The sequence below is a fragment of the Felis catus genome, chromosome A2 (genome assembly GCF_018350175.1).
Source record: "Felis catus isolate Fca126 chromosome A2, F.catus_Fca126_mat1.0, whole genome shotgun sequence".
Taxonomy (NCBI): Eukaryota; Metazoa; Chordata; class Mammalia; order Carnivora; family Felidae; genus Felis; species Felis catus.
The window spans coordinates 117,993,572-118,122,058 of record NC_058369.1 but is presented as its reverse complement, the minus strand read 5'-3'; the positions used below and the strand labels follow the sequence as shown (position 1 = coordinate 118,122,058).

Below are 128,487 nucleotides of genomic sequence, written 5' to 3'. Positions count from 1 at the left end.
AAATTTCTATAACCTTTTTTTTAAGTTTCTTAAAAAATTAATCTCTGCACCCATCGTGGGGCTTGAACTCATGATCAAGAGTCACACGCTCTTCCAACTAAGCCAGCCAGGTGCCCCTAAATTCCTATAATCTTTACATGGATGACTTGACATTGTTCCAAAGTTCTTAAAAATGTACAAACCACCTGAGAAGAAAAATACATTTTTCTTTTTTTTTTTTCTGGTGTTTTTTTTTTTTAATATATGAAATTTATTGTCAAATTGGTTTCCATAAAACACCCAGTGCTCATCCCAAAAGGTGCCCTCCTCAATACCCATCACCCACCCTCCCCTCCCTCCCACCCTCCATCAACCCTCAGTTTGTTCTCAGTTTTTAACAGTCTCTTATGCTTTGGCTCTCTCCCACTCTAACCTCTTTTTTTTTTTTTTTTTAGAAAAATACATTTTTCAACACAAAAGAAAAATATTCTTAAGATTCAAAAAAATGAAGCAGCCAGTATAGATAGATGAAAATGAACTGAGTAGACACTAGCCTTCTCCTCCCTCTCCCTAGCCCCAGGCAGAGAAAGGAGAGTGACAAGATTTCACTTCTAGATGGAAGGGGCTTGAAAAATACAGTAAGCTTAATTATGTAGAAGAATTTAAAAAATTGTAGTTCTTGCACAACTGTGTTGGTGTCTAATATGATTGATTCTAAGATTTAAAGAAGAATGCATGAAAAAGATTTAAGAATATATATCAAAATATTCACATAGTGAATTTTAAAAAATTTATCCATTTCTTTTATTTCTTTTCCAGAATCAATAAGAATTACCTTTGGACTTAGAAAAAAAAATAGTTCTGTTAGGAATGCTTGTGAGCATGACTTTTCTTGCTTTGCTTTTTTTAAAAATTTATTTACTTTTTGAGAGAGAGAGAGAGCGTGAATGAGTGGGGGAGGGACAGAGAGGGAGACACAGAATTTGAAGCAGACTCCATGCTCTGAGCTGTCAGCACAGAGCCCCACACAGGGCTTGAACCCACAAACCATGAGATCATGACCTGAGCTGAAGTCCAGCGCTTAACCAACTGAGCCACCCAGGTACCCCTGCTTTGCTTTTAATAACATACTGTAAATGCCATTCCACTTTGCTCTCACTATGAAGGTGTTTATACTCATAGCTATTGACTTTGCCAAGCTGATCTTTTTTACTTTGTATTAAATCTAGTTTTCTGGGGATCTTTCTGTCATTTATGCTTGCGTTTTTCCATGTTCCCATGATGAAGGCAGAAGTCAGTTCTAGAACCCATTGTCATGGATATAGATGACACTAAATTGGTTTAGAGGCATGCGATGGCAAGATAATGTAATTATGTAGGCTCTGAGACAAAGTAGTCCTCTTTAAAAAATTAAGTCAGTGAAAAAAATTAACAATGATTTCCATAGAATGTGTTATGCTTTCATTGTTCTTTATTCAGTCACCTGGCTATGAGTAGAAATGTCTGGTGGGGTAAAGGTCAAACCTGGAGGTGACTCAGAGCCCTAGACTAAATTCCAATCTGATTTCTGTTACTCATTCACTGTGTCCAAGGCCCTCTGACCCCGTTTCCAAAAGGATTTAAAACAATGACCTGGTAAGGCCTCCCAGTGTTCAGAATAATGCCCTAAATCCAGCTTTTAAAATCTTTTTGCATGCAGGTTCTTATGTATTTCTCAGAGGATTATGTATTCTGAAAACAATAAGGTATTTAATTTACAGATGATGAAACTGAGCAGATAGATTAAGAGTTGACCAAGGTCATTCAGGTGGGTTGGGAGACAATAGAGATCTGTAAACCCAGAATTTGCACCCCTGGAACACTAATCACTACAGGAAAAATACACAAGCAACAATCATTTGTGAAGTGCCTCCCATGAGCAGGCACCGCGACAGGTGCTCATTTTATGGGGTTTTTAATTTCTCCACAACCTTGAAGTCTTGAGAGCAAATTATTATTCCCATGAAACAGATGATAAACGTGAGGCACAAAAAGTATTTGTGACTTCCTTATAGGCCATAGTTGGTAAAGGGAAGATTTCAGGTGTGAACCCAGGACCTCAGGTTCTATGTCAAATGTTTTTGAATGGATTTTGAAAAACCTTTGAACATTAATATTATTGTTAAAATGGTTTCATCTGAAGGTCAGAATCTGGTTACCTCTGGGGTGGGAGTGAGGATTGACTGGAAATGGGCATGAATGAACTCTTTAAAGTTTTAAAAACTTTTTATTTTATTTTTGAGAGAGAGGGAGAGAGACAGAGCATGAGTGGGGGAGAGGCAGAGAGAGAGGGGGACACAGAATCCAAGCTGTCAGCACAGGCCCGAAATGGGGCTCAAACTCACTGACTATGAGATCATGACGGGAGCCGAAGTTGGACACTCAGCCGACTGAGGCACCCAGGCACCCCAGTGAATGAACTCCTTAAGAAGGAAACATTCCCTGGCACAAAAACAGACACATAGACCAATGGGATAGAATAGAAACCCCAGAACTAGACCCACAAACATATGGCCAACTCATCTTTGACAAAGCAGGAAAGAATATCCAATGGAAAAAAGACAGTCTCTTTAACAAATGGTGCTGGGAGAACTGGACAGCAACATGCAGAAGATTGAAACTAGACCACTGTCTCACACCATTCACAAAAATAAACTCAAAATGGATAAAGGACCTGAATGTGAGACAGGAAACCATCAAAACCCTAGAGGAGAAAGCAGGAAAAGACCTCTCTGACCTCAGCAGTAGCAATTTCTTACTTGACACATCCCCAAAGACAAGGGAATTAAAAGCAAAAATGAACTACTGGAACCTTATGAAGATAAAAAGCTTCTGCACAGCAAAGGAAACAACCAACAAAACTAAAAGGCAACCAACGGAATGGGAAAAGATATTTGCAAATGACATATCGGACAAAGGGCTAGTATCCAAAATCTATAAAGAGCTCACCAAACTCCACACCCAAAAAACAAATAACCCAGTGAAGAAATGGGCAGAAAACATGAATAGACACTTCTCTAAAGAAGACATCCGGATGGCCAACAGGCACATGAAAAGATGCTCAATGTCGCTCCTCATCAGGGAAATATAAATCAAAACCACACTCATATATAACCTCACGCCAGTCAGCGTGGCCAAAATGAACAAATGAGGAGACTATAGATGCTGGCGAGGATGTGGAGAAACGGGAACCCTCTTGCACTATTGGCGGGAATGTAAATTGGTGCAGCCACTCTGGAAAACAGTGTGGAGGTTCCTCAGAAAATTAAAAATAGACCTACCCTATGACCCAGCAATAGCACTGCTAGGAATTTACCCAAGGGATACAGGAGTACTGATGCATAGGGGCACTTGTACCCCAATGTTTATAGCAGCACTCTCAACAGTAGCCAAATTATGGAAAGAGCCTAAATGTCCATCAACTGATGAATGGATAAAGAAATTGTGGTTTATATACACAATGGAGTACTACGTGGCAATGAGAAAGAATGAAATATGGCCCTTTGTAGCAACGTGGATGGAACTGGAGAGTGTGATGCTAAGTGAAATAAGCCATACAGAGAAAGACAGATACCATATGGTTTCACTCTTATGTGGATCCTGAGAAACTTAACAGAAACCCATGAGGGGAGGGGAAGGGAAAAAAAAAAAAAAAAGAGGTTAGAGTGGAAGAGAGCCAAAGCATAAGAGACTCTTAAAAACTGAGAACAAACTGAAGGTTGATGGGGGGTGGGAGGGAGGGGAGGGTGGGTGATGGGTATTGAGGAGGGCACCTTTTGGGATGAGCACTGGGTGTTGTATGGAAACCAATTTGACAATAAACTTCATATATTGAAAAAAAATAAAAATAAAAATAAAATAAAAAACAAAAGAAATGAACAAAAAAAAAAAAAAAAAGGAAATGTTCCCTATCTTGATCTGGATGATGGTCCTATAGTTACATACATATGCAAAAAGTCATTAAACTGTACACTTCAGATTTATGCATTTTATCATATGTAAAGAACAGCTCAATAAATATCATAAAAAATATCACTTATTGTCCCACCCCAGTGCAACTATGTGATATGTTCTTTTCCACTTATTCCGAAAACACTTTTCCATAATGATTCATAATGTGCATGTTTATCATTTTAAAATGATGATGTTGATCGCTTCCCAACCTTTTGGCTAAGATCAAGTGTAAAATGATGATGTTGACACTTTTAGAAATACTTTCCTATTCCTTTCACTTTGGATTTTTTTTTTTCCCACTTTGATTCTTAAAGCCCTTCTGCAAGGTAGGAAAGACTGGCATTGTTTTCCTCATTTGGTAAATGGGAATAAGACTCAAATGACCTAGTTTTATGTAACCTATGATTTATTTTCAAACTCTTTCCAAAAAATATTGGAGGTGGTAGTTAAGGGATTTGTCCAAAGCCATGAAGAAGTAGGGATAGAACTAAGATGAGCTTTGAATTTGGTTCTCATTCCTCTGGCCCCAGGTTCCTGTCACTACCTTCCATCTGTGCATGTGACAGGTGTGTGTGTCTTGGGGGCTCCACTCAGCTGTCTACATGCCACTCGGACATCAAACTAGCCTCTGATTCTTTAAGGAGAGAAGATAAGAAAAGAATGTGCAGGTCAGTTGCGTGTCTAAGGTTCTGATCACCTTTTTAAAATTACATAAGCTAGGAGCATTTGGGTGGCTCAGTAGGTTGAATGTCCGAACTCTTGATTTTGGTTCATGGTCATGATCCTATTGGGCTCCACGCTGAGTGTGGAGGCTGCTTGAGATTCTGTCTCTCTCTCTCCCTCTGCCCCTTTCCCCCGCTGGTGTGCCCTCTCTAAAAATAAAGAAATAAACAAAATTACATAAGCTATACATTTTAATTGTGGAAGAATCAGGAATACAGATTAGCCCAAAATTCAAATAATCACCAAAATATCAATGCTTAGATATAATCACTGTTAATATTTTGGCATGCATCCTTTCAAACTTTTCTCTGTGTTGTTATATATGCAAAACTGTATTTTCTTTTTTTTTTTAATTTTTTTTCAACGTTTTTTTATTTATTTTTGGGACAGAGAGAGATAGAGCATGAACGGGGGAGGGGCAGAGAGAGAGGGAGACACAGAATCGGAAACAGGCTCCAGGCTCTGAGCAGTCAGCCCAGAGCCCGACGCGGGGCTCGAACCCACGGACGGCGAGATCGTGACCTGGCTGAAGTCGGACGCTTAACCGACTGCGCCACCCAGGCGCCCCAAAACTGTATTTTCTTTAACTTAGCAGCATATCAGCAACATTTATTCATATTTATAAACGTAAATCTGCATCACCCTTTCAATGACTACGTAGATACCATGATATTAACTGGCACTCTATTTTTAACAGCATAGGTTGTGTCCAATTTTTCTCTATTACAAAGAAGGCTTGTTTTGAGTAATCTTAAATGTAAATTTTTTCCTGTTTGGTTATTTTCTTGGAATACATTTCTAGAAATAGAATTGCTGAGTCAAATTTCTAGTTAAATTTTTTTTTAACATTTTAAAGTTACACTAAGCATCTAATATCAACAATAAAAACAATTCATGAAATAGTCATTTTTTCATTCCACCACCCTAGCAAACTTTTCTGATTTTTTTCTTTTTAAATCTTGCCCATAAGCACATATGATTTATATAGTTACAGAATGCTTACTGTTTTGTCTTTTTTATTAAAGCTTTTTAAAAAGTAATTTCTATGCTCAATGTGGGGCTCTAACTTACCACCCCTAGATTAAGAGTCACATATTCTACTGACTCAGCCAGCCAGGCTTTCCTATGATAAAAATCTTTATTAGAACTTATTAGCCCCTAGGGGCACCCGGGTGGCTTAGTTGGCTCAGGTCATGATCTCACGGAGTTCGAGCCCCACATTGGGCTCTGTGCTGATAGCTCGGAGCCTGGAGCCTGCTTCAGATTCTGTGTCTTTCTCTCTTTCTGCCCACCCCCCACTTGTGTTCTGTCTCTCTGTCTCTCAAAAATGAATACAAGTAAAAAAATTTTTAAAAAAAGAACTTATTAGCCCCTACTTTTTATAATTTTTCATTTTCCATGACTGTATACTAGTTTATCAACTTTAAACACTATTTAACAATTCCTTGTTGTTGGGCATTCGGATTGTTTTCAATTCTTTAATTTTAAAGGTACAATAAATATCTGGTGCATTTAGCTTTTTCTTAAAAAAATTTTTTTTTAACATTTATTCATTTTTGGGAGACAGAGACAGAGTGTGAGCAGGGGAGGGGCAGGGAGAGAGGGAGAGACAGCATCTGAAGCAGGCTCCAGGCTCCAAGCTGTCAGCACGGAGCCCGATGCGGGGCTCAAACCATGAACTGAGAGATAATAACCTGAGCTGAAGTTGGGTGCTTAATTGTCTGAGCCACCCAGGTGTCCCTAGCTTTTTCTTTTTGAGAATGATTTCCTTGTGTGTAATTTCTTCAGTGATAGTACTGAGTTCAATAACATTATTTTTAGATCATAATACATTTTACTAAATTAACCCAAAGAAATGATCTCACTTTCCAAAATACCAATATCACCGACCCCATCCCTACCTGGCAGTCTTTTCACTGACATGGCTGGTTGTAAGGATTCTGCTCTGCACCACACTAGGGGGCACCATACTATGGTATCCTACCCCTATTCTTATTACAGATCCAATCCCAAAGTCAAAAATAGTCATGAGGGGCGCCTGGGTGGCTCAGTCGGTTAAGCGTCCGACTTCGGCTCGGGTCACGATCTCGCGGTATGTGAGTTTGAGCCCCGCGTCGGGCTCTGTGCTGACTGCTCAGAGCCTGGAGCCTGTTTCCGATTCTGTGTCTCCCTCTCTCTCTGACCCTCCCCCGTTCATGCTGTGTCTCTCTCTCTGTCTCAAAAATAAATAAACGTTAAAAAAAATTAAAAAAAAAATAGTCATGAACTTGGGCAGGGGGTGGGGGGGGCAGTTGCACACCTAGGTGGCTCAGTTGGTTGAGTGTCCAACTTTTGCTCAGGTCGTGATCTCACAGTTTGTTATGTTCGAGCCCTTCATTGGGCTCTCTGCTGTCAGTGTGGAGCCCCTCAGATCCTCTGTCCCCTCCCTCTCTGTCCCTCCCATGCTCACTTTCAAAAATAAATAAAAACATTTAAAAAGAAAAATAGCCATGAACTCACATGTTTTCTCTATGCCCCCTGCTTTGCAAAGAAATACAAATCATTTGAAATTTTTAAAAATGCAGTCATGAGTAAGAGTGTAGTAAGTGTTATGTATTTGCTGATACTTTATTTTTACAGTAGTTCCTCCCCACTTATCTGTGGAGGATACATTCTAAGATTCCCAGTGGATGCCTGAAACCACGGATAGTACTGACCCCTAAATATGTTTTTTCCTAGGTATACACATCTATGATAAAGTTTAATTTATAAATTAGGCACAAGAAGAGATTAAGAACAATAGTAAAATAGAACAAGTATAATATGCTATAATAAAAGTTATGTAAATGTGGTCTTTCTTTTAGAATATTAGACTTTACTCTTCTTGTGATGATGTGAGATGATAAAATGCCTACGTGATGAGATGAAGTGAGATGAATAACAGGCATCGTGATGTAGAGTCAGGCTACTATATACGTCAGAAGGAGGATCATCTACTTTCTGACCACAGTTGACCCGAGGTAACTGAAACCTCAGGGAGCAAACCACAGATGAAGGGGACTGTGGTATTGTAGGTTTGGTTTGTCACAGACACCATTCTGTCAGTTGTCTGTGTTTTGCCATTGTGATGGTTTACTGGGCAGAGAAACATGCCTTAATTTTTATTTTGTTTCTTGTTACTATAGAAGTGATACGTGCAATACAGAAGGCACGACCAAGCAATATAGTTATTAGCTTGTTGCTTGTTTGCTACATGACAGGCCCCAGTGTAAATCTGTTCATTCATTTCTCTCATTGAATCTTTACATTAATCTTATGAAGTAGGCACTAACATTATTAACATTAGCCCCATTTCATAAATAAGGAAGCTCTAGCATAGAGTGATGTGTAATTAGCTTGCCAAAGTTATATGGTTATTAAGCGACACGTTAGAATGCTTAGCTCCCAAACCTACTAATGATGCTATCCTATGAGGAGCCGCCTCTTACTCTATCTGCCCCAACGAAACTTCTATTATCTCCCAACCTAGTGACCATCACAAATTTTATGCACGCCCTTTCTCTTTTGTTGCATTTTACCTAGTATTACATTACATCTATTATACAAAAAGTGTGTACTACTATGTAAGTGTATTTCTATATTAATGATTCGTAACATTTCCCAATTTCAATGTGCTTCACCAGAATTCTTTCAGATGGCTGCATTAAGAGTCCACAGTGTATTTGTGCCTTAATTTACCATTTCCCTGGTGTTTGACATTTTGCTAGGCACGTGCCATTTTTATCCATCATTTAATAGTTTCATGGGAGTAGGCGTTCAATAGACAATTACTGAGTGAGTCACCAACCTCTTAAAGACAGATGAGAGGAGGTGCACAAGTGTTTTCTCTCTCATCTTTCTCAACAGACGTCCTCAACCTAGCATCGTGTCATGGATATAACAAAAACCTTTTGAAGACGATATGGATGTTAATACTTCTTTAATAAAGGGATAGACACTGTAGGAGCTCTGTATGAGTTACCACTCCTCCTTAAAGGATTAGTCACTTGCTTGATTTTCTCTCCTGGGTTCCCCCCCCCCGCCCCCCATGTTGGCGATCTATCAGATTAGCAAAACTAGTTTCATCCAGTATTCTAAGAGGTGTCTCTGTGAAAGACAAGGAAGACATTTGTTATTAGTTATCTATCACTGCATAATACATTACTCCAAAATTTAGCAGCTTAAAACAAACATTCATGATTTCATACAATTACTAAGAGTCAAAGATCCAGGAAGGGCTTACCACAGTGGTACTGAGAATCCCTCGTGAGGTTGCAGTCAAACTGCTGGCTGGAGCTGCAATCATCTTTGGGCTCCACTGTGGCCAGGGAACCCGCTTCCAAGCCCACTCCTGAGGTTGTTGGCAGCCCTCAGTTCCTCACTGGCTTCATTCCTCACCAGGTGGGTCTTTCTTAGGACAGCTCACCATGTGGCAGTGGCAGCTTGCTTCCCTTCCCCAGGGCAAGTGATCTGAAGTTGGGGTGAGGTGGTGGAGAGCACTCAGACAGAGGTTGCCACCTTTTACAACCTAATCTTGGAGGTGACATACCATCTTTTCTGCTGTATGCTTTTGATCACCCAGACCAAGGCTAGTACAAGGCGGAGAACTGCCCAAGGGCGTGAATGCCAGGAGGTGGAGTCATCAGAGGCCATCTTGGACACTGGCTAGGATAGCATCTAACCAATGCTTCCTGCCTCATGCCTTCTGAACATCAATAGAAACAGGGGAACACAATTTCCTTTTTAAACAATAAGCTTCCTACTCGGTCACTCTGGGAATTGTAAACTTATCCATGGTTTGCCAAGCCCTACGTGGTTACGGAGGCACACATTGAAAAGAGTGGAAGTTTCGTTGCTGTTTTGGTGATATTTAATTTGCATTTTGCCACATTTTCTGTTGGGCTTATTTGACATTGGGACATTGTATGCAACGTACGGTTGGTCTATTAGTTACTTCATTATAGGTCTCTATTTCCCTATTGCAGTAACATTATATACTAGCTCTCTACTTGTAAGATTACTGGTGTATGTTTTTGTTTGGGTTATTTTATTTTATTTTACTTATTTTTTAATTTAATTTTTTTTTAATTTACATCCAAATTAGTTAGCTTATAGTGCAACAGTGATCTTAGGAGTAGATTCCTTAGTGCCCCTTACCCATTTAGCCTATCCCCCCTCCCACACCCCCTCCAGTAACCCTCTGTTTGTTCTCCATATATGAGTCTTTTATGGTTTGTCCCCCTCCCTGTTTTTACATTATTTTTGCTTCCCTTATGTTCATCTGTTTTGTCTCTTAAAGTCTTCATATGAGTGAAGTCATATGATATTTGTCTTTCTTTGACTAATTTCGCTTAGCATAATACCCTCCAGTTCCATCCACGTAGTTGCAAATGGCAAGATTTCATTCTTTTTGATTGCTGAGTAATACTCCAGTGTGTGTGTGTGTGTGTGTGTGTGTGTGTGTGTGTGTGTGTGTGTGTGTGTGTATGCTACCTCTTCTTTATCCATTCATCCGTCAATGCACATTTGAGCTCTTTCCATACTTTGGCTATTGTCGATAGTGCTGCTATAAACATTGGGGTGCATGTGTCCCTTCGAAACAGCACACCTGTATCCCTTGGATAAATACCTAGTAGTGCAATTGCTGGGCCATAGGGTAGTTCTATGAGGAACCTCCATACTGTTTTCCAGAGTGGCTGCACCCGCTTGAATTCCCAGGTTTTTGTTTTTGTTTTTTACATTACGTCATTTTTCTTTTTCTTGAAGGTAATGTTAATAGACACTGACATTATTAATAAATATGCCATCTTTTCATAGAGTCTTTGTTTTACTGTGGGCTCAAATTCACATGCTCCAACTTGTTTTAGAAAAGAAATACACATACCATTGTGGGCATTTGCATAACTATAAAAATGTAGCTGTAGAATTTACTCTTAAATTTGTGTCTAAATAAATGCATCTATAATGTAACCTACAATGTAACTTAAAAATCTGTGGATGAAAAATATTTACAACTAATATTCTATAAACAGGAATGAAAATCATGGATCACTTTTGTTTTCACCTTATATTCTGTGGTCCTAAGATTTTGTTTCTCATAAAGGATACAGATGCCCTTAAATAAAGGATATTAGCTCTGATGGTAATAATGCAATCTTGGGTAATTGCTCTTTACAGTTAAAAAGGAACTGAAAATACACACTGACATTTGTTCAATAGTTTCTTTTGTTTACTAGAATTTAGTACAATTCAAGGATTACTGCATACCGTCCAAGGAAACACACCCACTGTTGCAGGACTCAAGGGACTCCTTTCTGGGCCTTTACGCAAATGGAGAAATGACTACTACGTTTTTTCCCCCAATCAGCTGTCCTCATTCTGGAGTTGTTTTTCCTCCCCTCCCCTCCTTTAGAGAGAGAGCATGCACACAAGCAGGGGAGGGGCAGAGGGAGAGAGAGGGAGGGAATCTCGAGCAGGCTTCATGGTCAGCTGGTCAGTGTGGAGCCTGATGCAAGGCTTAATCTCATGGTTCATAAGATGAGGCTCATGACCTGAGCCAAAGTCAAAAGTTGGATGCTTAACTGAGCCACGCAGGTGCCCTGGAGTTCTGGCTTATAGAGCCAAGAGTGTGCTGCTCTCTGCAGGGGAATGTCTAGTCTGATATTCTGAAATCTGAAACTCCTCTGAAATCTGAAACATCCGCACTCATCACTGCCATTTGACCTTTCTTCTACTCTCTCGTTTCCTACTTTTCCCATTTACAACTTCAGCTATCCTCTGCCTCACCACGTCTTCCAGGTGGGGGACACCTGCCGGCCTATTGCTTCAGTCTTTGTCCTCCACATCCAGTCATCAGCCCAGCTGAGTCCAACTCAGATCCTCATTCCCTCTGCCTACAGCCTCCATTAAATGCAACCACCTGCAATGCAGTGTTCTCACTATGGAATATTCCTCCCAACTCCAAACTCAGTCTGGCCCCTCATGATAGCAAGGATGACACAGGTTTATGCCTGTCTTCTGTCCACCGTAGTGCTCATGTCCTCGCTTATGATACAGATACACAGCTTGGTGCTGTTCCCTGTCCTCTCCCATAGACTAAACCACAGTCTCTTTGAAGTAGAAAGCGTTAAGGGAATAATAGCGGCAGGGACTGTGACAGGCACTTTGTATAGACCAGTGATGCTCAGCCAGGGGTCATTTGCCCCCAAGAGGAGAACTGGCAATTTCTGGAGATACTTTTGGTTGCCAGAACCGGAGGGATGCTACTGGTATCTACAATGCATGGAACAGGCCCTACCACGAAGAACTGTGAGGTCCGAATGTCAATAGTGCCAAGGTTGAGAAACCCTTATGGATCCCGTCTAATTTAGTCCTTACAAAAGCCCCAGAAGGATATTATCCTCCTTTTCCATATAAGGAGACTTTTCCTTGTCCTCAGCTCTCCTTTCGGGGAACTGAGGCTGAGAAGAGTTATTTGCCCTAGTTGCGCCCAGTGGTGGAATGAGAGTTTGCGCTCTCTTGACTTAGAAAAGCTATGGCCTTTTTCTACTCCCTCCTGCAGGGAGCAGGTCTCCACTGCCTGCCAATCAGGAACCGATGGGGCAGGACTGAGAGGGCTTAGGCCAGCGTTGTTCAAACTAATACGTCCCATCTATTAGTGGGTTGTGCATGAAATTAGTGGTGGCCCGGGACCAGCAAAATAGTAATAATTACCGTAATAATAAAAGACAAAACAGATCAGAAGACATATATATTATTTTGTGACACTTCAGTTTGAGACGTGTGCAGGTGGGCGTGTACAGTACTGTATCCTAATGTAAAATTTATTTCTTACTATGAAATGTTTGACCAACCTGCTTTATGGAGTTGCTGAGTTGTGGGTATAATCCATTAAGAAACCCTTAGCCGTGATCCCTGAGGACACATGATTTTGTGTATTCTGAGGCCAACTCAATCCAAGCCACGGAGGACAGGAAGGAAAAGATAAAACTGGGTTATGTGCTGGAGACACTGCCTGCAGTTATCATTCATTAATCAAATATTTACTAAGCATCTGCTCTACCTGGGCCTATTCCAGACAGTCAAGGTTTCGTGGGAGAACAAAACAGTTAAGCTCAAATGGAGCTCACATTCTGGTGGGGTAAGGCCACAGCAGTCAGGTAAGTAGACAGAGTGGAAAGTCCCTGCCTGTTGGAGACTGTGGCCACTGACAGGGCTACTGTCTTCATGGGCACTTCCTCCCCCAACATTCCAGAGAGCCATCCCATTCACAGGCTACATGGGGTTTCTATTTCATATCTCCCTTCAGAATCAAGGCAGACAGGAAAAAATAAAGAAAGAGGGCTGGGGATGAGACAGAGATAGATAATGTAATCCCCAAACCTTACTATTTACTAGAACTTTAAAAATACTGTTGAGATGCTTCAGAACTGCCGTCAGGAGATAAGTCAAAGACCTTTTAGCCCTCCAGCTAAAAATATAATAAATTCAAACAGTACGTCCTTTCTCCTGTTTTTGGATGAGTGGCTTTGTTTATAGCTTTTTGGGCATCCATCTCATGTTCATAGATGACTCTTCCTGAACAACGGATTCTGTATGTAGGAACAAATGAGCTACGAATTATTGATATGGGGTCAATAAATAGAGCAGTGCTTCCTTTTTTGCTATGATACAGTAACACTATGATAGACATGTATTGTTATATTAGAGATATTATTTGGGATTTTACAAGATGTCATATACATACGTGAACAAGATGTCATACACATACATCAGGCTAGGGCTGAAAGTGTGTTTTGTGAAGTAAGTCAAATTTCTGCCTAATGGCTGGCAAAGACTTTGCAAAGCATGAACCTATAAACTTAGGTGGAAACGGTCTTTAGGCTCTGGGAGCACACAGATGTGTATGGTGCTTGAATGGGGTAACTGACTGAGATTTTATTCAGATTTTTGGCAAATGGTTAATCAGAACCAGGTGGGTGTATGACAGGACTAGAGGCTCAAACGGTGAACAAGACACAGTTCTTGCCCCCCTGGGGCTTGTCATAGGAAGACAGGAAAACGAACTAGCAAATAAAGTATTCTGAGAGGTAGGGGGTGTGATGGGGTAGAGGTAGGAAGCTCATGGCAGGAAGCTTAACTCATAAATGTATATTTGGGGAGGGGATGTAAATTAGTAGAGGACAACTGAAGGCAGAAAGAAGGAAGTAAGAAATGGGGGGAGAGGTTAAGTAAAAGAGGTCACAGAATGGCAGGGCATGTGCAGCCATTCTGTCAGACTTCAGTGGGGCTGTAGTTCTTTTAGCATCTCTAGCATCTTCTATGCTACAAGTCAGAATACTGTGACAATCACAGTAACTTTTTTTCTTCTAAATTTAGTTGACCACTTCAGTACAAGGGTCCTTTCAGTGAGCATGAAATGGGGAGCTTTCAAGAAAATTTCTATCAAAGTTTAAGGACTTTTATGGCATCCAGTCTGCTAACTGGAGCCTTTATTTGTTGTTGCAGAGGAACAAGCTGGTAATGACTATTCTTAAAATCCCCCAGCTTGTTTTAGTGATTTATGTCAGGATTTTTCTTTGGGTTACCTTAGATATTGCTTTGCATTTTGGTTTTGGGATTTGTTTTTTGGCAGGGAAGGAGAAAACCACAAAAATCAACCCATAAACAAAATAGTGAAAAATGAGTTATTTTTAAATTTTCTGTGGGAAACCTGGCAAGTTTGCTGAAGTCTAGGAATTGTTTGGAAGGTGCAGTTCATCTTGGTTTTATGTCTCTTGACTGGCACTCAGGTTTCCAGCCTGTGGGAAATCACTGGAGCCCCAGGATGGTCAGAACAATCTAAAGGGGGGCCCCAAAAGATGTAACCAGGAAGTCGGAGTACTGAATACCAGAGTCAGTAGCCAAGGATGTGGTTGTGAATGGGAAACAAAATGGAGTCCTCTTGCTAGCAGCATATATAACAGCATCTGGGTTCTCTGTGGTCTAGGCTGCCGGACAGCAGACCCTTCATCTCCCCAAGAGTTGGCTAGGAAACCTGACTGTAAGAATTTCCCTCATCCCCAGGTCAGCTTTGTGGAGCCGAGGGTATTCCAAGATTCAGGTGTTTACTCAGTTCAGGTCACTGTTGCCAAACACTTTCATAATCATTTTAACTCTGCAAGATGGATAATATGACCGTTTTATCATTTTGACATCATACAAGTGTGAGGATGGGACGACCTGGAGGCAAGAGTAGTAGAAGTGAACATTTCAAAGAGGTGACAGAAAATTATGGCATGATCAAATTGGAGAATTTCTGAAGAAGAAAAATAAAAGGCATGATTTTCTTTTTAAATGATTTTTTTTTTTCTCAGCTAAGAGCCTTTTGATGCCTCAGCTTTTTCTTTTTAAAAAATTTTTTTGATTAAAGGGCACCTGGGTGGTTCATTGGGCCAAACATCTGACTTCGGCTCTGGTCATGATCTCATGGGTTTGTGGGCTCGAGCCCCACATCAGGCTCTGTGCTGACAGCTTGGAGCCTGGAGCCTGCTTCGGATTCTGTGTCTCCCTCTCTCTCGGCCCCTCCCCTGCTCACACTCTTGTCTCTCTCAAAAAATAAAAAAAAAGTTTTATTGAGATATAATTTACATACCATACAATTCAATCCATTCAAAGTGTACAATTCAATGGCTTTGAATATATTCATAGGTTTGTGTAACCAGAGGCATGCCTCTTAAATGTGGCATATTCTTTCTTTGGGCTGCCTGAACAAAGGATCACACAGTCAACCCTTATTGCATAATAATTTCACCATTTTTAATTTGAGCCTGTTTGTTACAAGGAATGGTGGTAATTTCCATCATGGATTTACAGTTCATCCCTGAAAATGAACATGTGTTCCCAATCTCTAGGTTCTTCTCACTTCTCCTTCCTTCCACTCCTTTCAGGTCAAAATAGCAAAACAGGATAATTCTACTACTCTACTTTTCTTGGAATGAATATGTATATGTGTATATATATATATATATATGTATATATATAAATGATTATAATACATATTTTATTATATATATATGTCAAATGGGGAACACATATTTGCTACTAAAGACAAATACGTGTTTAATAAGACAAATGAGAATGGAAGGAGAAATTATCAACAGTTTAGCAGCAAGGATAGGCACAGGGGGCTATTGCAAATTATATGCAGTAAGTTGGGGGTGCCTGGGTGGCTCAGTTGGTTAAGCATCCAACTCTTGATTTCAGCTCAGGTCATGATCTCAGGGTCATCAGACCAAGCCCTGCATTAGGCTCTGTGCTGGTCATGGAGCCTGCTTAAGATTCTCTCTACTTCTGCCCTTCTCCCCTGGTTGCACGCTCTCACTCTCTCTCAAAAAAAAAAAAAAAAAAAAAAAAAAAAATTGATCCCCCATGACCCTAGTATCATGACCTGAGCCAAAATCGAGTCAGACACTCAACCGACTAATCCATCCAGGCACCCCCAAGCCCAAATTTAAATCCAGGGCTCTTTCCTTCCTCCATTGCTCTTGTCCTCAAATTGATACCAGACCCTCTTCTAAGGTGCCAGGGATACACTAGTGAAAAAGACAAATACTTGTTCCAATGACCCTTACATTTTAGAAGAGGGAGAAAACAAAGGTTAAGAGTCCTTTTCTGCCCTCATCTGCATCACAAGCACCTGCAGAGAGACAAGTATCCTATTTATTTATGATAAAATAAGAGTGCAGTGTAATTTAAGAATCCTCTCCAATTAGATGTAATGTCTGGTGCTAGAAACTTGCTAAGCCTGACTTTCAGCGGAGAACAAGTGGGATCTCAGGGTAAAACTGAGTTTTCCTTTGTGTCACCACTCTAAAACTGCAAGAAAGCTAAGCATCCCCACAGCAAAATGTCCAAATGTTTATCCCTTTTCAGCACATCAGATACGTTTCTATTTCTGTATTCAGAACAATTTCCTAGTGCAGACGAATCAGATATCTGTGAACAGGAAACAAAGCGACCCAAGGAGTGAGAAAGTATATTGTGACACTATGCTAGAAATGAATTCACTTTAAAGGGAGTCCATCTTGGAATCTATCCAAAGGCGTTCAGTTCCTGAACTACCAACGGGCCTTGTGAAGTGATGGCATGGATCCTGAATGTAATATGTATCTTCTTTGGCTTATTAATCTCACTCTTGAATTCACCAATGCCCATTCGCATTTAGATTTTCCCCCTGGATATCGGCCCCTCATTTCTCTTCCCACTGCTCTACCGTTCTCCATCAAAATGGCTTAGAGCTTTGAGACACCAAAATTGGCTTTGGAACTCTAAAAATATCAGGTTAATATAACAGAAAAACCAATTCAGGATATCAATTAGGGCGTTGTCGGGATCCAATAAATGCATCAGGGGGAATAGGTAGGAGACGGTGGATACCATTGAGCTTGATCCTTATAGTAGACATTGAAATATGACAAGGAAAAAGGTTACTATGAAACGTCACTAAGTACTAGTTTCTGTGTCATTTTTCTTTTAGGAACCTAATATGCAGAACTTCTAAGGATAGGCTTCATTTTTAAAAAGTGAACGTTCTCCTATGCATTCATGGTGGTACAAGAGCAGCTTTAAATATCAATGTCCTTGTTCTGCTCTCTCAAGTCATTATTTTCTCCAACACTCATTTAAGGAAAAGGGCAGATTTCAATCTTCATTTGAAAAAAATTAAAGTTGGTAGAAAGGTCTACGATGTTTCAGGACACTGATATAATTCACATTAGAAGTGTTCTTAAAAGCAAGGACAAAGGGTATTTTAAGGCAGCACTTTAAGGGGCACCTGGGTGGTTCAGTCAGTTAAGTGCTGACTTTGGTTCAGGTCATGATCTCCTGGTTTGTGGGGTGAGCTCCATGTCAGGCTCTGTGCTGACAGCTCAGAGCCTGGAGCCTGCCTTGGATCCTGTGTCTCCTTCTCTCTCTGCCCCTCCCCACTTGTACTCTGTCTCTCTCTCAAAAATAAAATAAACATTAAAAAAAATTTTTTTTTAAAGTGCTTTCAGATTGGCTGAAATTCTTTGCATTAGTTACACATTTTGTTTAAATAGTATCCACTTTTTCTGGAAAGTTCCCTTCTGGTGATTGATCCATATTTCTCCACACATCTGGTTACAGTTGACAGTTCCAGGGAGGGCAGCTGACCCAAGCCAGCTCAGGCAGATCCTGTAAAGGACTCTGATTCAGCAGAGAGAAAAAAACCTCAATGTCGCTGTAGAGGCAGGCTTGGGGATTAGGGTGCTGCCAGCCCCTCCGGTTTTTTTGTTTTTAATTTTATTTTTAAAGCTAATTTATTTTGAGAAAGAGCAGGGGAGGAGCAGGGAGACAGAAAGAATCCCAAGCAGGCTCCTCACTGTCAGTTTGGAGACTGATGTGGGGCTCGAACTTACAAACCATGAGATCATGATCTGAGCTGAAACCAAGAGTGGGACGCTTAACTGACTGAGCCACCCAGGTGCCCCAGCCTTCTGTTTTTGGTTCCAGAGGGGAGAGCCAACAACCAGAGATGGTGAGTCTTGGGATTGTGCCAGTCCAGGGTCCCAGTCATCCTGAGGCTTACATCACATTACATTATGGCTGGCAATGATTTAACTGGTTCTTATGAAGTACCAGACATTCAGCTCTAGGTATTTTTCATGTTTCTCTTTTAACCTGAAAATCCCTTGAGATAAATATCATCACGTCCTCTCAGCTTTATGGAACATTCTGAGGCATAAGGAGCTTAAGTAACTACAAAGCTGAGCTGGGATTCCAACCCATGGGGTCAAACTCTAGAGCCGGTGCTCTGAACTACATTTTTACTCCATCTCTAAGCTAATAAGCAATTTCCCTCATCAAAGCAAGTTTCAGTTGGGTATCTTGCACTTTCAGCCAAATTATGTACTATGTATTGTAGGTATACTAAGTAATACACTAATGAAAGCAATCAAAGGAATACCTCAATCTGAGTATGTCCAAAGCCATGTTATCTTTCTCAAACTTGTTTCTCTTCCCTTTCTCTCTAAATGACATTTTCATCCATACAAGATGAAATTAAATCTTGGGAATCATTCTGGATCCCTTCTCAGCTTCCACAACACCTCATTTTATATCCCAAGCCTCTTTATTCTACAAAAATTGGGCAGTTGTAAAGGACACAACCTGATCCTCAAGCCAGTCCCCTTTTATTTTTTTAATTTTTACTTTCACTTTTTAAAGTAGGCTACACACCCAGTGTAGAGCTTGAACTCACAACCCTGAGATCAGGACCTGAGTTAAGATCAAGTCGGACGCTAAACTGATTAAGTCACCCAGGCATGCCCCCTTTCTCTTCATTCCCACATTTGATGCCCTAATTCATACAAATGGTCTTAACCTTCTTTAACCTTTTAGTGCCCTAGGATCTTCACCAGTAAGAAGGGGTCAATCATACCTATCCCCTGAGGCATTCGAGGATTAAATAAGATAAAGTGTGAGAACCACTTAGCACAGTATTCGACAACTGTTAAGGTATTTCTTTTAAGAACTAAAAAAGTTTTAATATGTGCTCATGGAGAATTCATTGTTTGCTTTTATAGCAAAAACACGAACTATAATAAATTCATCAAATGAATAGGATTTCATATTTTTGCACTTCAAGTGACCTGTATGATTTCCTGCATTTTCCAACGTAATAAAAATTCTTAGAACACACACACAAAACCCCACTCCCCCAAACCCAACAACATTCAATCTCCACTCCTTAACTATGCTCTATTAGCAGCTATGTTAGGGATTGCCATATATCTGATGAGTACAGCACATTCATCAGATATACACATTCAGAATCAACTTCCTTGATTGTATTAAGTCAACTACTAGAGCTTTAAGTTGTTCCCCTTGTTTAGTGAACATTCAAAAAATAAAATATAAATCCACGCATTCACCCGAACACAGAAGGGCCTATGTATCATACAGGTTATATACAATACACATATTATTCATATTCTACTTCATATTAGATTCTTTGGCTTGATACCCAATTTTCATATTGGATTAATAAAGCATAAAAAAGCATACTGTAAGGATCAGATATTTGACACAGCCATTCAGCCTTATCCATTAACACACACACACACACACACACACACACACACACACACAGAAATTTTAAGTAAAATTAAGCACTTGTCTTTATTAGCTTTCTAATTAGCCAACATATGAACCCAACTTGGAGCCTATGGGTGGGGTGTTTAAAACAAACAAAACAAACATGAGTTGATCTTTGTGTAAGAGATAGAAAAGGAAAACATAATGATCAGGCTCAAACTTATGATTTCCTTACATTTTTCTCTCCAACATGTATCTTCATTGCCTAGTTAAGATTCAAACTTGAAACAGAAGATAGTATTTTTAAATGTCTTTAAGTTACCCTAAAGGACTACTTCCCCTTACTGATTTTCATACCTTTCCATTACTATCCATGTTGTTTACTACATTAACACCTGAGCAGTATCAGGTCCTGTTAGAATTACCAGGAACCAGATTTCTGGTTTATAAATGAGGGATATATAATTTGTCTTCAAACACAAAAGGAAAGCACCGGGTAGGGGAACGGTAGTGAGGAGTCACAGTATTTTTTAAATTTCAGAGGTTTTAGAAGTAGCCTACTGGTAATAAACTCCAGGTCAAAGTTTTCCCTTCTGTTCTGAATGATATGAAACTTGGGAATCTTGCCACACCAATACTTGTTCAGGCATTTGAATAGATTCCAGGCCTTTTATGAGAAAGAAAAACTTCAGTTTTAACTGTTAACTAACATTTTTGTAGTGGCATAAGGTCTTCTTTGATCCATAGGATTAGGCAAACTTTGTTACCCACACATCTCACTTCTTCAAAGGTATTGACGTCCATCTTGGGGAGCAGAAAAACCTAAAACCTGCATCACAATATCCAACAAAATCTCGATTAAAAACCTTACTATAAAAATGACAATGTAAATGAGGAAAATTTAAAAGAATATCCACATAATGTCAACTTCAGGATGGGAGTAGTTTTAAACAAGACAGGAAATCCAGAAGACATAAAAACTGGTTGAGTGGACCACATTTAAAAAAAAAATGGTACAATCAAAATATACTGTAAATCATGTCAAAATACAGACAATGGTGAAAAATATTTGCAATCCAAAAAACTTGTGTTAATATTCTTACTATTCCTACCAATCAAAAATTTTTGTAAAATTGGCAATTGATTTCAGATGAGGAAATGGAATTATCATTAAGCATGAAAAGAATACTCAAAAAAATCATAGATATGCCAAATTAAAACATGAAGCCATTGGACTGGCTAAAAAACACTATTATTAATTTGCAGTACAAGTGAGGATATAAGATAAAGGTGACTGATGGGAAGAGTAAATCACTGTAAGCTTGACTTCACTAATAAATGGGAATCCGTCTTTATCTACTTAAGTGCCACCATCATTTTGTCTAAGAATGTTCACTACATTAATAGCAAAAACTACAAATAACCTACCTGGGGCAGTTGGTTAAGTTGGGGAACCTTCATACAACAGCCTACTATGCTTCTATTAAAAATACGTAAAAGCCATTTTGATTAATAAGTACAAGGCACTATTGTGACTCACATGCATATATTTCTTCTTTACAGAAGCCCATGATTTATCTCTGTATTACAGAAGTAGTAACTGAGACACAGAGAGAAGTAACTCATTGAGACTATGTCATACTGCTGGTTTTATAGATGGAGGGGGCCAGAAACCAAGAAGTGTAGATGGCTTCTAGAAACAGAAAAAGATAAGGAAAACAGATTTTGACATCAGAGCCTTGAGAAGGAAACAGCCCTGCTGACACCTTTCAGCTCAGTGAGACAAATTTCAGACTTCTGACCTCCCAAACTGGTAAGTTTGTGTTGCTTTAAGCCATTAAGATTGATGCAATTTTTTTACAACACCGATAAGAAACTAATACAACATAATAAGGGATAATAAAAGTACTATGTGGACAACATTATTTCCAAAAATGCCTTTACTAAAGTTTAATGTAGGGGCCATCACTTTCTGGTATAAACAGTTAAGTTCTGTATCATCTATGAACCTATTGCTGAGAACAGTGCTAGATCCATAAAGAGATACGTAATAAACATGAATAAATAACAGCTTAGTATAGATATGACTTTTTTATTGAGGTATAATTTGACATTGAGCTAGCAGTTCCGGGTATATGACAGGATTAAATATTTGTATATATTGCAAAACGATTACCTTTTCTCTATGGATTTTGGAAATTAGTAGAAAATGTGTCCATCACAACAGGATCAGTCCTATCAGAATAACTTTTTCAGATAGCAGTTTCAACAAACTACATTCTGAGTTATCAAAATTTCACATTAATGATGCAGATTCCTCTTCAGCATCACAAGAAACTAATATTCATTTTTGTGGAAATACATATTCTAGTATGTCTGTAACTCCTAAGCTCAAAAGATCTAAGACATGTACTCTAATGCTTTAATGTTACATTATAAATACACATAAAAGTGATTCAAAGGTATGTGAATGCTCTACTAGAAAAGACAATAAAAAAAAAGTCTAACCACATAAAGGAATATAAAACTATTTATTGACCACTGTTTACCAGTATTTACAATAAAGTAAATAATATACAGTTGGATAACATTCTGACTACAAAGTTATTGTTTTTCCTGGTTTCTGCTGAACCAGTAACTCACATACTGAGAAGATTGAGCCTACATGTAAGGAATGAGTTGGGGTAAAGAAAAAACATGCAGGTCAAGAATTTAGATTACAGAGGTCTGTCTCCCCATTTATTCCAGCAGGTGCTAAATTGCCAACATCTCTAACCATCTGATTATGATCAGGTTTCCATGAACAAGTTTTAGACATTCCATGAATCATGACCTTTTAGTCAGTGCAGCACAGGGATTTCAACTTCTTCAAAGGGAATGGTTCACCAGAAGGAACCTTTAAATGTCCATTTAACTAAGTTTTGCTTACCTAATTAAAACATACCAGGACTTGTCTGGTTTTTTTCATTTGGGTGGGGAGGTTATTGGTAGTGATAACATTTTCCTTTCAGGAGTCTTGCAAACGAACTTGCATTTGTGTGACTGCAGACATGAATTCTGTTACGGCTGCTTTCAAATTGTCCAATTTAAATTGCTTACATTATGTGTAAGCCCAATTAATTACAAAATTTGAAAGGTTAAGGCTTCAGGAAAACTTTCAATTTAAGTGATTTCTTAGGTTGCTGAAAATGATGGCATCCCAGAAACGTGGGCTTATCCATGGTTATAAAATGCTGTTTTTATTTTGGGGAATGTTAAAAAAAAAAAAAAGAAAACAATTTACGTATGTATCTTAAGTATATACACACACACAAAAAAACCCCAAATAAACAAAAAACCCAGAATGGTCCTTAGGCATACAGGAGTTAAACACAAATTCTGATTGAAGAACAACTATGAAGATTTCCCCCAACATTTAGAAAAGGTGTTCTCTAAAGCAGGGGAATAATATACCATGGTCTCAAATATTCTTCTCTGATAAAGGAAGCAACTACAGAAAGCTTTTATTTGTTCAAAGTAACCAGTGCTATAGATGCAAAAAACCCCAACAACTCCCCCAATACTACTTCAAAACAAACATATCAAACTTGATTTTCATTAGAATGTTATTTTTTCACACTAATAAACCAAAAAACCAAGACCCAGATTTTATATATATATATAAATATATATAAAAAGCAACACAAACAATTATTGAGCTTCATCTTCCGGACAAGAATGCCAAGTTAGTCTCTCTTCATAAAAAGCAATTACAATCTGAGGACACTTCATATTTGCCTCTTTTGCCAGCACCAAGTCTGCCTCATCTGAATCTTTCCTGTTGTGAGGAAAAAAAATGTTCAGTCAAAAGTCTCAATGATTTTTGTCAACTGCAAGTCTTTCACTTAAGTTGTAATTCAATCAAAAGGTGTTTAAGTGCTTCTGAAGGATTATGTGGTACATGTGACTATGTTCCAATACAACCTCATCTTCCAAAACAAGCCACAGTTTGCCAAATTTTGTTTTAAAACATCATAGCAAAAGAAACTAGAATCATCCTTTCAGCAGATAATTACTACCTCATAATGATGAAAACTATAAAACCTTTTCTAGTTAAGGCTTCACAAATTTAAAAAACTCTATTCCTACTTTAAAATAAAACAGCAATCATCTGCACACTTACCATTTCATGAGAAACATTAATTCTCCACTGCTGTCTGTGGCACCAATTATTCGTTCAGGATCAAGACCTCTGGCAAAGCCTCTTGGTTTATCAGCCTGATTAAAAAGATATTGACTATTAAAAAGATATTGACTTTTCATATAGCAAACTAATAATATTAACTTCCAATGTGTTTACATGAAATATAGCTTTCAAATAAAAATCATCCCATAGTGAAAAAGAAATAGCAAGAGAAAAAACCCTTATTTAGTACTAAAACATAATTTCCATTAACCTCTCAAGAAGCTACAACAAATGTGGGTATCTGAAAGTATTCTAAATTGCAAGTCAAGGTAACAAATACCTTTCCGTATCCTAATACGTCAAAAGACAGAACTGTATGGGCACATAAAAAAATTAATCCCTTTATTTTGCTAACTCATCCATTAATAATTGTAAATTCTTGAAGATTTCACTTGTAGGTATTAGTCTAAATTACCCACATATTTTAAAAGCACACACAAAACACAAATAGGAAAAGAGTAAAAACTTCAAAACTCACACTCATCAGTAATGTAATCAATGTGAATTATAGGAAACCTTATAAAATACTTAGCATAAACCAGTGCTTCTAAAAGTGTGGTTTGAGGACCCCTGGATATTCTAGAGACCATTGGTATGTGTCTGTTTATCTGCAAGGTCCCCTCTTTTCATGTATCTCTGACTTCAGATTATCTTTGTATTATCTCCAAACATTGAGAGCAAATCAGATGCAGAAGTAGAACTATCTTAAGCCAGACATCGAAAAGATTTGCAAAAATGTAAAATGACACTCTTCTCGTTTATTTTTCATGAAAAGTTATGAACATGCAATAGGTTCTGTCACTGTTAACTGAATACAAGGATTTTAGGAATTTGTTTTATTTCTCATATAGTTAGTATTGATAGTCATAACACACATGAACAAAAGTTTTTGGGGATTCTCCGTAATTTTCTCAAGTATTAAAGGGGTTCTGAGGCCAAAAACGTTTGAGAACTGCCTACGTCAACAAATCCCTTCTCCCTACCAGACTTTATCTATATCCTAGGGTCTGGAGTCAGATTACCTGGGTTAGTTAGAATGAAGACTCTAACCTTTACTGTGTGGCTTTGGGCAAGTTAACCTCTGTGGTTCAGGTTTTCTATAAAACAGGAATAGTATTATCTGTCTCAGACGTTTTATAGTATGCAAAGTACAAATTAAGTTACACAGAACACTGCTGGGCACATTGTAAGAGCTCAAAGTAGGGTTAAGTATTGTTATTAAACAGTGCTTCTTATCAGTATATGGTTGACTTTCTATCTATGCCTATAAATTCTTAACATGTTACCTTTTTGCTTTGGCCACTGAAGCATTCAGAACCAAATATGTCGTCAACCTCTCTCTTTCTCATCTGGGAAATGGGAATAATACCTATAATCTTAATAAACTTGCCATGAAGATTTAACAGATTATCTGTGAAGCACTTGGCATCTAGTTCAAATGATAAAATTTTAAATCCAAAGACCTTATCAATGCATCTATATTTTCTGTTTAATTCCCAAACCTAAATACTAATTCAGAATCAAGACCTTTTCTCAAATTGATGTTAGGTCAGTAGGCACGGTCAGTATAATGTTTTGGAGTTGAGGGTATAAACAAGTAGTTATGTGTTTTGCCCAAAGCCACAGAAACATTAGAGAAGCAAAGACTGGATCAAAATATCCATGTACTGAATGAACCAACTATCTCATTTCACACCCTCCCCCCAACCAAACCCCAAAAAACCATAAAAATAACTTCCATTACCAATGATTATATACTTCAAAATCAAAGTGTTATTTGCCAATATCCTTGACAAAACAAGGATCTCATGCAGAAGTACTTTCTGGTGGTCAATGCCACTAACAGTCCCTAATCAGGATGTGCCATGTGGATTATTTTTACTACATTGTAAAGGACAGCAATGATCTAATCTTTGTGTTCGTTGTATTTAAGACTGCCAGTCCCGGATCACAGGAAATGGTTTTACTAAGGCTCAAATCCACGAAATCTACTCAAAATAACACTAGCATAACAATTTAAGTGGTATAAGCACTTACTGCACATTTATATGATGCAGGCTAAATCATGTTTATCCTTTTTTGTCCTAAATATTACGCATTTTTAAAAAGCTTTTCAATGATTTTTAAAGCATTTCAATTTTAAGTATTTTAAAGGTACTTTAAAAATCAAGCCATCAACCTTTTACAAAGTTAGTCTGGTGGACAATATTTTACACTTACAGCATCTCTTTTCTTCTTGGATTTGCTATCATCAGATTCACTGTCAGATAAAGATTTTCTTTTTGTGCCATCTTTTTCTTTACCAGCTTTTTGAGAATTAAGAAACGCTTCAATTAACTCTGGACAATCTAAATTTTCTTCAGGTTCCCAAGTATTGTCAGCACTAGGTTCAGTTAAAAAAAAAAGAAAAAAAATTCAATTAAATACAATTCATCACCATCATCCACATCCATTTAATATTTATCTGAAAAAAGTCTGCTGTACTGCAGATGCTTCTTCCCTAGCTCCACATTCTCGAGAAAATCTGCTTATGTTTCCTGTGTCTTTCTCAGCCCCCTATTAATCTGCTGTATTACATCCAAGTTAACTGTACCTGACTCTAGCAGAATTAGAGCTAATATTTTTCTAAGTACACCAATAACCCACTTCAGAATTTCTCTGAAAAGGCTTAAAAAATGTGGATTCCTTATTCCCACCCCAAGTTACTTTACCAGATCAATCAGACTATGCCTCAAATTGGGATCTCTAATACTGTGTTTGAAAACACAATTCTAAGCCATTCTTAAATGTGAGACAGAATTGTCAATTTCTGCTGGGTCCTCAAATTGGGTAATGAAGAACAGGGGTTGGCAACCCAAAAGTCAAATCCAGCTTTTTGTATGTTGGGCAAACTAAGAATGGTTTTCACATTTTTAATTTGTTGGGAAAAAATTTCAAAATGACATTTACGTGAAATTCAAACTTTAGGGCCATACAGTGTCATTAGAACACAGCCATGCTCATTTGTTTAATGTAGTGTCTGCTGCTCCTTTTGTATTATATTTGCAGAGATGAGTAATCATGAGAGACCTACGGTCCACAATGCCTGAAGTATTTACCATATGATTCTTTAAGGAAAAAGTTTGGCAACCCCTGATATAAGGCTGAGATGAGCAAAATCATGTTTTTCAGAAGGACTAGAAGAAAAATGAATAGCAATTACCAATATGAAAGATAATCCTAGTGATAGCCTTGCAACTTTTTTTTTTTTTGTAAACGCTATGCCCAATGTGGAGCCAGAACTCAAAACTGGGAGATCATGAGTAGTATGGTTTACAAACGGAACCAGCCAGGCTGGTTAAGACCCCTAGTTTTAATTTTGTGTGCTCTGATCCAAAAAGACTTTACAGAACAAGACAGAAAGAAATTAATTTTAGAGATGTTGGAAAACAAAGGTAATGTTAACCTCTGATTGTAACCTGCGTCTTTTGATATGCTGAGACTCTAAAATTGGAAAACCTGAATCTGAGAACAGAGGAGCACAAAAGAGTTGAAGCAGAGCCTCCGTCTAATATAACACAGATCTACGTAACCCTAACCCTTTCTATATGTGGATAATATAGGCTTGTATATTACCTAATACACTGCACAGTTATCTAGCAGGTCTCAATCATAATAATGGCCTTAAGTTTCGGAGAAAGAGGGAGAAAAGGAGTTAAGTTTCTTAATATTTTGATGGGCTGGGTAGAAACAAACAGCATTTAATGTCTCGAGATTCCAAAACAACAAAAAAAACCCCACCATATGAAGGTAATCAATTCTTTGACACATTGGTTAAATCTAACTTTAAAATAGTTCGGACTTGGGGCACCCGAGTGGCTCAGTCAGTTAAGCCTTCGACTCTTGATTTCAGTTCAGGTCACGAACTCACACTTTGTGAGAGCGAGCCCTGTAGCTGACAGCTCCCTCTCTCTCCGCACCTCATCCCCATCCTGCACACATTCTCTCAAAAATGAAAATAAAGTAAAATAAATATGATAAAATAAAAGTTCAGACTTATTTTGCTTTGTTCTCCTACCTGTTGGAAATTTTTCTAGTGGCAAATTACGAATTTATGATGTACACTTTCGCTCAACTAAGAATACTGAAAGGATAAAATAAGAAACCTTCAATCTTCCATTTAACTCGTAATTCCCAAATTGCTTATGGAGGCAGCTTTAAAGGTAAACGGTGGGGCATGTAGTAGTTATCAGATATCTGAAGCCTAATTATTTAACTAGCACACTCCCCCATGTCCACCCCGTTCAGAAAACTGTTGACTATCTTCACTATCCATTTTTTATAAGTCACTGGCCGTGGAACCTTGCTGTTTTTGTGGTATTAGGCAAAAGATTCCAAGGAGATTTAGCACAAGCTAAATGTAAGAGTAGAATTTCTGCATGAGTTATTCGCAATACATTATAAAAATTAGGACAACAATTAGCAACGAGGAATATAAAGAACTAAGGAGCTTGAAAAATGCCCTGACTGCTTCTTAGAGATTAGGATACAGTAAACCTAGTGTATGGCGCAGGTCCTGGATTATGATAAGCACTTCTGTTCAACACCCACCAGTCTACCTTATATAGCTTCACACCTTATATAGCACACCCTCCCTATATAAGGAAACGTCAATTAGATATTCTAATTGGTGCAATTCTTAACCACCTTAAAATGCATTATACGGTGAACTGCACTCTGTAAATGTGACTCTTCAAGGCAATCGACTAGTTTCAAATATGCTTGGTTACGACTGTAGGCTAAAGACTTGGCTCTTTTTAAACAGCTCTCAATCAAGGTACCCTAGATTGAGGTATCTTTACATTTAAAAAGGTATCTTTGGGGCGCCTGGGTGGCGCAGTCGGTTAAGCGTCCGACTTCAGCCAGGTCATGATCTCGCGGTCCGTGAGTTCGAGCCCCGCGTCAGGCTCTGGGCTGATGGCTCAGAGCCTGGAGCCTATTTCCGATTCTGTGTCTCCCTCTCTCTCTGCCCCTCCCCCGTTCATGCTCTGTCTCTCTCTGTCCCAAAAATAAATAAACGTTGAAAAAAAATTAAAAAAAAAAAAAAGGTATCTTTACATTTAAAGAAATCTACGGAGAAACTGATTTTAAAAACTTCAGACTAAAAGCAAACTTTAAATGTCACTTAACTGCAGTTAAACATCTAATAAAAGCACCAGGTTTCTTACTCTGTAAATCCCTTCCACTTCAGGAAATACTCCACCTTCCCATTCACTACACGTCGGTCCAGTACTTTTTCCACCACAAATTCTTCAGGCTCTGCCTCTTCTACTTTTTTACTCTTTCCATTCTGTTTCTTTCCCATTTTTTGCTAAAATAAAACAAAAAAGAGATTTAAGAGACATTTTTAAAAAATTCTGAGTACATTTTAAGGACTAAATTAAAGACTGCATTCGACACCTGTGTTTTTACTTCTATATCCCAGGGGAGACCCTTCTGAAAAGATTAAAGTCAACAAAAGGAATACTTAATTCCATTTTAGCTCAAACCTATCACCCACCCCCCTTCACTGAAATAATACAATCAAAAACACTGGAAAATACTGTTATCTTCTCCGAATCCAATCTCTCATCTAGTCTACAAGACCAAGTTTACTAGAGTTTGCACTCATTTTAACTGCAAAAAGCAACAGACAACTGGAAAAATACCAGAAGATGACACGAAGAAGAGAGTACTAGTAACAGGTCTTACTGAGCCACAGTCCCATTAAACTATAGCCCCCAAACACTAAAACCCCCTGTATCAATGCAAACACCAACGTTAAGTCTTGATTATACAGAAAAGAGGTAAATGCGGAATGAAAACATGGTTCAGAATCCTGGTATCAATTGTAGAGTCAACTAAGGAGACCATGAAGAGGCTAAAAAGGACGCTAGTATTGTTCCGTAATTTCTGTAGATAGTATTACAGATCATGTGGAACAAAGCTATAATGTTGTCACACGAAGATGCCAAAACGCTGGATCGTTTTAATTCTCCAATGTGAAAAAATCTTGGTTTCTCAAGAGTCCAAACTGGTAGCCAACAAAATTCATGTAGAGAAGTTTTTAGGTTAGTTTTTTTCTTTACATAATGCTACGAGAGAAGCCAAAAGACCATGCTAAACCCCACACTATTTTCCAGTAAGTCAGATGTTATGAGGATTGATAAGGGATAAAACAAAAAACTTAAATGGTTAATTAGAAGAGACTAAGGGAGGGAAACCTCAAATGTTAACTCTAAATTCATTTCAGTGGTGCTATTAAAAAAAAAAACTTAATTGCTAACACTGAAGTCACCCCTAATACAGCATACAGGCAAAAAAGTTAACCAGCAATACTTCAAGATGGCAAAAAAACATTAAAATGATGGAATTATTCACAAATGTACACACATAGAAGTAATAAAACTCCTCTGGAATTTACAATAACCCAGCAAACACCTGATTTTGTTGGATACCTTCTCTAAGTCAGGCCTTATAATTTTCATTAATTCACATACTGGGTATCACAACCAGTCAGATAGCTTTTTGTTTCTGTACAGTACAAGGAATGGTAGTGAGAGAAATGAAGAACTGGTGTAGACAAAAGTCTATCAGTGATCCTAAATGATAAAATAGCCATCTTCATGAAGATGAGGTTAACAGAATAAAGAGGAAAGCAAAAATAAGCACAAAGAGTGAGAAGAATAAACACTAATAAAACTTGGCACAAAAAATGAAGTATTTACTTCTATGGCACCCATAAGCTACCTACAAATGTTCATTTTTTTCTTTTCAAAAAAAATTCACCCACTTTCCCACATAAATTAAAAGCACACCTCATCTCTTGAAGTGAAAAGAACTTTCAAGGCTGTCAATTTATGATCCCTTGACAAAGGATAAAATGCTTCAGTATCATCAAGTTACGGACATTGAAGACTATCAAAACTGTGCCAAAGCAATAGAGGCATCTATGTGTGCTTTCATCCTCCAAGCCTCAGGGATAGCTAGTTCCTTCTCCTTCCAATACTTGAAGGTCACAGGCAACCGTACAGCCAATTCAATTATCTATACACTTTGGTTTACTGGTTATGGAAGTTGAAGGGCAGTTCAATCCTGTCGGGGCATGGAAGATGCTTTGCGCTTTTTTCCACTGAGGGCTTTGATGTGAATCTTTTGTGCCACACTTTACATTTCAACATTTGCCAGGATTTGAGTTAAACGTGCAACCTAATGATGGTAAAAATTAAAAATCAGCAACTTGCCTTTTTAGTGTGAAACCCGAGAGGAATATACAAACCAAAACCAAATGTTTTACCTTATTTACGTGTTAGCACTCACCTTTAATATGATTGCAATTATTAATGCAATGTGTTAGAATTACAGTGAGAATCATAACGTTGAATTTTGCAATTTGTATATGAATATTTCAATGTTTTAAAAAACCTGTAACAATATGGCTGCGCATACTACGTCTTTACACATTCATAGAACTTTTAACGAAGTATAGGAATGAATGCAAACTTTGGATTTAAGAGAGTGAAAAAATTTAATTGCTCCAAATTTAATTGCTGCAGATCTAGTCTTCTCTCTTCCCGGGACATATGTATGGTTTTGTTCATTTTGTATTTAAAAAACCACATGGCAATGATGTGATTTTAAGGCCTTAATGTATTTTAGAATAATTAAGCTTGAAATATGACAGTATGACTAAAGTAATTCCCAAGATTGAATGACTTTTGTCCCAACCTAGGTGTATGAGGAACAACTTCTTTAACCAACACTGAAAATACCTGCTCTCTCTAGAATTCAATATAGGGAGATTTAGAGACTCTTATGCCAACACGCAAGAGCTTTACAGCACTGCCTGTCAATATTCTTCCATGTTGCAAAAGTTTATTTTTATTTCAAGATAAAAATACTCTGTAAAATTCATGTTGCTATCCTCCCAAGATTAGGTTTCTTTAAATGGATTAAGACACTATTAAGCCAAGCCTGTAAGTATCTTAATGTAATGATTTCGTTTTTGCCCCTAATTCTCCCCATAACAACACTGCAGGGAGAGGGGACTGGGAAATACATGTGGATGTAAATATCTCAACCACAGAGATGCAAAGTTATAATTTTGGGGGGAAAAAAAATTTGAGTTAGATCCTTACGTATTTTAGGTTTTCATTAACTTACCAATGTAGTTTTATTGGAGGCCATTTTTTATTGCAGACTTGAAGAGCTATTACTAGAAAAATGCATGACAGTTAAAAAGAAGTTTGCACGACACAAAAAAGGTAGGTAAACACAAGTTTTGTTTGGATTCCAACCCCCACTTATGTATCGTATATTTAAAATTTGTACTCAAATCCAGAGATGCAGATTTGAGCTCCTGCCTAAGTTATTAGTGACCTATGCTTGCTGAGTATATCAGTGTTGTAACCAAGTGGATTGAGAAATCCTTATTGGGTACCCTGGTATCTGAGACAGTTTTACAAAGGAAAAAATAGTAGACAAATATTTTTTCCCCAATCTAAATCCCGCTGATATCAATCCTATCCAGAATTTTTAAAAAAGTCAAATAACTTGTTTCAAAATTCGATGTGATAACCCAAACAATCACAATTATTAAACTACCTTCAATTTTCCCACTAGACCTTGTAACAGTCCAAAGAGGCACCTACATAACCCCAACTTGGTTTCTTTTTAGAACCCCCCCCTTTCTAATCACTAGTTTTAAAAGCTTTAGACAGAAAAAAAAACATACTGAGATGCGTGAGTCCCATTTCGTGCCACTTTTAAGAGAAACCACCTCTTCAGTCTATCCGCCCCCCATAAGCCCCACCCTGCTTAACCAGGCCCAAACACCCGGCCCCCGCCCCCCACCCGGGAGCGCGGGCCTCGTGGTCAGCGCATCCGCGGGGAGAAACAAAGGCCGCGGCCCGGGGGCTCAAGGGCACTGCACCACTGGGCCCGCGTTCGTCCCCACCCGGCGGCAGCCACGTAACGGAACGCCCGCCGCAGCCTCAGGACAGCGAGCCGTGCTGATGCGGGAGAACGCACCGCCCTCACGGGAGGCCCAAGTCGCCGACCGAGGCCGCGAAGGGGAGGAGGGCCCCTCATCTTGATCGCGGGTGGGGGAGGGGGAAAGGAAATGCGCTTTGTCTAGAAATAAGGCGGCTGTCGCCACGGCTCTCTACCCTCTCGAGGTCTGTCTCGTTCTCCCCCTCCCCCACAACTAACTCCAGGCAGCGGCCCAGCGCCAGGCCAGCCGCTGGGTCTCCGCTCGACTCTCCGCTGCTTCCCGCCAGCTCCTGACTCGGGGTCGGGCGGGGAAGGGCGGGAAGCAAGGAACTGGGGCGCGGGGCGAGAATCCCTGGGGCGCAGGTGGTATCTTAAGCACCACCACCGCGTAGAGAAAGAGAAAGAAAGACACCGACTTCACCGCCTCCGAGCTGCTCCGCGTCCCGGGTCTGCGGCGTCTCCGGCCCTGCGCGCCTCAAGCTCCAGCCACATCCGAGGGGGAGGGGGCTGGGGAGCTGCGCGCCGGGCAGCCGCTGGGGGGGGGGGGGGGGGGGGGGTAGGGGAAATGGCACCGCCCACGCCGGGCGGCCGCGAGGGGCGGGGCGGCCGGGTGCGCGCTCCCGGCGGGGGAGGGGCCGCGCGCCGCGCCCGCTGGGAGCCGGTGCCCGGGGCAGGTGGAGGGCGCCAGCGACGGGGCACTTACCGTTCGCGGCGTGGCGCCTGGTGGCCCCCGGAGGGGAGGGAGAGGGAAGTAGGGGCGAGGACAGTGACCGAGCTTCTAGACGGAGGCGTTTCTGCTTCGCAGCTGCAGCGCCTGGCGCCAAAACCGGGCTCCGCCCACTTCCTCGCCCCTGGATGTGGGTGCCTCCAAACGCTAGGGGTGAGGGAGTGAAGAAAAACTTGGGCGGGGAGAATCGGAACTAAGCAGGAGTGCCCCTCTCAAACCACTCTCTCCAAAGACCTCTCTTGAACCCAAGGGGTCGACTCCCAAAGACGTTGGACAGGGTTGGTGGCGTGTGAAGTGTAACGTGTTGACTAGAAGTCGCTTCGGGTGTTTCCGGAAGGGGCCGAGTCAGTCCTCAGAGCAGGAGGGGAAAATTGGGGGAGGGAAATCGCTAGGGGGGAGGCTACAGATTATTCTGGCGGGAGATGAAGGGCGGGGGAGCGAATTAACAGAAGTTTTGCTGCAGGGACCACCTCCCGGCTTGAGGGGGCTGGGCTTTAGTGCTGCGGGTTAAGCTCCTCCCGACAGCGTTAATTTCAAACTGCGCGACCGTTTCTCACCTGCCCTGCGCTAAGGCGGGGGCTGGACCCAATTCCATTAGAGAGAACTACGCAGGACTCGAGCCTTCCGCAATTCACTGAGCCCATTTACGCAAGTGACGTCAAGCACTGCTACTGGCTGCTAGGGGGGGAGGAGTACGTACCTGGCGTAAGAAGGGCGTAGAGCGTTCCCGCCATTGGCGGCGGTTAGGGCGTTTACGCAACGGCCTGACGTAGGGGAAGACGCGTTGGTCGGGGGGAAGGTTCTAGAAAAGCGGCGGCAGCGGCTCTAGCGGCAGTAGCAGCAGCGCCGGCTCCCGTGTGGAGGTGCTCTTAGCGGTGTTGTTTCTCGAGCAGCAGCAGCTCTCACTACAGCGCCAGGACGAGTCCGGTTCGTGTTCGTCCGCGGAGATCTCTCTCATCTCGCTCGGCTGCGGGAAATCGGGCTGAGGCGACTGAGTCCGCGATGGAGGTAACGGGTTTGAAATCAATGAGTTATTGAAAAGGGCATAGCGAGGCCGTTGGCGCCTCGGTGGAAGTCGGCCATCCGCCTCCGTGGGAGAGCGGCGGTGAAATTGGGCCACTTCAAAAGCGGCTCGTCTCAGGATATTTTTGAGGAGAGGTCGTTAGCGGAGGCCGGATTGTGAACAGTATCTTCCCCACCCTCAGCCTGCCGGCGCCATTTCCCTTTGCTGGGGGTGGGGGATGGGGAACTTCCACATGGCGGACGCAGTCCTGGTTTGGCGAAAAGTGGGGCGCGGAGGCGGAAATTCTTACTCCCTTTTCAAAGCACGCTGATTTGGGGGCTCTGGCGTCCCCGCGTTTGAGCTTTTCGGCGGGCTTCGGATCCTCCGGAGCGAGGCTGCGGAGCTTCCCCTCCCCCCCTCCCGGGAACCGGATTTGGCGGCCGCCATTTTCATTCCTTTCCTTCCTCGCAGCGTTTTTCTTTTCAGTCTTTGGATTCTGCTAGTTTCGTTCCTTTACGGAAGAAGAGAAGTGGTTAACTATTTTTCTTTGTTTTCGGGTTGTTCTCATGCCGTTTCGGGGTGGATTCCGAGGGTTTGGGGGAGCTTGGATCTTTGAAGTCCTGCGCAGCTCGTTAGAGGCTCTTTGCTTTCCCCTCGATGAAATGGCGCCATTGCGTTCAGAAGCCACACCGAAGAGCGGGCGGGTGGGGGAGTCGGTTCCCGGGGCTGGTTCGCACCGGTGTAAGAGGAGGTAAAACGACCTAGGGTGTCGGGCCGAGTTTTAAGGGAAGCCATATTACAAAGAGAACATTTTGTTTTCCAGCCCTCGCTTTTTGGGTAACGGTTTTATCGGAGTCTGCGGTGACTTAAAAGCTAGTTGAATTGCAGGAAACTTTAGACATAAAAAGGGGAGCCATTAAGTTAGTACCGATTGGGGGTGGCAGTGGGGACGGGGGGGGGTTGGTTTCACGATCCCGTAAGGATTCCTTGAATTGTAAGATATTCGTGGTAAATAACATTTTTGCTGGGAAATGTAATCTTTCCTGGGTAAGACTAGAGGGTCTTGTGATAAGCTAGAAATTAAGAGGGAAGTAAAATAAAAACTTTTGGTCTTCAGTTAAAACGTGGCTCAGTCTTTCATTGCTTTTAACGGTTACGTACAAAACTTGTTTTCAGGCTTGGCCACTATGTATTTGAACTTTGTCATTTGCTTTTCTCATTTATGTTTGCTATGATGGTTGATCATTACATTGATAAGCAAAAGGTCTCCAGCGAAGGGGGCCTGGTTGGGTATTTTCTTTCTTAAGCACGCTTATAAAATAACTTTGTTTGTAATCGATAGTGGACATCGGGTAAGTTTGGAAAAACTGAGGTAAGTAATGAGTTTTTGCCTTTTGTTAGTGATGTGTAAAAGTTGTTGTAAATGTGCTTTTATATTTGCGTAATTTATTTGGGTTGTAAAAACTGATTTATAGTAGTTAGACTAAGTTAAGTAAAATTAGGTTAATTTAAATATCAATGTGTCAGATAATCATTTAACAGGTCTTTTGAGGGCTTTAGGAGGTAGTTTGAGAATTTGTTGAGCTTTTAAAAATATAATTCTGAGAACAGAGGGAAAAAAATCTCTAATTGTATACTTACCACTATTTTTTTGAGCTGTTGGGGAATTTTCGTGCATAGAAGTAGTAACCTCCACGGGCCTGAGCTGTATGTAGTACTAGCTGGTAATAGTCTCTTGTATGGAAAATTTTATTTGACCTTTGATTTGTATTATAGACTCACAGCAGATGTTTCTGGGCACTATGACCTATTCTGGCTTCTGAATACCTGTTTTAAATTTTTATCCTAGTTATCTGAAAACGAAGCATAACCCATCTTAATTGAGAGCCGAAGATACCGGCTGTTAATGCAACATGTATTTGCTTGGTGGTTTAAAGGGGTTAACGTTTTTTCTGCCCAGGTTTCCGGTCCTCCCCCCCAATGTAAAATTGGAGACACTTGTGCTTTGTAGTCTGCCAGATGGCCGTTAAGGTCAATAACTCGAGTTTTGGGTTTTTTTTACTGCATCAATGAAGTGTAAATTGTGGTGATACAAAAACTAAGTTAACAGTGGTCATTTAAGCTTTTATGGTTCTTGAAAAGTGAGATTACAGCAACATTGTACTGCATTTATATACGGTTCAGTAATATACTAGATTTTTTTGTGTTTTGTAAATACCAAATACAAGCATGCCCACAAAAAATCAGTTATTTGTTAAAAACTTCTAAAGCTCTGAACACTGTTAGTCATAAAAGGTATTTCTCCCTTGGTCAGAAGAGAGAGGCAGATTTTATAGGGATGTTTTGGTAAATGCATTGAATGTTTAAGGGTTTTTTTTCTCATGGAGAGTTGGTGTATGGGGGAAGAATGATTTTTACAAGGTTTGGTGGTGTGTGTGTGTGTGGGGTGTTTTTTTTTTTTTTTGGACTGAAATACATAAGAATCACCACCAGAGGGAGCAGTAAAGGGAAAATAAATGTCAGTTTTAGATACTGAATCCTGAAATGGTAAATTGTGAGTTATAAGAACCAACAGTTCTTTATGTTTTAAAAGAAAAAGTGTTTACAATGAGTATTTAAAAAGCACTTTATTTGTTGTGGACAATAGGATTGAATCTAAAGTTAGTAACAATCCTTTAAACTTTCAATGACCAAGGACTAGGTTTGCTCCTCTCTCTACAGAAATTTTTTTTTAAGATTAAGGCATGTTAATTTAATGTCAAGTAAATTTGTTTCAAGCATTAATGACTTTGAAACTTGTGTAGTAGTTCAGCTGAGGCAATTTTTTTGGTGTAACGCAACTAATATGCAGTTTAACATATGGTTTAAATTTGATGTAAGTTTTTTTTTTCCCCCCCAGAAAACTTTAGAAACTGTTCCTTTGGAGAGGAAAAAGGTACTCTGCCAGCAGGTCACCTCATATTTAAGAATTTAATTTCCTGCATACAAAGAGGAAATGTAAATAAAAATTGAAATGATGTTTTCCTTTGCAGAGAGAAAAGGAACAGTTCCGTAAACTTTTTATTGGTGGCTTGAGCTTTGAAACCACAGAAGAAAGTTTGAGGAACTACTACGAGCAATGGGGGAAACTTACAGACTGTGTGGTACGTTAAATGTAAAAATGTCTATAGATGCTAGTCTTTCAACTTTTGGACTCCTCTAAGTTTAACGTGTTGAGTAAGTTATTTTTAAAGCCATCTTCATGAAAATTGCTCGTCATTCAAACTGCTTTTTCATAACACGAGTAATAAGAAGAAATGCTAAAGTTTCCCCTTTGTTTTTTTTGTTTGTTTGTTTGTTTGTTTTTTTAAGGTCATGAGAGATCCTGCAAGCAAAAGATCAAGAGGATTTGGTTTTGTAACTTTTTCGTCCATGGCTGAGGTTGACGCTGCCATGGCTGCAAGACCTCATTCAATTGATGGGAGAGTGGTTGAGCCAAAACGTGCTGTTGCAAGAGAGGTGAGCAAAATAGAACTTTGTCAGTAAATATGAAAATAACTAAGTTTTATACGTAACTTAAATCTTGCCACTTTAAAGCTCTGTCAGTCTTGTGTCTCTTGATTTTCCTAGATTTGCCTACTTTTCTGAAACTAGTTTTTTAGTTATAAACTGTTGCTTTAGGTGGTATTTTATCATAGAATAGAAACTACCTTTGGTACCCAGATATTGTGCTCTAAATCATGTTTTGGTTTGTTTTGTTAAGGTAGTTTCTTTTTTTTCTTTTTCAGGAATCTGGAAAGCCAGGGGCTCATGTAACTGTGAAGAAGCTGTTTGTTGGTGGAATTAAAGAAGATACTGAGGAACATCATCTTAGAGATTACTTCGAAGAGTATGGAAAGATTGATACCATTGAGATAATTACTGATAGGCAGTCTGGAAAGAAAAGAGGCTTTGGATTTGTTACCTTTGATGATCATGATCCCGTGGATAAGATTGTGTGTAAGTGTCTATAAGCTCTAGGTGTATGGCTCTTTTCATTAATTTTTGGGTTTGCTTATTAAAAGGTAAATTGTACAAGTTGTTGGTAAAGAATATTGATGTAATAGAGTACGAACTTTTCATTCCAGTGCAGAAATATCATACCATCAATGGTCATAATGCAGAAGTAAGAAAGGCTCTGTCTAGACAAGAAATGCAGGAAGTCCAGAGTTCTAGAAGTGGAAGAGGAGGTAACGTCTAACTCGTTCATTGTATTGTATTTTATTGTATTTTTTTAAGATTTGCTTAGTAAAATGCCTGTTACTAACCTGGTTGTTCATTGCAGGCAACTTCGGTTTTGGAGATTCTCGTGGTGGTGGTGGAAATTTTGGACCAGGCCCGGGAAGTAACTTTAGAGGAGGATCTGGTAAGTTCACCTGCGTGAATAGAAAGGTGAATATGCTTGTTTAAAAACTTAGTTTTAATTAGATTCAGGAAATCCAGTGTTTTGAAAGTTACCTTGAAGGGTTAAGTAGGTTGTATTATGCTGGGATGTTCTGAATTGGTCAGGTAAGAGGTTATAGCTAAAAGCATAATTTTCTAAATTCTAATCCAGAACAATCCATTGCAGAGATCTTTTTAAGGTAATCAACTTTTTTAAAAAAATTAGGTGCTACTACAGTTATTTTAAAAAATGAGGGACCCCCTGAATCAGGAGTGAAAATACTGTGGAGGCTTTGTGTATTTGTTGTTGTTTTTGGCTTTAGGTTTCAGATTTGTTTGGCTTGGCTTACTAATGTGATGAGGTGCCAACAGAAAACCAGTTGTTTCTCTCACCCAACTTCATTCTTTATAGATAAATGGACTCCTTAAATTGAGACTTGCCAAGTCTGAGCCTCTTGTTTAGGCAGTTATTCTCATGAGATCTAATTACACAATTTGTGTTTTAAGAATAAACCAGTAAACACCAGTGTTCTGGCACAAGGAGGTTGGTTCCTGATAATTTTCATTGAGAGGTACTAATAAAGAGGGTGGAGGAAAGCAGGAAGAGAAATTAAATAGGGTGGACAGGATTTAATAACGTTTTTCCTGTTTCTAACAGATGGATATGGAAGTGGTCGCGGATTTGGGGATGGCTATAATGGGTATGGAGGAGGACCTGGAGGTCAGTTTCTTTCACATACGGTTTTTGTGACTTAAAGATTTAAACCCTATTTGTGTTTGTCCAGTTAAGTGTGTACATAAAATTTTAAGTGTTTTGCATTTTATGTTTTGTAAAGGGCTTAGATGATAGTGTTTCAATTATTTGGCTATTCCTTCATAATTCGCATTTTTATGGAAAGGATATTTTTGCTTGTAGGTGTTTACAGGTTGCAGATTATTTCAGTGGATTTTAAATTAGAATTTATAGATGCTGTCATACTATATCCCATTGTTTCTCAAGAAAAATAATTAGATATGTATTTCATGTGCTGTTTTCCTGAAAAACTACAAACCAATAGACGTGATCATGGTTAACATGTCAAAGGAAGTATATGTAAGCAGTTGCGTTGTTTTAGTCTCTTACCAAGGTTAAGTCCCATAAGATAACTTGTAAAAAGTCACCAAAAGAATTTCTAAAATACACAACATTCTTCCTGGGTTTAGCTAAGTTGTGAGTTACTGTTACGTAATAAATGTATTAGATATATGTTCTGTTGGAGTACAGGAAAGTTAATATTTGCTGACAAATATCCTATTAAGAAAGGGATATTATAAACTGAGCTAGTAGTAGATGCGATTGCTGGTTTTGCCACTCCTTAAGCGTAACTGAGTTACTCCAACATCTCAACTGTTTCAATTCTGCTTTGAAGTCCAGATATTAATTGGTATTAAGAGAAAGAGGAGTTCTTGCACCTCAATAATTTGAGACTACCATTGTAAGTTTTTTAATTAGATGCAAGTTTGCTAATTTCTGGTCCTCCCCCCATTTCTACTCAGAAGGGTGTCGTGGGTATATTATTTAAGAGACACGGTTATTTATCAGGAAGCATGTTTGGAACTTAATATTTTGGACCAGTAGAGGTGTGTGGCTATCCCGCTTGCCTATGCTTCTCGTCTGCCCCCACCCCCCAATCCTTACACAAAATACAAACTTTTGAAAGTACCTGTACGAATCTTTAGTATCTTTAGTGTTAGGGGAGAACAGCTATGGCATTGCAAGTATTGGTCTCTGTAAAGGTTTTTATCCCGTTGGTTGTGAGGAGGTGTTCCCTGCCTCTAAATGTTTATCAAGCATACGTACTCTATTCTGCCCTTGAGGCTGTTACGGAAGAGGTTTTGTAGAACAAATATTTTGCTTATAAGAATGTGTTTTGGAAAGTTGGAAATGGATGTGATAAGACAGTTCAAATGGTATTGAAAATACTAAGTAATTACTTAAAGGCTTATTTTATAATAGGTGGCAATTTTGGAGGTAGCCCTGGTTATGGAGGAGGAAGAGGAGGATATGGTGGTGGAGGACCTGGATATGGCAACCAGGGTGGGGGCTACGGAGGTGGTTATGACAACTATGGAGGAGGTAATAACTTCACCTGCAACCTTTATGTGGGAATTTGGATTGGAATTAACATGATTTAACAAGTGAGATTTTTATTTCAATGTTGTCAATAGTTGCCTTAAACTGTAGAGTTGTAGATAGGTGTTTTGCATTTATTCTGATTGTTTTTATGGGAGATTTTGTCCTAAATATTTAGCATATGTCGCTAGTTGAATGTTGGAATATGTTATTTTGAAAGTCATGATGCAAAACCTATTCTTCCGATTTTTTCACAGGAAATTACGGAAGTGGAAATTACAATGATTTTGGAAATTATAACCAGCAACCTTCTAACTATGGTCCAATGAAGAGTGGAAACTTTGGTGGTAGCAGGAACATGGGGGGACCATATGGTGGAGGTAATTTATAAGGTTCTTTAAATTATTTTGTGTGATTAAAGGATTAGTCTTAAGACACTTTAATTGCTAGTTTGAGTAACATTTCCATTATGATCACTAAAATGATGGGATTGGATATTTAGTGGTATAGAATATTTAGGACTTACAAAAGTAGGTTAGACACTTCAGGTGGGGCTCTTTTTCTTTGGCTGATTACTTTTTAAAAAGCCAAATAAAATTGAGCACATTGCAAGCTGTATTAAATTCTATGTTTCTCTTTGAAAGTTAAATCACAAACCTTTATTTCACAGTATTAAGCTCTTAAAGTTTTCGGTAGAACCAAACCGATTTTTTGTCTTTTTTTTTTTTTTTTTTTTTTTTGATCTTACTCCAAATGATTGTGGTAGATCATGTTCTCAATTGTGAAGGGCAAATTAACCTTTTTGTGAGTCTGGATAAATCATTTCCCGAGTAATAGGTTGACTAGAAGCAGGTAACAGGTTATGAGCTGCTTGTTTCAAGGAGTGTATATCTATAAAATAGAAATCGATTATAGATACTATTAGGCTAATTGCAGAAAATGGGAGTAAATTTGCTTTCTCTTGCTGTTTTTAACAATTCTAGGAAACTATGGTCCTGGAGGCAGTGGAGGAAGTGGGGGTTATGGAGGGAGAAGCCGATATTGAGCTTCTTCCTATTTGCCATGGGTAAGTAGCTTTTGAGTTTTACCTTATTATTGTCTTGGGAGATCTAGCTGCCAGGAGTAAAAGCTTTTTAGGATCATGTTATCTTTCCTTAAAATCTGGTTAGATGGATAATTTCATAACCTATTTTTTTTTTACTCTTTACTTCTGTTGAAACAGGCTTCACTGTATAAATAGGAGAGGATGAGAGCCCAGAGGTAACAGAACAGCTTCAGGTTATCGAAATAACAATGTTAAGGAAACTCTTATCTCAGTCATGCATAAATATGCAGTGATATGGCAGAAGACACCAGAGCAGATGCAGAGAGCCATTTTGTGAATGGATTGGATTATTTAATAACATTACCTTACTGTGGAGGAAGGATTGTAAAAAAAAAAAATGCCTTTGAGACAGTTTCTTAGCTTTTTAATTGTTGTTTCTTTCTAGTGGTCTTTGTAAGAGTGTAGAAGCATTCCTTCTTTGATAATGTTAAATTTGTAAGTTTCAGGTGACATGTGAAACCTTTTTTAAGATTTTTCTCAAAGTTTTGAAAAGCTATTAGCCAGGATCATGGTGTAATAAGACATAACGTTTTTCCTTTAAAAAAATTTAAGTGCGTGTGTAGAGTTAAGAAGCTGTTGTACATTTATGATTTAATAAAATAATTCTAAAGGAAATTGTGTAATTATAGACTTTTTATTTTAAATAAGTTAAGGAGTGGGTAGTATAATTAAGGTCCTTTGCAAAGTTGTTGTTATATTTGTGTAAGATAAATGCTGGTCAGATATAAGTGTGTTGTCTGCAATTCATCAGGATTAAATTATCTAGATAACTTAAGGGATATCTCTGCAAAGAGAAACACCTTTTTAGATCTTTTAGATGCTGCTTCTTCAATGCAAGGAAAGGAAATAACCCCAGCGAGGTACTCTTCAGGGATACAGGTCTAGTACAAGAGAACTCTTGACGGCTACTAAGTTCAGCCAGTCTTAAAAAACTGTGCTGTTTCTACAAAGCTTTAACTACAGTAGTTTATAAGGATGACAACGAAAGCTGAGGGTGTAGAGCAAAATAGTTCTAAGCTTCAGTTAAACTTCTTTAGGTAAGATCTTATTTACTTTTCCTTTCTTAATTTTCCTCCCCAAAAGATAAACTAATACTACTCTTCAATGGTCTTTCAGTATAGTGGTTCTTATGTAGTTTAACATAGCTATAAATTTGAGTTTAACAATTTATAAACTCAAGAGAATCTTATAAACCCTGTTTTCCAATCTGTCATTTACTTAAATTATTTTGGTTGTTTTTTTCCCCCCTTTTTTCCCTTCTTTCCCACCCCCTCCTCCCTCTATGAAGATTCAGGTGCTTAACATATCATTTTTTTCCCTGCTGGAATTTAGCATTGATATGAACCATGGACAAGTATATTCTGCTGCCACAAAGACTGTAAAGTGCTTCATTTCAACAGCTGAGGCGCAAGCCAAGTGATCATTAATAAAGCTTTTCTTGGTTCCTTCAGTGGTGTTGGTAGTAAAATGGTAGGTAAAAGTTAGGCTGCAAGTTCAATAAATCATGAAATTACCCATCATTACACCCTTGTGTATTCACATTTCTTGGATCAAGCATTTTGAGTGAACTAGTGGTTTTTATTAAAAATAAAGAATTTTGTTCTTCTGTTATAATGGTTGTTCCTAGTTGTACATGCTTATCAGGGTCAGGCTCAGGAGAAGGTAGGGTAAAATGGTTGAAACTTTTCAGATGATAGTTTATATTTATGAATAAAGTGTCTACATTATAAATCCTGTATGTATCAAGTACTAAATATTTAGGTTTAAATGTGGTAATTCTTTCCAATCCCCTACCTTATAGGAGAGATGTAGGTTGGCTGCTGAAATTCATTTAAGTGTCAACAGTTTGATTTGCCTGGCTTTATTGCCTTTTCAGGAATGTGATTATCAGGGCTTATTCTACTGTATGCACCAGTGAGTCTTCTTTGATCCTAAGACCACCACTGAAGTTATTTAGGTTCTTTGGACAAACATGATAAACTTCTTCAGATACTTTTTTTTTCCTTTGGCAGGAAGGTGTCTTGCTGCAGGTAACTAATGAAGAAGTGGTCAACCACAGAGTCTTCAAGAAATAAGAAATACTGTACCATCTGAAAGTAGTTCTTGTTGGTGCCTTCATTTAAAAAAAAAAGCACTTTAAGATTAAAGGGAAATGTTTTCTGATAAAATACATCATTTAGTACAGGTTCTTAATATAAAACCATTACAAATTGAGTACTGTTTGTAAAAGAGTAACATCAAGTAAGCTAGAGAGAGAAATGTATCATGTTTTAAATTAGGTTTTGTGAGTAGACAGATTAAAATTCTATTTTAAATATAAAGTTTATAAAATAAACACTTTTGTATTCAAATACTTGGTGTAATGTTTACACATAAAATGTGTGAATCTTGTTCTATAAACTTACAGTTGTCTAAAAGATTGCCATCCCCTAGAGTTTTAAAGCAGTTTCACAAAGCTATGCATATTGCCATTTTTATTTCAATATTAATAGTCAAGAAAAGCATTGTGGACATTATTGGCTGTCCCTAATAAAATGCCATTCTTTTTATACTGTACATTCAGCGTTTGAATACTGCTCTAGTTTTCTCGCTTTACCTTGTTATGTTTAACATTGCTGGTGGCGTTTTTGCAAATATTTTAAACTAGAGTGGTCCCAGTTAAGGGCAAAGCACTGAGACACCATCTCATACCAGTTTCTCAGATGTCAAGTAGCTTTATATGCATCTCAAACTTAGTTTCAGTGGTTGTCTTTTTTAAGGGTTAAACATGGTGGACGGAGTTTTAATAAGCAGTGCCTTGGATGTTTACCTGAAATAATGAAAGATCCATAGGAAGGTTGATTTAACTTTTTGTTGTTTTGGTTTTGATGAGGTATCTCACAGGTAAGTTAAACTAATGGCCAAAAGATGAACTGTTTTGTTTCAAACAGTAGCTGCGTCCATCAACTGTGAACTTGTGAGAATGTTTCAAAGTTAGGTAAATTTTTTGAAGGTTTTAGAAATGCCCAACTCTACCAAGAAGTTGAACTTGCAAGGTAAATCAAGTTGGTATGCTAACACAACTTTAAGTACCTAACCCTTAATCTGCACAAATGGGAAAAATGCACATCAAGCTCACTGGCTTACTTCAACTGAGTAGGTAATGTTGAACACTCCACAGGCATTTTCCCCATGTGTATGTTGTATATTGAGCTGTTTAAGAACTTGAGATAAGTGTGGTTTTTGTGTAAGTTTTCTACCAGAAGGAAATCACAACCTTTGATACATGTGTTGTATTTCTAAAAGCGGCTTTAATTAATTAACCCTTAACCTCAATACTTAGTTCAGAGCAACAATGAACTCCTCACTTTGCAGGTCAACAACTTAAACTGCAAACTGCAGCTGTGACTCTGCGGAAGCTCAAGGTTGCAGTTAGGAAAAATTTGATTAGGGCATACTGGCAGGACTGACAAGTTGATGCTGGCCATTCCCTCCCCAGTAGTGAGCTATCCCAAGAGCAACCCAAAGCCTCCAAATAGGATCAGTGTTTGGAAGTGATGCTACCTTGTGTATTGGTCATGTTCTACAGATTGAAGGGTTTTACTTACAAGATTACTGAGAAGCTAGCATCATTGGGAGCCAAATTGAGGGCTGGCTCCCATACTAGAGTGTTACTCACTGAAAGTTTTTGAAACTTGATCTTCCTATTGTGTTTAAAGTTTTCATTAGTCTGGTGTATGAAGGCAAGCTAAGACCTAAAAGTGATTAGAAATTATTTGTACTAAGTTAGAGTATGGGGTTAATTCAAGGAAACGTTAAAAGAATCTTAATCTTGGTACCTTAGTAATGACGGTTAACCAGCTCACAAGTATGGGTTCCTTGCCAAGTAGAAAACATGAATCTCAATATACCAAAAAGCACATGCACATTCTTGGCAACATTTTATGTATGTGTGTCATCTTTGGAATGAATGCCTAGATGGTTGATACTCCCCATCCAGCTTCAATGCCATACCACTGTGACTGCAACAATAACTTGTTAGCTGAAACGGGTCTTTTGGTGACTGATCAAATTAGTGAGGTGAGTAGTAGACTACCCAAGAAAGGGGCAAATTCAGGAGGAAGACGGATCAAGAAGGATAAAAGCACTTGCATTCTCCATTCTGGGGCTTGGGTGTGTGCAAATTGTGTCCTGAGTTCCACTGCTCGCTGTTGGAACTGGAACCAGCCTTGACGGGGGACCCAAATCCAGACATTCTTGTTTACCACATGTTACATGGGGATTGTACAGTGGAGAATCTAATTTCACCTTCTCTAAGACTTTGTTCAACATTGCAGCCTATTGAGGCTACTTTTGAAACGGGATGGCTTTATCTGGAAAACAAAGATGAGAATCTGTTAAAATTTCTTGAAACTTTATAATTGAAGGAATGGCTTACAGGAGTACGTTTTTTTCCCCATAGGTGAAGAAGGTAAGACTAATTTCATGTTGGGTCCAACTCAAACTGGGGTGGGAGTTGGCCCTTATGCACAAAGGTGTTCACCAAGACGTGTATTTCATAGCAGCCAAAGGTAAACTATATAAAGTACAAGATGTTTGAGTAGATACTACTTGTCTCAACTGTGTAGATCTTAGTGATCCCCTTACAGTTTGCATTTGTAAACCCTGTACCAAATACTTGGGAACATGTTAGATACGAAGTTCATGTAACTCTCCCCTTAAAATCTTACTTTGATGTAGTCTCTCCAAAAAGGTGTGGTCTCCTGAGCCATGGTTTGTTCAGATTGACTGGAGTGATAAACAGGAAATGGGTCAGATAATTGGGTATAACTTAACTTGAATCAAGTTATACCCAGTAAAATACATAGTTTCAATTAGGTTTTGATATTTGAAGTAATTAGGTCAGATTGCTCCTTTTCTCCAACATTCACCAATTCTCTGAACTCCAGGCTAACTCCATTTTAAGACTACTTCCTAGCTAGCAAGAACATTTTAGTCAATCTGGGTATCCAGGTCAATCTGCAAGTGTTTAGCCTGAAATTTTGGTGTGGGATTTCCATTGCTGAAACTGGCATATTGTGGGAAAGTAAGCTCCCATTTACGTGCTTTGAAGCCATTGTGATTTTTGAGGCCATTGGAAACTCGTGAAAAGGCTAGATAAAACTTTGGAGGAAGCTTGATGGATTTACTTTTCGGGTCACAATGGACCAAATACCTTCCAGACAGTTTTAAGTTTTTAGTTATTGTGACCGTCTTGAGTCCATGTTACGTTTAGGTGCCTTATTTACCTGCATTTGATGCTTTGGGTGTAGTTGGTCATTGTGCTTGTGCTTTCAAGGATTAGAGGACCATGCCTAGTCTGTTAATACAGTGTATGATGGTACTTGTAGTTTGAAGACCTACAAGTAAATTGGTAATACAGAAGCTCAAACTGAAGATTTGACGTAACTTCTGGGGGAATGCGCCTTGCTAAAATCAAGGATCAAGTTACAATTGGAGGTGTGCTCCCTTGCAAAACCAGTCTAAACAGATTTTAAGTTACTGTACAAAACTGACCAGATCTGGAAGCATTTCTACAAACCAAAGCAGTACTCTGACTTGCGATACTCTGTGGTAGACAACTAGAGCAGAAATTCCTGATATTTTTTTTTTTTTTTTAACCATATACTGCTGAAATAAGCTCATTGAGCTTCATCTCAAATGCCACTTAAATTTCTAGGACGGGGTGCCTGAAATTGATTTCAGCCCAGGTCCTGGTCGTGATCCCCCCCCCCCCCCCCCCCCCCCCCCCCCCGTTTGTGAGCTATATGGCCCCTTGGGCTCTGCACTTCATGTAGGCTGCTTGGTAGTCTCTCCCCCTCCCCCATATGTGCTCTTAAGTTTTGTGATTCTAGTATTTCCAGTTCTTTTGGTTATGAAGTCCATACTCTACTGACTTCCCTTTCCTCTACAATTGGTTTGTATCCTTGCGTGACTTAACGTTTTCATGTTATGTGAGCCTTTTGCAGGGGGACATCCATATTCTAGATGTGCAGCCTATTCTTATGGGCTGGCCTAACTTGCCCAGGTAGTTCTCTTAACCTATATGCAGGTACTTACTTATGTTCTGCTTAAAGGAAGCATAAACCCTTCTGTAACTATAAAGGTCTTTGTCCTTAGGCATTGAACCCTAACATACTCTAATATTTTGAAGCTCTATTTTTGTTCTTGGCGTGTTGGTTTAGAGATCGTGGCTGTTAGGTTGAAGGAGTGACTTCCCGTAATGAGTTTAGCTGGTATACTATAATTTGGCTAGATTCTGATCAGTTTGTGCAAATTTTAAAAATACAATGCTCCGTTTACTAGATCTGTCACCTGTATTCCTAAATGTGGATAATTTGCTTAGAACTTCTGTATAAAAGGGGAAAGTTATTTTATAAATTCAACTGTAAGATTTATTTCCACAATAGGTTGCATTCATAAAAGTCCAGTTAAAATAGCTTTTGTAGAACCGTAGGTCAGTGCTACCTAAATAAAAACATTACGGCTACTTTGCATTTCAAGTCCTTTATAAAAACCAAAATACGTTTAAAATTACATCCACATCCAGTGTTAGCTCAAAGACTGGACTGTCTTAATCCAGTTTTTCATGTCACCCTGTTCTTCATAAATAGTACTTAAGAATCATGCATATAATGCAGTAGGACTTCGTGAAAAAAGTTGTGGCTTCTCCCAAACTTCTCCATAAAAGCTTCAAAATGTAGCCCTGTCAAGTAGCAGTACTTAAGATATTTAGAACACTTGTGCTAAACTTTGAAGCAGTTTCAATGGTTTGTGACCATGTATCAGTTTCTGATACCTCATGCATAAGGTATATTAATGGATCCGCCTTCAATTTCTTCACTTTGTCTTTCCCTTTTGGTTTTCTTTTCTGTGGCCCGGGGTCATCGGTTCCTTGGGTACAATCAAAACACTTCCATCTTGGCTGCACTGAAGAGTGTATTGGTTCGGATTGACTGGCCTACCTTCATCATCTCTTAGCCTACTAAAAATATCACGATACAGGTTATGCAGTTTCTGTTTCAGTATGTTAATAGCTTTGTTATACTGGGCTCCTTCTCTCTTAAGGATTTCCTTCTTTGCTTGCAAGTTACATACATCATCTTCAAGATTCAGAATTATGTCCAGTTTGCGCTTACGACAGTTCTGAGCAGCAACTTTATTTTTCCCTCTTCTTCTAATATCACGGATGAGTGACATTTGTAAATCTGTCAAATAGTGCCTGCTGAGCATGTTGTTGAAAGACTCAACGGGCATACGGACAATTTCATCTACAGAAAAGGGGATATGCAATGCCTTAGCACGCCGCTCATCACGGCTTAAGTTTCTGTCTGTGTCATTGAGGCATCTACCCCGTATTTTCTGTGACTTCCCATACCGTGAAAAAGAATTAGAAGTGGATTCTAAACCACTTGGCTGTAAGTGGTAAGTGTGGTTATGAAATAGGTGTTGAAATGCAAGATCCCCATGAAAACCAGAATCACTCCTATGATCCACGTGACAAAGCTTATTGGGTTCTGGGTAGTAGCCTCCCACAGCCCCTTCCAAGTCGTGGTGGGAGAAAGATTCAAGGTCACTACTAGAACCTGTAGCACCTCCTTCACACACAGAATGGGAAGAATTAGATTTGGTGACAGAGGTACTATTGTGGCTTGAATTTAAGGAAAGCCCAGAATCGGAATCTGGTTCTTGAAAAAGCTGAGGAACTTCCATTGGATCAAAACCTTCTTCTGTGGCCAAAGACATTAAACTTATCTCATCAAATATATTTATATCAAGGTCATGTAGAAGATCCTCACTTGTTAGATGAATCTGATTGCCAACAAGGGGAAGAAATCCTGTCCAATTAGTCCCAGGAAGGGTCTGCTCAGAATTGGTATGAGAATTTAAGTGTAGAAATGGTTCTTGTGGTGGTTGTGAAGTCCTTGCTACTGGATCTCTTCTAAACGTATTGTCAGGACACAGCAACATAGCCTCATGTAGATTCACATCATGACTTATAGCCTGGCTAAAATTCACATTATACGTTGAATTCATGCCATCGTTGATACTTACTGGAGGAGTATCTCCAAGTAAGAGGCCCTGAAAAGGGAAAGAAAAAACCTTTTAAATACACATAACCCTATTTCAATAGCAGTTCTAGTACCTAATTTAGTACTTTTCTCTATTACAAACATGCTGTTAGCTATGAATCACTTTAAATACAGGAAAATACAACATGCAATGTGAGCTCAAATGTGAACGATGCTATTTTTGGGGAAAGTTTGATTCGATTAGTATTAAAAGCTGGCCTTGATGTTAAAACAATTACTGTAATTTGCTGCTTTATAGATGCAACAGTCAACATTAACAGTTACAGTGAAGAAGTCTGGGGAAGGTGGGTGCAGGTTTTTTTTTTTTAAGGTAAATTATGCTAGTCTGAAGTATGAAGTATGCCTTGGTATGTCTGATGTTTACTGCCATTCTGTTCAATATGCTGGTGATCATTTAGAAGGAGGAACAGTATATATAATTTAGCAAATTCTCCAAAATTCAAGTATTTCTATAAAAAGTAATAATCCTAAACCTGCATTTAATACACCACCAGTAGATCCTATTGTACAAGCTAAACCATGTCATTCAGCTTAAAGAAGTTAAATACATTCACAGATCAGTGCAGATTTTCCTACAAGGATAAAAGTCAAGTTTCCAATTACCTCCAGTGAATTTTCAGGCTGTGATGAAAGCAACTGAAACAAGTCTTCCAGAGAGAAAGCAGTGTCTGTCCCATTTAGAGATCTCTAGAAAAAAACGTAAGGTGCACCATTCATTTAGGAAGGTTGCTTGGGGGCTCTCTCCACTGGATTTTCATCCCTATTTTGGAATTTTTAGATCTTTTTCAGTACTCAGTATTTTAATATCCCTCCTTAAGAATCTTGAACTCCAAACATCTCCCCCATTCTTGCCCTAACCACATTCCATATAATTTTTGCCTAGTATTGTTCTGCCTTATTTTTACCTTCTAAATTGGTTACCAAATTCTGTAATTTTTACAAGTCAAATACATATTTAGACGTCTCCAAAATGTGTTGCCAATTTCACTCACTGCTTCATCCTCAGCCTTCAGGTTGATTGAAATAACTCCTTTGATCTTTTAGAGTGGCTCCACTGGTGGCAGATTCATTTTTGGAACCTGGAGTTACTTTGCTTTCATGTTTAAACAATGATTTATCTGTTAAGATGATCAGGTTTAATGTTTTCCCTTAGTGCTTTGCACTAAGGCATGCATCGCTATTGATGTTTGCTATCCGTCTGTTGTTATGCCAATCTTTTTTCCTCCAGTAATTTAAAGAATTTTTTTTTCCCCTTTAAAATTGCTGTCCTATTTCAGCTGGATGTATTTGGGGACTTAATTCATTTTTATTTACTCTGCTTGGTATTTATTTTAAAAAAAATTTTTTTTTTTACATTTATTTTTGAGACAGAGAGAGATAGAGCATGAGCGGGGGAGGGGCAGAGAGAGAGAGGGAGACACAGAATCGGAAGCAGGCTCCAGGCTCTGAGCCATCAGCCCAGAGCCCAACGCGGGGCTCGAACTCTCAGACCGCGAGATTGTGACCTGAGCTGAAGTCAGACGCTTAACCGACTGAGCCACCCAGTCGCCCCTACTCTGCTTGGTATTTAATCTGAGTGTCCTAAGATCATTTTAATTTTTAAAATATTTTGCCATAAACACTCTGAACGGTGCTTCACCTTCATACTTCTAGTCTTTTCTGAGAGACTTTTTTTATTAAAAAGTTTTTTAAATGTTTGAGAGAAACAGAGAGACAGTACGAGCAGGGGAGGGGCAGAGAGGGAGAGCGAATCCCAAGTAGTCCATACTGAGGTAGGGCTCAAACCCATGAACTGTGAGATCATGCCCTGAGCTGGAATCAAGAGTCCAATGCTTAACTGACTGAGCCTCCCAGGTGCCCCTTTTATATTTAAAGGTGAGTTCATCTTTGTTGGTAACAGTTTCCATGGGAATCACACACCAAGGGTTACCAACTTACTATTAAATTTTATTTTTCTCTGCAAGGACCATTTTTTATATCATCTTGTAGACTTTGCCTTCTCGGCTCAGGATTCCTGGTAACAATGGTAGTGCAGATTCTAAGGACGAATGGACTTTGCTGTCTTCTTGGTGGTGGTTAGGGTTGCCCTAGTCCCTACCTCCTGAACAAAGAGACTATAAATTCTAGGCGTTAGGTGGGGAACTTAGGTCCACCCCCCCCCCCCCTCCCATGTATGGACTTGAGACCTCACTTCTCATCTATTCAACCCCAGTCATGAAATTTGTATCCAATACCTCCTTGGGGCTTCTTCAGCTTTGGGGTCAGTCTAACTCTCGATTTGAGTCCCCTCTTTGCTGCATACTATCTTGAGTTCCTTTTCCTGCTTTTGAGTTCTGCTATGCACTTAAAATCTGGATTTCCGGGGCGCCTGGGTGGCGCAGTCGGTTAAGTGTCCGACTTCAGCCAGGTCACGATCTCGTGGTACGTGAGTTCGAGCCCCGCGTCGGGCTCTGGGCTGATGGCTCAGAGCCTGGAGCTTATTTCCGATTCTGTGTCTCCCTCTCTCTCTGCCCCTCGCCCGTTCATGCTCTGTCTCTCTCTGTCCCAAAAATAAATAAACGTTGAAAAAAAAATTAAAAAAAAAAAAAATCTGGATTTCCATTTTTGTTCTATCCTAGGGGTTTTAAGTGTTAGCAAGTTCACATTCCTGACTCCCCTCCCTTCACTTTTTACTTTCAGGTTTCCCTTTTTGAGGGTCCAGACCAGTGTGAAGTATTCTAAGTCTATACAAATACTTGACTTCATTTCCTCTTCTACCAAATTCCTTGTTTTTGAGGCCCGTAACATATAACAAACAGAAGGCTTTCTGTGTCTTTCTATGGATGCTATATGACCACTTAAGCTAAATTGGTAGATACAGTTTCTTTTTACTGGCAAATCACACATTCTTAGTGGGGAGAAGACTTATTTGCTAACGTGACTGTTAACTTAAAATGATTCTTCATTTCTTAAGAAATTTTAGTAGTGTCCTATTCTGTTAATGACCCCAAACTTGGGCCATTAGTCCTGCCCAGCTACTAACCAAAATTTGCAGATGGTCAGGAGTGTGTGAGAATGAGTATCAGCACAAATCTGGAATCCTGTGAAAATCCTTAATGGTGAGTAAATAATGCTATTTGCAGAAAAGAAAGCCTTAATTTACAAAAGTGAGGGAAGAGTATAAAGCCCATTCTGCTTAAAATGAATTCTGGACTGACCCTTCAGGCTAGTCAGATAGGTTTCTGTACACCTTTGCTTGTTCCCTTGTCTTCAGTGCCCCCGGAGATGGAACACAGGAGCTAATAACCCTTACTGGATCCACAGGGGAGAAAGGTCTGAGATGGAAGGAGAGACAAATGTGCCTTAGAGACAACTGAGCTCTCTTTCTCCCCAGGTTCCCTTCTGCCCTGATGGGAATAATGGTTTCATGTGGCTTCATGTTGCTATTCATCCTTGGGAGTTTCCCTATTCTTCGGTGTTTCCCTGAAACCTGCTCTCACCTCTTAAAAACAAGAAACCCTCACTTCTCTTCAGAATCTTATCAGATGGGCTAATACATGCTTCCTATGATATGAGCACCTTAAATCTGTTTGCAGTCCATGCAACAGAGTTCTCCTATAAAGAACAATTTTGAGACCTTTGGTCTCAAAGAATTTGGTTGATCCATTACTTAATTGCTTTATTTTTTTGTTTAGCTGGGTATAGATCTCGCACAAAAACAGACAACTGAGCCATTCTTACGAGACACATTCCATACCTGAGGTGCAAAATGGTCAGCCTAATCATTCTTCCTAAACCTGTATTTGTTAAATACAAACACATGGTTCCTTGTCTGGGGCAAGTCATGGCTGAGAGCACCATCAGGGCAAGACCTACAAGGATGCACCTTCTAAGTGGAAGTGCCGAATGGTCTGGGGTCTGTGGAACCTCCAGGCCTGTGAGTAGAAACCAGAGTATGGTCCAATTGAAAGGAGGAGGGGAAGCACAGGCTGCAGAAAGAATCCAGCTCTCAGCCTGGCCTCTCTCACAGCAAAAGGGTATGGTTAAAAATAGCAAAAGGAGGGGGGCACCTGCATGGCTCAGTCGGTTAAGCATCCGACCTTGGCTCAAGTCATGATCTCACGGTTTAGGGGTTTGAGCCCCACGTCAGGCTTTTTGCTGACGGATTCTGTTTCTGTCTCTCTCTCTTAAAGAGGCTGTCCCACTGGGCCAGGCTAGAGGTACAAAGTAGGCAGGCTCCTGAATTCAGCACGGCCTACAGGGACACTGAGGATTTGAGCTCAAGACCTAGTTGGTATTGAGGGGTCATTTGCCTTCAAGTTCTGAGCTTGGGTGCCTCTGCAGATGGCTGGTTGAGGATTCCTGGGTTTAGCATGCTAGTCCTCTATTCCTTGCCATGGCAAACACAAAACCTGCTAGCAACCTCCTGGATGGGGTGTGTGTGTGTGTGTGTGTAAATACATATATACCCATCCCCCCCTCCCAATCTGGAGTTTAACCAGAGATTACTAATTCTATGGGCTGATTCCTTTGTGAATCATAACCACTTCCACAATTAAAATATCTTTTCATATATCTGATTTGCTTATAGTAGGGCACCCTTACATGCAGAATTCATTACTGACACACATACTGTCAAAGCCATAAAATATACCTTCCAGCCAAAACAGGCTTGGATATTGATACGCTTACCTCATTTCTAGATTCAGTGGTCTTTTCTGCCTCCCAGTCAGGTTTATCTGCTGCTTTGCGTGCATCCTCATTCTTATGCTGTAGTAGTTTTTTCTCTTGGGCTGATACTCTTTGCTCATTTTCCTCGTTCTGGGAGCTGTGACCCACTTCTTGATGTCTCTCTCCTAGTACCTCATTCTCCTATAAAAATAGCCAAAAATGTGCTAAGCAGAAATCTGTATTTCATCAAATAAGTCAAACCTTTAAAACTGCGTAACACTGCTCAGTGATCATTAAAAAAAAAACAGGTCAAAAGGGAAGACTGGCGTTACATTATTTCAGTATCAAAGAAATGACTTTTTTTAAGTTTATTTATTTTGAGAGGGGGAGGAGGGGCAGCGCCGGGGTGGGGGGGGGGGGTGCCCAAGCTGACTCCACGCTCAGCAGACAGCCTGATACACGGCTCGAATCCACCAACCGTGAGATCATGACCTGAGCTGAAATCAGGAGTGGGACTCTTAACTGACTGGGCCACCTAGATGCCCCACAACAAATGTTATTTCTTTTAAAACCAGAAAAGACGTTAACAGACGTTAACAACAAAGCTCAGACTAACATCTCCATAGGTATTTTTATGTTAATTCAATGAGACATCGGCATCCTTCACTACATCTCTCCTGCCCTAATACAGCAGGCACTACTTACACCTTTCTATAGAACTTGCAGAGATTAAATTAAACAAAAATTTTTTTTAGATCATGACCTGAGCTGAAACCGACCAAGCCACCCAAGTGCCCCTCCATAGAGATTTTCAACTATGCTTGCTTAGAGTCCTACTACTTTTCAATTTAATTGGAGACATAAGAGTCGACCATTAACATACACTGTATATACTGATACTTTTAATTATATTAAAGGCTTACAATTCTCCCCCCTCTAACATAAGATCAAAGCTTCTCAAATGCTTTCAAAGGATCTTTTTTTTTTTTTTTTTTTTTTACTTTTACTTCTGTTTGAGACAGAGTGTGACTAAGGGCGCAGCAGAGAGAGAGAGGGAGAATCTCAAGCAGGTTCTGTGCTATCATCGCAGAGCCTGACGTGGGGCTCGAACGCACGAAACTGAGATCATGACCCGAGCCGAAATCAAGAGCGGAACCCTTAACCGACTGAAGCCACCCAGGCGCCCCCATTTTTAAAGTGTATTTATTTTGAGAGAGAGGGAGAGCGAGAGCATGCTCGCATGCGAGAAGGGGAGGGACAGAGAGGAGAGGATCCCAAGCAGGCTTCCGGCTCTCAGCAGCCTGACAATTCGCAGGGCTCCCGAGCCAAGATCAAGAACAGGACGCTTAACCAACTGAGCCACCCAGCTGCCCCATCAAAGGATCTATTTGTAACTTTTCTCTTTCAGGAGGGATAGTACACTGGGCTAATTCCAGGACATCAGCACCACGCCCATACTCTTAAGGCAGAGAAATGCTAATTTTACAAAACAAGCAAATAAAAACACATGAAGGTCAAAGGAATGTAAAATCTACAGATGCCAGAAGCAAGGAAAGAAATCAAGACGAGCAGAAAGAAGAAGCACGCGTGCTAGTGGCCCACTTGGTTTACTGGCTTCTCTGTTCGCTGGACTGAACTCTGACCTTCTCAGCTTCCCTCCTGACCCGGGGTCGGTCTCGTTCCTGTCTCAGTCGGTCTTTCTCTGCATGACCCCACTCTTGTGCTCAAGGACACTGCTTCTGCTGCTCTGTCCTCTTCTGCGTCAATTATTTCCTGTCTTTTGGATTATTCCCACCAGCCTACGAATCTACACCACCTCTCATCTTTAAAAATCCCTCCCTTGGTGTCCCATGTTACTCTCCGGATCCCATCCCATTCTTCTGGTCCCTTTAAGAGCACAATCCTCCGAAGAGTCCTCTGGTCTCCATGCATTTTCTCTTGGACCTACTCCTGTGGGAATTTTGAAACACCTCACCAGGGTCTCCCCAAGTCGGACAGTTCTCCGCACTCACCTTACCGGACCCCGTCAACATTTCCCTTAGATACTCCCTCCTTCTGGAAACAGCTTCTTCACCTGGCATCCGAGTACCTTCTCTATCATCTTACCTCACCGGCTACTTCTCTTTGGCTGAAGCTTCATGTTCACCGCCTCTAAACAAGGCAGTACCCCCCCCCCCCCCCGCCAAGGCTCAGTCTCAGGCACCAGACACCCTCCCATCTCCCAGCTCGTGTTTGCTGTTCCTTCTGCTTGTAGGGCTCTCCCTCTGCTCACTCCTCCACTCCCCACCCCGTGGCTTTGAAGTTCAGGTCTCAAGTCAAAAATCACCATGTTACTATTATTTAAAACAAATAAATCAAAAGACACCTCTCCTCTCCCATCAATATCTATTTCCCTTGCTTCATAATTTTTTTTTTTTTTCATAGCATTTAGCACCAGCCACATAGTAGACCCTTAGTAGATACTTGTGGAATAGACGAATTCCTAGACACAACATCCGCAGACTCTGGTAGGGACCCGCTTCCAACTGGTGAGCTGCTATTGTCTTGCTTTCCTGCAATGACGTGCTGATTCCTGCCTAAATTTGGGGAAGGGAGAAAAAGGTGATGGGTCATCATTCTCTTAATGGCTCTCCTGCCAAAGCAAGGTTTCTTTTCCTTTCCTTTCCTTTCTTTTCTTAAGGTGTGTTTATTTCTTTTGAGGGAGAGTTAAGCCTGAAGATAAACAAATTCACAAATTCTGGCTTCCCGAGGCAGCTTACTTTGTTTACGAATTCGCTGTTTGGGCTTAGGAGCTTCTAAACTCTAAATTGCATGACCTGTTTTAGAGCCATGAAGCGAGGTCCTTTTCATTAATCTGTAGTATGTGAGTTAATACAACATGTATAGACACATGTGGACTTGCAAACAGAGGAATATGTTAAGTCTAAAGTTATACAAACAAAACAGAGGGAACAGGTAGCAAATACAGGCCTGGGTGAAGCCGATAAAGAAACCAAGCAGACTTTAGTCTGGAAAGGCTTTTGGGGGGAGGGGGGAGTACTTAAGAGCGGTAATGGCCTGCCTAAAAACTCCGGAAGAGAAAAACTGAAGGTAGAGAAGTTCTGTATGACCACTGTTCACGTTACAAGAAGCAGAAAAAAAATCCTTTAATAATGAATAACTCATTAAACGAGTTAAACAGAAGAATCAGAGTCCATTTGAACACAAACAAGTAAATGAGGGAAAAAGGAAATCTCTTACAGTAGAATGCAATTAAAGTCATCAAGGGATGCTAAAACTAGGGAGTAAAAGTTTGACAAGAAACAAGGCAGTGTAATAGTCTCAAGTATCACTTCACAGATAACTTAATCACAAAGAGAAAAATAACACAACAGGAGACACATGGCCAACACCACCTAAGCCTAATGGTAGATTCCAGCATCACAAAGTGGAAATAAACTGACATCATGTGCCTTCTGATACGATATGGAGAAGTAGAAATGACCACTTCTGTGATATTCCTGCCAAAAACTCATAATCTCAACCTAGTCACAAGGAAATAGCAAATAAAAATTGGGGCCATTTTACAAAACAACTGTCTGATGCGCTTCCAAAATCTAGAGTTTAAGAAATCCAAGACAGGAAATTTTCCAGATGGAAGGTGCCTAAGAGACTTGGCAACTGAATACAATGTGTGACCCTGGGTTAGATGCTGATCCAGGAGGAAAAAGCATTATATAGGACATTTCTGTGGTCATAGATAAAATGTGAATATGGACAGATTAGACAACGGTCTTAGATTTAGGTTCATTTCGTAATTTTGATAATTTTGATAAATATACACTTAAGTATTTGGGTACTGAGGGACAAAACAGCTTCAACTCACTCTTAAATGTCTCACGACCAAAAGAATTCTGTAGAGATAGCTAGTGATAATTATAAAGCAGGGAAGTCATGGGGTCATGGGGCAAAATGCAAACAACAGGTAAACCCGAGTAAAGGATATATGCTATTCTTGTGACTTTTTTTAAAAGTTTGAGATTCTACCTCACTAAAGAGTGACCCTAAAAATCCATACATGGCAGAGTCACTTTGGTCAATGCAACAGCAAAGGGTTGACCCAGAAGTATTCTTCCGTTAAATTTCCTGCTAGTCTGTTATTTTCTTCCTGAAGTGTACAATAGCCATATCAATTGCTTTATTATTTTCCCCTCCTCCTTTCCACTATTTAGACTCATATTTTCATCTTCTTGCCTAATTGCTTTGGGTATGCTTCCGGTATGCTTAATAATAACGGTGACCCTTGATTCCAGGAAGCACTCAGTGCGTCTCCTCTGGATACTCTTTACTAACTACAGCACTATTTCATTTGCCGCCAGATGTAGGTTTCCACACACGAAGCGATTCTGCAACACAGCGGGGCGTCCTCCCATTTTAACTCAATTCTGATGCTACCTAACCGAGCAGAGCGCCAGATGCCACAGGTTGAGCGCTTGCTCTCACAAGCCTGCCCACGCCCCTTCCTTCGGATGTCCAGTGCCGGTCCAGGTTGTCACCTGTGTGTGCTTCGGAACCACCCACGACCCCCTCCTCGGGACTGATTAATTCGCTGGAGTGGCTCACAGATCTCAGGAAAAAAAAATTGTACTTACGAGGTTCCCATTTCATTATAAAAGAATACAACTCAGGAACCACCAGGGGCACCAGGGGCACCAGGGGCGAGGTATGCGGGAAGGGGCAAGGAGGTTCCACCCCCAGGGCGTGCCACTCTTCCATATCCTCACCAACTTACTTGGTGGTCTCTGAACGCCACACCTCGGGGCTTCTCTTAATGGCGGCTTCACTTGGCAGGAACGACTGATTAAATCATTGACCACTGGTCACAACTGAGCTGCCAGATGGCAGCTTCCCCAGAGGTCTGAGAGGTAAGGGGGGTGGTGGCCTTGGCACCCCACCTCTGGGGACTTTACAAAGGCCACCTCATTGACATAAATCGAGAGTGGTTGCAAGGGGCTTGTTGTAAATAACAAGACATTCCTTTTACCTTTACGGCTCTAGAACTATTTTACTCTAGAACTATTTTAAGAACTGAGGGCCAAAGACCAAATATAGCAAAAGATGCTCCCACTGCTCTTAACTTTTAGGAAACCAAGAGTTTGGGGAGCCCTGGGCTAGAAAGGGGGATGAGGATCAAATACACATTTGAACCAGACCATCATACCTGACGTTCTCATCCTGCTCATGACTTTAATAGGAATGCCTTTTTTTTTTTTTTTTTTTTTTTTTTATTAAGTAGGCTTCATGGCCAGCATGGATCCCGACGCGGGGCTTGAACTCACAACCCTGAGATCAAGACGTGAGCTGAGATCACGAGTCAGACACTTAACCGACTGAGCCCCCCAGGCACCTCTAATGGGAATACTTTTAATGATTCACCACCAGCAAGGATAACACATGGACTTTTATTCAAGATTTGGCGATCAGTTTTTAGTCATTCGTTCAAACAATACATACTAGATGCTGGGGGATGCAAGAGTGAAAAATTCAGACTGCCCCTTCAGAGTTCACATTCAAAGGCAGGGAGCCGAAAATACAAGTGAACTAACAAAATAACTGCAAACGACGGCAAGTGAAAGAGGAAAGAGGAGACCCCCTTTAGTGTGTGGCCAGGGAAGGGCTCTCAGGGGAGGTGGTATTTGAGCCGAGATCTAAAGAAACAGAAAGAGGAATACATCAAAGGCAACGGGTAACATCCCAAGAGCGCGCTCATGTGCCTGTTACCATAACGTGTTTCATTAGCTTCTAAATGATGGATATTCACTTGTTTCCAACATTTCCTCCTAACAAACAATATTAAAACGTCCTCATCCATACTTCTTTGCAGACGTGTGCAAGCAGAACAAATTCCTAGAACCTATGCTAGGTCAATGGAGATGCACATTTTTTATTTGACAGATTCTACCCAAGAGCCCTTCAGAAATGTTTGTGGTAACTTAAATCCCTACCAACAATGGATAAAAGTGCCAACTTGATAGATGAAAACTGGTATCTCATTGTAATTTTACTTGGTCTTATCGAGTGCGGTTGAGAGCCTTTGTATTTCCTTTTCTGCCAACTGTTTATGGCCTTTGCCCATTTTGCCATCAGGGTGTTGGTCTTTTTCCTATTGATCATTAATGGCACAGGGTTGTTTTTACTCCCCTGCCTCCCATCCAGTCTCTGCAGAAATGGAGCAGAAGTGGGGACACAGACCGGTGGGGAGGCTACTACAATAATTTAAGGGACAGTAGATGACAATATGGAAGAAGGTGGTGGTAAGAAAGAGAAAATCCATGCTATATCGTAGAGAGAGAATATGCAGGGCTTGTTGATGGACTGGAAATGGGAGATCAAGAAAAGAGAAGAATTAAGAATGACCCCTAGGGGCGCTTGGGCGGCTCAGTCAGCCGGTTAAGCATCTGACTTCCGCTCAGGTCATGATCTCAAGGTTTGTAAGCTGGAGCATCGCATCGGGCTCACTGCGGGGGCTCGCTGTGAAACCCGCTTCAGATCCCTTTCTCTCTGTCCCTCCCCTGCTCATGTGCACTCTCTCACTCTCAGAAATAAATAAAAACATTAAAAAAAAAATGACTCCTAGATTTCTGGCTTGAATAACTTGGTGGACAGTTATGGAGAGAACGGCGGAAAGACAGTGAGTGAGTTGTTTAATTTGGACATGTTAAATGTGAGACGTGAAAAGTCAGGTAGAAATGCCTTATTACACACGCTGGTGAGATGAGAATCTGGAATTTACAGCAAAGGTGTGAACTGGAGGTATAAACTGGGAACACCTCAACAGTGGCAGCAGCGACAAAACCCTATGGGAACTAGCAAGATTCCAGCAAGAGAGGACAAAGCAAGGGGAAGGGGCTCCGCACTGGGTCCTGAGGAACTGCAACATCCCGTGGTCAGGCAGAGGAGCCGGCAAAGACGCTGAGGGGACAGAAAGCGAGATGCAGGGCAGCCAAAGGAGAGCAATGCGTCAGAATCCGAGAGCGTTTCAAGAAGAATGGAGTGGTTGATGGTGTCGAGTGCTCCTTGGGGGTTGCACATGGTAAAGACAGAAAAGTAGTAGTAATTTTAGCAATAAGAAAGTTGGCGGCGGCCTGAAAACAATCAACTTAGGGGGTGCCTGGGTGGCTCAGTCGGTTAAGCATCGGACTCTTAATTTTGGCTCAGGTCATGATCTCACGGTTCGTGAGTTCAAGCCCCGAGTCGGGCTCTGTGTTGACAGCACAGAGCCTGCTTGAGATTCTCTCTCTCTCCCTCTCTCTCTCAATAAATAAACTAAAAAAAAAAAAAAAAAAAAAAAAAATCAATTTAGGGTCAAAGCCAGTGATACTGTATAGAAGAATAAATGGGAACTGACAAATTAGAAACAGCATCCAGACAATTCTTCAGGAATGTTGGCTATGAAGTGAGTGGAGAAATGGACAGAGCAGTGTTTTGTTCGGTTTTAGAGACGACAGAAACCACAGTACCTTTGTAAGGGAATGGTTTAGGAGACAGAGTAACGGTAAAGCAAGGTCCCACAGAAGGCAACAGAGGACAAATTGCAAAGTACAAGTGGTGCGGCTGATTCAGAAAGAGGTGAAATTAGAGCTTTTATTTCAAGATCAGGAGGAAGTAGATGGAAGAACGTATTTGAGGATTTAGTGGTGGGAAGGTCTATCCTTATTTCTGAAGGTATTTTTTAAAAAGTAGAAATGGATATTGAGTATTAAAGGGACTTAAAGGTCAACCGATTTTTGACAAAGCAGGAAAGAATATCCAATGGAAAAAGACAGTCTCTTCAGCAAGTGGTGCTGGGAAAACTGGACAGCGACATGCAGAAGAATGAACCTGGACCACTTTCTTACACCATACACAACACTCAAAACGGATGAAAGTTCTCAATGTAAGACAGGAAGCCATCAAAATCCTCGAGGAGAAAGCAGGCAAAAACCTCTTTGATCTTGGCCACAGCAACTTCTTACTCAACATGTCTCCAGAGGCAAGGGAAACAAAAGCAAAAATGAACTACTGGGACCTCATCAAAATAAAAAGTTTCTGCACAGTGAAGGAAACAATCAGCAAAACTAAAAGGCAACCAACAGAATGGGAGAAGATATTTGCAAAGGACATACCAGGTAAAGGGTTAGTATCCAAAATCTATAAAGAACTTATCAAACTCAACACCCAAAAAACAAATAATCCAGTGAAGAAATGGGCAAAAGACATGAACAGATGCTTCTCCAAAGAAGACATCCAGATGGCCAACCATCACATGAAAAAATGCTCCACATCACTCTTCATCAGGGAAATACAAATCAAAACCACAATGAGATACCACCTCACAGCTGTCAGAATGGCTAACATTAACAATTCAGGCAACGACAGATGTTAGTGAGGACGTGGAGAAAGAGGATCTCTTTTGCACTGCTGGTGGGAATGCTGGTGGGAATGCAAGCACAGCCACTCTGGGAAACAGTATGGAGGTTGCTCAAAACATTAAAAATAGAACGACCTTATGACCCAGCAATTGCACTGCTAGGCATTTATCCAAGGGATACAGGGATGCTGTTTCGAAGGGGCACATGCACCCCCATGTTTATAGCAGCACTATCGACAATAGCCAAAGTATGGAAAGAGCCCAAATGCCCATCGATGAATGAATGGATAAAGATGTGGTGTGTGTGTGTGTGTGTGTATATATATATAATGGAGTATTACTCAGCAATCAAAAAGAATGAAATCTTGCCATTTGCAACTACGTGGATGGAACTGGAGGGTATTATGCTAAGTGAAATTAGTCGGAGAAAGACCAATATCATATGACTTCACTCATATGAGGACTTTAAGCGACAAAACAGATGAACAGAAGGGAAGGGAAACAAAAATAATATAAAAACAGGGAGGGGGACAAAACAGAAGAGACTCTTAAATATGGAGAACAAACTGAGGGTTACTGGAGGGGGTGTGGGAGGGGTAATGGGCTAAATGGGTAAGGGGCACTGAGGAATCTACTCCTGAAATCATTATTGCACTAGATGCTAACTTGGATGTAAGTTAAAAAAATAAATAAATTATTAATAAAAAAATAAAATGAAATAAAAGGATTTAAAAATTATGCCCAGAAATTATTGGACACTCTTTCCTCCAAGAGGTAAAGCTTAATTCCCCTCAGCTTGTGTGGGGGCTGGACCTAGTGAATTGCTTCGAACAAGCAAGGTGGAAGGGATGATTATGGCACTGGCTTCTTCCTTGCTCGCTATCACTTGCTCTGGTGAAAGCCATCACGTGAGCTGGAAGATCGAGCTCCCTATGGCGAGGAACTGAGGCTTCTCGCCACAGCCATGACTGATCCATCTCGGAAGTGTATTCTCCAGCTTCAATCAAGCCTTCACATAAATACAACCCAACCAACACCTCGACTAAGGCTTCATGAGACCCTGAATGTGAACCAGCCAGCCAAGGGGCCCCAGAATTTCTAACCCATAGACACCATGGGATAATAAATATTTGTTGTGTTAAGCCATTAAATTTGGGACAATTTGTTAATGCAACAATGGATAAGTAACATAAACACTTAAAAAATGCTTTTTGCATCCACATTTCTTGTATCTCTTGCTAATATTTTACTTAATACTCTGCATGAACATGCGTAAGAGTAATTCTTAGATTTCTTTGATCTATTTTTTTAGGTCTTGGTATCACTGTTGTGCTGGTTTTGAAAAAAGAGATTTGGGAAGCTTTATGTAATAGAATTCCCTATTGGAAAGTTTGAAAGAATTCTTGAAATCTACCCACACCAGTTAATATTTTTTAACTTTTTTTAAACTTTATTTTGAGAGGGAGAGAGAGAGGAAGAAAGAGAATCCCAAGTAGGGGTGCACCCCTGTATTTTTTAACTTTTTAAATAAATCGTGCTGATGATGTTTTCAACTTCGTTCATGGGGTATGCCAAACAACCCTCCCAAAAGGGCTGATTTACATCATCATCGGTGGTATTTGAACATATCCACTTTCTTAATGCTTTGCTAATTAAAAGGTGGCTGAGTCGGTTAAGCGTCAGATTCTTGATTTCAGCTCAGGTCATGATCTCGTGGTTCATGAGAGGGAGCCCCACGTGGGGCTCTGCGCTCACGGCACAGAGCCTGCCTGGGATTCTCTCTTCCTCTCTCTCTTTCTCTCTCTCTCTCCTCCTCCCCTGCTCGCCTTCTTGCTTTCTCTCTCTCCCAAAATAAATAACGTTAAAAACATATTTTGCTAATTAAAAGGTCAAAAACGCAGCTCCTTAGCAGCAGTGATCTTGGGGCTCTCAATGTACCCACGAAGCAGGTGGTGACGCGAAGACAGTGGAGGCGGGGCTCTAGATTCAAATTGGGGGCGGAGTCTACGTGTGAGAGGATTTGCAAATACTCCTAAGGATGGAGGCATTTGGAGCTAGCCAGGGGAGCCAAGGGAGGAAAGTCAAGGTCGGAGCAGGAATTTGAGCTGTGCTGCCCGCAGGTACTGTCTCTCCTCCTCTCTGGCCACATCGAGGGAGGCGGGAGAGGCAGGCGGTGAGACGTGGAGGGCTTGCTTCACTTCAGTGCTGAGTACCACCTAGTCTCCAGAGAAGGCCCTTTCCAGTTCTGCCTCTCCGAGGGTCTATCCGTAAGTGGCCAGACAATTTAGCACCCAAACCAGTCCATTTTTGAAAGGGTAGGAGGGTGCTATTAACAAGCTGGACAACAGGCACAAAGACTGTCCCAAATGCTCACCCTCTCTGTGAGGGTGACAGAGGACGACAGAGGAGACTGCTAACTATCAAGAATCTTGATGGCAAATAAGATTCCAAAGACCTAGGGAAGAGACACACTTGAACCCGCACAGCCTCGGGCACTCAGTATTTTCTTAGCTGCTCCTTCACTTACACATTCAAGTGCCAGCTGCTGCGAGCTATTAGAAAGTGAACAGAAACGTGCTATGATAAGTGATGAATGAGAAGAATCTTCCCCGGGTCAGTGTGTAACCCAGTTGTGTAACCCAGGCTGACCAGGGACGGTATAAAGGCCTGGCCAACTGTGACGAGCCGTGTCAGCCCGGAAGCTGCTAGTTTCCTGAGGCTGCACCAAGCTTGACTTCTGCCCCGTCACTTTCTTGTCCCCCTTCCCTAGTTGTAGCGCCCACAGTCACTCCCTTGGAATCACCCTGAACACTAAACTTGGGTCTCAGAGTCCCCTCCCCAGAGAACCCAATTTGTGACAGCACAGTTAGCAATTTTCTCTTGGCGGGAAGAAAGGGGAGGCCAGATCTCTAGGCAGGGAGGGGTAGAGGATGTGATATGACATTTCTATTTAGAAAGTAAAAAAGGCCTATGGCACTTGAAATATAATTTGCACAGCCTGCAAGGCATCTCAAAAGCCCAAAGGAGGGCTCAGATCCAAAAATGGCCGAGTAAAAAGGCTCATCCTACTCCTATCAGCTGTGTGACCTTGGGCTACTATGACCCTCAGTTTCCTTGTCTGTGGAGTGGAAGGATATTTTCTAACACACATTTTAAGGGATTCGGTGAGAAAAAGCACTTTGTACATTAAGATGTTATACTAATTACGACTCCTTTCTACCGCTTTTTCATTCTCAAGAGTTGCAATTACTAACTGCTGGCAACTCCATCAGAATGTCAAGAGAAAGCCATACCTGACCCTGGTACCAGTAATTATCATCTTTGCTCTCTTCTCTTCCTGTTTTTCTCAACTCAGTGACATGGGGCTGAGACACAGAGCATATGTGTTTTACGAGTACTGTTGTATATACTGGAGATTTATGGTCCATGCTCTTAAAGAGTGGGTAAGTCAAACCCATCATTAAGTTACTTTTTATTTGTGTGTAGGTGATTTTTACTCTTGTGGGGCTGGGACTCAATTAAGAAAGAAAAAAAAAAAGTTTCCACACTTGCCATAGGAAGCCACCGTAAACTTGTGAGCTGGAGCACTTCAACACTTCTACAAGTCCAATGACTTGGACTGAACGGGCACCTGCTAGAAACGTTCTCTCCACCACAGTCCTCTGCTAGGAGGGGACTTGTCTCTTCCTCCCCATGGATCCACAACCTTATGACTTTGGGCCCCTAAGCTAAAACTCAAGTCTTTCTGTCTCTAAAACGCCATGGCTTCTGGGCTTTCTCTTATGACACTTATCTTATTCTATCTATCCTATTCTATCTAAAAATTATAATTCTTTGGATCTTTTCTTTCCTGATGGGCTGTAAACTTACAACACCTGTCCTCCAGCTATAATTCACCTGTGCCACCAATGTTTCTTTTTTTTTTTAATGTTTATTTTTGAGAGAGAGAGAGAGAGAGACACTGTGTGCAAACGGGGGAGGGGCAGAGAGAGAGGGAGACACAGAATCTAAAGCAGGCTCCAGGCTCCGAGCTGTGTGCACAGAGCCGGATGCAGGGCTCAAACCCACTAACTGCGAGATCACGACCACGGCCAAAGTCGGACGCTTAACCAACTGAGCAACACAGACGCGCCACCCCGCCCCCGCCAACAATGTTAAGGTGCAGAGTCTTGCAAATTTTCTGAGGCAGTGGAGGTATCGGGAAGGGGAAGAGAGGAGCAAAGCTGGGCTTTTCTCTTCTTGCTAAATCCCTGAAGTTCCTGATAACTGGCACCATGATTTCCAAGCCTGTACTTATTATAATGTATTGGGACCTCAATACTGTGATGCAGAGCTTGACCCTGAAAAAAGTCTTTGTGAACAGTCCCAGCTGGCTTAGCTGGGCCTTTCATTTATGCTTCTGGGGGAGGAACGACTGAGACCTGCTTTGACCTTTAGGGCTGGATGGACCTTCAAAGACAAAGAACAGTGTGCTGCCTACGAGAAGGATGACATCAGAGGGAGAGGGGTGAAGGCCAAAGAATTCTGAGGCCTGTCTCTATGCTGGAGGCAAGCTGGAGTCATCAGGTCTAGAGAGAAACGAGGAGCCAGATAAAGAGAGGCTGTGTTCTATTTGGCCTGGGTGGTTTTTAATAGCAGTTCATAATAATTATAGTTCTCATTTATTGAGCACTCGCTGTGGGCCAGGCGCCACATACGTGATCTCATTTAAGTTGCTCAGAGGTAGGTACTCTTGTTATCTCCTGTTACAGAGGAGGAAGCTGAGGCCCAGAGAGGTTAAGCAACTTGCCTGAAGTCACACAGCTTTTAAGTGACAGAACCAGGATTTGGCTGCAGGCATTTGTCCTTCATGGCCGGATCTTAGCCCCTGCACTAGTTCTTGTTTGTCCCTCCAGATCTGTGTGTGCCCACAGAAGCTGTCCCCTGCTAACTCTGGGCAGGCTGGCTTCCAGCTGGGTTCAACAGTGGGACGGCAGAAGCAGGAAGTCTGGACAGCGAACAAAGGAAAGGCCAGAGCACTTCGCTTTGATCGTCGATGACGGCCCCCTCCTCATTCAGCTTCGGAAACTTTCAACCCTTCCCCTTTGGAAGTCTCTGGGTCCTCTGACATCCCCATCTGTTCCCATAAGAAATCATTCATGAAGTCCCTTCCTCTGAGCCACCTAGGGTAGACTGTGCTTCCTGCCAGAGCCCCGACCGCAACACCACTGCCCACGCTGGCGTCCACTTGCTTCGCTCCGCGCCACGCAGATGAGAGCAGCAGCCGTGGGGAGGGCTGACTCCAGACCAGGAAGCGACGTTCCGTGTGTCTATCACCTTCCCGTGCAAACACGGCCGGCTGGCTACGATGCGAGGTGTGGGAGGTGTGGATCTCGTCTGGATCGTGAGTCCAACAAACCAACTGTGGCAAAACTACCCGTGAGACGTTTGGGGGAGCCTGAATACAGACTGGAAATTTGGTGATTATTGAAGAATTACAGTTGATTTTTTTAGGTGTGCTAATGGTGATGCGCCGGTGATGTTTAGAAGGGTCCTTATATTTTAGGGATATATGCGGAAATATTTACAGAAGGTTTTCTGAGTCAGCGAAGGTAGTGGAAAAAGTCAGACAGGAACAAAGATGGGCTGTTTCTCTTCTCTTGAGAATTCTCTGCAGGGAACTGGCCGGGGGAATCACAAGAAATGAAGTCTGGGGGTAGGGTGGGGACTGTAATAGACAAAACAAGACCAGCCATGAACTGTAACTGTTAAAGCCAGATAACAGAGACAGGAAGTCCCGTTACCCTGGGCCCTGGTAGCCATTCTCTCCACCTGTAATACATACTTGAAATTTTCCCATAATAACACAAGATAGAAGCTAAACTCATTTCTGAAGCCCCTGGACATGGCAGGGAGGCAGCTAAGCAACCGGCAGGAATGCTCCCCAAGGCTGAAACGAAGTTATTTGATGTGACTGCCCACTAGAAGTCAGGTGTAAAAATAACAGTGTTTCTAAATAGGAGCCTCCACACCTATGACACAGGGTATGAGCTCCAGCGCACAGGCTCTGATTTTATTTTGATTTTATTTTTTTTCAGGCTCTGGTTTTAAAAGGAGCTGTTTCCCATACAAGCAGCCCCTCTGTGCAGGCTGAGGGGCTGGGGGGAGTGGTGAGGTAGGCAATAGGAATTCATTTAGAGGCGCCTGGGTACTCAGTCGGCTGAGCGTCTGACTCCTGATTTTGGCTCAGGTCATGATCTCACGTGGTTTGTGGGTTTGAGCCCCGCATCGGGCTCTGTGCTGGCAGAGCGGAGCCTGCTTGGGATTCATTCTTTTCTTTTCTTTTCTTTTCTTTTCTTTTCTTTTCTTTTCTTTTCTTTCTTTCTTTCTTTCTTTCTTTCTTTCTTTCTTCTTTCTTTCTTTCTTTCTTTCTTTCTTTCTTTCTTTCTCTTTCTCTCTCTCTCTGTCTCTCTCTCTCTTTCTTTCTTTCTCTCTCTTTCTCTCTCTCTTTCTCTCTCTCTCTCTCTCCCCCTCTCCCTCTGCCCTCCCCCACCCCCCCAATAAATAAACATTAGAAAAAAAATTCATTTACGATTCATTTCTTTAATGAATAAATAAATGATTACCCCAGCAGGCAAGACAGGCCAAGTGGGCCTCAAAATGCATAATGTGTTTGTATTTCTTTACTACTGAAAATTTCAAACACATAAAATAAGCAGAAAACAGAACATAGTAATGTACCCTTCATCCATTTCAGCCACTATCAGCACTCTGTCATTCTTCTATCATCAGTATCTCCATCCCTCCATGCAAAACTATTCTAGCACGGTATTTAGGTAGGATTTACATAGGCAGGAATGCATAAACCTTAGCTGTACAATTTCAATAAATGGAGGCACCCACTTAACTCACATCTTAACTGCAACACAGAACGTTTTCACCTGCCCAGAAAGTTCTCTCCTGTTCTGGTATTTCTACCTTGGCTTTGCCTGCTTTAGAACTTAAGCACGAGCTTTCAACTGCATTCATGCATGAGCTATATTTGACCCTTGAACAACACATGCTTCAACTGCGCACGTCCACTGATACGTGGAGTTTTTAACAGCATTGTACCGTAAAGTTTTTTTTTCTCTTCCCCATGATTTTCTTAACATTTTGCTCTAGCTTCCTTTACTGTAAGAATACAGAATGTCATGCACATAACTTACAGAATATGTCATCAACTCTTCATGTTATCAGTAGCCCATCAGCAGTTCAGTTTGGGGGGAGTCAAAAGTTACACAAGGCATTTCGCCTGTGTGTGGCATCAGAACCCTGAACCTGATTGCTCAAGGGTCAACTGTAGTTCTGCATTCATTATTAGTTTTTTGCCAAGCTAGTCCCCCACCCTCCAGCAAGGAACTAGAGAGATCTGGCTTCAGCTTTAAAACACCAGGCAGGGGGCGCCTGGGTGGCGCAGTCGGTTAAGCGTCCGACTTCAGCCAGGTCACGATCTCGCAGTCTGTGAGTTCGAGCCCCGCGTCGGGCTCTGGGCTGATGGCTCAGAGCCTGGAGCCTGTTTCCGATTCTGTGTCTCCTTCTCTCTCTGCCCCCTCGCCCGTTCATGCTCTGTCTCTCTCTGTCCCAAAAATAAATAAACGTTGGGAAAAAAAAAAAAACACCAGGCAGGTCTTCCATTTGGGGGGAGGGGGCGGAGGGAGGCTATTGGGAGGCCATGGTTAAGAAACCTAAGAATCATCGGGAGGTCCCATAAACTGGAGATTCCCAGGCCCCACTTGAGAAGCTCTAATTCGGCCCATCAGGGGAGGGCCCCCAAATCTACATTTTAACAAGCAACTTAGTAAATGACGCAGTCACTGGATGACCTTGGGAGAAACTCCACTCTAGAGAAAGGATAAGAGGGGAGCCTGGGTGGCTCAGTTGGTTAAGCAGCCGACTTCGGCTCAGGTCATGATCTCATGGTCTGTGAGCTCGAGCCCCGCGTCAGGCTCTGTGCTGACAGCTCAAAGCCTGGAGCCTGTTTCAGATTCTGTGTCTCCCTCTCTCTCTGACCCTCCCCCGTTCATACTGTCTCTCCCTGTCTCAAAAATAAATAAATGTTAAAAAAAAAAAAATTTAAAAAATAAAGGCTAAGAAAAGTGTGCCGGGTTGGCTTAGTTGGTAGAGCATGTGACTCTTAATCTCAGGGTTGTGAGTCCAAGCCTCACATGGAGCGTGGAGCCTACCTGAAAACAAACAAAAGTTATTCCTTTATTTATTTATTTTTAAATGTTTATATATTTATTTTTGAGAGAGAGAGAGAGAGAGAGCAAGTGAGGGGCAGAGAGAAAAGGGGAGAGAGAATCCCAAGCAGGCTTCACGCTGTCAGCACAGAGCCCAGTGCAGGGCTTGATCTCACGAACCATGAGATCCTGACCTGAGCCGAAACCAAGAGTCAGACGCTTAACCAACTGAGCCACCCAGACACGCTCAGAAGTTCTTCCTTTGGATGAGCCTTCACGTTCAGGGTCTGGCTCCTCCACAATTTCCAGGCCTCCCTTACATAACAGCTCTTCAAATATCTGAGTTGCCCATCATGTTCCTCCCTCAGCCTGATCTTCTCAGCATGGCACAACCCCAATCCATTCAGCCATTTCCAGCAAAGCAGGTCCCAGCATGTCCTAGCAGTCTGATGCTTTCCTCCAGAGGACAGGGGTTTCCTGGAGATCGGACCCCCAGCTCAGGGACGATAAGAGCAAATCATCTGTTAGACATCTATGAGCACACCAGGAACTATACTAGCCTTTTAACATACAGTGTTCTTTAACCCTCATAAGAACTCTCCCCAAAAGACGTTAATATTCCCCTTCTACAATCTGGGAACTAAGGCTCACAGAGGTTGCCCAGGAAGAGCCAGAGCTGGGATGGTGTGATGGTTAGTTTCAGGTGTCAAAGTGGCTATGCTCTTGTACTCAGTTATGCAATTATACACTAACCGAGGTGGTGCTGTCAGGATATTTTGTACTTGTGGTTACAGCTACGGTCAACCAAGTGACTTTAAGTAAAAGATTACCTTGCTAATCGGAGTGAGACTCATCCAACCAGCTGAAGGACCTTAAGAGCAAAACTGAGGTTTCACTGAGGCAGAAGACATTCTGCCTCAAGCCTGCAGCATCAGTGCCTGCCCCGAGTGTCCAGCTACCCCAGAGTTGGGACTTGCCAGTCTCCACACCTGTGTCAGCCAATTGAAACAAATCTCTAAAACAGATATATAGGGGCACCTGGGCAGCTCAGTCGGTTAAGCGTCTGACTCTTGATTTCAGCTCAGGTCGTGACCTCACGGCTCATGGGTTCGAGGCCCGCATGGGGCTCTGTGCTGACAGTGCGGAGCCTGCTTGGGATTCTCTCTTTCTCTCTGCCCCTCCCCTCCTCAAAATAAATCAATGAACATAAAAAAAAATAAACTAGATGTATACACATGCATACACATGTATACACGTATATTTATCATACTGGTTCTGTTCTCCGAAGAACCCTGATGCCAATGGGAAGCCAGTTCTATCCAACCTCAAAAGGCCATGCCTTGCCTCTACGTCACTGTCCATACTCTGCCAACCACTATCTGCAACTCAACCCAAACCAACCCAGATGTGTGTCTGAGCCTCAGCCAGCTTCTGCTGCCCAGAGGTGTACTGGAATATTAACACAGATCCTTAACAACCAGATTTTGAGAATAAGCTACTCATATCAAAAAACTGCCGTAGATGGGGGAAGTTTTGTAGTGTGTGGGAGGTATGGTTTACTCGGTGCTTAACAGTGGTGATTTGTTCTACTCCGGGCAAGGTCACTAACTTGCTATATCACTTTAGGCAATCCTAAATTTCACCACCTGATTAATGATCACGCCAACCTGAAAGTCGGCTTTCCATGGCCCCCATCCACTCAAACTGGCCTTAAACGGTCAGATGGCCTATCAGGATTTCAGATCTGACCTACTTTCCGGTCGGGGCGCTATCTGGCCTTGAATGACCCAAGACCCGTTCAAGCTCATGGCATTCTGGAAGTTCTGGCAAGGCAACGTGACGGATGGGTGAGGAGTGCTCAGCAGAGGTGGGCTACACCGGCCTCTGCCCTTGACCCTGGCCTTGGTGCTACTTGCAGGTTCAAGTGAAGACTCAGTTTCCAAGCTCAAGACACTGCAGTCCCAAGGCTACACCTTGAGGATGCCAAGGCCCACCTATGAAACATTACACAGTGCAGCTGGGCTCAAAGGAAAGAACAGGAAATGCTTATCGCAGAGGTGATGATAGTTGAGAGAAGTCTGAGAATGTAGCAGTAAAAGACTTGGAAGGGATGAAAGGACACATTCTGGGCCAAGGTGACAGAGTGAGGTGCAGGAGAGCACGGGGCGGTCTGGGGAAAAGGAAGGGAGAAAGTTTTAGGTGGAAAGTAGGCCACAGGTAGAACCTAAGTGGGAGATGAGCTCAGCTTGGGCAGCTGGGGAGTTGGGTCACACTAGCCTAATGGGGCGCCTCAAATGACAAAAGATTGAATTGGTAGGTAGGTAATGAGCTGGTGGACGCTCCCCAGATGAAAGTGAAGAGATGACCGTGAGCTTTGGAAACCTGTGCCGGGCAAGAGAAGGAATAGGAATAAATCGGGGCAGGGGCGTCACAGCCCCAGCTGAATTAACAGCAGTAGCAGACATGACTGAGGGCTTACTGTGTACCCACCCTAATTTGTATGATCTCATGTAACCCTCACAACTCCCTAAAGTACTCTTACTATCCCACTTTACGGATAAGGGAACCAAGGCACAGAGAGGTTAAAAAGCGTGCCCCAGATCACACAACCTGTCAGCAGTGAGCCGAGATCTACAGCTACCCCTGCCTCGGGTTTGACTCCAGCGTCAAGTAAACTTGACCACTGGCCCAGCCTGCCTCGGGAGTCCCAGCCCGGGCCCTGCGCTCTGATTTCTGAGCTGAGCAGCAGGGAAACGATACAAGGGTGCTATTTCTATAAACTGCACATTGAGGTGAAAAGCTGACTGGAAGAAGTCTGAAGTAAGGTTCCTTGGGGTTGGTTGCACATGAAGCCAGCAAAAAACACCCCAGGTTTGCTCATGGGCTCACACCAAGTCCTGCAGCAAATGATCGTACACATAGACCAGCTGCTTCCGGAAACTGCTGCGGCCTACTTGCCCAACAAGCTGAACGCCCCAAGAGTTGCCAGGAAAAGGGAGATGGTGACTGCGTAATGGATTGAATCGTGTCCCTCAAAATTCCCATGTTGAAGTCATAACCCTCAGTATCTAAGAGCGTGCCTTTGTTTGGAAATGGGGTCAATGCAGATGCAATCAGTTGAGTCGGGTGGGCCCCGATCCTGTACGACCAGTGTCCTTACAAAAGGGGAAGTTTGGCTACAGGTGTGCACACAGGGAGAGTGTCTTGTGAAGATGAAGGCAGAGATGGGGGCGACACCGTAGAAACCAAGAGTCACCAAAGATGGTCAGCAAACCACCAGAAGTTAGCAGAGAGGCCTGGAACAGACTCTCCCTCTCAGCCTCATAATGAACCAGGCCTTGACCTCCGACTTTTCACCTCCAGAACTGGGAGACAAATTTCCGCCGTGTAGGCCACCCAGTTGGTGGCACTTTGTTAGAGCCGCCCTGGGACACTGATACAGTGACCCTATGCCATCTTCTCCTGTGTAAGGCCATAGGTGAATGTTCACTGCGTCCTTAAGCAAAGAGCCTCCTCTGAAACTTGGTTACACTGCGATGTATGAAGGTATAAGACTACTTTTGTATCATAGGCGTGAGTTAAAAACAAGTAAGTGTTTGAGATTTCCTCTACCTCCAACTGCCCAGGCACCGGTGACTGATTAACTTTGCTTTTGAAATGAAAAACCAATTTTACTTTAACAATTAAGGAGCTTCTTTCTCTTCCTTTACGCTTAGATTCTTCCTGTGACCCAAAGAAACCCAGTCTAACCCACGAGGTCCTGCTGAACCCCTCACGCAGCACAGGGTCCCTCTCCTGGGGGCTTGAAACCATTATCGAGATGACCACAAGCCTCTCAGCTTCAAAGGGGAGACAGCTCTCTGAAATGCTGACGGCTGGCTATAGGCCAACATATGCTCACACATTCAATTCTGCAAAAACTGTTCAATTCTTTGTTTAACCTGTGCGTTACTTTGAAAACACGTGCATCATCGGTCATGAGTGAATGGCTGTGGTTATGAAGGGAAGCAGGTCTACCCTGGGGAATTCCAGGTTCTGTTTTCAGATGATGATTGGCCCCGCTAAGAAGTGAAACCAAAGCAGTATTTCTTCTGATATTTGGAAAATCCCCTACTCCGAAACAGTTTTGCATATGTACAAAAATTATGGAAAATTATACCGTTAAGACCAGAATCTCCTACAGCTCAAATAAGCCACTGAAATTATCTATTTAAAGACAAACGAAACTGGGCACTTGGGTAGCTCAGTTGGTTAAGCATCCAACTCTTGATTTTGGCTCAAGTCACGATCTAACGGTTCGTGAGTTCAAGCCCCACATCGGGCTCTATGCACTGACCGAGGGAAGCCTGCTTGGTATTCTTTTTCCCTGTCTCTCTCAAAAATAAATAAACTTTAGGGGCGCCTGGGTGGCTCAGTCGGTTGAGCGTCCGACTTCAGCTCAGGTCACGATCTTGCGGTCCGTGAGTTCGAGCCCCGCGTCGGGCTCTGGGCTGATGGCTCGGAGCCTGCATCCTGCTTCCAATTCTGTGTCTCCCTCTCTCTCTGCCCCTCCCCTGTTCATGCTCTGTCTCTCTCTGTCTCAAAAATAAATAAACGTAAAAAATAAATAAACTTTAAAAAATAATAAAAACAAACAAAACAAACCTCTGCTGTTCCTGTAGGACAAAACACTCTCTCTTGTCGAAGTTAATAGCCACCTTGCAAGAGCAGGGGAGGGGCAGAGAGAGGACAGAGGATCTAAAGCGGGTTCCACACTGACAGCAGTGAGCCCAATGTGGGGCTCGATCTCATGGACCAGATATCATGACCCGAGCCAAAGTTGGACGCTCAACCAACTGAGCCAACCAGGCACCCCCACACTTCTAAGCCAACTACACGGAATGAACTGATTCTCACAATTCTGTGTGGTGGGCACCTTTATTATTCCCATTGTGCAGGTGAGGAAAATGAAGCACCAGACAGGCAAGGAAACTGGCCCAAGGTCACAGAGCTGTAAGTGGTAGAGGGCTGGGATTCAAAACCAGGCAGTCTGGCTGCAACACACCACACCCAACCCCCTAACAAGCAAACAACCAGCTCAGACTTATAAACAGGACAAAAGGAAACAAAGTGAGTGGGGACTGGTTAAGTAGCGTGGGTTTAGAACCGAGGCAGAAAGAAGAGAACAGCAATTATATTCCAGGCACGGGGCTGGCACTTCACACATGCTGTTCCCATTTAATTCGCACAAACCTTGAAGTCAGTGTTACTCTCCCACTTGAGAGGTGAAACACTGAGGCTTGGAATGATTAAAAGAACCTGTATGAGGGCACATTAGTAAGTGATATCCCTAAACCCAGGTTTGCGGATTGCAAAAACCCGCGCTGTTTTCCCAGCCCATTTTCCGCAGAGTCATGGTTTCAAATTGTAACCCCAGTATTATGGATGGTACAATCTGCTTTTAAAAGCCAACCCGGGGCTGCCCGGGTGGCTCAGCTGGTTAAGCATTGACCCTTGATTGCAGTTCAGGTCACGATCTCGAGGTGCATGGGATCGAGCCCTGCACAGGGCTCTGCGCGGACAGTGAGGAGCCTGCTTGGGATTCTCTCTCTCCCTCTCTCTTTCTGCCCTCCCGGGCTTGTGCTCTCTCTCAAAGTAAATAAATAAACATTGGGAAAAAAAAAAAAAAGTCAATCCAGCACAGGAGAGTGGTGGTGCTGAGGTCAGGAGTGGGAGGCATCACCCCCATCCCAGCTGCATGCTGGTTCAGAGAACCTGGGTACAGACACAAGTGCTTAATTAAAGTGCTAGCCTGGGGGGTGCCTGGGTGGCTCAGTCGGTTAAGCGTCTGACTTCGGCTGAGGTCATGAAATTGCGGTCCGTGAGTTCGAGCCCCGCATCGGGCTCTGTGCTGACAGCCCGGAGCCTGTTTCAGATTCTGTGTCTCCCTCTTTCTCTGACCCTCCCCCGTTCAAGCTCTGTCTCTCTCTGTCCCCAAAATAAATAAACGTTAAAAAAAAAATGTTTAAAAAAAATAAAGCGTTAGCCTAGGATCCGAAAGCTCTGGTTCTAGTTGCACCTCTGGCACCAATTAACTGCGTGGCTTTACCCAAGTCCCCTAACATCGCTGGTCCTCTATTTTCTTTTAGTACAAATTGTTTGGAAGGATGCCCGGTCTGCCTACCTCACAAGGTTGCTTTAAAAAAAAAAAAAGGTATTGCCAAACACATACAAGCTTACAACCAAACTTCCTTATGTTTTCTTTTGTTTTTGCGAATCCAGGTGAATTGGCTGTGAAAATGTAGGATGTTCAGCACCTGATCATCACCAGGATGCATATCACCGGGGCACCCCAACAGCTGCCGCGGTCCAGCAGGTCCACACGTGCTAGCTGAGGAAGGCAACACCAGGAGAACGGCCCCGTAGGAACTTCATTCTCCCCGCTAGGAAAGCTGGGCTCAAGGCCTCCATGGAGGTGCGGCCAAGCCTTGGCCCCCAGAGCTTCCCCGAATGCGGGTTTGCAGAGACTAAATAAGGTAATGCTGGGAAGGGGAGGGAACAGCTTCACCTCTCCCCAGGTCCGGGTTTGCTTTGCAAGGCGGGTGACATGAAGCGGGGGGGGGGGGGGGGGGGGGGGGGGGGGGGGAGGGTGCCATCTGCTACAGCATGGAGCATTGGGTTTCTCTCCCCACCCCCACTCCCCTGCTGCAGAATCGGGAAAGGTTGCAGTGCCCCAGGCACCACTCCTTAGGAGGCAGAGGATTCAGGGGAAGGCCGAGACTGGATGAGTGAGTGGGAAGAGCCTTCCACTTTTTGTTTTCGACAGGAGCGCACCCAGACTCGCACTAACCCCCATCCCATTAGTTCCGGCCTCAGGAAGAGGAAGGGATCGGATCTGCATAACAGTGAATCACAAGCACTTCGGCACAATGACCCCTCTAGGAGAGGGTGGAGAAGCTCGTCTGGCAACTGCCTACACAAACCGGGCAATTCTGAAGAGCAGCAAACAAACCTGTCTACCCCAGTTCCCATTGTGCATGAGATTGTGCTCCACAAAAACAACATCCAAGGAACACCTGTTGATCGATACCAAACGTTAACACTCAGATTTGGGCCAAGAGACAATTAAAAAGGTCACTATGAAGGAACTTTGGGCAAGATGGTTTTGTGAAAATTGGAATTAAGTGTCCTTAGACTCCAGCAGCTAGTGGGAGCACCACATAGATACTTCCATCAGTCCATCTCAGCGAGCTCTGTTTCAAAAGGAAGTTAACCCAAGGGATTTGAACCCATAAGCCAAAGGGCACTTAAGTCACTAGGTGACCGTCAGGGCACATGCTTTCTTTATGCTAATTAGAAGTTACACAGGTTCCAGGAGGGAGGAGGGTTTTTAGGAGCTGGGGATGGTTAGGTCAGCGGGACGTCCACCAACTGGCCTCAGACTGAACACTGACCATGGCTCTTTAATCCAGGCAAGCAGCAAAACGAACTGCAACTGGGTTAAAATCCGGGAAGGGGCCATCACGTTAGGCGGGAGAGTGAGTTCTTAAAGAGAAACGTGTCCTCCTGGTGGCCAAGGCCACTTTTGGATTCCCCGGTTGGGACACAGGTTCCGGAAAAACACATCTCAGTGTACACGACGTACTGAACGAAAACCGTAGGCGAGAAAATCACCAGTTAATCTTCTCCCCTCCACTGCCCCGAACTAGCCTTGACAGCCATCAAACACAGGAAAAAGGTATCCCCTACAGACAAACGGATGATTTCACTCACTTCTTTCTCAAACACCCAAAAGCCACAGCGACAGCACTAACAGCTTTTGTTTGGATTCACAAAAAAGGGAGGCGAGAGTGATCCCGAAACTGCAACCACCCAGGGACTGAGGGTGGAAGAAGAGCGGGTGTGCTCCCTCCCGGGTCCGTCACAACACTGCAGGGCTCCTGGCCAGCTTCCCCAGCACCGTGCTCGAGTCCCAGCTCTCCGGTTACCTGGCTCGCTGCGGCGTCCAGCACTTGAGCCGTCGGTTCTGCGGGTGCCTTCTCCTCTTCCCCAGCGTCCAAGGGGCTACTCGCAGCCGCTCGGGGGTCCCCGCCATCCCCCGGCGCAGCCTGGCTACCGTCGTCCACGCTGGCGCCGACTCCCCCGGCGGAGGAGGCGGCGGCGGCGCCGAGCAGTCCGTGGGCTCCGTCGGCGTCCCCGGCCGCCACGCTGTGCACCAGCCACGCATCCACTCGGGTGCGGGGGATGAAGGGGACCCCCAGCGCGCGCACCTCCCGGAGCAGCCGGCCTGCGGACTCCGCCGCGGGGTCCGGCTCGCGGCCTTTGGGGTGCAACTGGTCCGCGCGCCCCCACACTCCCGAGGCCGGGAAGGGGCTGAGTGCATAGGCGGAGCTCGTCGGGCCGCTGGCTAGCAGCAGCTCATCCCAGAGCCGGGTGGGCGGCGGGAGCAGCAGGTAGAGGTCCAGGTCAAGGTCCAGGTGGAGCTCCGCCAAGCTCAGCAGGATGGTGAGGTGCAGGAGGCCGCCGCCGTCCGACCACCACGGCTTCAGGTACTTCATCTCCCGCCGCGCGCCCCGGGACGCCCCTGCTGGCGCCCGCGGGTCCCTGCGCTGCTGCGGCCGCCGCTTTGGCACGTGCGGGCCCGGCGATCTGCGGGCACCTGCCCGGAAGAGACCGAGAAGCGAAACAATGGACCCGGGCGCGCAGGGGCCGTCGCGGGCTCCGGGACCGGGCACAAAGACGCTCCCTCCGCAGCCGGCGCTGTGCCAGGGGCTCAGGAGAGGCGGAAGAGGAGCCACCTGCCCGGAGACCCAACCCGCCCGCCTTCCCCGCAGCCCTGCGCTGAAAGCAAGCCCCGCCCCTCCAGCTAGGCTCCGCCCTGGGCCGCGGGCGCTGCCGCCGGGGACACGCCCACGACCGCCCCCAGGCTCGCGCCCGTGGGAGGGGCCCGCATGGGGCGGGGCTCCGCAGCTCAAAGGTTCTTTATTCGGGGGGAACGCAAAGCTTTCTGGGAGCAGAGGTTGTTCTGGGCACCAGGTGGCCCCAGCCCCGTGCCCGGGGGCCTGGCTGCTGTAGCTGAAGGCGCGGGGTGGGGGTGGGGGTCAGGGGTAGAGGTGGGTGCGAAGGGACAGGATATGTAAACTAGGGGAAAGCAGACACCCTGGGCAGCATGCAAAGGGCTTCCGCCCACAGGAGAACACTGGGCTGGCGCAGTGGGTTTGGGAGTATGACCTCTGACTTCGTATCCTGGCCCCACCATCAGCCAGTCGTGTGACCTTGACTAAGTTGCTTAACTTGTCTGTACCTCAGTTCTCTTACCTGTAAAATGGGGATAATAGTACCTGTCCAATAGGGATGTGGTGAAGTCAGATGAAATACTCTTTGTAAAGCCCAGAGTTTGACATATAGATTCCACAGCTGCCATTGAGATCAAGCAGCATCCCATCCAAACCCTTGTTCTTCCCCACCCCCCACCTCACCCCTCCAGGCGCTATGCTCCAGCCTCACAACTCCTCACTGTTTCCTGAGCAAGCCCTGCACACTGCTAGACCTTCCCACGTGGTCCCCTTTGTTCCTTAAGTGACCGTTAAGAGCACCAGCCCTAGAATTACCCTGTATGAGTTCAAATCCTCCCCTCCACCGCTTACTAGCCTGGCTTGGACAAATTTCTCCCTCTGTCTGTGGCTCAGTTTCCTCCCTGTAAAGTGGTTTTAATAATAGCACTTCCCCAGCAGAGTTGTGAACCCTAAATGAGATGCATGCAGACCACTAACCACAGCACTTGGCATAGAAAGTGTTCTGTGTTACTCATTATTTGCCACCCGTCCTCCGAGGCTTACCCCAAAAATACATCCTCTGAATTTTCACCATTTGGAATTAATCTCTCCCCCCCCATATTCTCCCACAGTGCAACACTTGGCCCATTCCACTTTGTATTATAGTGGAGGATACGTCTCATTTGCCCATTGTAAATTATTAAGGATAAAAAAAACAAAAACAAAAACAAACCCGTTTGGCTCACTTCTGTGCCCACATGGTACTCAGTACGGGGCCTTGCAAAAGTAGCTTTTACTAACCCTCACTCCCTTTCTTGGAGCAGGGAGAGAATAGAAGGGGATGACCAACTGAGGTTTGGCAATTGTGTGAGGAGCTGAGCAAGAAAGACTTGTTTTTAAAAGCCCCTTTCTCGACATAGTTCTCTCTTCTGGGCCCGGTGTGAAAAGTTCACACTAGATTTCATTTTCCCCACTGAGAACCAGGAGGGCAGAAGCAGACTTCTTAAAGTTGCTTCTGCTTTAAGCCTTGAAGGATGGGTTAAGGGGTGACAAAGAGGCAAGAAGAGGGATGATCGCCAGCCTAGTGAGGTTTGGGACAGAAGCCTTGTTCACAGCACTTAGTGCCTGGGCTGGGGATTCAGGCTCTGGGCTCAGTGAATGTCCGCCGAATTCCGGTTTTTACAAGGACCTACTAAATTGCCTGATGCTGTTGCTGAAGACTGAAGGACATGAAATGGATACTTTTGCTTGGTGAGTTTATGATTTCATTAGGGAGATTAGATATAGATATGTGACACACTTAGAAACAAGAGAAAGGATGTACTCACGTGGGAAAATAGAGATGTACGTGACCATTAAGGAAGTGCTGTAAACCAGGTGAGAACAGGGATGGGGCTCTCTTCAAGGTCTTATCTTCCAGAACCTTGCACAGAGTTGGTGCTCCAGAAAGATTGTTTTCAGTTGAGTTGAGGAATTTACACTTGAGAAGCGTTTTCAGGGATCTGAGTAACAGACTAGCATCAGGAAGGGCCCTCAAACTTCCTAACATTAGTTGGGAAAGGGGTTGGTCCCTCATCTTCAAAAATGTGCATGGAGGGGCACTTGGCTGTCTCAGTCGGTGGAGCATGCGACTCTTGATCTGGGGGTTGTGAGTTTGAGGCCCACGTTGGGTGTAGAGATTATTTAATAATAAAAAAAATCTTTAAATATAAAGAAAGAATAAATAAGCACGTGGATAATCATATTATTTGTCAGACTGCTTCATTCCAAAGTGCCTTAATTCTAGCTCACAGATTGGTGACGAGGAGGGCCTATAAAGGACCTTGCAGTAAAATCTTAAACAGGAGACTCAGGATCAGTCCCACACACTCTTGACTTTAATCAAAACAAAAGACCCAGTTTTAGGTTTGCAGAGAGAGTGGGGTGCGAACAGAAGGAATGACTTCTACTCAGGTTTTTTAAAATTTCTGGAATCCCACCATCCAGAAGTAGCCAAGTGAAAAGTACAAACGATTGTCTTGTAACAGCCTTGAAAAGTAACCTGCATTTATTAAAATCCTTAAATTGTTGCTACTCAAAGGATGGTCCGAGACTGGTGCCAATCCACAAAACTATTTGTTTCTGGTCCCCATGAGGTAAGTAATAGAATCCAAAGTGTTTAGAAGTTTTTATAGCAGTTTGACATTATGCGACATCCAGTGGGTTTGCTTTTTTATGCCTTTGTTATTTTTTTAGAAATGAATATTTATTTTAAAAAAGTATCGACGTTCAACAGATGGTGGGGGGAAGAAAAGGGCTCCTTCATCAGGATTACTTTGCAAAGCACGGCTTTAAATGGCATTCCTGTGAGGTAGGCGGGTTCTAAGATGACTTCCTGGGCTCCCCTTGCCCTGTGTGTGGGCGGAGCCTAGTGATTTACTTCTAACATATAGACTACGGCAAAAGTGATGGGATGTCATCCTCGAGGTTAGGTTACAAAAGACTCAGTGGCTTCTTTTTTGCTTGCTGAATTTGTTCTGGCTGCTATAAAAAAAATAACATAGGACTGGGTGGCTCATAAGTCTATCGTTCTGGAGCCTGGGAATCCAAGATTCAATGTGCCACTGTGGGTGGGTTTTGGTGGGAACCCTCTTCCGGGCTGCAGAATGCCGACATCCGGTTGTATCCTTACCTGGTGGAAGGGGCAAGGGAGCTTTCTCAGCGGCTTTTACAAGGGCACTAATCTCATTCACGATAGTTCCATCCTCATGACCTACCAGCCTCCCAAAGGTCATGCCTCCTAATAACATCATCTTGGGGGGATAGGTTTCAATACATGAATTTTGGGGGCACACAAGAATTCAGACCATAGCACTCACCTCCTCTCTCCATCTCTTACTCTCGCCTTCTTGGAGAGGGCCGCTGTGTTGCGAATACCCTATGAACAAGCTCATGTGGCAAGGCACTCATGTCTTCAGCCAATAGCCAGTGAGACCCTGAGGCCTGCCAACGGTCTCTTGAGTGAGCTTTGAAGCACATTTTATCCCAGTTGAGGTCTGAGATGACTGTAGCCCACTCTAGCTTCTCGATTACACCTTGCAGAAGACCCTCAAGCCAGAGGATGTATCTAAGTGGCACATTCCGACCCAGAAAAAAACTCTAAGATAACAAATGTTCTTTCCAACCACTAAATCTTGGGGTAATTTGTTACACAGCCTAGATAACTAACACACCCTGTGTCAGAAGAGGACATCAGACAAGTGGAAAGAAACACTGAAAATGCAACCGTAATTGTGCTGTGTGGTTAGTGATATAGTCAATGAATAATTTATAACTACCAAGTAGCATTGCAGCAGCACATCCTGGTCCTTAGATACAATAATTTCGTTTACCCCAATCATAAATGTAAGATTGTAACTTGGCATGAAGGATAGTTACTATGAAAACATAGCCATCAAGAGCTGCTGTGAATTGAGCTCCCCTGCTTTCTTCTGTGGCAACTCCTTGTAAGTATCTATCCAAAATCAGCAAAAAAGAAAACACGTTAGAACTTTGCAATCCTTTTTTTAAAAAAAAAAAAATTTTTTTTCAACGTTTTTATTTATTTTTGGGACAGAGAGAGACAGAGCATGAACGGGGGAGGGGCAGAGAGAGAGGGAGACACAGAATCGGAAACAGGCTCCAGGCTCCGAGCCATCAGCCCAGAGCCCGACGCAGGGCTCGAACCCACGGACCGCGAGATCGTGACCTGGCTGAAGTCGGACGCTTAACCGACTGCGCCACCCAGGTGCCCCTGCAATCCTTCTTTTGAAAGTTTCGCTAATATTAGCCACAGAAAAATTTTAATTTGTAGTAGAAATTCCAGGATTGAGCAAAATAGCCTATTAAAAGTCCAAGACATGAATTCAGGCAGAAGTCATTTTATCTAGGAGGAAGAATTAAGCATCGCTAGTTTCCAAACAGATATTAGTCACTAGAATTTAAATGGCTCTGCAGTTGTTAAGACGTTTTACCAAAGGCTTCTGCAAAATAGATTTAAGAATGGCCTCATTTGCTATCTGGTACCAGTCTTGGTGATGATGAATCAACTGATACCTAATTGTATCGTGCTCTTCCTTTTTGATCTATTACACAAAAATAACGAATCCTGTATTTAGGGCACAGTTTTGATTTCTACCTTACAGTCTTGTTAGGATGAAACACACACCACCGATTGGGGAGCCTCAGACTCCTTATGTGAGAAATAGGTTTGTTTAAGGCTAGGCCAATGCCAAGGAACTCACAATCTAAAGGTTTTGCTTCCTCCCGCCTGGTCTCTGTAGTATGAATAAGAATTCTTACATTCAGGTTAAAGTTCCAGAGTTTGATCGTTGTGTGTGTGTGTGTATGTGTGTGTGTTTAAGACACACAGACAACAGAAAGGGAATTATGAAGAGAGGCATGGGAGACAGAGTGAGGCTGATCAGCAGGGAATGAGAAATCTACGAGTTTGCACCATCCACGTTTGGGAACAAAAGAAATTAGCATTGCCAACCTTGGTCCTGTCCATCACAACTGAAGTGCCTACCACCTAAAATATTGTGGGGCTCGTTCTGGTTAACCACCCACACAAACAGAATCAAAGTGGCTAACCGCTACAGTAAATGACCCCCAAATCTCAGTGGCTTAACCCAGTGAAAGTTGACTTCTTATTTCACTGTTCAAAAAAGTGTTTGGGATAAGGAGAGTCTGCACTTTTTTGGGTCATTTGAGGACACAGGCCGTTTCCTTATTGTGGTTCTGTCTTCTTCCCCGTCCTCAGCATCTTCTCCGTTGGCTGGTGATGAAGAAAGAGAGTGAAGACCAAGCATGGGAGGAGGGTTTGATGGGCCGGGCCTGAAAGTGGCACCCATGACTTCTACTCACATTCCATTGGCCGGAACTCGGCCACATGGCCACACTTAGCAGCAAAGGAAGCTGGAAGGTGGGGACTCGTGGTGTTTCCAAGACAAGAGGAGAGTCTGAATATCTGTCTTTGGCACATCTAGGGAGCCACTGTCCTTTGGTCTTATTCTGCATTCCATTCATTTAGAAACCACTCATTCAGCACCTACTCTTTTCGACTGAGGATATTATTTTAGCACTCACAGTGACTTAATATACTAATGCAAACCTAGAGTGGCTTGTTCAAAGTAGGTCAACACTTTACCCATTTACACTCTAGGTGTTTAAGAAATACTGGAGTGCCTGGGTGGCTCAGTCAGTTAAGTGTCCGACTTCAGCTCAGGTCATGATCTTGCAGTCGGTGGGTTTGAGCCCCGCGTAGGGCTGTGTGCTGACAGCTCAGAGCCTGGAGCCTGCTTTGGATTCTGTGTCTCCCTCTCTCTCTGCCCCTCCCCTGCTCATGCTCTGTCTCTCTCTGTCTCTCTCTCAAAAATGATTAAGTGTTAAAAAAAATTAAAAAAAGAAATGCTGCTTGGTGAGAATGTTCAAAGCATATCATGAAGAAAGCTTGGGACTCCTGACTCTAATCCTAGTTTCACCTAAACAAGTCATTTTGGAAGGGGGACCCTACATGTCTGGACCTTGGGCCTCTTACCTGCACAGAAAGAACTTGAACCTGACGGGTTTCTAAGTTCCCTTCTTGCCGTCAATGTCTCTGAAAGGCTTGGCAATGAATGAGGAACCATGTTTGATTGCTACCAAACTCGTGTTCTCACTTGACTGTGAGGCCTTTGATCCTGAAAAAGCACCACCACATAGCTCTGGAGAAGAAAACACACTCTCCTCTTGGTTAAATCTCCAACTGGAAGGGGAACATGTACGGGTCTCCCCCTGAGTTTCTGATGTGTCTTCCTTTTTTTGTTAGTACATCTACCTGGGTGATGACATCTGGAAAGGCTAACATGTTGATCTCTATCCTGCGATGTCACACTATTTGACGATAGGGAAGCTGCATATAACTTGGGTTGTGGGGAAAGTCACTGATCATCCAGAGTGTAGAAAACCTAAGAATCCTTGAGTGGGGATCAATGTAAGCCCAGTTTCTAGAGGCCCCACTTAGTGCCCCTTTACACTAAGAAACTAGTTTTGAGGCCAACGACCCTGACCATTATTTAGTAAAGTTGACGGGTATTTTTTCTTTGAACTGATGGTTAGTTTAGCACCTGAAGTCTCTCACTTACTTGATCATCTCCTTCAAGCATATTTATATTTTTGATAGCAGCTATAATGTTCTCTTTGGTAATGCACATCATTAATAATTCCTGCTTAACTGTTTCTTTGTCCTTGCTAGTTTCCTCTAATTCCTAGTTTTGTTGTCCTGTACTCCAGAATCTCTATCAGATCTTAATTCCAAGGCAGCTCTCTGTCAAACTACACGACAGAGGCAGGGCTTTCTGGGCCATGGAGAACCGATTCTGAGCCTCCTGCCGATCCCTACCTGCCTTCCGCCTCCTTTTGTAAAAAGGTAAATTCTTAATTTCTTTAATGTTTATTTATTTTTGAAAGAGACAGAGTGCGAGCAGGGGAGGGGCAGAGAAAGAGAGGGAGACCCAGAATGCCAAGCAGCCTCCAGGCTCTGAGCTGTCAGCTCCGAGCCTGACGTGAGGCTCGAACTCACAAACCGTGAGATCATGACCTGAGCTGAAGTTGGACGCTTAACCGACTGAGTGACGCAGGCGCTCCTTAAAAAGGTAAATTCTAGTCAGAGTTGTTGCTTGCTGAACAAATGTTGTGTCTATGATATTAGAGTAGGCCGAATAGTCCCCCCAAAATTCACATCCACCCCAAACCTCAGGCTGTGACCTAAATTGGAAATAGGGTCTCTGCAGATATAATAAGGTGAGGATTGAGATGAGATCATACCAGATTAGGGTGGGCCCTGAATCCACTGAGAGTGTCCTTATAAGAGACAGAAAAGGACACAGACACACAGAGAAGAAGGCGGTGTGAAGACAGAGGCAGAGATCAGAACAATGCCACCACAAGCCATGGAGCGCCAGGAGCCACTGGAAGCCAGAAGAGACAACAAGGATTCTCCCCTAGAACCTTCCGGGGGAGCACAGCCCTCCCAGGACCTTGGTTTTGCACATGTCACCTCCGAACCACATGTGACAGATACATTTCTGTTTCAAGTCACCAAGCTTTTCGTGTGGTAATTTGCCATGGCAGTTCTAGAAAACTAATGGAGTCAAGTTTACTATTTCCCTTCATCTTGGCATTGTTCTTGTTATTATATAGGAAGTAATTTTTCCTGAGTAAAGATCAGGATACTCTGGGTACCACTGAGTTCATGGCACCCTCAGAACCGGGGTATGGAAGGGGTGATGCTGAAACAGAGAGTTTTGATGTTGGCTCTCGGGGGGCCTGTTCCGGTAAGGAAAGATGGGCGGGAGGCTTGGTTCGGAAGCCATTTGAACCTTTTTTACCCTGTCCCCATGTCTTACCTGCAAGGCTCCCTCTGCCCTGACTTGTTTTGTTCTTTCCCTCACTCTTGCAGCAAGGCCCCCAGCAAAAGCCTCAGGCAATGTCTCCCTCTCTCTCTCTGACACACACACACACACACACACATGCACACTTTTTATAAAAATAATTTTTATAATTTATATAACATGTGAGTTCTATAATAATTTTGTAAAGATAAGTTGTTTTTGTAACAACTTGGTTTTCGTACCTGCTTTTCAAAAACCACTTCTGGGGCGCTCGGGTGGCTCAGTCGGTTGAGCGTCCGACTTCGGCTCAGGTCATGATCTCGCGGTTGGTGAGTTCAAGCCCCGCGTTGGGCTCTGTGCTGACAGCTCGGAGCCCGGAGCCTGCTTCGGATTCTGTGTCTCCCTCTCTCTCTGCTCCTCCCCTGCTCACACTCTGTCTCTCCCTCAAAAATAAATAAAGATTAAAAAATTAAAAAAAACACTTCTATTGATTGCATCTTCCATATTAAACAAATACAGGTCCATACTGTCATCTTTATAGGCTGCAATATATCCTATAATATGGATGTATCTTGATTTAGTCAAACAGTTTGCTGCTGATGAAGGTTTAGGTTGTTGTTGTATTTTCACTTTTATAATTCCACGATACACTCTTTTTTATACATATTTTGGGGATCTTAAAACCACTTGCTACACAAATGGGAATTTTTTTGGAGAGGCTTTTCCTCCACGTGGTCCCCTCTCCCCACCTGTCCTCTCTCATTGCTATTCGAAAGTGATTTGTGATCACAGAATATTGCTTACTAGTTGGTGACTTTTGCGAGCATCAATCAACCATGACCATTACCCTCCTTGCTATATGCCTTTTGTAATTGTGGCAAGTGCACTGTCCCGGTTCTATGGAACTCTCTCTCTCCAAACCTTCGGGATTGCCAAGATGAGTTAGGAAGAAAGAGGATCTGGATCTGTTTCCTACAAAAGTGTCAATATTTGCTAAAACAAAGAGCTGGGAGTACCCCCAACGGAATGCCATCTGTCCTTGTCTCTGAGAGCCTGCCAGAAAATCTTTTCACAGCCAAGAGATGTTATTTGGCGTAGCTGACACTGAAATTCAGCGAGGTGGCTTACAGATCAGAAACTGGCTGATGTCAAGAGATGCTTTGCCATGTAGGAACTGGAAGTACAGAAATGTGTTTCATTTTTGAAACTGTACATTAAGGATTATTTATTCTACCAAAATGTTTCCTATAGGAATCTTGTGCTCAGCAGGACCACCTTGTTGATTTAAATATTCACATCGTTAACACGCCATTTTGCCCTACAGCTTTCTAGGAAGTGAACAGCTGAGAAGACACGGGTCCCTCTCCCCACTCTGTGGCTTCAACCGGGCTGTTTCTCAAGGAGATAGGCTCACGACTCTCTTCTCTGACACATGGAAACTCAGTTTCTTTGCAGTTTGAGGGTGCAGGCATACATAACCCACAAAGCCCAGCTTCTGAAGTGTGAGTTGTCTGACCTGGGTGCTAAAGGAGGGTATTAGCTACCTGGATTCCTTTAGAAAAAACCCCAGATCCCTTTGGACAGCAACCTGAAGAGCAGCTCAAGAGGTCATCTCGGGCAGAAGTGAAATTCTTCCAAATACATTCGACAGCTATCAGGGCCCAATTCTCCGCCCACACATGGTTGCTTGTTGAATATTTACCACTCGGAATCGCTTATTCATCTGAATTGGCGTGCTCTCCCCGGAAACAAATTCACGGAAGCACCTGGAACCATCTGTAGACTCTGAGTCCATTGCATTCTTGTGACCCCTGAACACTCCGTCCGCTTGTGTCATTTCTCCCAAGTTTTTTTCTCCCCAGCAGACGCTGCCACTCCTTAGCTGGGCCTTCATCTAATTTCACTCTTCTCAAGAAAAGAAGAGTCACCCCAGCCTCAGCAGAGTTCTAGAACACTTCCTCCAGATCCCTGCTCTACGCTGGAATGGACTGAGTCTCCTTCCACTGCAAAGCATTTGCATACCCTGCAGACATCTTGGCCCAGTTTAACTAGATCCAGCTAACCCAGGAGGGACTGGGCCAGTATGAAAACACATTTCAGCCACAGCCCTTCCCCCCTCCCCCCCCAAATACATGGGCATGTTTACCTACACGGTTTTGGGTGCGCACTAAATTAATTAATTCCATAAATATTTAATGAGCACCTACTGTGTGTCAGGCATTGTTTTGTGAATAAAACAAAGCCCAGGTCTATTGGAGTTTGCCGTCCACCGGGGGCAGACGGACAATCAACAAGTAATTTGTCGGGGGGCGGGGGGGAGGGTGATAAATGCTACAAGATATAAATAAAGCAGGGGGAAAGAGATAAAGGAGAGGCAAGTGATGGTATGTGCACGGGAGCACACGCCTGTGTTCCGTGAGGAAGTGCCTAGGGAAAGTCTGACTTGAAGGAGATAAAGGAGAGAACCACGCAGTTAGCTGGGGGAAAGGGTACTCCAGGTGGTGAGAATAGTGAGTGCAAAGGCCCTGAGGCAGGAGAATACCAACTGTTTTCAAAAAATAGCAGGAGGCCTATGCAACAGGAAGGGAGAATGGTATTCGGTGCGAAATCATACTGGACATCATGGACCATGGTAAAGAATTTATATTTAATCTTAGTGGGATGGGAAGCTATTAGAGGATAGTGAATAAGAAATTAATACATGCAGGGGTGTCTGGGTGACTCAGTTGGTTAGGCTGCCAACTCTTGATCTCGGCTCAGGTCATGATCTCACTGTTGGTGAGTTCGAGCCCCGCATCGGGTTCTGTGCTGACAGCACTGAGCCTGCTTGGAACTCTCTCTCTCTGCCCCTGCCCCACTCATGCTCTCTCTCTCAATACATTTCTATTTGTTTGTTTGTTTGTTCACATAGAGAGGGAGAGAGGGAGAGAGAGAGAATCCTAAGCAGGCTCAGCACTGTCAGCACAGAACCCAACGCAGGGCTCGAACTCACCAACAGTGAGATCATGAATCAAGAGTTGGCTGCTTAAAGGGCACCTGGGTGGCTCAGTTGGTTGGGCAACCAACTTCAGCTCAGGTCATGATCTCACGGTCTCTGGGTTTGTGCCCAGCGTCGGGCTCTATGCTGACAGCTCAGAACCTGGAGCCTGCTTCGGATTCTGTGTCTCCCTCTCTCTTCTCCTCCCCCGTTGTGTTCTATAAAAAATAATCAAGCAAAAACAAAAATAAAAATAAAAAAAGACTTGGCCTCTTAACCGACTGAGCCACCCAGGTGCCCCTAAAAAACTTAAAAAAAAAAAAAAGAAATTAATACATGCATGCAGCAAACATTCAAAAAATGCTTTTATTTTTGTTCTCCTTGACACGACCCTGCTTTACAAGAATGGTTATCTTCTTTCTCAAACATGGCAGGAAGGATGGAAAGCAAATATAAAAATCCCAGGCTTACAATTTCTGGGTCTAATCTGAACATCCCACATCTACCAGAGATGTGATCGTTAGAAAATTACCCCCGGGGGCACCTGGGTGGCTCAGTCGGTTAAGCGTCCGACTTCAGCCAGGTCATGATCTCGCGGTCCGGGAGTTCGAGCCCCGCGTCAGGCTCTGGGCTGATGGCTCGGAGCCTGGAGCCTGTTTCCGATTCTGTGTCTCCCTCTCTCTCTGCCCCTCCCCTGCTCATGCTTTGTCTCTCTCTGTCCCAAAAATAAATAAATGTTGAAAAAAAATTTTTTTTAAAAAAAAGAAAATTACCCCCGGGGGCACCTGGGTGGCTCAGTCGATTAAGTGTCCGACTTCAGCTCAGGTCATGCTCTTGCGGTTTGTGGGTTCGAGCCCGCATCGGGCTCTGTGCTGATAGCTTGGAGCCTGGAACCTGCTTCAGATTCTGTCTCCCTCTCTCTCTGCCCCTCCCCTGCTCATGCTCTGTCTCTCAAAAATAAATAAATGTTAAAAAAAAAAAAAAAGAAAAGAAAAGACAAAAGAAAATTACCCCACGTCCAAGACTTAGGTCCTTCTTTTCATTCGTTGCTCGGCAATGTATTTTCAAAATACTTCTTGGATGGACATTTTCTAAAAAAAATTCTTTAATGTTATGTTCATTTTTGAGAGACAGAGTGCAAGCAGGGGAGGGGCAGAGAGAGAGGGAGACACAGAATCCGAAGCAGGTTCCAGGCTCTGGGCTGTCAGCACAGAGCCTGACACGGGGCTCAAACTCACAAACTGCGAGATCGTGACCTGAGCTGAAGTTGGATGCTTAACCGACTGAGCCACCCAGGCGCCCCTGACATTTTCAAACTTAATACAAAATTAGAACACCCAGCTTCCAGCAGTTATCAATTTATGGCTAATCTTGTTTCTTCTAAACTGCCATCCATTTTCTTCCCCTTCCTTGTCCTGAATTACTTTATGACAAATCCCACACATATCTTTTCATCCATGAATGCTTCAGTATGTATTTCTAAAAATAAAATCCTTTTGCATCACCATAATGTCATTATCACAGCTACAAGCTTAACAATACTTCCTTAATATGAAAAAAAAAAAAATCCAGTCGGTAATCAAATGTCCTTGGTTGTCACGTTAATACTTAAAACAAACAAACAAACTTAACTTGTTTAAATCAGAATCCAAATACGGTTCACACATTGCATTCGGCTGATAGGTCTTGTAAATCTTTTAAACTCGGACTGTCCACCCTCCCACTTTTTTTCCCTCCTTATCTTTTATTTGTTGAAGAAACCTGGTGATTTGTTCCTTAGGTGTCCCTCATTTTCCATTTTGCTGAATGCACCTGCATGGAGTTGTTGAATGTTTCCCTTTCCTGTTTTCCTATAAACTGGTAGCCCAGAGGCATAATCGAGTTGGGTTTTTTGGCAAGACTATCTCATAGGAGGTGCTGTGAACGGCCTGTTGCACCCCATCAGAAAGGTACACCTTCCTTTACTGCTTTCTCTCCCTCCTTCTCTCTCTCTTTGTAGTAAAATACATCTAACATCAAACGTACCATTTAAGCCATATTAAAGTGTGCCATCCAGAGGCATTTAGGACATGCACAATGTTGTACAACCATCACTAATTCCAGAACTTTTCCATCACCCCCCAAAAAAACTCTTGACCCATTCTCCGATCGCTCCCTCCGCCAGCCCCTGGAAGCCACTAATGGCTTTTTGTGTCCAGGGGTATTTTATATAAATGGAATCGTATAATATGTGGCCTTTTAGGACAGCTTCTTTCACTTAGGATGGTGTTCTCAAGGTTCGTCCACATTGCAGCACATGTGAGGTCTTCATTTCTCTTCGTGGCTGAATCACGTTCCATTGCCCAGATACGCCATATTGTATTTATTCGTCAGTCAGTCGATGGACGTTTGGGTTGTTTTCACCTTTTGACTTTTGTGAACAGTGATGCAATGAACATTCGTGTACCAATTTTTGCTTGAACGCCTGTGTTATTTCTTTGGTGTACACACCTAGGAGTGCCTCTCTTTTTGTGACATGAGGGTGCATCAGTGGGTTCGGTTGGCATCAGCCTGATCCATACACGGTGACATTCCCTGTGGGCTTTCACCTTTATGGAATTTAGGCACCACTGATGATCACGGCCTATTCCGTTAGGGTTCCAACAGCATGCTTTCGAGGTGGTCTAACCCTTTATTTTCAGTTAGTATTAAAGCAACGCTGTTCTGGGCAACTGAGGTCATGTGGTTCTCTGAGGGGAAGAAGGTGGGGGAGGGAGGAGGGATTGATGGCCAAGAAGGGTGGGAAAGGCTACACACAACGGACCCCCTTGCTGTAGATTCCAGCACCCGCTCACATGGCGAGGCTCCCCCCGGAAGTTCTGCGGCAAAGAAGCCTGTTTACTTTTGTTTAGCTCTGTATTTCCCAAGTTGATGTGACTACAAACATTTTTTTTCCCGTATGATTCTTCGTTCTGAATACATGTTTCAGAGAATACTGTCTTAGTGTCTAGGTTACTTGCAGAAATGTGTTCCTTAGCTGTCTGGAAGCAGCCTGACAGTCTCCCTCAGTGGCCATAAGCTGATGGCATACTTGTGAAAGCCCTGGATGGCAGAACTGGCAAGATTTCTAGCAGAATTTCCCATGGAAACTCTAAATTGAGATCATGTTCCTGGGAATGAAAGCTAAAATCAAGCAAGAAAATATCGATGTCACTATCACCTCAGCCCTAGAGTGTTTGCCGGATGCCTTGGGCTGCCTCCCATCAGGATAAACCTTAGGACAATGCTGCACTGATGTGGCCCGAGGATTCCAGAGCCACCACAGTCCCTCTCTCTGCCCCTCATGGCTTCACTCCACATGGCCCCAGACCCCATGCAGGGTGATCCCCTATTGTATTTTCCCGGGTCACACTGCCATGGGTGCTGTCTCACCGCTGACACGGTCAGACTGGTTAGATGATGGTAAACATGGAAGACATATGGAGGGAAGAGCTAGAAGGTTCCTTGAATGACTTTCTGAGGGTCAGAGGTTTGACAGTATTCTCTTCATGTGGCCTTTAGGAAGAACTGTCCCCTTTAATACATCTCATCCATCCATTTGCTTTTAAAAGATTCTTACCAGTCAACGAGCCACTCAGGGTACTGACCATGTGCTCTGCACTTTCGAGGTCACCAGCAGAAGATGATGCCTGCTTTCACCAGACACCCCAGCAGTTTGCAGTAGGGAGGGTTACAGCACCCCCTTCCATGGCAATTGGCCCAGATCGTGGTTTGCTGCAGTCTTGATTCTAAGGGGGATAGTGGCCAAGTTCACATCAACCGTGTACCTGGGTTACCTGATTGCCCCTCCTGGCCTCCATCTCTAGTGGGTCTCGTGTCTCTCACCTGTTTTCTTTAGAATAATCACTATGGTTTCAACTAAGTATAAGATTATAACTTTTTTCTGATGACTCAGCTTGTTTTTCCTTTCTTTAAAAAAATTTTTTTTTCTGGTTCTCGTATTTTATTTTAAAAACATTTTTTTTAATGTTTATTTTTGAGAGGGAGAGACAGAGTATGAGTGGGGGAGGGGCAGAGAGAGAGGAACACGCAGAATCTGAAGCAGGCTCCAGGCTCCGAGCTGTCAGTACAGAGCTCAATGCGGGGCTCCAACTCGAAAACCACAAGATCATGTCCTAAGCCAAAGTCAGACGCTTAACCGACTGAGCCACCCAAGCGCCCCATCGGCTTGTTTTTTCTTTTTCTTTTCTACATGAGAAGAGAAAATTTGGCTCATTCTAGAGAAAACCTTCCCTCGGATCATTAAACATATCTTTCCTTTCTCTTGATAATAGGTCGGTGAAGGTGGGGTGGGGAGAGTGCTGGAAATTGCCAGGCATAGGGAGCTGAGTGTCCACACATCACGAGTCCAGAGGCGTCCAGGCCAACTGGCTTGCCTGACTTTTTGCAGCCAGGGGCTTTTCCCTGGTCCCAGCTTCCCCGGGAGAGAAAACTGGCCCTTCAGCTCCCACCCTCCCCAGCCTGCCCACCCCAGTGCTCCAGCTCTGTACCCTCATGATGGCTTGGGGATCTATTTAATCTCCTTATAGAATTGGTTAATACCAGACCAAGACTCCTTTGCCTCCTTCATCTACCAACCCCCATTTTGTTTGTTTGTTTCGGAAGAAACAAAAGTCCTTTCCACTTTGGGCTGCAAAAATACACTTTTGTTTTTTGTTGAAAAACTTATTTTGAGACTGCCAATGCAACTGCCTTCCTCTCTAACTCTGCCAGTGCTCGTCCTTCTCACCTTGGCCATATCCTCTCTAGGGCACATCCTCAGCCCTGTGCTTGTGTGTGAGAGTGTTCTGGATATTGGGCATCTAGTTCTTTCCGCCTCTCACCTCTGATTATGTAACTCTGCCTTCTCTCAGCACCACCTCCGGACCATTCTGGTGGATCCCAGCCCTAGGCTCAGACATCTCTGTTGTGAGGTCAGAGAAGCTGTTTGTGTGTTAAAGGCGAACGTCACTGGCGTCTAGGAGAACTTGACGTCTCTAATAGACTGCTTTGATTTTCCTCATCGGCAGCAACCTCAGCCCATGTCATTCTGCAAGCCAGCCCCTCATTCGTAATCCCTATTAACCTTAAAAAGTAGGTATGCGTGCGGAACTGCCCACTTGGAAAGCACGAAATGCTGAAGACCTCCCTTTTCGTTGCTAAGTTCTTTGTGAATCTGAGTCAGCTTCTCATTTTCCTTCCTGGGTCCCTAAGGGAGGCCGGGGCTTCTTCCTCCTCTGTGCTTCCTTCCACTCTGGAAGAAAGAAAGGTGGAGAGACACTCCTATGGCCAAACACATGACTGCCTCCCTTCTACCACAGTCTCCGGTCATAAGCTCAGGGCCGTGTCTTGGCAGGGCCCAGGGCCCTTTGCTCTGAAGGGAGAAGTGAGTCCACAGCAGAAAGAAGTTGCCTCTTACGAACGAAAAGGCAGCTTCAAACATGCTGTCAGTAGTTCAATCAGATGACAAGGATGAAGCAACCTGTTCAGGTCATGCTGGGCAGACAACCGGTCCTGGGCTGAGCAAACGGGTGGCAGATGAAAGGAGGAAGCACACCTGAGCCAGCTTGCTCATGAGCTGAAATATTCAAATGTGGATACACAGTGGTTACTTCATCCCTGCACCTGTTCTGACTCAGCACACACTGAAGTGTTGAACCAGGTTTGACCTGATGCCAGTGCCGGCAGCAGAAGCAGAGAATTTCACAGGGACACCACACGGTGCCAGCGAAGGGACAAAGAGAGCCCACTGGGCCCTGACGTCAGCTCTGGAGGACTTTCTGGAACCGTTCTCCTACCGGCAGGGGGAGGCTTGGGCTGAGACCTGGCTTTCCTGGAGTGGCTTGCAAAATAAATTAGCGTGGATCTGACATTTCAAAATTTGCCAATCGCAGACGTGTAAAGTGTATCGGGTGGGGTTTTGGTTTCGTGATGGCTGCTAAAAAGATTTGAGCAACTCACATAAATCTATATCATTTTCACTGATTTAATTACTGCTTAGAAAAGAAATCGCCAGATTTAGGAAAAGACATCGGCATCATACCTCGCATTTCTCGTGGGGTTCAAGTTGGAGTCAGTATTGATTAGAACCTTTCAGCGGCCTTTAGTCTACATTCAGTGGTTTTAAAGTGACATGCAATCAGCTGACTTATCTGTGGTCCCTTCTTCATGACCGTGCGTTGTACGGTATCGAAAGACAACCGCCTGTGGCTGTTTATACAAATCCTTAAGTTCAGTGTCTTGTGGGTTTCCATAAAAGGTGATTGAAACACTTATTGCAGAATATGGAAATGCTTTAAAAAGCATGTGGGGGATTCAACATGGAGGCGGAGGTCGATAAGCTGGAACTGATGTTCCCGAAAGCTCTGATCTGGATTACATTCAATACAGGCTGGAATATGAAATCAAGACTAGTCATCCTGATACAGCAGGCAGGAGAAATCCAGTTACCCTCTTAAAGGAATTGTCAGCAATAAAGTCTCGATATCAAACTTTGTATGCCCGCTTTAAACCAATTGGTATAGAACAGAGAGTAAGAACCGCATTTGTGCTGTCAATAAGACGATGACCATGATACAAGAACTACAAAAGCAAACAGATGTGGAGCTGTCACCACTGACTAAAGAAGAGAAAACTGCAGCAGAGCAATTAAAATCTTTTGTTCAGACTGATGAAGAAGTGGGCTTGCAAAAGGGAATTCTAATGGAGAGGAGATCCATTCCAGAAAGATTTAAGAAGATGTCTTGTTAGCACTCAGTGACTAGAGGTGGGGGGATGGAGAAGAAGGAGATTTGGCTTGGGTAACTGGATAGTGATGCCTTTCACAAGAGAAGAGATAGAGATGCCTTTCATAAGAAGGGCAGATATTATACGAATAAAGTTCAGCCAAAAACATGGAATGGGAATAAAGGGGTTTAAATGTATGTATGTACACACAGTCTTATCATTTCAGGCAAGGAAGTCACGTAACACTGTGTTGCATTTGTCTTTGTATAATTGGGAGAAAATGGATGTCCTGGCCTATCATAAAAGGATATTTATGTACTATTGGTCAGTCAGATATGAATGGGCATGCTTTGGAAATTAACGGATAGAAAAAATATTTGTATATATTATACATTATATAGGTATATAATTTTATCTCTGAAAAGTTTTGATTATAGGTAATGGTCGCATTATTGATGAGACTGCTAATATGTGACCTAAAATCCTCCACAAAAGCTAACATTAGTAATAATAAATTGGCTTTTCTGTGAAAAATAAATAAATACATAAAAATAAAAAGCGTGTGGGAAAAAAACTTGAAAAGACGGTGGACTGTTTATAGGGGAGGTAGCACCTGTGACCGGTCTGCAAAATAGAATAAACTAGATGCATCTGCTTTAAACTGCTTTTTATTAGTGGAATGCATGGCTTGCTTTATCAATAGTAAAACCTAAGCCTGGGCAGAAGTTTTAATTCTCCAGGGACCGCAACTTTTGTTAAAAGGGCTAATCTAGGGGCGCCTGGGTGGCGCAGTCGGTTAAGCGTCCGACTTCAGCCAGGTCACTATCTCGCGGTCCGTGAGTTCGAGCCCCACGTCGGGCTCTGGGCTGATGGCTCAGAGCCTGGAGCCTGCTTCCGATTCTGTGTCTCCCTCTCTCTGCCCCTCCCCCGTTCATGCTCTGTCTCTCTCTGTCCCAAAAAAATAAAATAAACGTTGAAAATAAATAAATAAATAAATAAATAAATAAATAAATAAATAAATGGGCTAATCTAGCACATGGTACAATCAGAATGGTTTATGGAAGAATTAGGCAGAAAATCCAACTCCAACATTGACTGAGTGGATCTAAAACCAAATGCTGTTACTGGTGGGCAGGGTGCCTAGCATTTGGATGCATTTGAATCATTAGCATAAAGCAGGACAGGACACACTGTCATCTTCTTTGGCCTCCCCAGCCTTTAGTTCTGGAATCTCTCCCAATCTAGATGGTTGGACATGTCCAAGACCTCACAGGGAGCCCATCTCGCAGGTGCTTACCCAGCTCTGTTTATACAGTTCCCCTGTGGCCTCTAACCTACTCTGGAACTTCCCAGAATGAATCCATGTCTATAAGACAGGTTTTCTGGTAGTTGGTGGTAGGTTTCTTGTGTCCCCTAACTTGCCCTTTCCTTTTTCCAGGCTGATTCTGTGGATCCGGCTCCTTCTGAGGTTACTCGCTTAATCAAAGAGGATGAATTTCCCAGAGAGAACAGAACAGTGGTTTAGCCAAGCACAGAGCTGGACTTCTCAATTACACTCTCCAACAAGCCCATGGGCGCTTTCCAGACCAGCACCCCTCTCATTCAACCTTTCCTCGTTTTCAAAGTTTCCAGACCTCTTGCCAGCCTGGTGACAGTCCACCACCAACCAGCCAGCATCAATCAGCCAATGGTCTTAAAAGGGATACCCAGCAAAGGAGTAAAACATGGCACGGGTAGTCTGCTCAGAGCCCCCTTTTCTGGGCAGTATACTTCTAAAAATTTTTTTTAATGTTGATTCATTTTTGAGAGAGAGAGAGAGGAACAGAGTGTGAGTGGGGGAGGGGCAGAGAGAGAGAAAGAGAGGAACAGAGTGTGAGTGGGGGAGGGGCAGAGAGAGAGAAAGTGAGGAACAGAGTGTGAGTGGGGGAGGGGCAGAGAGAGAGAGAGGAACAGAGTGTGAGTAGAGAAGGGGCAGAGAGAGAGGGCTCAGACATGGAATCCGAAGCCAGCTCCAGGCTCTGAGCTGTCAGCACAGAACCCGACACGGGGCTCAAACCCATGAACCGAAAGATCGTGACCTGAGCAGAAGTCGGACGCCCAACTGACTGAGCCACTCAGGCACCCCAGAATTTCTTCCTTTTTAAAGCTAAATCATATTCACGGATCCATATGCACACACCACATTCTGTGCAGTATACTTATCCATTCATCCATCCACTGATGGATCCTTGAGTTGCTTCTACCTTTTGGCTCTCGGGAAAAATGCTGCTGTGAACATGGGTGTGCCAATATCTCTTCAAATATATGCCCCAAAATGGAATTGCTGCATCATATGGTAATTCCATGTTTTGAGGAATTGTTGTACTGCTTTCCACAGTGGCCGCACCAGCTTATCCATATTTCACTATGTGCACTGTGCTATAGTATAAGTATAATGTAATGGATTAGATATTGCCAACCTTTTTCCTAAAATGATTTGCTAATATATATGCCTACCAGCCGTGTATTAGGAATTCCTAGTGATCCACATCTCCACCAACACTGAGTATTATCAGTCTTCTGATTTTTTTTTCTGATTTAGAGGTGTTTAAATGATTATCTTATCATCATCTTAATTATCCCCATCACCATTTGCAATTATTCAAAGTGTGTGGTATTGTGGCTGAGAGCTGCGTTGTAGATGTAGACAAAGTCATATTTGAATCCAAGGGTCCCCGCTTATTAGCTGTGTGACTGACAAATTCTTGAGCCTCACTGAACCTCAGCTTCCTTATCTGTTCCAAAAAGGTAATAATAATACCTACCTCAGAAGGTTGTCGAGAAGATTAAAACAGACCCGGTATCAGTAGCATTTAGCCCAGAGCCTGACAACATTGAAAATAGTCAATAAATTCATTCACTCATTCATTCATTCATTCATTCATTCATTCAATAATATTAAAATTGAGTACCTACTATGTGCCAGACATTGTAACAGGTTATAATTGTAACAGGTTATAAATACAAGGATGGGCAAAGCAAATGATCTCTGCCTTCATGCAGCCTTCAGTCAAGTAGGATGCATAGATGTGCGCGAAATAAACACGAAATACATCACTGCAGATTTTGATGAGTGCTGTAAAGGGAAATTACAGCAAGGTAGGACACAATAAGAGGGGCAAAACCAATTTATGATTACTATTTTGATGGTCACTACTTCTGAGCTGGGATGAATAGGATGTGTATGGGTGTGGCAGGCAGGGAAGGTCTCTCGAGGCATACTGAACTTCAAAGGAAATGTATGGAGATGTAAAGTTTTTTCCAAAGTCAGGGGCAAGGGAATGGGCACCCCTCACTGCCCTGAGGTTTTGGAGGGATTTCTCTTGCCCACCTTTCCCAGAGGATGAGCAGGAGGAGGTTGAGTGACTGCCTGTGGCCCTCAAATATGTCTTGTGGCTCATGAACCCTGGGCTTCGGTCAGTGTGAAAAATTTATTCTCAGTGCCACTGACCAGCTCCTTGGTAATGACAGACCGAAAATAAATGGTGAAAATGGCTCAGATGAGCTGGATTACAACGAAGCCCTTTGATGTGAGGGCTGGTCCAGAACATATTTGGGACTGACTTCAGTTTGGCATGCCAAAGCTCAAAGATAAAAAGAAGTGCTCAGAGAAAGGAAAGTTAGGTGATTAGAGGGTTTTCTAGGACATATGTGAAACTGATGGTGAATGCTATTTTCCACTAGATAGGGCAAATAGTTATATTTGCAAAAAGGGAAAAGTAGATGATTGTGAGAAATTTTTCTGGAACAAGTATAATTCAATGGTTCTCAAATTACAAAGGCATATCAGAAACCCCTGGGAGCTCGTTAAAAATTTAGACTCCTTGGCTATCTCCAAGACTCAGTACATGTTCTCCGGGCCCAGGGCTCTGTATTTCTAACAAGTTCCCCAGGGGATTCTGATGGTAGCGGACAGCCTTTGAAAAACCTTGTTGACTTGTCCTATCTCTTTCCTTTCTTTTGTCTTTTGTTTGTGAAGTCTTCTTTTAGAAGAGTCTGAAGAGGGGCGCCTGGGTGGCTCAGTCAGTTAAGTGGCTGACTTTAGCTCAGGTCACGATCTCGAGGTCCATGAATTTGAGCCCCGTGTCGGGCTCTGGGCTGATGGCTCAGAGCCTGCAGCCTGCTTCTGATTCTGTGTCTCCCTCTCTCTCTGCCCCTCCCCCGTTCATGCTCTGTCTCTCTCTGTCTCAAAAATAAATAAAACGTTAATTTTTTTTTTTTTTTTAAAGAAGAGTCTCAAGAACAGGCTTTTTTTCCATTGCCCCTTCCCCTGCCTCAGTGTCAGCCCAAGATCCCAAGCACAGTTGCCTGGCTAGGTCTCATAAATGTGTGAAGCAAGGAGAGGAGGAGAATAGAAATTAGGCTGGTTGGGCAGCCAGGCTGTCTGGTCACTTTGCTTTTCTAAACCCTGTGCAGGTCAAGAACACATATCTGAGAGCTTTATGCAACTCGGTGCTGCCCATCACCCGACCCCTGGTGTATACAATTGCATAGAAGTTAGTGGTACAGGCTCTGGACTCAGCCAATGTCAATTGGGGTCCTATGACTTTGGACAAGTTATGGATACCCTTTGAGCCATTCTATTTTTGGCTTGTGGGGCTTTTTTGGGGGGTGTAACAGGGTAATACATGGATATGTTGAGGCAATTTGGGGGATTAAGTTAAGCGATTAAGGGGCTGGCAATTTGGGGGATTAAGATTAAGCGAGGGAGATTAATTTAAATGATGAAGTAGAGGGAGCAGGTAACTTGGGGGATATTCTTGTCATTGTCACAGATTATGGAGAGCAACAGACAGACATCTATCTCATTGTCCCACGCACAGACAGCCCCTCTCATCCTGCTTCTGTACTTTCTCTTTAAATTGAGGTATGATTGACATATGATATTATGGTAATTTCTGACACACGATATTATGGTAATTTCAGATGTGCAACATAATGATTTTATATTTGTATATATTGCAACACAATTGCCATAAGAAGTCGAGTCAACATCTGTCATCATACATAGTTACAGAACTTTTTTTCTTGTGATGAGAACTTTTAAATCGATTCTTTTAGCAATTTTCAATTATGCAATGCAGTATTATCAACTATAGTCACCATGGTGTACATTTATTTTATAAATTAAAGTTTGTGCATTTTGATTCCCTTCACCCATTTGGCTCACCCACAACCGCCCATTCTGACAACCACAAATCTGTGTGCTCGTTTTTTTTTTTTTTTGTTTTTAAGATTCCACATATAAGGGTTGTGTGGGTGGCTCAGTCAGTGGTTAAGTGGCTGACTCTTGATTTCGGCTGACGTCATGATTTCATGGTTTACGAGACAGAGCCCTGCCTTGGGCTTTGTGCTAATAGCTCAGGGCTTGCTTGGGATTCTCACTCTCCTTCTCTTTCTGCGCCTCCCCTGCTCATGCTCTGTTTTCCTCTCTCAAAATGAATAAACATGGAAAAAAAAAGATTCCACATATAAATGAGATCATTCAAGATTTGTCTTCCTCTGTTTGACTGCTTTCACTTAGCACAGTGCCCTTGAGGTCTGTGATGTTGCAAATGGCAAGATTTCACTTTTTTTTTTTTTTAATGGTTGAGTAACATTGCTTTATATATATGTATATCACATTTTCTTTATCCATTCATCCACTGACGGACACGTAGGTTATTTCCCTATCTTGGCAACTGTAAAGAATGCTCCTATGAACGTGAGGGTGCATATGTGTTTTAGAATTAGTGCTTTTGTTTTCTCCAGATAAATACTCAGGAATGGAATTGCTGGATCATAGGGTGGTTTTCCCATCAATGCTTTCCTTCTCTAGATCACTGTCCTGATTTTCATCCACCTCTGTGCTAGTTAGGTTCTTTTTTTTATTTTTTATTTTTTTTTCAATGTTTTTATTTATTTTTGGGACAGAGAGAGACAGAGCATGAACGGGGGAGGGGCAGAGAGAGAGGGAGACACAGAATCGGAAACAGGCTCCAGGCTCTGAGCCATCAGCCCAGAGCCCGACGCGGGGCTCGAACTCCCGGACCGCGAGATCGTCACCTGGCTGAAGTCGGACACTTAACCGACTGCGCCACCCAGGCGCCCCTGTGCTAGTTAGGTTCTAATTCTGTTCTGCCTCATATTGATCTTAAATTATTAGGTGGGTGTGTTTTATCGTTTCGTCTAAAATAAAACGCTTGGAGGTCAGTGTAAATATTTTACTTCCAATAACTGCACTGAAAACCTGTCTATGTGAAAGGGAGGTATACGTTGCATTGACCAACTTGAAGTAATGTTTTTTGCTGAATAAAGAGCCAACCAAGGCTGTAAATTTTCATATGGTTTTCACATAATTTGCACGTAAGAATTCTCACATAATTCTCAAAGAATCATGCATTCTTTGTATCCAATTTATTCAGTCATGTATTCCTGTGTGTTATAAATACAGAAATATGAGAAATGCATTAGCAACCTATATCTACCCCTTCTCCTGGATACCTCCAGAGGAGGGGACAAAGGAGAGACAATTGAGGACCAAGATCATAATAATAAAGACACTGGTACTGGGCGCTGATTCGGCAGTTCCCACCCCTGCCTGGTTTCCTCTCTCTTAGGTGCAAATGTGCTGAGCAGGGCGTCGTAACCCTCTGTCCCAACCCGTTCCTGGTTGGTGGCGGGTGGGTCTGAAGGCCGCTTGACTTTTCACATCACGGCCCTCCTCCGGCTCCACTCAGAGACCCAGCTTCCTCACCCTGTTCTTAGAGTGCTTAGAGACCCTTCTCTTTTTACCGCCCCCCCCCCCCCAACGAAAGACACGCTCTTTAAGCCACAGCGCTCTAGCCAGCAGGGGACAGTCTGTCCTGGGTGGGGGTTGGGGGTGGCAGAGCGAGGGTGGGCTGGGGGCCGTGGCCGTGGCGGGACACACCCCTGGCAGTTGTCTTCACCTTCCAGTTTTGTCTTGAAATAAAGCACACGGCTCTCCAATCTTTTGTACCTTAGTTTCCTCTCTTCTGGGGACACTCTCTCCAAAAGGGTGGTTTTCAGGGGGCTTAACCTGGGGGTCCGGAGCTTCGATCACCAACTCTCTTCCCCTTGCCTCCGGGGAAAGCCCAAGTTCTTTTAGGAAATGCGACCTCTAGAGGCCGGCTGTGGCATCCCAGTTAAATCCCGCGGAGGTTCTCGTTAGTCTGGACACGAAACCCATCAGCCAATGCGAGCAGCCCACAGTGCCGTGGGGCCAGGAAATGGGGGAAACGTTCAAGTTATGCTTTCCCTTAGAAGAAAAATCTCAGCTTTAACTCTGATGACCAGTTTCCCTAGTACATTTTCACGTGGAGTTGGACTGCCCTGTCCTGCAACTTTCTGAGACCCGGAAACACCTAAGTTTCACAGACTCCATTCCTTGTTTGTAATCGAGAGAATCTCTCCATATGTTTGTCAAACCCTGAAGGCCTTCTAGGCTGGCTTGATGTTATCCTTTACAAAACACCTTACTCATTAGGAGGGGACATGTAGGGTGAGAAAAAAACAAAAACAAAAACAAAAACAAAAACAAAACCCAGACCAACTTTCACCCTCCGTGCATGCGAACCCACAAGCTCACTCACTGTTAGCAGGCACGTTAGTTGTGGTTCAGTCCGTTGATGAATGAAAAGAACCTGAGGTTTGGCAAGGTTCTCAGCAGGAGGAAGTCAAGGAGGACCAGGACCCGGTCTGGGAGGCACCAGAAAACCGCTGGAGAGCAGGGAGGTTTCTCCCCACCAATACCCAGCAAAAGATGGCTCACAGATCCTCAGTTCAGACCCAGAGCCGAAAAGACCACGTGAAGTGACAGAAAGTGACCAGGTGTTTTTCAGTTATGAGGTTGCTAATACTCACCTTGAGGGAGAAATTCACATTAGTTTAACTAACCCTGTATGCTTCCAATTCAATTTTAAAAACCTGATGTTGCCAAACAGCATCATAGGCCCTTACTCATTTCTCAAGTAGAATGAAACAAAATTGATTGTCTATAAAATATTTATCAGATCTAGGCTAGTGTTTGAATTATATCTCCTGCAGGCTTTAAAATGTCCTCTCTCTGCTTATTTCATTATTGATTAGGCAGACAAAATTTTTACTGAATGCAGTAACTACAATGTGTTTACTGGGGTTAATTTACTTACTCCTGAGGATTACTTTAATTCTTTTACGAAAACAATTTGTCTTGGGACTTTTTTCCCCGAAAGGGTCACATCAAAATTTATTAGACTGTTATACGATTCACAGTAATCTGGGTGTAACTGAATAATTTATATCTGTGTTTGCCAAGCCTGGCTGCCCATCAGAATGACATGGGGAGTATCTTAAAAATACAGATTCCCAGGTCTCACCCCAGACCGGGTGAAGCAGAATTCCTGAGGGTGTGGCCTGGGAATTTTCCCATTGAAAGGTGCGACCCATCTTCTCGCGGCGGACTGGGGTTTGAGAACTGATCAATACAGTTTAGTCTTGGGTAATTTTAAGGTTAAAATGTTATTGTCATTGAAGGTACAATTTTCTGTTGCAAACACCACATGTCCTTAAATCTTTGCCTCCTCTCCCTACATTAGAAGTGAACTTCAGAGGAGAAGGACAAATGAAGTGATGGAGGTCCCAGTGGAACCATGTCATCACTGTGAATTAAGGAGTCAGCTGGAGCAAGCGAACAGCCACCTGATGAGCTCCCCCCGCCTCCCCCCGCTGACCTGGTCTGGACTAAGTTCTTTGGGTCACGTCACTCCATTTGGCTGGGTCCCTGAAGACCTTCAGGAAAACTGGGTCAGTCCTGGGTCATGTGCCAGCAGAATCAGCATGTTCAGTGATGTGAATTGGTACCTGGACACGGGGCTTGAGGAATACTGACCTGTAAGGTCCCTCGAGTAGGGACACAGTCCTACCATTTCAAAGCTATCAACACTAAAACCCTCAATTATGGGGGCGCCTGGATGGCTCAATTGGTTGAGCATCTGACTTCGGCTCAGGTCGTGATCTCGTGGTTTGTGAGTTCGAGCCCCGCATCAGGCTCTGTGCTGACAGCTCAGAGCCTGGAGCCTGCTTCGGATTCTGTGTCTCCCTCTCTCTCTGCTCCTCCCCTGCTCGCACTCTGTCTCTGTCTCTCTCAAAAATAAATAAACGTTAAAAAAAAAATAAAAAAACCCCTCAATTATATATCCACAAAAAAATTTAAACAGGACAAGTGCAACCCCAACAATGACAACAAAACACTAAAAAACTAAAGTGTATTTCCCTCCCCCTCATGTCAACGAGTACATGTTCTTAATTGAACAAAGGCCATCCATCTATTTGAACTAGAAATCAGTCTCTGGGTTTTGATCAAGGATTTCATGAAAATAAACGTATCTACTAGAAAAGCCTTATACATAGTACAAAAAGTAAATCATTTAAAGGTGTACATTTGGGGGACACATGGCAAATTCCAACCATACAAAAGGCATGTGATGAAAAATAAAGCTGTCTTATCCTTTCTAGGTTTTGCTCCTTAGAGATATTCACTGAGACCAATTTCTTGGCTCTTCTTTGAAGAGTATTTTATGCTTGTATCATATACCACCTCCTACATGTATAGGCAGCTTCTTGAAAAGCAAGTCGTTTCTGGCCTTTTTGCTATTGTGAAAAATACACTAATAAAATATCCAGTTTTATACATACCTGTGCCATCAGTCTGTCAGTCCTTGGGGGTAGTGTATTTGAAGGGTGCATTTCTGGAAGTGAAATTAGCAGACTCAGTGATTAGGGGCACACTTAGTTTTTATAGAAGGTCCAAATCCCCGCTCCCCTCCCCCCCCCCCATTCCCCCACCAGGGGTTGAACCATTTACCAGTCACCAACAGTGTATGAGAGTCATCTTACTGAACACTCTTATTACTTCTAATGGTTCTTCTGTTGATTTTCTGTGTGCTTTTCTAGTTTTATAATACATCATTGCAGAGAAAGATAATTTTACTTCCTTATTTCCAATTTTAGTACTTCTATATTTCTTTTACATTGACTAGTAATTCTAAAGTAATGCTAAAGAACAGTGGGGAGAGTGGGGATCTTTGTCTTTTTCCTGACTCTAGTGGGAATGCTTCTATTATCTCCTTATTAAATAGGAAAATACTTTGTTTTTCTTTTCTGAGAATTAAAAAAAAAATCAGAGGGGCGCCTGAGTGGCGCAGTCGGTTAAGTGTCCGACTTCAGCCAGGTCACGATCTCGCGGTCCCTGAGTTCGAGCCCCGCGTCAGGCTCTGGGCTGATGGCTCAGAGCCTGGAGCCTGTTTCCGATTCTGTGTCTCCCTCTCTCTCTGCCCCTCCCCCGTTCATGCTCTGTCTCTCTCTGTCCCCCAAAAAAGAAATAAACGTTGAAAAAAAAATTAAAAAAAAATCAGAAATAAAATGTTACATTTTATCAAATACTTTTATGGAATCTATACAAATTATTTTAATTTATATGAAAATCTTTATATGAAAATAATTTATTATATTCAATTAAGACTGCTCAGGATATCAAAGACTTCTGGGTGCCCCAAAACTATCAAAAAGCATTATGGTTACAACGTTATTTGTAATAGAAAGCAGAAACAAAAATCTAGAAACTATGAAAATGTTTTTCAACAGGGAAATGGTTAAATAAATTATAGCACTTTCATATAATGGGAAGCTATTCAGCTCTTTAAAAAGTAATGAAGTAGATTATATATGCCCAGATACATCAGTCTGAGATCCAAGGTCAAGTAAAACTAGCAAGAGCAATATAGTATGTGTCCTCATTTGTGTAAATAATAAACAGGGACATGCACAAGTAAATACAAAGAAAAATTCTGGAAGGACACAGGAGAGACTATTGGTAATGTTTGCTTCTTTTTTTTTTTAATTTTCATGTTTATTTTTGAGAGAGAGAGAGAGAGAGAGACAGACAGACAGACAGACAGAACACAAGTGGGGGGGGGGGGGCAGAGGGATAGGGAGGCACAAATTGTGAGATCATGACCTGAACTGAAGTCAGATGCTCAACCAACTGAGCCACCCAGGAGCCCCAGGAGTGCTTGCTTCTTGATGAAGAATAGCTGTCTGGTGATATGAGATACTCTACTCTGTTTTGGATTAAAAAAAAAAAAACAGGGGCGCCTGGGTGGCTCAGTCGGTTAAGCGCCGACTTCAGCTCAGGTCACGATCTCGCGGTCCGTGAGTTTGAGCCCCGCATCGGGCTCTGGGCTGATGGCTCAGAGCCTGGAGCCTGCTTCCGATTCTTTGTCTCCCTCTCTCTCTGCCCCTCTCCCGTTCATGCTCTGTCTCTCTCTGTCTCAAAAATAAATAAAAAACGTTAAAAAAATTAAAAAAAATACATATATTCCTTTTTCAGTGAAAAAAAAGAATAACAAAAAAGTAATGATTAAAGTTATTTTAAAAGAACTTGTATGCATATTAAAGGTTTATTTTTTTATTTTAAAAAAAAATTTTTTTTTTCAACGTTTATTTATTTTTGGGACGGAGAGAGACAGAGCATGAACGGGCGAGGGGCAGAGAGAGAGGGAGACACAGAATCGGAAACAGGCTCCAGGCTCTGAGCCATCAGCCCAGAGCCCGACGTGGGGCTCGAACTCACGGACCGCGAGATCGTGACCTGGCTGAAGTCGGACGCTTAACCGACTGCGCCACCCAGGCGCCCCTCATGTTAAAGGTTTAAATGTGAAAGGGCAAAAGACCGGCAGCATTAACCACAACTAATTATGGGTCACATTTGTCATAGAGGTTTTTGTTTTTTGGGGTTTTTGGTGCTGTTGTTTTGCTTTGGTTTTGCACCTGAGCTGGATACCTTACTCCTCACACCCTAATCTCAGTTTTATGATAAAGCTTCAGCTTCTGGAATTTTCCACAAGTCCCTATTCTCCTCTGCAGTGGGAGTTTCATCCAGCTGAGTTGGCCCACTCTTACATCTGGGGAATCATATACAGCTTGTACAGTAACTATTCTCCAAATAGAGTTTACAACTCCATTCTTAATGGCGAATGGAAACTTCTTTGGTTTTGTCCTGGTAGGGACTCTTTCCACCTGGATGAACAATAGGGGAATGAGTTAGTAAATTAAAGTCAACAATATGATGGCCTATCCTTTTGTTAAAAATAATGCTTCTGCAACTTGAAATAGAGGGAAATGCTTGCCATAATGATAAATGAAAAAAGTAGATGAACAGATCACATATACACAATGGTTTTAACTTTGCAGAAATAAAAGGAGGGGATATAAATTGATAAGGTAGCTTTAGTAGAGTGATTTGGTAATGTGATTTTCCCCCCAATATCTTCTTTAAAATTTTTTAAAATGTTTTTATTTATTTTTGAGAGAGAGAGAGAGACAGACAGACAGACAGAGAGTGGGGGAGGAGCAGAGAGAGAGACACAGAATCTGAAGCAGGCTCCAGGCTCTGACCTGTCAGCACAGAACGCTACATGGGGCTCGAACTTGTAAACCGTGAGATCATGACCTCAGCCAAAGGCAGATGCTTAACTGACTGAGCCACCCAGGCGCCCCGTCCCCAATATCTTCTTAAATTAGCATTACATCAGTGTCATTCATTAAAAAATAAAAAAGAGGTGGTAGGATAAATTGTTTTGTGGCTCCTGATATGAAAAGAGGAAGTAATATCTTCTTGTTTCCTTTGAATATCTGATATGGAGAAGGGAAGTGACCAGGCTCAAGGTCACCCATAGTTACGAAATTCACCCGGCACCTGCGTTCAGGTAAGACTTCTTTTTGGCACTTTCAGGCAAAAGATCTGAGCTTCTGCCGTGGCGGAGCTGGGTATGACTCTGAGGATGAAATCCCATTAAGAAGGTGTTCGACTTGAGAGTTGCGCTAGCCGTGGCCGCCACCATGTTTATGGTTTACATCAGTGTGACCGTTTCTGCTGCTCATCTGTCATTTGTAAGTCATCTGTCTCACCACGTCTTGATGCAGGTCCCTACTGTCCTCTCGGTTGATGTAAATTATTGGCTCCACGGAGATGATTGTTCAGCAGCTCACGGAAAGCTTGAGAAAATCCTCCTTGAATGTTCAGAGAGCTTTGACTCTTGGTAACCTGATTGTTCACACTTGTCGGAGACGGTATTTGCTTCCTTTCGTTCCCCTACACATTTTCTGTCTCAGCTGATATGGTGAAGAGTGCTGATTTCTGCCCATTGAATAGCAGGCATATCAGGCGAGACCCAACCTTCCTGAAATTCTGTCTATTCTAAAAGAAGAAAGAATGCCCAGAGGTTCATATGTTTCTGCTTCTTTCCTGGGCATGACTTTATCCACACAGGTCAGCGAAAACGTCAGCTCAGCATCCTTTTGGCTGGTGACAAAGTGTGGCTCTGCTGAAGGCTGCAGGAGGCTGGCCTCAACGAGAACAAATCCACTTCCTCTTTCTAGACCTGTGGTCTAGATCATTGGGAAAGGCGGTCTTCATAAAATGATGCCTGAGACCTTCTTACTACGGTCAGTTCAGGGAATGACCAGATGGGGAGGGAAGTCTCCACCACTGAGGTTTAGGAATTTATAACTGGGAGATGGCTTATACTGTAGGGAAAAGTAAAAACACGAGGTTTGGGCTGGCAGAAGGGTAGAGCTTTGGGAAAAGGTTATATTCAGGGATATGTTTTTGTAACCATCTCTCAGCTACATAATCAACCTTCAGCAAAAAGCAGGGAGTAGCTAACGATGGGAAGCAATCAGTGGAGAAATCCCAGGGAATGATGGACAAGGGAAAAGCAGCAAAGAATGCCTGCCCGGGGTTTAAAAATCGGAGTTTTCCTTTTTATCTTGGGAGCAAGGGATTATAAAATCCACCAGTTAGGGATTTACCTGAGATAGTAGTATATATCTATACAAGAGACAGAGAGGAGGGAGGGAAGGAGGCAGGGAAAGAGAGAGAGAAAGAAAAAGGGATTTTTTATTTTGGAAGTTCCGGAAAAAAAAAAATCTCTAAACAATGACTCAAAAATACTGAATCAGAGGTGCCGGAGACACTCAAGTGTACCATGACGTATATCTCTGAAATCAAATTACAAATCTCCGGGAAATGGAGGGAGCCACCAATTGCCCAGAAATACATTCTGAATTGGGAACTGGGGCATCAGGTTCTCATTCGGCAAACAGACTGTTTCAGGGCACCTCTAAGGCCTTTTCAGTCATAGCACAAGGATATCGTCCAGCTGGTCTCCCTGATAGTGTGCGAAGGGCCACCACTGAGCTCTGCAGAGCTTTGGCCACAGCGACCCAGAAGTCCTGTCTGAGGTGGGGGTGGGGGTGAGTGTGAGGCGGGCTGAGCGTGGCCCCCAGTCATCACACTCCCACAATCATCTCTCTTCAATCTTTCTTTCCAGAATATCTGTCTTCGTCCCGTGGCAGCTTCGAGGCCATGCCTACGTGATTCACAAAAGTCTTTACATTTCATGAGTGGTTTGCAAGGTCCATATGGGACTATTTAACAACTGAACAAAGGCCAAGTTTCCACCTAACATCTGGGCATTTTTTGGTCTATTTTTTCCACGCCACTTTTGAGCAATGACCAGAGTCAGATCCGTTTTGGTACTTGTGGTGGACATCTGTTGCGTTGGTCCGGCCAGCATCCCTTTTCCTGTCCTTGGGAAATGGCAGTCAGACTCTCTTTTGGTGGAAATACTGTATTTCACTGCACGCAGTTGTTGATGGAACTCTCAGTGTGGGACACGTGGGGGGACCTGAGACCTGAATTGGGCCAGTCAGACTCTTCTGGGAATTTGAATCCCCAGTGGAATAACATCCAGTCGCAAGAATAATTCAAGTCCAGTGGGGCGCCATGAATTCCTCGTACTTAACGTAGCATACTGAGGGCACAGTGTAGTCTTCCGAGTATGGGCTGTGGGGCCCGATAGCTTGAGTTAGAAACCCAGCTCTGCCACTCCCTAATAGGACATTGGACACGTTAATTAACCTCCTTATGCCTCAGTTTCCTCAGATTGTAAATAGGGAATAATAATACTTCCCTCGTAGGGTTGTTGTTGGCATTACATGAATCAATACAAGTGTATCAGGCTGAGCTCTTGTCAAGAAAAAGGAACCACTGTGAGTAGTTAAAGCAGAAAAGGAGGGGTGCCAGGGTAACTCAGTTGGTTGAGTGCCTGACACTTCATTTTGGCTCAGGTCATGATCCCAGGGTTGTGGGATCGAGCCCCATATTGGACTCTGTGCTGAGCATGGAGCCTGCTTAAGATTCTCTCTCTCTCTGTCTCTCTCTCTCTCCACCTCTCTTCCTTGCTTACATTCTCTCTCTATAAATATAAATAAATAAATAAATAAATAAATAAAGCAGAAAAGGAATTTGATGCATGGAATTAGGAACATGACAATCAATGAAAGACTAGAAAAGCAGGCTCCAGGCTGCCAGAATGCCTTCTGGAACACGCTTCCAAACTTGTCTGCCAGGGGAGTTGCCTCTTTTGCGACCAGCAGGAAGGTAGACCACTAGGAGACCATCACAGGGACAACTGACTTCAAGAACACAAGGCCACAGCTATGACCCAGGGACCAGGAAGGCACTTGGCTGCTTCTGCGACCACCTTTCATCACTCACGGAGCTGGGACGGGACAGTGGACAAGACGCAACCCAAGGGCGGCGAGATCACCGAGGTTCAACTGTTAAGGCTGAAATCACCGCTGCTAGGCAAAGTGCTTGCATTAGTAAACAAGCATTGTGACTTGTAACTGAACCATCTAACTCCAAGTATGCTCTCAACGCTCTAATTTCTAATCCCCACGTCACATGCAAAAATGTTTCATTAACTTGTAATTATGCTTCACATCTTCCGTGATTGCAAAGAGGGAGGATGGTAATTCATGGGCCCTCCAGCAGAACAGAAGCCTTATTGCTTGCATTTTCCTGGCTCCCTTGAAATGCAGCTTTTAATAGCGTAATTTCACTTTTGTAATACTGGCCTGGAGAGCTGCAGACTTCAGCGGTGCAGTCAGATATGCTACTGAGGCTTCAGCTGAGCCAAAGGGGAAGCATCTGGGCTGCATGCAGCGACAAGAGACGGGCAGGGAGGAGGGTGAGGAAGCTGATCTTGATAGAGACCCCACAGTCAGGTGCCAGTTCTGGGAGGTGGCAGGGGGGAACTTACCTGCCCTGCAGTGTGTGCATATGTGGGAGGGGAGTGCTGAGCAATACATTGGGTTGAGTGCTGTAACTCAGAGTCAGTTGTGATTCAGGCTTCCATGCATACTGGATCTAACCTAACAGCAGTTTAGGTTAATGTTCAGCAGAACCTTTCACGGGAACCCAGGGCTTCAGCCTGGGCCCCAGTTATCCTGAGCAGAAACCACTACACCTGCATTTCATTCACTGGAATAGACTACAAACCTTTCTATTTGTTTGCTTAATCAGGAAAGAAATTCTATGTTAACTAGACTTATTGTGGTGATTATTTCAACCTATATACAAATATAGAATCATTATTTTGTACACCAAAAACCAAAATAATGTTACATGTCAGTTATGCCTCATTAAAAAAGAAATTCTTATAAGCTGAATATTGAATTAAATGTTTTTTTAAATTAAAATTTTTTTTTTTTAATTTTATGTTTTTATTTACATCCAAATTAGCATATGGTGCTAATTGTTTTCATGTTTATTTATTTTGGGGAGAGAAAGAGAGACAGAGTGTGAGTAAGGGAGAGGCAGAGAGAGGGAGACACAGAATCTGAAGCAGGCTCCAGGCTCTGAGCTGTCAGCACAGAGCCTGATACGGGGCTCAAACTCACGAACCATGAGATCATGTCCTGAGCCGGAGTCAGACACTTAACCGACAGCCACCCAGGTGCCCCTGGATTAAATAAAATTTATTATAGCTACTTAAGAATGTATAAATCAAAGCTATATAAACTTTGGCACATAGTATTTATGTAATTCCATATTTCCATTTTTATATATGGAATATATATATATTCCATGCCATGCCAGTCCCTACACACACACACATACACACACGTACGCACATATGTGTATATATATATATATATATATATATATATAATGATATAAGGATGTATATATGTGTGTATATAAAATGATATAAGTATAAAACAGTACAATGTTGTAGTCAAGAATCTGTGTTCTGGAACCCAATCTGTTTGGGTTCAAACACTAGAACTGCCATCCCCGTGGTATGGAACCTTAGGCAAGTTAATCTCTCTGTGCTTCAGTTCACTTACTGGCAAAGTGCAGGTAATAGTACCTATTTCACAGAGGTGTGAGGATTTGATGAGCTAATCCATGTAAAGTGCTTAGCATAGTTCCTGGCACGTAAGAAGCTCTCAATAAGTACTAAGCTATTATATCATCATCATAACAAAGCCAGTGCATGAACGAAACCCAAACACATCTGCAAAACCAGTATTGTTCAAGCAAGCCACGTTAATTTAATGTGATAGATGCTGCTTTTGTTCTGAAACCAACAGGTCATGTTGAGTTTGACATGGTGGTCTCAGGTCTCCTTCTGTATTTACTGTGGCCTTTGGGTTCAATGCTAATGGAGAGAATGCCCGTTAGTCTGGCCCTATTTTCTAGTTCCGAATAATCAGACCTTATAGTTAATTAAAACTCCACCCTGGAGCATTCCAGAATTGCCTGTTTTAATGAAATGCCAGCTGATAACTCTATGGAGTTGTCTTGTTCATTCAAAAGTAAGGTTAGCATCGCCACATCCCGGAAATCTGCATTAAGCGACTGTCTAATTGCATGATGGCTAGAATGACACACAGAAAGGTTCTTTACTGTTCACTTATTGCAACGTTCACCATACGTGAACTTTTACAAGCTGGTAGGTACAAAATAGGCTTTTCGAAGAGGATGAAAATGTGGTTCTGGGTACTACAAGGTTCCTCTGCGTTTGGATCCCAGTATGCTTGGCGTTCTAAATGCTTAGTTCACTCAGATTATTTTGGACCTCAACTGTTCATCATAACATGATATCACATGGCCTTCACTTTGTGAGAATGTATTCATGAATATAAATACAAACTCTAGGTTGTATGGCAGTGAGATTTTTAAAAAGGATTATCATTAAAATGAAAACGTAACATTAAAGGACAAGGACCCCTAACACTCTTTTGGAGAGCTGAAGACCCTGTGAGTTGGAGAACTCTCGCTTTGCTTACTCAGGGTCCGGGGTACAGTGGGTGCTCAATAGATACTTGTGCCTGAGGGAGACACGAAGCAAGTAAGGGAATGAAGGCGATAGCATTTCTGTGTTCTGGGGAGATGGGGTGAGGGCAGGGAAGATGCTGGTACTTGAAGATCTGTGGGCCCACAGGGCTCACCTTCCATGCTCTGGCTCCGTGTACCTTTAGGGAACAATTAGGAGCAGGGTTGGTTGGTCCCAGGGTGTCAGGTCGGGAAAGGATGACCTCATTATCAGCCAAGTGGGTGGAGGGTGGAGCTGAGATCCTGCCCCTGGGATTGCCACGGAAACTGGAACTGCCTGGCCCTGGAGCTGGTGCCCGTGAATAAAACAGTCTGGGAAAACCGGAACAGTGTGCAGGAGGGTGCGAGAAAACCTCCACCCAGGGACCGCATCTCACCGCACAGTGGGGACCGGTCACACCAGCTATGTTGGTGTGAATACTGCCAGTGCCTCCATTTTGTTCAACTGGAGAAAGATTCATTTTAACCTGAAGTGCAGGGCAAGCAATCAAATACAACCACAGTTTCCCCGAGAGAGCAAGATGGCCCACATCTACGGCGGTGTAGCCCACAGCGAGGTACAGATTCCTGGGCCCCACCCCTCCAGCTCAGGAGTTTTTGTGGCTCTTTCGGAACCTGGTATCTGCATTTGGAGCAGGCTCCCCACGGGATTCTGAAGCAGCAGGGGCCGCAGCTCCGACTTAACTCGCTCATCCAGGTTTTCCTCAAAGGCAAAGCCGCCCTGGTTTGCTAAGTAAGCTGCTGAGTTTCTTGCTTAAACAGCGAGATGATCTTTGTTGATTCCCTACCACGCGCACGACTCCACGGCCGGGTCCCCACAAGAGAAGCAATTGTTCCAACGGGTCTCCCGTCCTTTCCTCACCGTGCGCCCCACGGTCAGCCACCACTCTCTTTTTCCTGTAATGAGGCTCCCCTGTTGTGCCCTAGTTTTCCTCTCTGGGTACCTGTATTGTTCTCCTGGGCCAGCATCCGCGTGGCTCTTTGTCTCTTCGTTCATCCAGGATTGGACTTCCTGCAGCCGCAGGGGCCGCTTGGGTTTGGGGAAACTGCCTGCCCTGAGCCCTGCTGTCCGGGGAGACAGGCTGCTCTCGCGGGGCTCCCTTCTGCTCCCCAGCCACAGCTGACCACATGAGCGGCCGAGAGGCGAGCATCCAGCCCCCCTAGATGGACGCAGGCCTGCAGGCGGCCGTTGCTGGGAGTGACGAGCTGGCCCCTCTCCTGGGAATTTGGGGATCTGGAGTCAAGTGAGGAGATTGGAAAGGCCGTGAAGCACTTAGGTGCCCATTTAGTAGCTTTGTTGGATTCCTTTTGAAGTTTCACTTGTAACCCACTTTTAAGGAACTTAGCAAACGGACGGCAGAGGAGAAAGTGGCCAGTGTGCCCGGTTCACCCTTGCTGAGATCTGGCCGCCTTGCTCCTCCGGACCTTCCAGGCATGGTTGTCCTTTCTGTGAACCTTGTTTTGCCAGGGCCACAAGTCCTGACTAGAGCAGTCTGCCTGCCGGCTTCTGGGAACCCGTGCAGCTCTACTGTGTCTACACTCCATGTCCTTCTTCACCTGCCTGGACAGCCTGTAACCACTGTCAACTCACTCCCTGAAACATTATTTCTCTAACAGGGATGGACTTCCCTCAGCAGTGTGTGATGTGGGCCCAGGGTCTCAGGCACCCTCCTTTGGGGGTGAGCCCATCCCATGACCAGCCACGCTTCTGATGTGGCCTAATGTTTAGGCTTTGATGTAGGATTAAAAAAAAAAAATTAATTAATTAACTTACTTATTTTTGAAAAAGAGAGAGAGAGAGTGAACGCGAGCAGGGGAGGGGCAGAGGGGGGGCCGTGGGGACAGAGGGTCTGAATGGGGCTCTGTACTGACAGCAGAGAGCCTGATATGGGGCTCAAGCTCACTAACCATGAGGTCGTGACCTGAGCCGAAGGCAGGCGTTTAATAGACTGAGCCACCCAGGTGCCCCCAAATGTTAAGTTTTCATTTCTGCTCTGTTTTTGTATTTTGGAAAAGAAATAGCACTTCCTAATTTTTAAAAGACTGGGCCTTCTCCATTTCCATCTTTTTAACTAGCATTGGAGTGACCGAATGTGATTTAAAAGGAAGTGACATAAAGAAAAAAACAAAAGGAAATGACATTTTTCTTTCGGGAAGCTGATATTTTTGCTTGAAGACCTGATTCTCTGGAAAGTCTTACACCACTTCTTTCGGGGGCGGGGGGGGGGGTGGTGGCGCTTTGAGAACAAATGGCTTCCCTGATTGTGGGTCCCGATGTAAAAATTGCCAACCTTGGTGTTTTCTTTATCCTGCTATTGAAAAGTGGCAATCCATAAAATTATACTTCTTGTTCTTTTCTTTAGCCATTTGCCAGCAGTACCTGTCATGCTTCAAGCTTCTAGAAGTCATTGGTGATGTGTAGCTGGTATCTGTTTTTCAATCCTGGGATGTATCTGTTCCCTTTTCTCTCCCTTCTGCTTTTCCCTTGCTAGAGGGTTCATCTCTCCAGCAAGTGAACCAGATTGTTCCCGGACCCAGCATCTCACCTCCGTGTCAAAGTTTGTAGCTGCAGAGGCGGCCGCCCACCTGGTTGTGGCTTTTACCAGGCTTTCTGAGTTCTCTCAGGCTGGAAGGCAACGATGGTCAAGAGGCCATTTTCCCACTGACTGGGACCACCACCCGGCCCTAGGACTTCTGCTTTTGCTGGAGCTGAAAGATGGCGCCAGTGATCATGCTGGAGTATGTTCTCGTGGGGGCGTTGGAATATAAGAAACGTTTATTGAGAGTGAACTAACTGTAAGGCCCTGTGCTGGGTGCCGCAAATAGGACAACAGTAACTTTTATTCCAGGAACTTTTACAACAGAAGAGAAAAACATTTACAAAAATGACTTCTGTAGGACTGTAAAATTTCAGAGCCAGATTATCTAATCTGTTGGCTTTCAGTGTTTGACTGAAACCCACACTAAGCAGTGAGTTTGACACTGAGACCCAGTACATGCAGACATGGATATGCAATTGAAGTATGCTTTACAAACAATACTTCCTTACCATGAGTGTTGTCCTCAGTGTTCTCTACTTGTATTGTTCTATTTTATTTCATCAGTTGCAAATGCTGTTTGTAATTCGGTAAATTAATTTCATGACCCATGAATGTCAAACTATTGTCTGAAGTTTGAAAATACTGACGTGTAAGCCCCTTACTGATACAGGATGGCCCATGTATCGTTCTGAAGTTGGGGCCCAGATCTCGCCTTCATACTCTTCTCTTGCTAGGTCACAAGGTTGGGAAAGTCAGTTCTTGGAGGTGAGCACCAGCCAAACAGACAAAATGACCTGATGGATGATGTCAGGAGAGCTGACTTCTACTCCCCTCGGGCAGCTCTAATATATCTGAGAGCCTCACTTGGGCACCTGTTCCTGTGATCAATGATTTGTACTAGTTTGCCTGGAACTGAGGGGTTTCTTGGGACGTGGGACTTGCAGTGCTAAAACCAGGACAGTTTGGGGCAAACTGGGACAGTTAATCACCCTAGGAAACATTTATATTCTACTGCTCATGGGAAATGAATAAATGCCATTTAAAAAAAAATTAATGTTTATTTATTCTTGAGGGAGAGAGAGAGACAGAGTGTGAATGGGGGAGAGGCAGAGAGAGAGGGAGACACAGAATCTGAAACAGGCTCCAGGCTCTGAGCTGTCAGCACAGAGCCCGACACGGGGCCCGAACTCAGGAGCCGTGAGATCATGACCTGAGCTGAAGTCGGACCCTTAACCACCTGAGCCACCCGGGCCCCTTGAATAAGTGCCATTTAAACTCCATGTGCAAACAGCTACAGGCACAGAGAGCCATTATTTTGATCTTTGATATGCATTCTGACAACCACGGAGGAATGACTTATCTTTGCGAGACAGCGCGAACCCAGTGACACAGACTTTTTCACGTGCACCACTGCACCCTGTGCTGCCAGAAAACACAGCTCAAATCCTCACCTCCACATTTTCCAAAATTGGCCTAGGGGAGCATTTGGTGGCCTGGAAAATCTTCTGGCTGCTTCCAAGTGTATTCGAGGTTGTGGATATTCTGACGCAATGATTATATCTGGGTGAAAAGGATTGGAGGTAAGAAATATTAAGAAATGTTGACTATAAAGGTAATAATAAAGGTACTTTGTTTGGAATTAGGCTTTTACATTTCTTGTGGTCTTTTAACTTCCCGTTTTCCCCCTTTGTTATGTTGGTTTAGCCTTTGTATAGGATGAGGAAGTTTCACCCGCCACCTAGTTGAAAGATCACTTTCCTGTTCCTGATACTGAGTTGGCACCTTTCCTTCTAAATCTCTACTTTATTTTGAGACCCTTGTGGATCTGGGCAGACTCACTTGACTGCTAGAGAGACTTGAGGACTATTGGGTAAATTTGCATTATTATTTGAAAATATATCTTATTAATTGTAGAACACTATGAAAAAAGTCTCAATGTTGTATTTTGTAGATTTAAAAAAAATTTTTTTTAATGTTTATTTATTTTTGAGACAGAGAGAGACAGAGCATGAACAGGGGAGGGGCAGAGAGAGAGGGAGACACAGAATCTGAAACAGGCTCCAGGCTCTGAGCAGTCAGCACAGAGCCCGACGCGGGGCTCGAACTCACGGACGTGAGATCATGACCTGAGCCGAAGTCAGATGCTTAACCGACCGAGCCACCCAGGCGCCCCTATTTATTTATTTTGAGAGGGGGAAGAGGTGGGGAGACATAGGGAGAGAGAGAACCCCAGGCAGGCTCTGCACTGTCAGCGCAGACACTGATGTGGGGATCGAACTCACAAACAGTGCGATCATGACCTAAGCTGAAATCAAGAGTCAGACGCTTAACCAACTGAGCCACCCAGGCGCCCCTTTGCAGATGTTTTTTGAGGCTACATACATCATGGGTCTGTACTCAGACTCGGGACAGGGCAGTTGTGAAGGGCAAAGGTGGGCCTATTATGCTGAAGCACGTTGTAAATGACAAATCCTAACACGCCAGCATTCCGTATAATGACAGCCGCGAAGCATTCTTCATGCTGGGTTTGTCCCCTGTCTGGGAGTGAGTAGATTTACCACATCAGCCCTTGAGAACCATTTCTGGAACTGCTCCTTTGGCTTTGCTTTTAGGACCTGTTTATCAGCTATGTGAGAAAATTAATTCTCACTACATCATAATCACATTCCCTTTTTGGTTTATCATGTAGAGTACTCAATCACCCATCTGTTCCTAATGCCTTTTAGCCGTCTAAAAGGATCAAATTTACCCTCCAAATATGAAGACGTGCCACTATAACAGATTTAAAAAAGAATAGGCCTCAGGCCTGTCTAAAGTTTCTAAAGAGGAATTTAAGATGTCGTGAGCAGTGGCATCATTGTTAGAACAAGACGGTAAGCCTCTTCAGGTTTGCCCTCAGAAAGACATGTGTAAGTTTTAAACATTCGTGTCAAAATCTGCCCATTACTCTGGAGTTTCTCTCTTTCTCTCTAGACTCAAATAATAATTTGAGCCATGTCTCACTTTGCTGTTGTTTGCATGCTCAAACTTCAGCTTGAGGGAACACACGTGTGGCTTTCTGAATTATTCTTAATGGAGTGTAAACATTTCCTGTAACTCAAAATAATTGTGTCATATAATTTTCTGAGATTTTTCATCTTTTTGTGATTTGAAATTGTTATGCTAACATCGTTCTTGGGGACTGTCTCGTGGTCATTAGGACAGATTTGAGCAAATAAGGTAATTTTTTGGACCATGTACTCGGTGTGTGGCTGTGTGGAAGGAATGATTTGGATGCCCTATCTATGGTTCTAATGAGTTGTTATTTCCCTTTGTGTTTGAGGACTTCCTCTAACCTCAGACCTGAAGTGAAGTCCAAGGATTCTAAACCCTATTCAAACGAGAACAAAAAGTCCCCCCCGTAAGTCTTCTGAAAAGTGAAACCTTGCTTCTCTGAGCAGGCAGGATACTTCTCAGACGACATGGGATATATTTTTCTTCCTTGGACTCCACTGATCAAAGCATTAGCTCGTCTTGGACAAACTCTGGCACCTTTCATCTAAGATGCTGACGTTCTCTATAAACAGCAATTATGTCTCATAACACCCTTGTTGGCCCCATTTGATGGAGAAGTAAAGTGAGGTGGGGCAATCTCTCATTGCTTACAGAGGAGCCACCAGGGAGTCTGGCTCTGTCTGTGGGTAATAGACAAACCCCAGGTAGCTCATGCTACTCTTGTGTAACAGCTCAGTAAATGGAATACTCTGGCTCCTTGGTTTGATTTTATGACCAGCTGGGTTCCCAAAGTGGTCTTTTTAACATCCACCCAGGGGGGTGGTGGGGGGACCGTGATGTGGTTCTGGAAGTCCATCCTTAAACAGTCCCCTTTTCTTTGGGTGCAGCATATGAGTTCTTTTTCGGAATGGGAATAGAAATATAGGCCATCTTTTCAGAACACAAAGTTGGGGTACATAGTGTGAAAATATGAGTGAGTTTACAGAAATGATGGAAGGAAGATTCAACGTTGGGGTTATACTGAAAAATCCTGAGCATATGGCAACTCTAGGCACAGGAAATGTGAATGTCTTTAAGGGGGTTATAAATACAGATAAAATTTTGGATCTGCCAGAATGAATAATATCACATCCCAGCCAAAGTTGGCGGTGAGGTGGGGTGGGGAATAGAAGTGTGGCGACCTTCAAAGTTCAGGCAAAAGAGAAGGAGTTTGATTAAAAATTCATGATACTCAACAACTGAAGAGGGGAGGAGGTGTGATAATCCAGGTTATGTATGCAATGATTTATTTAAGCAAATATGTATATTAAGCTCCATTTAGCTGTGGGTAATAAAAAATTTTCTGGGTTTCAGGTGTCATCAACGCTCAAAAGTAACTTAATCATCACTTTTTTCCTACTTGCTGATGTTTTAAGATGTCTTAAGAATCAGGGTAACAGGGTGGCTGGGGAAGCAAGTGTCGGGTTAGTCATGCTGCATTGTAAGCTTATTTTGATGTGCGCACATGCCCTGGGAAGGCAGCCTGAGGAGATTTTCCATCAATATGGAGACAGGAGGATATCATGGCACCTGGGACTTCTCTTCAATTCCCCTCTCACAGAATTCCCTCTCCCCTTTGCAGCTTGAGCCCAGAGAGGGGGGAGGTCAGGACAGAACTGAACTACTTGTCTTCCTTCCTCTGTCACCCCTTTCCTCCCTTTAATCTCGATTTATTAGTGGGGGTATATAGATGGGGGCTAATGGAGTTTAGAAATCCACCATATCTCAACTGTATCTGGCTTTCATGAACATTGTCTTATTTTATAAACATAAAAATAAGAGATTTTAAATTCAAAGTTGCTTATTGGCCTTTGTGTTGTAGGTAGTTCCTGCCATGTTTTCTGCAGTAAAAAATCCATGGTGAAATGCCCAGAAAAGGCAGACCTATAGACACAGAGATAGACTGTGCATTGATGGCTAGGGGGCAGGTGGCTGGGCAGACCGCTTATAGGACACATCTTTCTTTTGGGGCTGATGAAAATGGTCTCAAGATGGGGTGATTGTTACAGGACTCAATGAATATGCCTAAAGCCATTGAATTGTACACTTTAAAGGGATTAATTATATGGTATGGGAATTATATCTTCATAAAACTGTTATTAAAAAAGAAGCCACATGGCTTGGCCTTGGAAGAAGCAGGCTGCAAGGGAATATGATTTAAGTGGGTTTAAAAAACTATGGTATGTTCATACAATGGAATATTATACAACAGCGAGGAGGGATCTGCTTTTCACAACAACATGCATTATTTCTCAGAGAAATATCACACTCAGTGAAAAATGCCAGATATAAAGAGTACATCCTGGATGATCCCATTCATGTAAAGTTCAGAATCAGGCAGAGCTGGTCTATGGTGTTAGATGTCAAGGTCGTGGCCATTTTGGGGAGGGAGTGAGGTGCTGATTATGTGGTTTCTTTTTTTTTCTTCTCATTTTTTTTAAATTGAGGTGGAATTCACATAACATAAAGCTAGCCATTTAAAAAGGTACAATTCAGTGGCATTTAGTAGACTTACAATATTGTGCAATCACTACCTCTATCAAACTCCGAAACATATTCTCCATCCCAGAAGGAAACCCCATATTCACTGGGGAGTCACTACTCTTTGTCCTCTGCCCTGCCCCCTGTGCTTTCTGTCTCTATAGACTTATCTACTCTGAATATTTAAAATAAAATGAACCATATGATATGTGATGTTTTGTGTCTTTTTTTCCACTTAACAAAATGTTTTCTAGGTTCATCCTCATTTTCACACATATCAGTACTTCATTCTTTCTATGGCTGAAAAATTTGCTGTTACATGTATATATCCTGTTTTGTTTACCCTATCATATACTGATGGATGTTTGGGTTGTTTCTACCTTTTGGCTGTTGTTTCTTTGTAACTTTTTTAAAAAAAAGCTTATTTGTTTTCGAGAGCACAAGTTGGGGAGGAGCAAAGAGAGGGGGACGAAAGATCCCAAGCAGGCTCCACGCTGACAGCAGCAAGCCCTGATGCCAGGCTCGAACTCATGAACTGCGAGATCATGACCTGAGCTGAAGTCAGACGCTCAGCTGACTGAGCCACCCAGGCTCCCCTTATCTGTTGTTTCTTGGTCTGGGTGTGTTTGCTGTGTGAACATTCATTGAGTTTATCATTGTGCAACTTTTCTATACATATATTTCATTAAAATGTTTGCTAAAAAAGTATGTTTACTTTTTGCAGAAAAGTATCCCATTATACCTGTAAGATGGATTTTGGGATTCCCATTTTGCAAACTGAGGTCTGAGGGTTTCAGTGACTTGTGGAAGACCACATTGCTACATGGGACAGAGCCAGGCTGTGAGTAAGCCTGCCGGGCCATCCAGACCACAGCTTCACAGCCTTCCCCTGGACTCCTCCCTGCCAGGCCTTTAGGCCCAAGCCCCTTTCCCTTAGGCCATGAGTAGAGTTTTCTGTGGAGAAACTTGTTCCTTTTATACAACAGCTACAGAGCTAGAAGACCTTCCATTTCCCTCCCCTTCCCTAAGAGTATAGACAGGGAGGGTCGGCAGTGACCAGTCCTTTGAGACCTGTCCTTAACGCTGTGACCGCTCCACCATGGGAGCTGTGGCCTTCTCTATTGCCTGCACCTTCTACCAGCTCTAATTCCCCCAAAAGCTTCAATAAGGGGAGTAGCACTTGAAATAGATGGATGGTATTCACCTGTCCCTTAACAGCTAAAAATAAAGGGAGGTGATAGTGATTTGCCATTGGTGGCATAATGCCAGCAGATTGACACATTCTCAGTGTGATTTCTAGTGCAAGGAAATATCTAAAGCACAGCTGACATATCATCCAGCCTGACAGTAAATTTGGGTCACACGTTAATACAGTGTGAGCCAGAACAGGGGGTATGTGGCATCTCCTCTGAACACAAAAGACAACGATACTTAGTGCAAAAGTGAGATCTACAGATGCTTAGCATAGGCTCGTTGGATCAAAGCCATGTCCACGGATGACTTTCTCTTCCGCACACAGGAGAGGTAGGTAATGAAAGGTTCAGGCCAAGATTCTGCTGGGAAAACACAGAATGTCTGGGCTGAGACTCCTGATGTACCTTTCATTTGAAATCTTCTGAATAATTACTGGGAAGTTCTTGAGGCTTTATTTCCATTAAGGTCAAGTCTATTCCTAACACATTCCTTTTTATGTAGATGTGTGTTGTTAAGGGGTGAAATAAGAATCCAAACTTGGCTTAGTGGTCAGGAAATAAAAAGATGTCACCATAGAAACCTGAATCTTGACTTGAACAGTTTGCTGGGGCAGGTTTTGAGTTTCTGGCATTTGACCTCGAGAGGTTCTGGATGAGAAGGTTTTCCTGCCTTCCCAGGGTCATGTTTACTGAGAAGTGTTCCACCAGGACTCACCTTGGACATGGGGAAAGCCACTTCTCAAGGCCTACGATGGGTATATTGAAGGCGGAACTCTAATTTGTTCAGGGAGAAAAAACTAAGGAAATGTTAGTTATTATTTTTTATGTAATTTTAAAATTCAAATGTCTTGAGGGCAAAAGGCATAACAGGAAGAAAATAATAGAACTTTTCTAAAAAAAAAAAGATTTTAGTTTTAAGTAATCTCTACACCCAGCATGGGGCTTGAACTCATAACCCTGAGATCAAGAGTCACATGCTCTTCCGACAGAGCCAGCATGGCTGGCTGGCTTCTGATTTTTTGCAAATGTTTTAAATGAAGAGTTACTTTCACCATAAGTTTAAATTCTTTTTCAGCATCTTTTCTATCATAGAAACTTCCAAACCAGGGTGTTCCCTGTCTGCTCAGTATGGGCTTGCTGAATTATTAACCTTAGATGGTCCATTCAGAAACTTACTTTAAGCACCCAGAATTTAAAATTTTATCCTTGAGATGAGTCTCCTTTCCTCAAGCTACTTCTGCCAATTGTAGCAAAATTTGTCAATGAGTAGGATTTATGGTAAGGGTTAAAGCTGAGGGTAGTATATTCTTTAGTATAAGCTTGGTTTTAGAAGATTTACTAGAAGTGGGTACATGAAACTTGAATACTGATTTTTTTTTAGGAGATAGAAGTGATCTCATTCTATTTCTCCATTTAGAAATCAAGGAGGAAGGGAATTTTTTGATTTTAGACAAATGTGTTTTGGGATCTCTGGGGACAAGTTGAGAAAGGCGTTCTTTAATTGGATCTGAAACAAAGTGGCTGAGAACAGGGAGCGCGTTATTCATTTAGGAAAAACAGAGACATCTGCTGGTGGATTGGCAGACTTTCTTTTCCAGATGCTCCAAAGGCCCCTGAACGGGTAATATTTGCAAGACAGGGACAAATCTGTTACAATTTATGCTGTCCTTTTTAAAAGAGCTGTTGTATCATCATGGAATAGGAATGTTCAATTAAAAAAAAAACCCTTAAAAATACACTTTACTGAGTTATGCTGCTTTGGTACGACTTTCTCTTGACTACACCTGGATCAGAAGGCCAGAATGCTTTCAGAAAAGGTTGTGTTCTGTGTTCTGTGTTCTGACCCTTTTAGTCCGAAGCCTTCAGTGAACAGCCCTAAAGGAGTAGGTTTGTGAGAAGGGTCGCTCATTCCTCATCCAGCCAATGGATATCTTGATGTATGCTGCTTCTGGAATAGGAAGTGTTTGGGGTCTAACCAATGTCCACTGGCTAGTTCCTTAACCTTCAGTGTGTTATCTTTCAGGGGCAATACCCACTTCTAGGACTGTTGTATGGATTAAACAAGATTTTTGGATGCAAAGGTCAAGCACAGTTGAGAAAGGCTTCTTGGTAACTACAGTCACCGTCTTTGAGCGGGACAGGAGCCTCCAAACTTAGAGATAAGCTCTGTTCTTCATCTAGTATCTTCATCTCCCTCTACAAACACATGGTCAGCTCAGACTCAATGAACCCCAAACAGAACTCATCGCCCCCAACTGCCTCTGTGCCCTCAAGTGGCTTAGAAGCCATTCAAAGGATCCATTCTGGAGAAGAAATGGAGGCATCCCGTTCATTGCCAGAGCCTGTTCATGTCACTGAGACCCTAAGCTCTGGAGCTCAGTCGTCCCTTCTTTAGAATGGGGACCACACAACCCTCCCAGGGTTGCTGTGATGATGCAAGAGGATGAGTTCCCCGGGTCCTAGCACAGGGCCTGGCCATTGGAGGACTCAGCATGGGTACTTATTTTTTAATTACATGGTCTGGCAGGTAAGTCTTTTTTCCCTCATGCCTATTGCCTCCAGGCCTGGATTAACGCAGCCACGGCCATATTGGTCTCTGGGCCTTCAAGCTGATGCCTCATCCTGTTCTTCTCACAGGATGTTACTAAGCTAATGCCCTTTATGTTTAGTTCTTTGGGGCTATTTCCTAGTCAAGAACAGAGACAGGCTTCTTAAGTAAGCAGCCAAACTCCCTCTTCTGGGTGTAAGTCCCTTATAACCTGACTCCACATTATCCAAATGGACTTCTCATCAATCCCCAACACACGTCTCCGTCCCAGGCAGGAAGGCCTCCTGTGCATACCTTCTTTATTCTGGTCCCTGC

The 128,487-nt window shown here is 42.9% G+C and overlaps 3 protein-coding genes, 1 long non-coding RNA gene and 1 pseudogene across 14 annotated transcripts; 3 read left to right on the top strand and 2 right to left on the bottom strand.

Annotated features, from left to right (window-relative positions):
• Nucleotides 1-22,321: 22,321 nt before the first annotated feature.
• On the bottom strand, nucleotides 22,322-34,177 carry CBX3 (chromobox 3). Of its 4 annotated transcripts, none has more exons than XM_011280439.4 (6): nucleotides 33,747-34,171; nucleotides 32,216-32,267; nucleotides 29,242-29,384; nucleotides 26,255-26,417; nucleotides 23,972-24,066; nucleotides 22,322-23,626 (listed from the first exon to the last, which is right to left on the bottom strand). In XM_011280439.4, exons 2-6 carry the CDS (start codon nucleotides 32,237-32,239, stop codon nucleotides 23,500-23,502), a joined length of 552 nt encoding a protein of 183 aa, XP_011278741.1. In that variant the 5' UTR covers nucleotides 32,240-32,267; nucleotides 33,747-34,171; the 3' UTR covers nucleotides 22,322-23,499. The 4 variants fall into 4 exon arrangements, with proteins under 4 accessions (XP_011278741.1, XP_023106217.1, XP_011278742.1 ...); XM_023250449.2 differs by lacking the exon at nucleotides 33,747-34,171 and adding an exon at nucleotides 33,460-33,592; XM_011280440.4 differs by lacking the exon at nucleotides 32,216-32,267 and having other exon boundaries at nucleotides 33,747-34,177.
• A 379-nt stretch (nucleotides 34,178-34,556) lies between these two features.
• Nucleotides 34,557-44,948, top strand: HNRNPA2B1 (heterogeneous nuclear ribonucleoprotein A2/B1). 7 transcript variants are annotated; one of them, XR_006594296.1, is made up of 14 exons: nucleotides 34,558-34,778; nucleotides 37,673-37,708; nucleotides 37,806-37,916; nucleotides 38,125-38,271; nucleotides 38,541-38,751; nucleotides 38,880-38,981; nucleotides 39,077-39,157; nucleotides 39,833-39,895; nucleotides 41,171-41,290; nucleotides 41,545-41,667; nucleotides 42,271-42,353; nucleotides 43,201-43,429; nucleotides 43,725-43,862; nucleotides 44,405-44,948. XR_006594296.1 is itself a non-coding variant. In XM_011280438.4 (12 exons), the coding sequence occupies exons 1-11, from the start codon at nucleotides 34,773-34,775 to the stop codon at nucleotides 42,330-42,332; spliced, it is 1,062 nt and encodes a 353-aa protein (XP_011278740.1). In that variant the 5' UTR covers nucleotides 34,558-34,772; the 3' UTR covers nucleotides 42,333-42,353; nucleotides 44,405-44,948. The 7 variants fall into 7 exon arrangements, 5 of the variants coding, with proteins under 5 accessions (XP_044908457.1, XP_011278740.1, XP_044908456.1 ...); XR_890052.4 differs by lacking the exon at nucleotides 43,201-43,429; XM_011280438.4 differs by lacking the exons at nucleotides 43,201-43,429; nucleotides 43,725-43,862.
• A 3,953-nt stretch (nucleotides 44,949-48,901) lies between these two features.
• NFE2L3 (NFE2 like bZIP transcription factor 3) lies at nucleotides 48,902-80,578 on the bottom strand. 2 transcript variants are annotated; one of them, XM_019825057.3, is made up of 4 exons: nucleotides 79,711-80,577; nucleotides 55,175-55,354; nucleotides 51,107-51,190; nucleotides 48,902-50,492 (listed from the first exon to the last, which is right to left on the bottom strand). In XM_019825057.3, exons 1-4 carry the CDS (start codon nucleotides 80,278-80,280, stop codon nucleotides 49,251-49,253), a joined length of 2,076 nt encoding a protein of 691 aa, XP_019680616.3. In that variant the 5' UTR covers nucleotides 80,281-80,577; the 3' UTR covers nucleotides 48,902-49,250. The 2 variants fall into 2 exon arrangements, with proteins under 2 accessions (XP_019680616.3, XP_023106216.2); XM_023250448.2 differs by lacking the exon at nucleotides 51,107-51,190 and having other exon boundaries at nucleotides 79,711-80,578.
• On the top strand, nucleotides 68,121-78,870 carry LOC109497496. The gene is made up of 3 exons (XR_002153744.2): nucleotides 68,121-69,001; nucleotides 78,005-78,258; nucleotides 78,549-78,870. It is a non-coding gene; the product is annotated as an uncharacterized LOC109497496 (long non-coding RNA).
• Nucleotides 80,579-97,056: 16,478 nt separating the features above from the next.
• On the top strand, nucleotides 97,057-98,486 carry LOC101082224 (annotated as a pseudogene).
• Nucleotides 98,487-128,487: the final 30,001 nt, after the last annotated feature.

Coding starts and splice junctions, on each gene's coding strand:
- CBX3 (XM_011280439.4), bottom strand. CDS start 32,239: ATGGCCTCCAATAAAACTACATTG. Junction 26,418..29,241: donor AAGTGGAAGGGATTTACAGA/GTAAGAAACCTG, acceptor AACTGAACCTAG/TGCTGACAATACTTGGGAAC. Junction 23,627..23,971: donor TTAATGTTTCTCATGAAATG/GTAAGTGTGCAG, acceptor TCCTCACAACAG/GAAAGATTCAGATGAGGCAG.
- NFE2L3 (XM_019825057.3), bottom strand. CDS start 80,280: ATGAAGTACCTGAAGCCGTGGTGGTCGGACGGCGGCGGCCTCCTGCAC. Junction 55,355..79,710: donor TGGACGCCGCAGCGAGCCAG/GTAACCGGAGAG, acceptor CTATTTTTATAG/GAGAATGAGGTACTAGGAGA. Junction 51,191..55,174: donor CCACTGAATCTAGAAATGAG/GTAAGCGTATCA, acceptor GTTTTTTTCTAG/AGATCTCTAAATGGGACAGA.
- HNRNPA2B1 (XM_011280438.4), top strand. Junction 39,896..41,170: donor GTATGGAGGAGGACCTGGAG/GTCAGTTTCTTT, acceptor ATTTTATAATAG/GTGGCAATTTTGGAGGTAGC. Junction 41,291..41,544: donor TTATGACAACTATGGAGGAG/GTAATAACTTCA, acceptor ATTTTTTCACAG/GAAATTACGGAAGTGGAAAT.